The sequence below is a fragment of the Gymnogyps californianus genome, chromosome 1, assembly GCF_018139145.2.
Source record: "Gymnogyps californianus isolate 813 chromosome 1, ASM1813914v2, whole genome shotgun sequence".
NCBI classification, from domain to species: domain Eukaryota; kingdom Metazoa; phylum Chordata; class Aves; order Accipitriformes; family Cathartidae; genus Gymnogyps; species Gymnogyps californianus.
The window spans coordinates 46,800,177-46,944,191 of NC_059471.1; the positions used below are offsets into that span (position 1 = coordinate 46,800,177).

The 144,015-nt window shown below is 39.9% G+C and overlaps 1 protein-coding gene and 1 long non-coding RNA gene across 3 annotated transcripts; both read left to right on the plus strand.

Annotated features, from left to right (window-relative positions):
- The first annotated feature begins 21,176 nt into the window (after nt 1-21,176).
- On the plus strand, nt 21,177-24,275 carry LOC127029537 (uncharacterized). The gene is made up of 2 exons (XR_007768207.1): nt 21,177-21,274; nt 24,173-24,275. It is a non-coding gene; the product is annotated as an uncharacterized LOC127029537 (long non-coding RNA).
- A 13,216-nt stretch (nt 24,276-37,491) lies between these two features.
- On the plus strand, nt 37,492-94,626 carry SLAIN1 (SLAIN motif family member 1). Of its 2 annotated transcripts, XM_050907605.1 has the most exons (8): nt 37,492-37,979; nt 41,230-41,369; nt 70,571-70,720; nt 72,647-72,796; nt 75,043-75,381; nt 86,484-86,648; nt 88,577-88,871; nt 93,609-94,626. In XM_050907605.1, exons 1-8 carry the CDS (start codon nt 37,492-37,494, stop codon nt 93,682-93,684), a joined length of 1,803 nt encoding a protein of 600 aa, XP_050763562.1. In that variant the 3' UTR covers nt 93,685-94,626. The 2 variants fall into 2 exon arrangements, with proteins under 2 accessions (XP_050763562.1, XP_050763570.1); XM_050907613.1 differs by lacking the exons at nt 37,492-37,979; nt 41,230-41,369; nt 70,571-70,720; nt 75,043-75,381 and having other exon boundaries at nt 72,685-72,796.
- Nucleotides 94,627-144,015: the final 49,389 nt, after the last annotated feature.

The window sequence follows — 144,015 nt, forward strand, 5'->3', positions numbered from 1 at the left end:
CTAGGAAAAAAGCAGTGTTTCAGTGAAACATTTTCCTGTCAACAAATGGGGGAGATCTTAGAGAATTAAATGCGCCACTGTATTAACTAGGGAAGTCACAGCCATTCTTCACTCCTAAAGGCTTGTTAAGGTCTTACTTAATCCCCACCCTCAATCAGTTCACATTCATCATCCCCTGGTGGCTCTCATTACCATATCAAGCTTTGTATTCCTGTCCCTCCATTGGTGGAGAGCTGGAGGAATATTTTACTGGTCTACAAGTTTCTATGGTAACATTGTGCTGCTACAGCTATTTATGTCAGTATATAAACTATAAGTAGCTTGTAATCTTAGTGGGCAAAATTCAGCCCTCTCTACTCCTGCTATAATTCCTTTACATTTGGCTGGTGCTTCAGATGTCATCCATCTGCTGCTGATGTGTTAGCTTCACAAAACTACAGATTTTTGTTAAATTTATGCTAACCAAAAATGCATTGAGCAGCTGTCAGCAGACGTGTCTTTTTTCTATTAAAGATCTCATATAAATACTACACTTTTGGCAAAAATGATTGTGCCACACAGGGGAAGTCAACAGTTACATGAAAAGTATTTCTAGTAACACTGCCATTTATTAGAATAATATTTTATCTTACATCCTTTAATTTCCTATATTTGTACTTAGAATGGAAAGATTTTCAGGTCACACTTTTTAAAGTCATACTTAATTGATTATTTGTCTTTCACTCAGGATTCTGATAGGGATGTTAAAGGAATAATGAATTAATTTCATTAATTAAGTGGATAATTCATTATAATCCATAAATTCATTAAGTGGAAAATGGCAATTGGTTTTCTATCAAACTGGTCAGTGATACAAGGAAAATCTTTTGGAAGGGATTTACCCAAAATGGATGTCAGATACTATCTCTTTTGGCTAAAAGCGTAAGCTTCATTGTATACTGTTCCATGCAAGGCCTAACACTGTTAACATAAAAAGCAATTTTTGCATTGTTTTCAAGTACAACAGTTAGACGTGGCATCCATCTTAAAACATAGAGTGTACAATAATATATATAGCATATCTGCAGGCATGGACATATGGACCTCCACCTTTTGGATATGATTAACAGAATGGAACAGGCATCTCATGATTAGTTAAGGCATCTATAGGTACCCTAGACAACATAAGTAGGCTAGGATCCATAAAAAGTAAAGATAACCACTGTCTGATAATTGTGTATTTTTCAGAGCATAATAGGTCATCCTCAAATCAGGTCTCTTGGTATCTTACAAAGGCAGCAGCATATGAGCACTGCACTGAATACATACAGAGACATTTTTCTGATTTACTCAATGGGTCTTTTATTCATTGCTTATCAAGTTGTTTTTGTGTTTTATTTCCATTTCAGTGGAGATCCAAGTTTCTCACTCTGCATTTTTCGCTTACAGAATTGTAGCAACCATTAAATGCAGATGTTTAAAAAACTGCATTTTTTAAAGAACCATGTTCTGTGGGCAATCTTGTTAAACCACCTCCACCATCCTGAGAGTGTTTAACACAGCTTTAGTCAATCTTTCATTAATGATTATAGTTAGGATGCAAAAATGTGTATTTCTATAAAATGCTTTTATATGGTGTTCACTTGTATTCAACTACGCTGCTTCCTTGCATATGATCTATACAGAAAGTAACACTATTTGGCACAGTAGGCTACATTTACCAGTATAGTAACAAAGGTATTACCACCAAAAGATGCAGAGTAATCAAAAAGCCATATTTCCAAGAGTTCATAAATTGTAGAAGTAATGAATTTATCTTTTATTTTGCATAGATATATCAGAATTTGTGTTGGACATACTTGAGGAGAAGCTTTTGAGGTGATAGTAATAGGGGCTGTATAAGAACTTACAGAGAGATCTCACTCAGCTCTTTGAGCATCTGTAGTGAGATTGTCTGCTACCAGTGAATGCCTATTAGTCTGTAGGGGCACAGGGCATATTGTAGAAACTTTTACCTAAGCATGTCTTTTTGGTATGCCATCAACAGCACAGTTAGGTTGAAGAAAATGTTTCAGCTGTGTATTTGTATGCATGTGGGTGAGAGAGGCAATTTCTAGGGAAAAGAAACAAGGAACTAGCATGTTTTTCTGACATAATTTAAGCAGATACTATATTCTTGGCTCTTTAGCATTTTATTTTGTACAAAGTACAGTACACTGAATATTAGATCTGTACAGGGTTGTCCTATACTGTACAGGGTAATTCACTATAATTACTCCTGTCAGACAGTAGCAAATTTAGACAATGCTGTAAATATGTTTGCAGTATGCTCCTTTTTAATGATATTCCCATTTGACCCAAGACGTGTTGCCAGTTTTCATTATAAAAGATTGTGAAAGAACAACACATTAATTACCTGTACTTAAACTTTCTCTTGTAACAAGGACACATTTTTCTGTGTCTATCAACATTTAGCAACTTTGAAGAGTGGAAAAAATAAGATGATACAGATTTTTTTCAAATTAGTTGTAAAATGTGAGTAAATTGATATCGACTTGGAATTTTCCAAACCAATGGAATGAAAATCATCATGTCAGGTGTCCTAAATGAACATTTATTGATAAAACTTCTATTGTTCTAGAGCTGCAAAGAACACAAAACTGAGAGAACATGTAGGTGCATTTTGAGGCATTGGCCAATTATGTGTTCCCATTACATGAAAAAGAGAAATCTGGTCTATGGAGAGAGACCAGCAATTCCAAACAGCCACTAGAAACATCCTAGAGAATTATCTTAGGTTGGACTAAAGTTTAGATGACCAAAATTAGAAGGCATGACTCCCACACCAGGTATTCCTGTGTGACTTTTCCATAGTGATGTCTTTTTAATTTGCTTTCACTTTTTAGTAAGACCTTCAGGAGACCTCTAAAATGTTCTGGAGGACACTTGTGTTACTCGAAAAATGTTGGAAGCAAGGATACTAAAACAGAATTCATGTAGGCATACCCATGATTCAGTAGTGGTAACTGCAGCCAGATCTTGCTTTGGCTGCAATGACAATTTTTTCTTTATGGTAAAGTGAAGTGGCTTTACACTTTCTAAATTGTTTTTGATAGTACAAATTAATACAGTCCTTTTTGACGATACATTTTTGCATTTCAGCAGACAGCACTTGCTAGTGACAGGGACCTTCTGCCTCCCAATTCTGACAGATTCAGCATTCAGTGGAATGCTGGTTTACAGCTTTTCTGCATGATGATATAAATGATTTGCTGTTGCAGAGCTTATGTGAAAAGATCCACGCCCATTATTCCTAATGGAAAAGTTAATACAGTGTTTACAGGGTCATACATATCCTCCAAGCAAAACTGAATAAGTTGTTGTCCTTTTTTCAGTGATCTTTCCCAGTCCACCTCCTATAAAACATTCTGATCAACAGCTTCTTCCTCTGTATTTAACTCCCAAATCCTCTGGGCTAAGCATTACACTGGTTTTGGCACAGTATAAATTGGCTTTCACAGCTGACTGCAGACCTCTTCTGTTCCCTCATCCTCGGCTGTTACTGATGAAAGGTCTGAATGAGGGCTCCTGGCACTGATTAGTGAGCATAGCAGTGTGGAAGGAAATGCACCCTGCTTCAGAATAAATGCCACTCTTTTCTCAAAGAACTTCTTTATTCATTCTCAGTTATACATGACAAAGTCTGATATAGGGACAGTAAAGCAGCCATGGATGGCAGATCAAAATTCATCTGGGCCCATGATGTTAAGCTTTATCCAGTGAGGTGTCTGACATACTTAATATACTCTAGACCAACTCTTTCAGTTCAGATTTGGAAGGTCCAGTTGGCAATTGGTTGTTTCTGTCTTCTTCTGGGTCAGAAGATGCCCTTAAGGTTTTAGCCAGACTTGGTTAGTGTGGTCTTTGCATATTCCATCATGTCAGAAGAAGCTGTTGATCAGAATGCTTTGTAGGAGGTCAACTGGGAGAGATCACTGAAGAAAGGACAACAGATGCAACTTGTTTGGTATCACATTTAGAAATACTATATGTATCTTATAATATCATCTATTAGAAATAGGGAGTCACCTCAGTAGTTTTTATAATCCTGCTCAGGGCTTTTAATCAGAAAACAGATGGAGATCTATTAAAAATACTGTGTATGACTCCTTTAATAGATCTGCCTCTGAATTGCTGCTGCTGCTGATGATGATGACAGAGTGAGTAGATCTGAAACCTCACTGAGTATCCTGGGATTTGACATGAAGTGCCCCACTGATTAAAGACATTACAGCAAGTCTTCTGAAATTTGTGTGGTCCTTCAGTTTTCTGGTCCATAAAACAACACCTACAATATTGGCGCTTGGGTATTATGTGAACTGTTTATGTATGAGCAAAGAGGGATGATGAAATTCTAGGTAACAAGGCAAGAATGCTTTCAGGAATTAGGGAACATCTGGAACTAGAAATGGGCTCAGCAAGACTTTTACAGGTTAAGTAAGCATTCACTGAATGACTAGGGAGTTGTGGTCACATACTCTCCTGCCTGATACTTGAGGTTCAAGAGCATGGCTGGGGTCTGTTTAAAATTTCATTTCTCACTCTCTTTCCCACACATGTCCAGGATCAACTTCAATTTGACCTCAGCATAAGGACAGTCAGAAAAATGTGATCAAATTTTTTAAAATCTATTTTTGTTGATTGTTTTCTTCATTGCCTTCAGAATTTGCAAATACACACAACATTAGAAAGGTTTTCATTGCTTTCATCAAACAACTAATGACATCACTAAAGCTCTTTTGTAGGCATGGTTCACGCTTCCTGTTTCTATGCCATTTGAAACTTTATCTGAATCTTTTCAAGACAAAAAACAAAAACAAAAACTATTAGCTGTGCTCGAATGCCTGGATGGGATTCATTTGTGTTTTCCTTTTTGATGGTGATCTGACTTGTCACAAGTTAAACCAGAATTACAGAACTATTATCCACCAAAATAAGTGAGATGATTCACAAACATATTTCACAGAGCAGGACTGAAAAGTATTAGATCTTTATCTCAAGTGAACTGAGTCAGAAATCAAATGCAGACTGAAAGTCAAAGCAAAATGTAGACAACTCAATTTCTCTAAGTTTTTAATACAGAGCATAAAAGGAAAAAAATCATGCTTTGTGATTACATCATACATTCATTTTTATACCTTTAAAGATTACTTACTGAACATGTCAATAGGTCTTTTGTACATTAAATCAAAGAAGACATTAGATACCTAACATTAATAAAATGACATAACACAAAAGAGAATTGTTCTGTAAATGAAAGAACATTTGCTGATATCGATTCAGGGTCAGAGATATTAAGCTTTGAAATTTAGCAAATTTCTGGAGAGCTTGTCACACAAGCCCTAAATAATTTCCCTTTTTGTTTGTGTCTGAGAGGCATAAGGGTCCCAGGTATGGCAGGATAGGAGTATCTGGTTAAACTAAGCCGTAAATTTTGCATGCAGCCTGCCTTGACAGCTTTTTTTAAACCTACTTTACTTATCTTCTTTGCTAGCCTTTTATTCTGCTGGACTCTCTTCATTAGTTGTCAAATTTCTAATCCTATTTTACACAAGCAGCTAGAGGCAAAATAGCAGACAGCAGCAGTAAAATTCATTGTCAACAAGTTTATAGCATAAGGCCCACAGTGGCCCAGTTGCACATAGGTTTTTCTGCACTTCAGAGTGGGGCTTTCTCATAGAGTCATGGTGCTATTTTAAGCATTTTTCTGCAAGGGGATGTTAAAGGCAGAATAGACTTTTTTCTGGAGGTAGTCACTTACAAAGGGAAAAGTAAATGAATCAACAGAATTCTCTTCCATCCTTCAGTGATGATAACAAGCATATCTAGGTCTTAATCTAAGTCTTAATGTTTTTATTTTATAAAAAATTCATTAATTTTTTCAATACTTGGTCCTTTTGTATGAAATGCAATACAAAATCCTCTATACTGCTGTTCCAAGTATTTTTATACAGAATACAAAAATATGTATTTGTTATCTTGAGTTAGGTGCTCCTAAAATTTCCAGTCATGTCCTGTGGCTGTATTAAAATATTTCATCTTCTTGAATTTACGAACAAACTATATATTCTCCTCCTGGCAGGCTGTCTTACATACCTCATTCTCATTCATTTTGAAAAACACTCACCCTAGGCAGAATGTTCACAGTGATGTAATGGCTGTCTCTGAAAATACTATGCTTGGAGGTGGTATCCTTTGGAACAACCTATGAAAAATATCAGCATCTATTACAAGCCACCTACCATATTTGAAAGATATTTTCCCAAGTTTGTCTAAACTGCTTTGTGCAGAAATTTTATGCTGCTGTTTTCCATCATCATTTATATTTTAAAAAATTGTTAACAAATTTAAGAAGTATGAATTCAATTCAGCCAGCCTTGGACACTGAAATAGTTTATTTTTGCAAATGACAGTTATACCTGCAACTGGAAAGACTTCTCCACAACAGCCTTTCACTGCATCTGATATTCTGATATTCAAGGAGCTTCTTTAATGTATGAATATATAGGTCAGTCTCTTCCCCACTTTAATACTTGACATCTCTTTTAGAAGTATTAGAAAAGGTATAAACTGTATTGCTGATTTTTAGCATGCTAACAACTCTCAAATGAAACCTAAACTGAAATTCTGTTTAGGCTCTGTATTGCACATCCACCCTAATTTTTAATGTGAGACTGGGTTACATGATGATATCAACACTGGGGCCCACTGTGTGCTATTGCTAAAGTAAATGTAGCTTTGCTAACAACGAGAGATTAAAAAAATCAGCAAAAGTATGCCCTGAACCTAATCAGATAAATTCTGACTTAGCCACTATGTCCTGCAGCTTGCCCTACTTTACAATTTATCCTTTTATAAATAACAGCTCTCAAACTTTAACTTTAGTTGCTAATAACCTGAACTATGCTTGAACGAGTAGCTTGAAGTTGCATATTCTATGACCTCTCCTTTGCACTAGCCAGCCACCTCAAGGCAAAGAACTTGCAAGACGTCAGCCCTGATTACATGCTGCAGCCATGTCAAGCAGATGTTTCATGAGGGTGAAAGTTCAAGAAGTGTTACCAGTGCAATAAATTAATATCTTCTAAGGGTTATGTTTTACAGAAGTTTTGTTCCATAGGAACCATAAAGCGTAGCTGAACAGGTCAGCATGTATTTTTATGCTGTAATCTGCAGCTCCAACTGTTTCTGTTCACTTATTAGCACTCTTCGGTGTTGGCGTTCTATAAATCAGGCTGCTAGTTGACAAAGAGTGCACATGCAGCCTAGACTTTTATTACTTTTGTTACTATCCCTTTGGACAGCAAGTAAAATCTTCCTTGCAAGCCAGTCAGTGCACTGGGATGCTCAAAGCACTGAAAATATTGTACGTGGAAGTAAAAAAATGCTGTTGGCTGCAAAGCCATGATGATTTAAAGTCTACAGAAGGGAACAAACTCATCTATCCCCTGAGTTGCACCAAGCATTTATATGGGCCAGTAAACACATTTCTGAAGGAATGATTCCTAAATTATTGGAAGTTTGTAAATTTTTTTTTTCATGATTTCCAAATAAGCACTAGGTCAAGGTTGAACTATTTTAGATAACCCCTCTTTTTTTTGTTTGAAAACTCTGTGCAAAGTGAACAGAGCAATTTAAGGTAAAGCAAATCTGAAGTTACCTGGGAAGAGTGTTAAAATACATGTGAAAGCTTAAAAAGATTGTGTTTTAAAGCGCGAATCTTTCCTGCTGATCTTGAGGGAGTTTCTTCCTTCCCTGTTGACAGAAAAATGTTACCTACAACAAGAACAAGTATATAAGTGATATAACTTCCCAGTGTTCTACAATCAATTTCTATAGCATTATTAATTCAGTTATGTAGCATTTGATACAAAAACACTAAGATATTTTAGCTTTTCTTACAAAGATTAACACAAAAATTTCTAGTACTTGGGCCTTGTGGTGGGACCATATTTTATCTGCATTGTATTTGATTATTTTTATAGGAAGGTGTCTTCAATTAATTTATCTGATTCTGAAAGAAGAACCCCAGGAATTGTTAAAAAATATGAAACTGAATATTGAAAAAAAGTGAATAGAATATTTTATATCTATACTGTGAGTAAAAATTTCAAACATATCTGTTTTACTGAGCTAAGTCTCATAAAAAGCGTATTGGAATTTGGTTCTCCAAATGCTTATATTCATTTGAAAATCAGACATAGGAGTGTACTGGCCTGCAGGGCACAGCTTTGCTACTGTCACAGCCTTTCTGTTGCTCCACGCTGTGAAAGTCAGCAGAAGTAAGCAGAAAGGCTACTGATAACCCTGCTGAGTAAACTGCATATAATCCCATGATTGCAGCCAGAATGAACAGGAGTCCCAAATCTCCTGCTTTCTATGTTTTGGGTGAATATGCAACACTGAGGCTGATACATACGTGAGGGTTGCATAGCACATAAAGGTCATAATTGAGGTAGCTGCAATTGCAAAGCTTCAGTAGGCTTTATAGAAGACTTGAGATGCATATTTTAAATACCTCTAGGAACATAAAAGAATGGAGGATGCAGGAGACAAAAATAATAATATATATTTTACTCAAGCCAGACACATGCACAGCTGGAGGTTTTTTCTTAATAAAAATTGTAAAAATATAAGTTAACAAAGTAATTACCTGAGGTCTTAGACTTACCATTTTAGTGTTGCTGCCTCCAAATACTGAGGAAGCAATTTGCCATCCAGTTCATAAAGGAAAGGATATTTTTGGATAACTGCAAGACTCCAGCTTCTGAAGGAAAACTCTGAAAAGTGTGAAAACTGTGATAATATAAAAAGAATTTGCAAAAGTATATAATATGTAGATTTATTAATGACTGGTATGGAATTCTAGCTAAATGGCAGTAGACTCCCGTGCATTGAACTGGTTTTGTTTCATTCCTAAACAAATGGAGATCTTGATAATCTCATCAAAGGGAGCCCCAAAGCTGACAAATATGACCAAGAAGAAATCTGAAAAGGCTGTCTTTATCTTTCACTGAGATGTTGTTTCATGAAAGAACTGTTCAGAATGAAATGTCAGTAATGAGACATATCACTTGCCTGGCAAGATCATGGAGCAGATCCTCCTGGAAACTATGCTAAGGCACATGGAAAATAAGGAGGTGATTGCTGACAGACAACATGGCTTCACTAAGGGCAAATCATGCCTGACAAATTTGGTGGCCTTCTACGACAGGGTTACAGCACTGGTGGATAAGGGAAGAGCAACGGACTTCATCTACCTGGAGTTGTGCAAAGCATTTGACACTGTCCCGCACAACATTCTTGTCTCTAAATTGGAGAGACATGGATTTGACAGATGGACCACTCGGTCGATAAGGAATTGGCTGGTTGGAGTTGCGGTCAACGGCTCAATGTCCAAGTGGAGAGCAGTGACGAGTGGCACTCCTCAGGTGTCAGTATTGGGACCGGCGCTGTTTAACATCTTTGTTGGCGACATGGATGGTGGGATTGAGTGCACCCTCAGCAAGTTTGCCGATGACACCAAGCTGTGTGGCGCGGTCGACACACTGGAGGGAAGGGATTTCATCCAGAGAGCCCTTGACAGGCTTGAGAGGTGGGCCTGTGTGGACCTCATGAAATTCAACAAGGCCAAGTGCAAGGTCTTGCACATGGGTCGGAGCAATCCCAAGCACAAATACAGGCTCCGTGATGAGTGGATTGAGAGCAGCCCTGCAGAGAAGGACTTGGGGTATTAGTGGATGAAAACCTGAATATGAGCCAGCAATGCGCGCTTGCGGCCCAGAAAGCCAATAGCATCCTGGGCTGCATCAAAAGAAGCATGACCAGTAGGTCGAGGGAGGTGATTCTGCCCCTCTGCTCTGCTCTCGTGAGACCCCACCTGGAGTACTACATTCAGCTCTGGGGCCCTCAACATAAGAAGGACATGGACCTGCTGGAGCGAGTCCAGAGGAGGGCCACAAAGATGATCAGAGGGCTGGAGCACCTCTCCTATGAGGAAAGGCTGAGATAGTTGGGGTTATACAGCCTGGAGAAGACAAGGCTCCAGGGAGACCTTGTAGCAGCCTTCCAGTACCTACAGGGGGCCTACAGGAAAGCTGGAGAGGGACTTTTTACACGGGCATGTAGTGATAGGACAAGGGGTAATGGCTTTAAACTGAAAGAACATAGATTTAGATTAGATGTAAGGAAGAAGTTCTTTACTGTGAGGGTGGTGAGGCACTGGAACAGGTTGCCCAGAGAGGTTGTGGGTGCCCCATGCCTGGAAGTGTTCAAGGCCAGGTTGGATGGTGCTTTGAGCAATCTGATCTAGTGGAAGGTGTCCCTGCCCATGGCAGGGGGGTTGGAACTAGATGATCTTTAAGGTGCCTTCCAACCCAAACCATTCTATGAGTCTATGATTGTCGACTACCACATTATAGAACAGGTCGTACAGTGGGGGCACTGTCATGCCATCATGGGCATCACTCTTTTCCCATTGCTTTCTTTTGAGGAGTCAATTTTTCAATTTTTTGTAGTGAGTTAAGGTTACTAGATGGTAACTTTTTAGGTAAAGTTGCTGAAAGTTTTTCAGTAGAGGAGTTTGCAGCTGGAAAATGCATTTTCACAGAAATGAAGTGTTTTATAGAAACATTAACACCAGTGCAATCCTTTGAAGAGAAATAAAGGCAGTCAAAACAACACCCCATATTTTGACTTGATACTACTAAATGTTCCATTCAAAGAGTATAAAAGACATTAATTTACATTTCTATTTTTAATAGTTATGTTACATTAATATATATTGTAAGTTTAATGTTAGTGTATTGAAAAAAGAAAATTAATTAACCAACAAGATCTAATTCAAGGAAGAATTTTTTTTTCTTACATCAAATAATAATTGTAAATCACATCCTGTCTCTTTTACGGAAGTTCAAGAATCAGTGGATGTAACTAGTTCTCAGCATCCCTCAGTTTAAACATGAAATTTCTTGTGAGAAGGAAGAGTTTAATTGGGAAGGAGCTGATCTAGATAGCCTACCAAATAGACTAATGGACTTTTTGACTGATTTAGCCAGAAAGACTTAGTCCATAATTAGTTTTTAGGTAAGAAATTGTTCATGCACATATCAGGAATACTTGGCTGATTGTATTATCTGGTAAAGATTTTTGTTATATCATAGCGTGTTAGAGGTCAGGCACTCTTTGAAGTTGTCCATGATGCATGTTCAGCAGGAATTATCCTTTTTGACATAAGCATTAGGTATAACTTGTTTCCAAAACGTAATTTGGTCCTCTTATTCCAGGAAGAGTGTGTGCTTATGTGCAAATGGGGGGCATATGTCTGTGTCTATGAATATCTTTGAATTACTAAAATGATGTATGCTTTGAACTTTTAATCAGTTTAATTTTGTCTTTCATAAAGAATGTGTCAATTACAATTTCTTTTTAAGTGAGTATTTAATTTGGCTAATTGACAGCTGGCTATACTAATTGTGATTTGATCTGGTTTTTGTTCTGTCTCTAAAGGAACCAAGATCTCGATAACCTCATCAAAGTGAATACAAGTTCTTTCACAAGTGACAAGGAGTAAGTCTTCAAAGCTTCTCAGGCCCTGCTTTTCTAAGGCAGTGAGTAGTTTGTAACTATGAGAATGTCAGGAAAGGTAATGTTGCAAATCTGTAAAATGGTTATAGATTAATAAGTAGCATTCTTTATACAGAATGATGAATATAAAAATACAGATTAATTAACTGGCATGTGCACTATCAGCTGAACAAGTAATATCTATGGCAAGCTTCCATACATGCCTTATATGCTTCCTCAATAAAACTATTAAAGAAATATTTTAATATAGTTAGAGAAGGGGCATTAAACAAAATATTGTAGAACTCACGGATAATAAGTATTGCCCCAACAGGGTGTAACAAAGCATTTCAGTCAGCAAGGGCAGTGATCCATAAAGAACAGCTTGAACTTACTTTTTTGAACAGCACATCAGTTCAGTGTGTTTCAGGCCAAGTATCTTGTGGTCTGTAAGCAGCCCTTCAGGACACAGAAAGGGAGGAACTGCAAGGGTACTGTGCTAGTAAGAGCTATGTAATATTTGTGACACCTAACACCGAAATTCTACAGATGATAACTTCAAGAATGATGTTCTAAACAGTAGCAGCACATAAATGTTGCCAACATGTAATCATCTATTTTACAGTAGATGATCTCACATATATGCATACATATTAATATATTTGTACACTTAGCACTAACCTGTGAGTATGATTTTTTTGCAAATTTTAATTCACAGAGAATTTATTAGGATAGAGTCCAAGACTTTGAGACACTACTGAATTTTAGGAGACATCCAAAGTTTTAAGATTAATAAGCCTATCATGGATTAAAGTGACCAAGTTATCAGTTTCACAGAGCTAACGTAGCCTTTTGCTTTTGCTCCCTACTTCTACCTAAAGAGAATCAGAGTTTTTTACATGAGTTAGAGTGCTTTTCATAGGTTATTCCATTCTCTAATTCACTGAACCATTTTAAAATAATTTAAAAAAAAAAATCCAGAGGGAAAACTAGCCACTAGTTTAATTGTATTTATGAAATTAAAAAAATGTTTCCTTATATGTAAACTTTGTAAGTCTTTGAATGCTTATATTTTCAGTATAAATACAGACATAATCAATGCTTTATTTGTTAACTATGATGACACATGGAGGTAATTTCTTGTCATTCCAGAAGGAAAAATATGTGGACATTTGGACATATTTTTAGATGTCGTCTAAAGAAGTAGAAATTTCTTAGTTTAAATAAAAACATATTTTTTGCAAATTAATGATGCAAACAAGGATTAAACTGCTTGAAGCCTGTAATTTAATACTAAGTTCTTTGAAAGTTCATGTTTCTCCTTCACTATCTTCACTGGCAAAGAACAGTCTTAAACTACGGCATTGGTATGATTAAGCAAAGCCTTTTTATTTTCTTGGCTGTACTGGATAATATTTTTTATTTAATTGTGCAGAACTTTACCCTGCTAGTGAAAAATTGTAAACGTATTTTCTTATTATGGTCAATAACATAAGTGTTCGCAAATTTTGAACATAAAATTAACTAACAATTTACTTTTTTCCTTTTAAATGTGTGCATAAATACATTTCTTTCTTTTACTACACTTTACCTCTTCCCAGATAGGGGGAATATTTTAACAGTTGTATTTTTTTGTTGTTTCAGAGGAAAAGACCTTGAGGATTTTACTGAAATAAATACTGCTGGTCAGAAAAATAAGAGGCAAGTTCCCTTATATACTTATAAAATGTTTGTGGTTTGTTGGATATTAGTATTAATAGGTTCTGTTCTGTAAGAATCATTAGAGGAGACAAATTTAATATTTTTATTTGATTTAATCCATAGATTTTAACTTTTTAAAATTCCTCATTAAATACAGGATAGTAAATATAAATAATTCAGGGTGGAAGAAACACAGGTAGTACTTGACTTTATCTTATTGGAACTCTAAATAGTCAGTGCATGACCATCAAAGTTCTTTAAATTAATGTGAAATGCTCTGTCAAACTAAAAATTGTCCTTTAAATAGAAAAGAGGAGTATCATAAATAAATTTTAAAAATCCTCTTTTTTCGTAGTATCATTATTCATTTTCAAATGAGAACCAGTGTGGCCTTTTTTTAGTCTTAAACAATTCTTTGATGGATAACATTATTATTTTTCATTACAGACCATTTAATATAAAATATTAATGTAAAATTATATTAATATATTATATAGATGACATATGTTAATATATGAAATTGATTATATGAAATCAACTTTTTCACAGCCAGTGATTTACAAGTTACTAGGATAAATGTGGTCATATGGTCCTAGAGATTGTATGCAACCCTAGATAACAGCAGTTTTAAGAGGAATCTGGGCTGGATATAACAACAAAGCAAATAACACACTTTGGCAGCCATTTCCATAGCTCATGGTGCTGGTGCCTGTACTGAATGAAATTATGTTATATCAAGTTAAAATGATAGAGCCATACTCAGTTTAGAAGATGTAGGCAGGCCCTTCACCTGTAGCATGGCAACACAATGCGACACAGCGGTCATAAATTGAAACAAGAGAGATTCAGACTGGATATAAGGAGGACTGTCCAGCAGTGGAGCAGGTTGCCTGGAGAGGTTGCCATCTCTGTCCTTGGAGGTTTTCAAGACTCAACTAGAAAAAGACCTGAGCAACCTGGTCTGACCTCAGAGCTGCCGCTGCTTTGAGCAGGAGGTTGGACTAGAGACCTCCCGAGATCCCTGAATTCCAACCTGAATAATCCTACAATACTATAAAAAACTTAGCATTTTTGAGTAGTTTGTCGTTCTTTTGTAGTGTCACACTGGAGAGAAACTGAAAAATATTGAAGTTTGAACTGATAACTCTTACTTCATAACTAACTAAACACTTATGATATGAAACAATTGTGATGATACATACTCAGTGTAGTCAGGAATCTTCCTTGTGAAATGCATATAATTTTTTTCTTCTTCAACATAAATAATTCAACCCATTTAATATGTTTAGGTTAAATCAAAAATTTTGATTAAATCTGAAGTCTTTCTCACTTTCACAGAGATGAGAACCTTGGTGATCACACTGAAGTAAAGTCTGCTGATGACCAAAGTAAAAAGCGGTGAGACTCAATTCACAGTTCTCTAAAATTTAAAGAGCCAATATCAAGAGTTGTAGCTGTTTAGTGTGGTACCAGAAAACGTGACTTCCTAATACAAGCAAGCAGAATTTGCATAACTTGAGTAAGATATCTGTATTATTTCTAAAATGTGCCCGATTAACCAAATATAACTATATAGCTGCATGTAGTTTGATAATAAGCAATGACTCAAACCTATAATCTCTTGTAGTGAATGAAAATGCCTGGTGACAAGATCCTCATAAGTATTTTTGTGCTTATCTAGGTGTTTTGTGAACTCAGCTGTTAGCATCTCAAAGAAATATAAGTAAATGCACTCATAGTTTAAAAGTTTCACTGCTACTAGGTTTCATTATCTGCAAAAACCAAGACACATTTTGGTCAATTAAAGTGAAGTTAATATTATGTTTTTAGGTACCATTCTGATGGTATCTTTCTGAGTCTTCCATTTAGTTGTACATCTAAATGAAGAGGAAGAACTTAGCTATCTGTATACATAAGCAGTTTTGCTATTTTTTAATATAAAATATTTTTATCCTAGCAGTCCCACTTGACAGTCTGACCAGAGAAGCATATACTGAATATCTACGGTGAATGAGTTTCTCTTTTAGTTCTGAAAGGGGGCCTGCCAGATTAGGAGTCAAGCACAATAGAGGGTGCTGCTTCATGCAGCATGCTATGCATATAAAACAGTGACCAACACTCAGCAAGGTTCGTTTAGCAAAGCTTCAGACCTTGGCAAGCTCACTGAAATAAATCAAGCTGCAGCCCAAACATCCAGAGTTAAGGCTTACAATCATCAAGTTGTTTCAGAATATAACCTTTGGCAGAACCAAACAAGAACAGCCTTTGTCTGAGCTGCTTTGTAAAATCATTAAAAACATTATTAGCATTTATTTCTTAAATCCTATAATTTGTCTGACAAAGTTTATTTTTATGTTTGGTTGCATGTCATGTTTGTGGCAGGGAAAACTGCAGGAGACAAGGTTTCTTTTGCTTGAATGGTAATCCTGCTTTTTGAAATAAGAGTCTATGTATCTGTTTAGCTGGTCTTTTCTAATAAAAACATAACTGTTGTATATCCAAAGAAAGAAATTTTGGAACTAAAATATAGTAAAAACAAGAATAAAACATTATACAATACTGCCAAGAAAATGCAGAATGCTATCTCCCACTGAGACATTACTGCACAGTTGAAAACCTCAGTGGGCACTTTGAGGAAACTAGAGTTCAATTAAAGTTAGATGAAGTTTCTGACATGAATATATTTACCAGCATAAATTAGAGGACTTAACATTATAGGTCAGTGATTCTGTTATTTTTCACAAGCAACAATTTAACAACAGTAAGAAAAAGACAAATTTCTTTTACTTACTGTTTCTAGCCCAAGCTTCTATATTTATGGCTGTAACTGTAACTGAAAGCTGTGTAGCTGAAAACGATTTCTAAAAAGTGTTTGTCTTCTTGTTGTGTGGTTTCTTTTTTTTAGGATAACTGAGCAAGCATATGAAAATCCTCCAAGGGCTCCAAATAATCTCCCAGAAACAAACTACTCCAGTGACAGTGAAAGAAAGACCAGGTACTGTGGACAATGAATTGAGAACCATAATGTCTAAAGTGCCATTTCTTGAAAAAAATTAAGAGAAACCATCTTTATGCAAGAAATTTCAGGGACGTTTAGAAACCTCACACTGGTCTCTGGAATCATGCCAGCCCCCTTCCAAATTCTGCTTCCAGGATCCCACGCATAGAAGCCCACAAAGCATAGCTCTAATGCACAGAGTGGGGAGCACATGACATACATACACTGTGTAGCTCTAGAGATGTAGCTGAGGCATGAAATTTAGGAGAGCAGTTAAGCCAAAATTCTTATATAATCAATAGAGAAAAGGCATTTCCTGCATGTTAGATACACCACGCTCTCAGGGAGCTTATTTCTTTCTGAGGCTCTAAGGAAAATGTTACACTCTTCACTCAAGTGCCTTGTTAAGTTCCTAAAACTATATGGGATGAATCTGAACCCATGTATCATCTCTTATCCCAATCACTGAAACTGTAACATGGGTTTCTGACTTTTTGACCAGGTACAAACTATTTTAAAAACCATTTCTCTTGCAATACTCTTGCTCTAGCTCGATTCTGTCTCTACAAGCACACGTGTTGCAAATCTGAGTGAAAAATGCAATGTAGGGATATTTAATAGAACTAACTAAACACCAGGTCTGTTGGTAACAGGAGATCATTGAAATAAAGGAAACAATATGTTTTTCTTCACAGTCAAAATGTATTTTCAAGAAATATGACAACAAAAAATATAATTCTTGAATGAAAGACCTTTTTGGATTAGGAAAACCTCTCTTCAGTACCAACCAACCCATCTATGTGGATTAAGTATTAATGTAGACAGGATTGTTTAAAGACATAGTCCTATATGTAAGGTGTTGTATTGCTGTGTAGTGGTCATGAACTGCCTGAGTCAAGGCTGATGACTTGGAAGGGAGAGGAGAAATCTTCTATTGAGCCTTACTAATAGGAAAAATAGCAGTCATAGTCTGGTACTTTATGGGAACTATGGCCAATGTCCCAATCCTTAAGCTTATGCACATCTGAGCCTTGGTGTGACTATGACTGGGCACGGGGTCTTTCATCTCTCATTTTCTTACATTTGCTGTAGCAAGTTGGACTGCGGTTGAAATTTGTGTATTCTGAAACTTCTGCATGGCCTTGAAGGCCAAGCCCATAAATTGGCTGAGAATATAAGAAAATCCAAACAGCATAGAATCTTAAGACTCAAAATGAATATTCAACACAAAAATTAATTAGCATTTTGCAGCATTTTGCAGACATACAGCTTCTGAGGTGTAATATTCTGATTATCTTTGAAAATTAGAGGACAATAATACAAGAATGGCAGGGCAAAGAAAGCACTTCAATATGCAGTGTTACCTTACACTTGACAAAATGTATACCCCCTACCTGAAGCTCTAATCCCAATTTAATTCATGAAAGCTTACTAAATGAATGGTCTTTGCAGGTTATTCTTTCAGGGTTTATGCAATAGGTTCTACAGAGTATTTATTGTTGAGTAGTTTGCTGTATAAACAAGTCACACCATAGCAAGTAAAGGAGTGGGTAATATGAACTGAAAGAAGGGACTTTTTATCAGATATGCAGTTCTCAGGCTGCATTGTGGCTGAGTTTTAACTTAGTGTCTTGTCAGGCTGTCAGACTATGCATTTATTTGAAAAGGTTCTGAGTTTCCTCACACTTTCAGTTGGCAAGACTAGAAACTGATGCTTCAGAAATATTTTTGCTGTAGCTTCATAGGTTTTTGTTCTATACAGTACAATTTTTTTTTTTTTTAAGATGTGATTATATATATTTTTGTGTATTTCAACCATAATACTCTAGCCAGTTATTAAAATCCAAGGGACACTGTTCTCTACACTAGGACACTTGAGGAAAGTATTTTTCTCTATACAACTTTCTATAAGATAAATAGGGTTATTTTCAGGCATGCTGCATTTACATACTCGTATTAAGTTGAGTGTGCAATTCACAGTCCTCACGTTGCCCTGATCTCGACCCTGATTTAACTAGATGATTTGAAATGTCAGTCTGACTCAGCACTAGATTCTGCAGCTAAATACAATGAGTTAAATGGAAGATTTGGGAAAAATAAGCTTAACCACAAAAAGAAGCACAGACAGGCCCGTACTTCATAGGAACAGAGAGGTGATATTCCTATGCTACTTTTCACTATAGCAAGAAACTTTAGGCACTGGCACCATCAATATACTCCATCCTGTGACATGTGTCAGGGCTTGGTCAGGGCAAAAATAGCCAGAAAAACTCCTTCGAAAGGCGATCACTTAGCTTAAGTTTGCTTTCCTACTTAGTAAGCTTACTTTCATCTTGCCTGAAATGTAAATGGAGCACTGGCTGTTCATTTAAGGAGATGATACTTTCTCTGTGATGAGCAAACCCAGGTTTGCTACATTACTGTTAAATAATAAGCATATTGTTATGTTCTATGAAACATAAACAAAACATCATTTAAGCTTCTCAGTAACTGTGCAATTTTAATACATTTCTGGTGTTGCATAGAAATCAAATAAGACATATACACATTACAAAAGACAGGTATGTAGAAAAGTGTATCTATATCTAGGCTGTGTAACATCTGACACATGCATGTTATCAGTCTGTTATACTTACCCTTAAAAAAAGACATGTTCTGCAAATACACGATTATAAAAAATTGTTCCTAACATTGCTAAGCATTATTCAAGAGTGATATGAAACATGTAATAATTACCATATACGTTATGAATTTCTGGAGGAATAGGATAATTAAATCAGTTCAGAAATGTTCAAACCATGTATAGCAAAATGACTTCTTCAGCTGTCACATACAATACTCACCCCTTCCATGCAAACAAAACTGACAGTTAAGCAACTAGAACTGGGACTGTTAAAAAAGGAATATTTAACTTCCCTGATAGTTAAATTCAGTATATTCCTTCCTACTCTCATACAAGGAACAATATAGTTACTATAGTGAACACAAATCACACATTGAACAGCCTGTATTATAAAGACCCTCACTCTACTTCTAGGGACATGTTGTAATTTTGTTTGGCTGTTTGACAGCTCTTTGAGGACTCGTGAAAGAAGGGGAAAAAAGGCAAAAAATGCAATGTGTCACCATTTCCTGATACGTATCATTTAGGCTGGGATATCAGCACAGGCAAACCCAATACCATCATGTCAATTATTCTCAATGGGCTTGTTTAATTTTGAAATGTTGAAGAATCATTCAACAACAGAACACAGTCTAAGGACACTATATTTCTAATTTATGCTTTTTTATTTGATATATTTTTCTTGATGGTTGTGAAAATACAGAAAAAGAACTCATCACCAAGTATGATGATTTTTTTTTTACAAGCATGTTTCATTAGCTTAATTTGCATATTATCGTCAGTGTAGTGAAACCTTTAAAAATAAAAAGTACTGTTTAGTGATTGCTATGCATTCATTGCTTCACAGCAAATCATCATATCGTGCCTACAAAGAAAATATAACCGGAAATACTATCAAAACTGTTTACTCTACTTCTGATCGGTAAGTACACATTAATAACATTGTAGAGTATCAAAGGACACAGACATTTTGCATAAGCGTTCAAGTGTTCAGACAAAAGAGAGCAGTGGAAGTCACCATTAGGCTCATCAGACAGCTTTTCATACAGAGCTCCCTTTCAGTGGGATCTTGCCACCAAATCATTACCACAGTTCAGCAGCCTAATATTATGTTAGGCTTGTCACAGCTGACATTTTAAAATATCTATAGAAACAATAGCCAATGCCTTAAGTGATAGAGTTGGCTTTGTGATTCTGTAGGTTTCTACCTCGGGCAGCTGCTTACTCTGCAAAATTTCCTTCCTTTGTAAGAATGGTGTCTGTAATGACCAACCTCATGTACAGATGTGGAGGAATAGGTTCACATGACAATGCTGTTAAAAACTTTATGTTTTCACACCAGTTAAGATATTCCCAAATGTAAGAAGGATATTTGCTCAATCAGTAATATCTTACCTCATGGGGGAAAAAAAAATTCAAATGTGCCCACTATTTTCAGTTCAGATAATTTGGACAGTCCCATTACTTGGAAATACCGAATCAGAAAAACTTTTATCCTTTCCAATGTAAGTATAAGGAACTCTGGGAATGATTAAATATTAGTACAATGGTTTATCATTGAGTGGAAAGGAGCAAGACGAGTTGATTTTGTAGTGCAAAACCAACACCAACAGTTGTATCTAGAGAAAGTACAGATTGATGTCAAATAAGAATGCAAAAAGAGCTGAGAAAAATTTTAAAAATATTATTGTTATGAATACCAGGTAGGCTGTTCTATACATGTGTTCACTATAACTGCCATGAAGGTAGGATTTCTGTCTGCAGTGCAGAAAATTAAAAATGTTTTCAGGCACTTCTGCAACATAGAGGGGAATTCTACATAAGACTGATCAAATGATGGCAGTTTAAATTCAACTACCAATTTACTTTTGTGATTAAAACATTAAAATCATTACCCTCCACTTCATCTCCATTTAGTGTACATGCTCCCAGACATTCAGCTGCTTAATACAGTCTCATTACTGTTTGAAATCATTCAGTTCACCAAAGAAGACCATTCTTTCTATCAAGGTATTTTTGCTACTTAACAATTATGCTCAGCAATTTGCCCATCACAGGAGCATGTATATTACACCTGTCAAGTAGAATGGAGGCAATATACACATGACATTTTTCCATTTATGGCCGTTGTACAGTATACAAATGTCTTTTCCATGTAGTGCACAAAGCTTATCAATTTTCTCCTTGAGATTTCAATGGTAGCTCTTTTTCTGACAGCTATGTTATATTATATACACAGGAGTATAATTGGAAAAGATATATGTACGTACTGCAGGAAGCCCTTGGGCATAGATGCCAAAATGATCTTAGATGCCCTGCAAATTTGCTGTCATTCAACTTGCTTCAAGGTAAGAAGATTTCACCTGCTACTAAGAAATACAATTTGAATGTAATACCTGCATTATATTACACATATAATAAGAGAATATTTAGGCCTTAGGCCTTCTCCACCTGGGAGAAGAGGAAGGCTTGGACACTGGAGAAGATTAATGTAGGAAATACTAGTCTGTCTCTCTCACTCCTATACAATCCCTTCCTTTCTTTCCATCTCTCCCCCCGCCCCCTTCCTCTACTCTCCCTGCCTCTCCTTCTCTCTTGCAACCACAAGGAGGATAAAAGATGCAGTGGAATGTATCCTGAATGTCCTAGACATTTATAAGCCTTCAGTTATACATGCTTCCAGTTTGATATAGTGAATTATATTCTACTTACACTTCCTTCATATTGTAAAATTTTATTCTATTTCTTTTTTCATGAAGTTTTGTAGATGTTCTTGATTAAGTGACATCTAAAACCATGGCTTGTGCAGAAGCCACACTCAAAGGCATTAGTAAGAGGTATTTAAGCCATAGAGGTGAAATCACTTCACCCACTGGCATCAAAGATTTGGTTAAAATTTGGGTCTTATGGATAGTTTCTGCTTTAGGATAAAATAGTGTTGAAATTGGATATGTCTTTCCCTCAGTCTTATTTATTAAAAATTATGTAAAATTTTTTTTCCTATTTCCAATAAGAATGAAAGCACAGAAGAAATTTTTTTGCTTGTCATTACAAAGCCTCAGCCTCAGCCTAAAATTAGGTCTTAAAATTTTCTCAGGGTATGCCTACCAGTGCTCAGCCCTCTAGTCTGTTTTCTTTCTGCCTCATTTGTCTTAGCTCTACTTGCATCTCCACACAGAGTTTGTTGTTCTAACAAACAATACTCGGCAAAATCACCGCATTAGCATAGCTCATTTTTCTGCCCAGTCTTGCATAGCTTTTACTTCTGCTTCTGACAGCAGTTCTTTTACCTAGTTACTGCATGAAAAGTAATCCGAAGCAGAATACAGCAGTAAAGTTGTACTTAACACGTATGAAGTTATATGTTTCTTGTCTCATATGGACTTTCTGAGCTCTGTGAGCACTAGAAATGCAATTTCTTGCATGGAAATCACTATGTAACACCTCCTCAATACTATTATTGCAAGTAAATACAAGCTCTGGTTTGCTTCCATTCTTTTTAGAAAGATCAACCCACATAAAGAGGAATGGGCTTTTTATGCAGTTAGGAGTGTTAACATGTTGGTATTGGCTGAACTATCTGTTATATATTTAAGCTTATTTTAAAAATTATATTCTTTTTGCTATCTATTCCTGAGTGGGGACCTGTCTGGCCAGCAAAATTCAGCTTAAGTTTTGTGTAACTACACATTTATGAAAGCATTGGCAAAAAATTAAACAACTAATGTAGGTCCATGGTTCATGCTTTTAGTTATATATTTAGCTAAGTAGTGCAATTTTTCCTCATTAATATTCATTTATCTCCTTACAAATACCCTGTATCCATTAGAGATTTGCATGTAGCCGACAGCAGTACAAGGTCTTTTTTTCCTTGTAAAGGTATATACCAAAAATTGAGTAAATAATCCAAATTGTAGGGTTTTTTCTCTGTACAAAAATGCTAGCTAATCTTGGTGATCAAAGCTTTGGAAACATGCCCATCTTTTTGCTGATCTATACAAGGAAACATAAAACGAGTTAAGAGAGCAGACTGTTTTAATAGTACCTTAATACTAACAGCTTATGTAGAAAAGATATAGAAAAAACAGAGTTATGTAAAACTGAAAAAAGTTCTCTACTACTCTAGCATGTTATACTAATCAATACTGAGTGCTCAGTTGCAATTTCATACTAGCCCTAGTGAGCATGTGTAACATAAGGCAATTGCATATTGTCTGGATCCTGGATCTAATAATTCACAGTGCCTTTAAGTCCATGGTGTTGACATCAAACAATTTCTTTATTCATTTAGCTGCAAAGGGATGTTCTGGGTAAGACTGTTAATTTTTTATTTTAATAAAGATTTTCAGTCCAAATTTATCTGAATAGACAGCCATCGTGAAAATTATGGAAAGGCTTACAGCCTTTCTGGGATGCCTGGCAATTCGGTTACTGAATTGCACTGATTTTCACTTATCAGAGGATAAATGTAATGCTGATTTTCACTTATCAGAGGATAAAATATCCAAAGAAACCAGAATTTGCTATTCTTTTATTAGATTGCAAAAAACCCGATGATCTAAGTGTCAAGATTCTGGTTTATAGATTGACTTACTTTGCTCCTTGATCCACTGTAGGCTTTCCTTGTGATCTTGGGAAGTCAACCTCTGTGTGTATCTGTGTATTTTCATATGTTAAACATAGGCAATGTTCTCTATCTCAAAAATTAGCTTTTTTGAGACATTTGTGAAAGCAGTGTCCAGATTCTGCAATAATGGGAGACATAGTTAATGGTTAAGATAAAGTATCACAAAGTATTTTGAAATAAGCAGGGTTAGATTCTTTAAGATCTGCTCTGAGTTGGATGATTAAGTCTGATCATGCTTCCTTTACTCAATGAAGAAACAAAAGGATCTCAAAAGGGTGATTCATTTTATTTTAGAATAAATTTCTAAATTAAGACAGAGAAAGTACCCTTTGGAAATGTCTGGGGGAAGGAAGGGGTTGGTGAGTACAACAAGAACCTAGGGAACCAGTTGAGACTTAGATATCTGATTTTTAGATGTCTAAAGGTGAGATATTCAGATGCCTAATTTACTGTTCATTAAAACTACTCTTTCAGAGTTCAGATTTGATGATATTGCAGCACTCATAACCTCTATTCTGGTCTGGGGTTGCTTACTTCCTCAAAGACATCATGCTGGGAATGAATATTAGAGAAGGGTTTAATTTTAATTTTTCTTGTTACTTTTACTTGTGTGTTGAAGTGTGAAGTATGTAAAAGACCACTGGAAGATCTGAAAGCAGGAGACAGCATTTGGATTTACAGACAAACCGTGCATTGTGAGCCTTGCTATTCCAAAGTCAAAGGTAAGATGCAAAATGTATTATACTGAACATAAGAAAAACAATGTAGAAAACTTCATTCAAATAACTTCAATATATTACAACACAGCTATTGCTTTTGCTCATTTCTGTGTACTTACACCTTTTCAAAGTATTTCATTCAGTAAGACTGGGTTGCTTAGGATGATATCCAACCCCAGGTTCTAGACACAATAATTATTCTGTACCTGTGAGGAAGATCTCTTAAGGTCTCGCTGTAATCTGTAAAGTCCTACCTGTGCAGCCAACAGAGGCACCTACAGTGAGGCAATGGCATCCTACCCTGAAAGTGACAAGAATAAATTGCAAGGCCATGTGAGAATCAGGTTGTTCCATTGAAATGAATAAGCCTGGGTTCAGAGGTATTTTCACCTAATGTAGTCATTGTGACCAATAAAGAGAAGACACAAAATCTATTAAATCATGATGAAAACATTATACTGTCAGTACCATTCTTACCTCTGTGAGGAGCATAGTGAGTAAACAAATGTGCAAGGCAGTGAAGAATGATGTTTTTATTAATTTTTCTAGAAGTTGCTAGATTTTAAGTCTTCTCTGTTCATGGCAATTATTAATTCATAATACTATAAACCAGTACCAACCAATCAGTACCAATTTGGTACCTCTGTACCAAATAAAGACAAATGGAAACGTAGATTAAATGTTCTGATAAACTGGTGTTCATCTATGTACATCTGAGATAAGATCATGTTAACTAAAATTATATTAATCAATTTGTTTTGTTAAAATACTTTGTGTTATTATGCCATCACAAAATTTGATGGGAAAAGTAAATTTTACAATTAATCAGATTACAAAATTAATACGGCATTGTGACAGTTATAAAACTGTAGAAAGACATACCAAGGGTCTGTATATTAAGCATAATAAATTGGCATATCCTATTTCAGCAAATTACAAGATGGGACAGTCAGACTTCAGTAGATTTTCTAAAAAAAAATAAGTTGATATAAATTTTCCTTGTGTGGCATTTAGAGAATACTGATTTGCTTGGCATTTCTGATCAATCTTTTCTCTCTTGCAGAAAAATGGATCTACTAATTTTGACATACAGAAAGCATGATAAAGAAGTTCCACTAGTGTTTACTTAAGTGTATTGACCTGTTAATTCAAACTACTATGGAAAACGATTAATTTTTATTGCTAGGAACAAATACTCTAAATGCAGTCCTACAGCATGGTTCCCAATGGAATTAATTTCATAAGAATTTAGATGCCTTTTCATACACACATTCCAGGAAGCAAAACAAGATATTGTTCAGTATATTCATCAGATCTGTGAAACTGCTAAACTGTATGTAAAACTAATGATAATTTATTGAAATTTTATGAACAGCAGGACATACCTACACATATGTTTTGAAGGGGCTGTATTTTTACTGAAAACACATCTCCTCAGATATAAAGATCTGTTATCTTTATATAGCATGAATGGGATTAATCTCATCAAAGATTAGTCATTTAAAAGTCAGCTATTCAGTTTAAACTACTGTTTTCATACAGAGTGGGGTGGGTTCACTCTGTATCTTTGAGGAGAGACATCAATCTCCAGAGGAAGATTCTTCCCAAGTAACTTAAATGATAACTTCAAGATGGAACAAATCATCTTTGGAAAATGCATCTCTATTACTGCAGAGGGATTCTAGACAAAAATTGTTAGAGTGTTTTAATTAACACTCCATGTTTGTAATTCTGGTAACTATTGTACTACCATTTGTTTTAAGAAGTGCACACTTAATAGTTGCCATGAAATCATGAAATACATACGTTGCATGACATTATGTTGTTGTATTTATCTTTCCTACTTTATTAAGCTGACTGTCTAAACACCTTGGATGGATTCATCTTGCCTAAATTTAAACATCTATATTGTAGACATCTACTTCTAAGTTACTTGATCTATTCTGTCTTTATAGTCGTATAGAGAAGTAGACATTTTTAGGAAGGGATTCAATTGGTCAGATTGCAAACATCTATTTTACTGTGATGTTAACCATGCTCTGAATGTATGTCTTACTTTCCATGGTTTGCAAAGGAACGTGGAGTGAATAGTTCAGATTTCTAGACATCTACCTTAGGCCAGATAGATAAACTCCTTCCTTTGAGACTACAGTGAAAGCATTTTTTTTTCCTTTTGGACAGTGTATGTGTATTAAGGTATAGAAACTGAAAGAAGAGTTCATGCTTTGTTATAATACGTTTCCACAACACTGAATAGTTACCTGCCTTATTTGCCTAAAATAATAAATAGTCAGTAGTTTACTGGACAAACAAAGGTGTTGACTATTAGTCTCTGCCATGAGGTGGTTTAGATTATGGTTATTCAGAACTGATTTTTCTCCCTTCCATCTCAGCTTAAAAGGACTTCTTGGATATGACCATGACAGAGTTACAGAGTTCGGAGGCTGCTGGACCTGAGCAAGAGCTTAGAAGGGTGAAAAGTGCCAAAGCCATAGATTAATATTAGACTGTTGAATGGCTGTCCCAGCCAAACTTTCTCTCCTTGTCTGCACATTCAGTAGTGGAGACAGGAGATATGGATGTCTGTGTAATTTAAACCATTGGGCCTGCAGCTGAATAATGATATAATCTGTCTTGCCTGGCTTAAAGGATGTTCAGACTGATGTGCAAAGGAGCCATGAAACAGTAGATAGTTTGTTTTGTTAATTTTATGAAAAATTCTTATGAATTAATGCCAGTAGCTTTAATAAACCTGTTTGCTATTATAGATATTTCTTCTGGTGTGTGTCTCTTGCTTATGACATATTCTTGTTAAACTATACTTGTTATTACCCTGTGCTTCACCAGGAAATGATGAGACTTGCACAACAGGTAGAGAAAAGTAGTGGTGAAATCTTAATGTTGGGGTCACAAATTTGGTCCTGTTCAGAGGCCAACAGTTATTGCTAAGGCTCAGTTACAATGGAAGATGTTAGATGTTCATTTGAGCCAGCACATTAGAATCCAGGACTTCCTAGTGTTTGAGGGGATGAGAGATTTTAGTTCACTCTGCTAGAGACCAAGAGCAAACTCTGGATCCAAATATCTGCTACTTAAATGCTCACTGACAGAGAAGTAGCAGTAAGAAACAATAAATAATAATTCTGTGCTCATTAATTCATCCTTGCTGAACAGCCCTGGTAATTTTGCCATGTGTTTTTTTGTTATTTTTTATTATATGTTGTAAGTTTGCTGAAAAGAAACACCGGTTTTGTGATACTTGATATTTACCATATAAAAGCCAGCATGGCAGTACTCATTAAAAAAAATCATATTAACATCTCAATACTAATGTATCAAAACTTAATTGTTTTTTGTCCTTTTTGCATATCATTAGCATGTGGTGTTTTATTTGTCTTTGACTAGTGCTTCCATGAAACAATCCAAATGAACAGTTTGCTGGCAGCTGTTTTAATGAACGCGTTATCTTCAATAATGCATTAAATTAGACAGAAAAGCTGTATTGAGAGATGATGTACTAAATTATGTGAGGTTTTGTGATTCATCAGGCCCATTTTTTCAGTGTGTAATGGATACTTTATTTTACAAAGCTGGGGCATAGCTCTACAGGGGGGAGAATCAAGCAATAAGAGAAAAGGAGTGAAATAATGCATATAATACATATTGATGCATTTAAATACGTAGATGGCTTCAAAGCTACTGATATTTACAAGAACAAGGAATGTCACAAGAACAGCTTTGCTGTGTTAATATATTCTGTTGTATCCTGTGCAGGTTCTTACAGAACGCTCAGCCTGAGCGTCCTCTCCCTAGCAGTGCTTGACACAAGGTGACAAACATCTGTAACATTGTCCTCCCATCCTCTTCCTCTTGAAATGAACATCTCTGTGAGTTTGACGAGACATGCTCTCTGTTACTTCACAGAGCCTCCTTAGCTAGGCTAGTAAAGAACTGGTCAACGTCAAAGGGGCCTTGCTTTTATTCAGTAGGTCAGCTCTATTCCTTGCTCCTTGGTATGGAGATGCGTGTCGTGTTGGGATAGTTTCATGTGTTCAGTTTAGTTATTCAGAATATATATAGGTCAGAACTCTGCTACTCTGCTTGCCTTCCTTGATATTTTAACATAATCCTGTTTAGAATGAAAAGTATCCACTTTTTCCTGGGTGGTTTTGCTTTCTGATCATACTTGCATGTTGCTCACTGTAGCTACTCTGTTACACCAGGAGGTGGTTTCAGCTTCCAGTCAAGTTAGTATCAGACTGCGACAGAGAAATGTAGCCTCCTTTTCTCCCTTCTGCTGCACCAAAACACCTCGTTTTTCTTCACAGCAGCATAACAGCAGAGACATCCTTCATTCCATAAAGACAAAGGATAAAGACACTTAATACTTAGGTAGGTTTGATGTGCCGAAGTCTGAAACTGTTGACCAAAATAGCTCTGTTTAGCTGCTTAACGGATGCAGAATCACTGAGGTCTTAAACTCATGAGATATTTCCTTCTTTGACTTCAAAGGCCTACTGTCGTGTTTTGTGCTTTGCCTGGTCTGAGCAACTCAGCTCTAATCTCCTTCAGTAAAACTGGGACTTAGAAACATTCCTTGCATTTCAGGGAGAAGAATCTGCAGATATTCTCAAAACATGTTTGGCACACGCTGCTAAGATCAGACCTCCTCAAAAATCTCCTGATAACTACTGCCTTTTAAAATCATGGGGAAGGTGTTCTCTTCTTTGAACAGATCACTGGCCCAGAAAGTGGGAGGGCCAAGTTCAATTTCTCTCCCAACGTACCTATATTTTAACCAAGTCATGTAACACGGTGGAACAGGCTGGTGTGTGGAATAAACTAGATGTTCCCATTAACGTTTTTGCCATGTTCCCCGACCTGTGCAGGGTGGATCCTTATGGCCCATGGCCCACAGGATAGCTGTGTGCCTATTGACCCCTCAGGAATGACTGCTGAATAGAAAATACAGAGACAGCCCTGGGAGCAAAGACCAGACCCTGGAATTTCTCCATCTCATGCAAGTGGTCTAATTCATGATTAAAAGCAGACTGAATGATTCTCTGTTTATCTCTGTTAATGCTGTGTTCCTTTCCAGCAACATTAGAGGAGTAGTCTGCACTCAGATTTGGCTGGAGTAGGATGGTAAGGGAGTGCAAGTTTGGGGGTTTTCATCTGAGAGTACTAGAAATGTCTTCATGAGATGACTTCTTCTAAGCCTTAGTTATCTTCACCTTTCTAGTCTCTGAGCTCTTTTGGACAGGAACTAACTCCTGTTTGTGCAGCGCCCAGCACAGCAGTGGCCTCTGGGTGGTACTGCTGCGCCTGTGTAAGTGGCTCAAGAAAAATTCAGAGTTCACCTTCCTTTCCAAGCAAGCTACTTGTAAATGTACTATTTTTTGTGGAGTTTTCATAACTGTGTCAGTTACAAATTGACAGCTACAGTCTCATAGCCTGTGCCAAGACTTAAAACTGGTTGGTTTTGTCCTGTTAGAGTCAGCATCTGAGTATAATCATGCCAAAAGCACTTGTCTGAGTCTTGGCATTGCTGTGCAGTCATCAGACATCTGTTTAGGGAGCTTAGACAGCTATTGTGGTCAAAACAACGGACAGCCAAAATTTTAGAACTACCTACTCAGGAAAAAAAAAGAAACAGAATAATTTCTGGATGCGAAGTTTTTCTGGCATTCAAGCCATTTTTCCTAAGGGCGGGGGGTGGGGAATAGTGTTCACATGTCAAAATACCCAAAAGAAGCAGAAAAAGGAGAAAAGATTAAGAAAAAGATGAAAGCATTATGCAAAGAAGCCAATGAAAGGCAAGCAGAATCAGTGATTTTGAAAACTGGGGATAGGAATTTAAAAAGTAATAGTGGTGCCATAAATAATGGTGCCATTGAAATCAATAGTCAAAGTTGACTGTAAGATGAATATTCCGTAAAACATTGGTCTATCTTCATTATCTTCTGGTTCCTCTAGGGAGTTTCCACCCATGGAACTTTGAATCCTCATATGTAGTTCAAATCTTGGAATTAAGAATGAGAATCCAGCTAACTGTACTTGCAGCATTATAATCTCAGACAGCCAAATATTTAAAATACTAATATTTGGAAAATCTATAGAAGTATACGATTCATAATGGATTTGAACACTGTTTTTATCTGTTTATACAATCGATAATGCATTTGAACATTGCTTTTATCCGTTTACCAAAGTAGCAGATAAGTAAAAGTAATGGTAAAGCCTTTTGTAGCAAAACACCAGTTTTCTCATGACAAAATTCTCCATGGGAGCAAGCGTACCAGTTTTGACATGAATGACATCTGTGGAAAGCTGAAGGAGGAAAGCAGGGAAGGAGCAGTATTTTTTCTGCCTCTTCCACTCTAGTGTGAGACATCCCAGGTACTCAGTCAGAGAAGAGCACAAGCTTTGAGAACTCCAGTTTCTGGTTTTTAACTCGGAGATCACTAAGACTGCTTAAAAACTCCCCTGCCTTCTAAATCAGACACAGCATCTCCCCAGTAGGAACATAAATGAAACAGGGGAGTGGAGGTAGCAGGGACTTTGCTTCTCATAATGAAATTGGAACAAACACAAGGAAAAGATCTAGCTAAGAAGAATAAGCTCTTTTTGTAATACCACAATTCACACGCCCTACATCAAGCCAGCAAGTGTACTCAAGAAATGCCTTCGCTGTACCACATTTCTTTTATTTCCAGATTGTCCCAGAAAGGCCTGATTATAGAGCAGCAATCCTTCAGCCTTGGAGGTGTGTCTGACACTGACTGTACACCTCCAGAATGGACAAAAGGGACCCAGAGGCAGAAAGGTTGATAGATCCATCACTACCCAGACCCAGGAGACCTGGCATGGCAGGAGGAATGGCGAAGGTTTTTATGCCGGTCTAATGATCTGTTGCAGGAAAGATCTCAAGTACTCTGCAAGTTATATAGTATATGGAAGAGACGGTCTGGAAAACAAGTTTGGATTTAGGTTTTCTAACTGTACCTAAATTCCCCTCCAGGTATCTTTGCCATTTATTGGATCTTTTGTGATTGAGTGGGTTATAGATAGTGCAAGGACAGGTTTTTGCATGGTAGGCTTTTTTTTAGATCCCATCTGATGGGAAAAAAGAAATCACAAAAATAAATTACATGGGCATTTCTGGATATTCAGCAAAGATTTTTGCTTGATCAAACTGAACTTGGATGAAAGTTCAGGTACTTATTTTTTGAAACCATTCCCCATCTGAAAATTTAACACACCCACTTTGACACAAGAAAAACCTTCCAAGCAACTGCAAACTTTCCATGCTCTTTTGATGCGGTATCAGTGCCGCTCAGACGTGCCTTCTCAAAAAACATGCATTGCTGGACTGAGGGGTTTTTGTGATATTTAATTTTTCCTAGATATGTCGCATAACCAATGCTAAGCATATTGCTGTTTAGTTTTTTAACATGGTAACGTCTAAACCATTTTACAGTATCATAAAGCATTCAGTCTGTTGGCCTATACTTACCAAAATTTTGCAAACTGTAAAAATCACTTAGTTATCTGTATGATGGAGTTGCTAACATGGATAGTAAATTTTTTCCACTTTATTGCAAAGCTGCTGAATTTCTTGAATCTGCTTCTCCAACTATATGCAGATAGACAAAATTAAAGGTGACAGAAAACGAAAAAAAAAAAAAAAAAGACCAGAATTAGTTGAACCCTCCAGTATATTCATCCCATCATGAAATAAGACATTTTTCCTCTGTCAATGGCCACTGTTCCCTGAAGACAAATCAAGCTGAAATCTGAATTCTTGGCAGAACGTGTGTCATGGATTTTTAGCCTCCTGGAGAGAAGCTGTACTTCTGTCATTATGATCTTCAGCATTTTACACTCAAACAGCCTACCTGCTATTTCAAAACCTTTACTCTAACATTATCTGCTCATTTATTAACAACCTTGAACTCCACATCTCCCCCTCTACCTTCTCCTTCTCATTCATCATCGGTAAGGTTCTGGGAACTAAATTATACTCTCCAATATACTTGTATACTGGAGACAATGCAATTGTTCAAGCTTCTTTGAAAGCATAATTAGTCTTTGTTCTCGATGAAGACTCATTAGAAAGAAACAACCCATCCTGATTTGTAAGATTCAGGCTGATGCTTTCTGTCTATAAGGGAAGGGAACGGAAGGGGAGGGGAGGGGAGGGGAGGGAAGGGAAGGGAAAGGATTAATGCATTTGAAAGCCAGAGTGATTTGATACAGAATTGATGAGTCAAAATAAAATAACAATCCATTAAATTAGAGCTGTCATGGATCGTTCTGTCTAGATGGATCTACAAACTAGCAGACCCTAAGCTTAATGCACAGACAGTATCTTTGGATACCATAAACGCTGATTTTCTGGAGCAACTGTGGCTCACAGAAAATGATGCAATTTTGGATTTGATCCTATAGAAAATCCATTCTAATAGTGATTACAATGTACTTCAATTTAATATTAATTCAATAAGGAAAAAGCCAGAAGGAATCGTGGTAGTTTAAAAAAGGAAACCATGTAAAAAAGAGAAAGTCAATTAGCAGAAAATTAGCAACAGCTAGGAAGTCAAAATGTTTGCAAGAGACATTGAGAATGAAGAATCCATGCTATAACTCCAGGAAAATGTTTAATTGCTCAAATATTTTAGAGCAAATGTATAAATTTAACAATAGCAAATTGCCAGGACCAGGTAGTATCTATGCAAAAACTCCACAGCAGCTCAAGTGTGGCATTGTTGAACTTCTCACAAACACTTACCCTATCATTCAAAGCAGGCTTGGTGCCAAACAAATTGGAAGCATCAGCTGGGACATCAGTCTTGAAAAAACATGAAAGCTGCTCTGGGCAACTACAGTTCAGTTAGTCTGATTTTCTGTCAAGCCAAATTACAGTAAGTAACAGAATATAGAGGCATCTGGATATGTATGATATATTGGAGGAGAGTCCATACAGCTTCTGTAAAGCAAGGTATGCTCATGAATATATGAGTGTTTCTGAAGGAGCCAATATGCTACGGTTAAGCTGATTTCTTTAACTGAGTATATTTGGATTCACAAGAATTTTTTGTCACAGTCTTTCCCGAAGCTATCATGACGTAAGAAAACATGGAGTATTAATAGAAAGGAAACAATGGGTTAGAAAATTCAGTTTTCATTATGGATGGAGATAGGCAACAATGGGAGGTTCAGCGCGACTTCTGTGAGGGCAAGGCTATATAAATTAGGGCTTGTCAGCTTGGAAGAGAAGTAACTGAGTTTTATATAGTCATGAATGACAAAGAGAAGCTGAATAGAGAATGATTAATCATTCTGTCTTTCTCAGAAAACCAGAACTAAGGGACACCCAATTAAATTACTAGGCAGCAGATTTAAAGTAGATAATAGGAAGTAGTTTTTCTTACAATACATAATTAAATTGCAGCGCTAATTGCCACAGGGTGTTGTAGAGTCCTAATGTTTAAATGGTTTAAAAATGGGGCTCAGCAAATGTAATATTATTACACATTGGTGGCTATAAAAAAGGAACGGTCCAGATGTCCCGATGCGGCGACTTCTGAAAGCTGGAGAAAATCCCTCAATCTTTTCCTTGTTTCTGAGATATTTTCCCTATGAAGCTACTATCAGCCTTTGTTAAAGACAGAATACTGGATTAGATGGAATTCTGCTGGCATGGTAGTGGCTCTATTTTCATGACCCTACTTTCACAGTCATTTTTCAGACTGGAACTGCACTTTAAAATAATCTCACCAGACTTGGAGATTACTGTCCGTTCTCTGACCTTATTGTAACACATCTTTTGTATAGCCCAGACTGGATTACTGCAATTAATTCTTTACTGGCTTGCCTGAAAGGCAGGTCCAGCCTGCAGCTATTGCAGCATAAAGCAACAGGCTTATTATCAGAGAAGAGCAGATGGGATTTGTAGACTTCCTGCTTCTTTGTTCTCTGCATTGGGAGCCTGTTAGTAACTATACTGATTCAGAAATTTCTGCTATAGGATACCATGTAAGTAGTATCCTATAGTACATCTCTACTGATTTAGGGCATATAATTTCTCAGGTCCAGGAATAACAGGTTTCATGGGCACGTTCGGATGTTGGGGGTTGGTGTTAAACATGTTGTATCAATGCCTTAAAAAAAAGAAATGGAACCATCAAGTCTTCATTGTGCTTTGTAAAGAGCTTATGAAGTTCTGGGTTGATCAAACTCATCAGCCAGTGTTGGGATACTGAACGGAGCTCATTAACAATTTATTAGTAACGTCAATATTGGGAGGAAAATAATTTGTGTTTAAAAAACCAAACAATTAGGTCAAATATTTTAATGACTAAGATGTTCAAACCATCTTTGCAGAAGACTAGCAGAAGCCAGCATAAAGACCATGAGATAGTGTGTTCATGAACACACATGTTATCTGCCAGCACCTCTACGTGAAGCTACATTGTTAGTGAAATTACATGTTAGTGTGATTACATGTACATTTAAAACAGAGCAACAAATATAACACAGTGAAATGCATTTTTACCCTATACTAGATCCACCTGTCCAGGAAATGCCTGGAAAAAAGACAGGGTCTCTCACACCGACTGCAAGCATGGTAGTTGAAGCATGCACAAGTTTAAGCTGTTTTCTACCCATACTGCTGGATGGAAATTAGGCTCAAAGCAGACCCACTCAAGGAAGAGCCAACTTTCTGGACAATTTTCTCGGGGACGAGATGTAATGAGCCTGACCCTGCTTGTGATCAATTCAGCTGAACTGCCTGGAAAAGCTTTTGTACCCATGCTAGGGAACTATGCTCAGTCCTAAGCTTTTTTTCCTCGGGAACTCAGTTCTGAAACAAGTGTCTGCATGCAACATTTGCGTAGGTGGCACAAACAGTAGAAGGCAGTTGAAAATTTGCAACTACTTTTACTCATAACTGAGGACAAGCAGTTCCAAGGCGACTCTTAAGATCCTGTGCCATGATGCTACATGCTCTAGTGTGTCTCCAAATGCGTCTCCCGATGTATCTCCAAACTGGTGTCTGCATTGTTAGATTTTTTTAACGATGCAATATCCTGACCACACTGTCATGTTCCTGTTCTGGCAACTGAAAAAATCAGATACCCGTTTCCTGTTTTTTTGTTGGCCCACTAAATAACCTTGCTTGCCTGGTTCAAAGAGAAAAAGTAATTCCTCCATTTTGAATCTCTTTCAAGTATTTCCTCTGCCTCATTGCATCATCCAGCACTGACTATTTTCATAAACAACTTCTTGGCTTTTTTTCATTGTATATTACTGATGTCTAATAAACTCAAGATTACATACGCTGCTAATTATCTTTTTTATCACTTTACAATCTTACTGGATTAGCATACACGTTTCTAAGAATTAAGGCTAGTACCATTATTAGTGATAACAACCTGAGAGATATGCCTTTTGCCTGGGGCTAAACACGTAGAAACTCAATTCTTCTTTTACTTATGGGAATAAAGATTACAGCTATCTGTAGTAGTGAAAGCTGGATTATGTTACTCACTCTGATGATGCATGGCAGAATTGGGGCCAGACGGTTTTTACACTCTCAACATTTTTCCACTTCTTTCTTCCAAACGGACAGAGAAGACCAAACAAAAGTTTTGGATTACGCACTAGCTGGTTGCAGTGTAGTACACTGGGGGCTGTACTTATTCTCTTCAGTGATAAAAGTTACATCATCTGGAAGGCAATGCTTTGTGCCCTGCTCTATCGTCCTTTCCAGCCATCCTTGTAGTACCAATTGTCATTATTCGCACTGTAAGAATGCTTAAAAGACTGACAAACAATAGTGCCGTTGTCCTGTGCATGTGCAGAAGAAAGTTTCCAGACTACAAACAAAAGAGAGAAAACTGTGACAGGCTGGATGATTTCGAAGTTGACCTGAAGTTATGCCCCGAACAGAGAATTAGTGTCTGTTCCTCCTTATGTAAGAAACCTGAGACAGCGACGCAGCACCGTGAAGGCAGTGGTGGTTGTTATTGCTACTACTCTGCCTAAAGCTGATCCTCAAGAATTGGGTAGCGACCGACTGATAGCTATTATTAGTGGGTGGCCCAGCAACCTACACGCTTCCTGGAGATTTGTTCCCTATTTCCTATCAGAGCTTTGGGAGATTTCAAGATGGTAACCTAGGAGGTCGTCCCCTGTAGTTGTAGCTAGGGGAAATGAACCCACCGAGGTTTGCGTGATGGCTGAGCTGCCTTGGGTAATACTGCATCGCTGCTCACCTGTTAGGTGGGAGGAAGGGACACAAGCAATGGTTTCTTTCAATACTGGGCAACGAAGGGCAATGCAAAAACACTACCATGAGTGAACGTTATTCATCCCTCTCTCAAAGACGAACGTTACAAACCCATCTATGTATCTGGACTGTGTTAAAGGAAATCATTTCAATACGAGGGCATCTTTCATCTCAGGGATTCTCCTATACATAAACAATTATGTAGTTTTCTACTACGCTTGGTTCAGTCTTCTTGCTTCACCAGCAACGCATCTTCAAAAATACATCGCTTTCCTTGCTATGAATCAAAACTCCTAGAATCAGCACGTTTCAAGCCCACAAACGCCTGCTTTTGGCTGAATTCGTTCCTTTCAAGCCCAACAAAGCCTCTATTTGTGATTCCCATTCCCATCACACTTTCAATCTGCATAATTATAACCCTGACACCACCAGGCTCTAATTACACGGCTCACGAGAGGAGCGGCGTCCTGGGCCAGATCCAACCCGCGGGTGGGGTCGGGTGGGGTGGGGGGAAGGCACCTTTGTTTAAAGACCCGCGCTGAGGCGGCCCCACCGCCCCCGGGGGCTACCCGCGGAGGTCCCCGCTGAGGCGGCCCCCGCCGCCCTCCCCCTGAGCTGATGGCGAGAGAGCCGGGCGGCTCTTTGTTCCCGCCGTGTGCGTGTGCGCGGCGCTCCGGCTGCCGGAGTGGGAGGGGATCCCACCCGCGTCCTCGTCGCCGCTGACGGGAGGCGCAAGAGCGGCGGCGGAGCGGGGGCGGGCGGGCAGCGCAGGGCAGCCCAGGGCCGGGCCGGGCCGGGCCCCCAGCGCGGCGAGCGGCGCTCCCCGGCGCTCCCGCCTCCCCGCCGCCCGCGGGGGACGGGCGCTGCCCTCCGGCGGCGCGGCGGAGCAGGTGCCGGCGGCGGCGGCGGCGGCGGGCCGGCGGGATGGAGGCTGCTTTGCTGAAGCCGGCGATGATGGCGGAGGTGAAAGGGAGCGGCGCCGGCCCCGCCGTCAGCGCCGAGCTGGAGGTGAAGAAGCTGCAGGAGCTGGTGCGGAAGCTGGAAAAGCAAAACGAGCAGCTCCGGAGCCGCGCTGCCGCCGCCGCCGCGGTCGCCACCGGCCCGCCCAGCCCGCACCTGCTGCTGGCCCCGCCGCCGGCCCCCGGCGGGCTGCGCCCCGCCAGCCCCCCCTCCGTGGCGGGCGGTGGGGCCGCGCCGTGCATGCCCAGCCCGGTGCCCACCCTGCTGTGCTCCGCCGCGCTGGGCCCGCCGGAGCCCCTCGCCTATTTCAAGCCCTCGCCCGGCCTGACGGCGGCCGGCGGCGGGGGGCAGGAAGCCGGCGGCGGCGGTCCGGGGGCGGCGGCCACCGTGCTGGACGAGGTTGCGGTGCTGGAGCTGGAGGACGGCTGCTGCGGACAGGACGAGGACACATGGTACATGCGGCTCGGCCCTGCCCTGCCCTGCCCCGCCCCGGCTGTGCCCCCCCGGACCCAGGTGTCCGTCGCCCCCCGATCTCCGGCCGGGCCGGCGGCGCCCGCCGCCTTCCGCAGCGCTCACCCCGCTGGTGCTCTCCAGGCTCTGATGAGCATTAGCCCCCAAATCCACTTGATCTCGTTCTGCTTAAACTTAAATCTGCCCCTTTTTTTTTTTTTTTTTCCCCCTTCCCTAAAACGTGTCATCAGTGCGGTTAACCCTACCGACGGAAGGGGGCCGTGTCCGGGATGGGGTTCAAGAGGGGGCTTTACCCCCCGTCTCGCCCAGGGGATCGCGCCCTCGGCGAGGGATTTGTGCTTGTTTTCCCCTTTGAGGAAGATCGTCTCTCTTTAGTTTCAGGTCTCAGCCTAGTTTCAGCCCCCTGTTTACATAAGGAATTAAAAATAGCGGAATTGTTCCGGGAAAGCCTTTATCTGAGCAGCGCTGCCTCCCCATCCTAAAATCTCTGCCCAATTGTCTCCCATCTTCAGGGATTTGGGAGGGCTTTTGTCTTTTAGACATTGATCTAAATGGTTGGTTGTGTATCTTAAGCGCCCGTGTAGCTCCAAAAGGCACGGCTGGGTGCTAGTAAATTGAGTAGAAGCAGAAATGAATAGCGAATGAATATAGCAGAAAACAAAATCGACCTAGAGGAACGATAATGCTCACTTAAAAAAAAAACAGAAGGGGAAATTCTAGGCTAGAGATATAAATAAATAAGTAAGCCTGGTGCCTCAAAACTTGTCTCAGCAATGTGGACAAACATCGTAGGGACACTGCTGGAATACTATGGAAATCATTGGCTGTGTAACCGTGTTAAACGTAATTGATGCTCAGTTGTTTTAAAGTGTCAGTTATCAAATGTGTATTATCTGTGTTTAAATAACTATTTTAAGTGTCTGCCAAAGATTCGGTTTAGTTTTTTATGCGAGTAGTTTTTAAATCGAGCTGAAGTTTACGTCAGCTGAGAATAAAATACAGTATAATGCAGCTGAGATGCATGTAAACATCCTTATTTTTGGTAGCAGAGAAAGGATTTAAAAATTAATCCAAATATCGTAAATATTTCTGGAATGATGATTGTGTGTACTTTGTGGTACAAATAATACCATACTGCAGTTTCTGAAAATTGCTTTTGAGAATCATCAACAAATTCCATGGAGATTTTTGTCAGTGTCGTTTCATTGTGTGTACCATTAGTCTGCACAGAGCTGTTTTGGGGTTGTTGATCCTGACTTGAATCAGGATCAACTTGAATTAGGAACCCCTAACTTTCCTTCCCCTTAAGGAATATCGAATTTGTTTGATCTCATCCGGTTAAACAAAATGTTTTCTCTGTTTATATTTCAGGGCAGTACAAAGTCACTGTTATTTGATGTGCCTCAGTAGAGTTTCCTATTTGATTTGCCCCCTGGAAGCAATCCTAAATGCTTTTTAGGGGCCAAAACTTACCTTCATGTCACACATGTGTGCACAGGAAGAATTTGGTAACAGGGATTTGTTAACAAATTTATTCCACTGAGAGTAAGTTGTTTTAGCTGTTGAACGCTTTTAGTTCAAGGCTAAATCTCTGTCGTTGTCCATGAAAGGTCAGCTGTGTGATGCCAGCTGCTTGGGGCTTTTTTGTAATGTCAGTCTTTAAAGCAGACTGCTATCTGGAAAGCCAAAGACCAATGCATATCCTAGTTGTTGATTAGTAATTTTAGGCCTTAAATAGGTTTGCTTTTTTTTTTTTAGCTGCAGTTACAAAAACCCGTAGAATTAGCATCATTGAAGACAAGTCAAACCTTTTTTTGCTGTTCAGCTTTTTACACAAACCTCTGATCATCAGTCAGATATTTAGCTTTTGAAGCACTTCTGCAGGTTAACAGGAAAGCTGAAAGCTTTTATTTTATTTTTTTTCTTTTCATTTTATTCTGTATCATTTTTTAAATGTGTAGCCAGGCACCGCAGGAAGTCAGGGGAAATGAGTCCTCTTCTCAGAGAAATTCAATAGTTGGTCTCTGCTGGCATTGCCAAGAGAGATAGTAGTCGCAGCGAGGATATTTATTCCTTGTGAGCTGGATAGAGAGTGCTGGTTGACTTCAAAGGAGAAAAAAAACATTGAGCAGACATGGGAGAGCAGTTACTCTCAGGGGACTTGGGTAGCTGTTGAGCCAAAACCCTGAAGGTGAAAGGCTGCTACCTGTTAGTGGTCCCCTGAGGAGCTCAATCCTTTTTTTTTGATCTTGCCTTTTGCACCCCCTGTGTGCAGGCCAGATTCCTTTGCAGCCGGTGGAGTGTTTTGCTGGTGCCTGAGAATCTGCCTCTGACTGTCTGCATCGATCGGAAGTGGTCAGGCCAGGGAGCTGCGAGCCATCTCCAGCGGCTCAAGTGTCTCCAGTTCCCTTCCCGGGAGATTTGCGCTCTCCCAGGTGAACCGGCATTTGCTTGTGTCCACTAATCTGCAAGGGTAACAGCAGCAACGCAGATCCCAGCTTCAAGAATTTCCCCATGAAATCTACTTTGATACCTGGCTTCCTAATGTGCTTGACCATCTGATTAGTTGCCTACTCTTGTCTGACAATAACGCATATACACTAGGTTTTCTTGCATTTTTTTTTCCTGCTGGAATTGAATATCGAAATTGGATTTTCATTGATTCTCAGCAAATGTTTTCTAATCTTTAAAAATCTGACTTGTTCAACATTTGGTTTATCTGAGAGAAGATACTGTGTATGAAAATTAAATTATAATCAGCACTCAGACAAGTTGATTAAATTGTTATAGGTAAAAGGGTGAAATAGATAACAGTGAAATTGTGATTAAAATCAAACACTGAAATTATCTAATCTCTGGTAAAGATAAATATGAAAGGGAAAACTGACAGCACCTTTGGTGTGTGTACAGCACCTAATGCATTTGAACTTTCAGCAATGCTGAAAGTCAGACAGTGGTAATGATGAGATGGAACATTTTTATAAGAAATCTACTTGAACTTTGTTTTGACGTGCCAGACCTGTAGAGTTCATGTTTTGCCACCTACTATTCTGAGGAGGGAAGAAGAAAACTAATGTAAACTCTTCTACTTCGGAATATCTTTTGTTCTTAGATATCATATTGCAGGGCTTTACACTGTTATAAATTATTAGTGGGCAGCAAAGTGAGAATATGAAAGTAGACTTTTAAGTACTGCATATCTTGCTGATATTTGTGTGTATTTTGGTTAAGGTTGTACGTCTTGCCTACCAAGAGTCTCACTCCTCAAGAGAAATCGCTGAGTCCTCTGCAGTGGTGCAGGCGTGTTCTGGATCATCCAAGTCCTGAGATAGAGGCTGCAAAACGTTCCCTATGCTTTAGATTGGAACAAGGTAATCTTACTCTTTGAATTTCTTTACTAGTAAGTTGGCATTTTTGGTCTGGCATTTCACTCATGTTTGGTGTTTTTCACAATTTAGCAAGCTTTACAAATGGCAGACGTGCAGTTTCTTCCTATGTATGCAAGTCTTCCTCCACTGCATAAATGCTAACAATTGTTTGAATTTTTTTTTCCTGATCGTGCATTTTTTAAAGTGTTCTCCTTTTCTTCCCCTGCATAACTCATGTCTTTTAGACTTGGCAGTTTTCCTCCATTGCTTAAAATAGAGGACCTCTTGGCAAGAAAACTTTGATGCTAACTTTACTATTGGTATCTCTATTGAGATTTGAAAAACGGTGCTTTTGGTTTTTTGTAAAGTCAAAATTGTCACGGTGCTGTAAATTTTTAAAGGCATATTTGTCCACATCTAATGTAGTATCAGGGCTTTGCTAAGTATAGGACAGACCAAGAAGAGCTATAACTCGACTGCTAGCACTGCTCTGTTGGTCTCGCGGTAGTCTCAAGTACTGAGATCAATCTGATGGCTGTTCGGTGCCAGTGCATTTGTAGAGTTATAGCTGGGTGTGCTGAATTTTGTTTTAAATAAATATCAGCCAGCATTATTTTTACTTTTTTTACCATCTAGGGTCCCGTTAAGATTGTAATAAGTGTTGTTGAAGAAAGTGATTAGGTAGGATATTATCTTAAGGTTTATAACTCACTAGGAAAGAAGCAGCAAATGAACAATATAGGAAGACGACAGGAGAAGGAAATAAAGCTAATGACAATATGAGCATATGGTTGTGTAAGCTAGCTACAGCTGTCATTAAGAGAGATTGAGCATGTTCCTGTATGCTTTGGAGGATATGGGTAGCTGTGGATTAGTCTTATCCAAAATCAGGCATTTAACTGAATCAGTCTCTGAAGGCATCTGTCTCTTTGCATTGACTATAACAGATCCTACAATGATTATTGTCCTAGCAATATGTAGTTGAGCTCATTTACCTAAAGTTAGGTGGGCCAAACTGTGGTTCCTATGTTGATAATCATCCCATCTAGCTTTAGGGTGGAATTTGACTCGTGATTTGGACACCTGAGTTCAGGCATCTGTAGTGTGAGCTGGGTGTCCGTGCTTGGTAGTCAATGGGAGTTTTGTCCATAGAGTCAGAGGAATCTGGGGAGCTGCTCAGATGATGAGGTGTAGGTGTTGGCCTTTAGGATGAAGTCAATAGCTCTCTTGAGTCCACTGACAGTAATGGGTGCTTGGCACTCAACTCCCATCTGGTCACCTGAAGGTATGTCTGAGTGGTGTAGGGCATCCCAGTCTGGAGCTGAATCCCAGTGTAGAAGCTCCATTTAAATGGTCCCACACAAGCATCTAGTGCCATTTGAGATGGCCTCGGTTACCCTGGCTGACCTCCAGCTTCCACTCAGGATGCGCACAGACCTTCCGTAGGTCCTGTGCCTTACCTGCCATTCCTTTGATGGTATCTTGGCTTCCCCAGGGCCTCTCAGATGGCCCAACGCATCTAGGTACGGGCAACTGAATCAAGTCCATAATGTGCATGTGGAAACAAGCCAGAGGAGTGTGTGACCTATTTTTCCCTTACAAGGTATTATTTAAATTTAATAGGCATAAAGACACTAGAAAGGCATATTTATTGTTTCAAATTTAAATCACTCCATGGTTATCAGTTCAATCTCTCTGTGTGCAGAAGTCACAGCGAGTGATACATGTCACGTAAGGTTATGTTGACAATGAGTTGCTTTGATCCATATGTTCTGCTCATGGTGATGGGTTCACAAATTTCCTGGGCTCTGCAAAAACTTTCTGAGAAGTTGTATGCCATGTATAAAACTCATTATGGGAGCAGTATGTTCAAAGAGGGAGTGGACTTATGTTTCTACTGCAGCAATTCTATGCTAAAATTGTTTAATTAATAATTCAGTTAGACTTGATTAACGCTTGTATTTCTGAAGATTTTCTTTTTATCACCTATATCTTTACAAATAATACGTAATAAGCAAGTGTCATATTTCTTACCCTAACTTTGTAGAAGTTGGTTTCACAATATTTATTTCTTCTTCAGTTTTGAAACCAGATGTGAGATTGTTGTAAGTATCTAATAAGTCTGTTTTTAAAGAACAACAAATTGCTGTAATCTGACTTTCCTGGGTTTTGTTTTGCAGTGCACTCTGTCAATAGGTATATGTGTATAAATACGTACACATAATTTTATCCTAATTTTAAAAGTGACTCAGTAAGAATGGCATTATTCTTTTCTGGTACTGAAGTTTCAAACTTTGTACTTGGAAGTTGAACAGTGTTTTCCTCTTTTAGCCATATGCCTTGAAAGGGCATTTTAGAGGGGTTTTTGAAATCTTGTTGTGCCTCTTCTTTTTGGCACTGAGTCAATGGTAACGCTGATGTACTTGAGAATTATTAAATGTGCAGTCAAAAAACATTTATAATGTACCAATCTGTGATTTCTGAAATGGCTTATAGGTAGAATTCACTTAGTAATTTTGTCCATGGTGCATTAGCCAAAAATTAATCCAGTTTAGATTGTCATAGCTCTTTAGGCACTATAGTGCGCACAGAAATAAAAAGCAGTAAAGATTGATTTTTGTCTGCAAAGTCAGCATATCTGAATAAGTGCACACAGAGAGAAGAGCTGTCAGCCAAAAGAAGTAAAATTTCGCCAGGCTGTTTTTCTGAGTTTTAACTAATTCCTCTTCTCTTCTTATGATTTTTAAATCTGTGCTCATTTATTCCTGCTCATGCAATTTGTCCTTATTACATTATATCCTGATTTTCCTAAATGTATTAATTTGTTGTCTGAAATATCCCAGCGTTAGGATAGCTCATAACAAGGCTAAAGGTCTTGTGAGAGAGTTCTGCCAAAACAATCCTAGGCGATGAAATAATACAGTGACTACTTGGTCTTTCAGGCTGGAGAGTCACTTGGGTGATGCTGGTTAACTTTTCACCTTGTTGTGCTCACCAGCCTGTTTTCTGGTGAAAATGTCTGTTTTAAGTATTTCATGGTGGAAGTAAGATTTCATCTTGGCATAAATCTTTAAGGGTATAAGCACGGTGGTGGTTTCTAGCAGGTGGTTCTGCTGTGAAGCATTTTGAGAAGTTGGACAAGCTTCTCAGTGTTCCTCTGGTCTACCACTAAGTAGGTAAGGCTTATATCTAGTTTATAATGAACTAGGCTTATTACAAGCCCTGTTTCTGTGGATTAAGTATGCTAGCTTTAAGAAGGATGAAAGTTAAATGTAACCTCCTGTGATAAGATCTCTGCTTAGCTTTTTCCTGTCTTCCATGAGCAATTCTAGTGTTGAGGTAGTATTTGTTTGTGGTTGTTTTTTTTTTTCCTCTGTGGCCTGACCTGGATCACTTCTTTCTTTTTGCTCTTCTTCAATCATCTTTTGTTTGAAACCTTTCTGGTTTGTTTTGTTTACAGAAGTTCTCTATCTCCTGTAGGGTCAGTTCCTTCTCCCTTCAGTTTTTAATATTGCTGTCTATTTTATTTCTTTAGATTCATTCAAATTAACAGGGCCACATCACAGTCTTAACGGTGTGGTGGAGCTGCTTCTGTATTTTCTTGGTAATACTTGAAGATGTTGGGACATGTCAGTATTAAGCCCAGGGAGCAGAGAGATGCGACGTGTAAACTTCCTAGCTGGTGCAGATGGGTATAACTCCTCTGAAATCGATGAGATGGTGTTGATTGACACCCTGGCTGAAGATACCTTATATAGCTTCACTTCTGTAAAATGCGGCGGAGTGGGCGGGTGGATAAACTGAGGAGTTAAGAGGCTTAGCAAGGAGTCAGTCTGTGGGAGCTCAGCTTTTATGCAGGGCTTCAAAGCATATCTCATCCAATTCAGCCTTCCAGACAGAAAGCTCCTCTTTCTTGGAGAAAATGAAGTATTGGCTAGATTCAGAGTTTGGCTTAGATGAGTTCTTATTCAGAAATGCTGCTTCAGATGTTTAAAAAGAGTAGGCAACAGAAGTCTGTAGGTTTTGCAATTGGCTGCAGTAATTTATAGTCTTAAGATTAAACTCTGCTTCATTTCTTAAAATGAGTAATGTGCTTCAGGATGAATGCTGTTATGTCATCTGTGGATGATAAGGTATGTTGTGAAACAGATCCATTGTAGTTTCTCTCCAGTTGCTTATGATTTCACAAAACCCGAGAATCTCATCAGTGAAATTTTTGCTTTTATTGTGCTGGATCCCAGTGTCATATGTCAGTTAAGTTTGATGTCCAAACATGAAACATATCCAGAAGAAAAACTAGGGGGGGGAAGATTTAATTTGACAGTACTATATTCTTTTTACATGTTAAAAAAAAAAAAAAAAGTCTTACAGCTGGTAGAGCCCCAGACAGTTTTACGTGGATGTGAAACTTGGTGCTTATACAGAAAGAGGCAAAGTTCTGTCCCATTCTCCTAATTCTCTTCAACTTCCCAAGGGTTCATAGTGAAGTCATTTAGTTTGGAGTCTTTAAGATATAAAATACATCAACTGTTAAGAATTGCTGTCATGGAGAACTTTTAGGCTGTAGTCCGTTAACAGCAGAAGCAAACAGAACATACTGTAAATGGATGAAAGGTTTTATTTTGTATGCTTGAGCTGGATCCAGTGCTGCACCCAGTGCAGGGTGGGATTTTTTTTATTATTCTAAAATAGGTTTAAGTTTATTTGCTGTCCACTGATGCATCAGAGATGTATGTTCTAGCACTTAGGACTGGATTAATAAGATTTAATACAGCTTTCTCATCCTTATTTTTCATATGTAATGGAGATTAAAGTTTTATGTAAAATGCTTTTGGGGTAGCAAATGATAACGTGCTGAAGCTTGCAGATGATTGAATTGTTGTTTCCATCATAAATAATAAAATTTCTAAAGCTCTAGAAGGAATGAAAGAAGTGGCACGACTGATTTGGTTCCTTTTCGTGTATGTTTCTGATAATAAAAGGTGATGAGCAACTGTAACTCCTATCAGCATCTGAGTACCTTTTGGGGAATGTGACATCTCGGAGGTCGGGATGCATAGCAGTCTTCTGCTGCAGTACAAGCTTAGTGCTCGGAGCACACATACACATGCAGAGGAGTTATTTCCTATTAGATCTCATTTATTTGAAGTAACCTGTTGTAACAGCTGCATAATTCCAAGCAGTTCTTAGACGTTTCGCAAATGCTGATATCACTGGATTTTCTAACACAGCTGCTGAGGATGATTTGTGTATTTCAATTGGGAAAAACTTGGTTTTGATATTCTACTTAGAAGCATGTGCTTGCATTTCAAACAGAATATTTCTCTCTAGTACTGGAACATTTCTACTCTGCAAGTACACTTCAAGGTAGAAGTGTTTGGTTGAAAACCTTTATGGCAACAAATGCATAGAAGATCAGACACTTTTTATTCATTTCATAGATATCTCTTGCCTTTTTAATGTGGCTCTTAAATATGACTTCTGATTTTTATTAAATTATAATATGCATACTATTTAAGAATTTAATTTCATATTTGAGGATTGATTGTTGTGCAGCTCATAATGAAATATTTTCTTAGAATTGATTTCTGGTTGTCATTATACTTACAAGAAGATGCTAAATTCTGAAGTCTATGTAAAGGGTGGTAGAGAGGTAGTATTGGATCTTATCTCAGTTGAGAAGATACCAATTCCGGTTTAGAATATAAGTGTTCTATTAATCCACGCAAGCTACTGAACTGTGATTATCAACTCATCATGAGTGGTTAAACAGCTAGAAACACTATCAAATTTTATGTGAGGGTTTCAGTAGGCTTATTTAAAATAAGAATAATTTGTGCTTGCAATATAGGCTCTAATGCAGCATGAATCTAAAAGCAATAGTAGTAGCATCAACACTGACAGTTACACTGAAAATACAGGCACAATTAGTGTTATCCAGCAGAGTACTAATCACTGGTTTTGTTTCCAAAGTACAGAACTACTTTCCTGTATAGAAATTAAAAGGAAACCTAGGTTTTATTAATGGACCTGGAGGCACTTGAAAGCTTATCCTCTGAAGATATTTTTTTCTATGGGCTGTTCTGGAAGCTCTCATTTCATTTTGCTCCTGATAGTCTGTGTGTGTTGCTCATTGTTTGCTAGTCCCCAAATTATTGTTATAGTTTTTGTCTTTATATTCTGACTTTCTTTCACTACCTGTTTTTGATGTCTGCAGAAGAGAGCTGGGAATAAGACAAGCATCCCTCATGTGGTATATAGAAGTAGCACTGCTTCTTTACTAAAATGTTGTTTATTTCTGTATTTTCACCTTCAGTGAGCACTTTGGTTCTTGTCTTCATAGCACTGCATCTTTTGGGAAGCTTTTGTGCAGATTGTTTTATTCCATGACCCCTAAGTATCTTTTGAGAGTTATTTACTTCTGGGATATAGTCCACAGTCCTGTAAATATGCCGTACAGTCTTTGTCCTTGGCAGCTGACCTCGCATTTTAATATATTAGAAAGAAGTCAATTATCTGCACTTGCTTTACCAAGTGTTCCACATCCAGCATACCTCTGTATTTCGTGGAAATACAACATTTACACCGGTAATTTGCCTTTACCTAGGGATCATGCAAAAGTTCTTGTAATATAATAAAACTTCTTTGACTCCACCTGGTAATGAAATGTAATCAGTAAGCTCTAATCTGAATACTTGTGAGGCCTGGGCATTCAGAGATTTGCTTGATCTCTTTTATGTTGCAAGACAGAGGAGAAGTTGGTATGAATGATAGAGACGTAGGAGTCTATAAAAATCAAATTCCCAAGTCTTTTATGTAATTTTCTCTCCTGAACCTCCCCTAAAATGTGATTTTCTTAACTTTACTTCTAGATGGGATATATTTGTAAAATTTATAATTACAGAAAATGTTTTATTGCCGAATATTCACTTTTGGGGGGGTTACTAAGCCATTCTTAGTCTTTGAATGTGGCTTGATCAAACACTGTAATCGAATACTTAATTAAAAGCTGCACACTTCTGAGAAGACTGAGGGAGAAAAGTAGTGTAAGTCTGCCTGCAAGACTAAAAATCGCTTTTCTCAGCAAAAAAAAAAAAGCTGAAACCTACGTAACTCTTGTTTCGAAAAGCATTTGCAGCAGTTAAAAGATTACATTTTTACTAATTTTAAAGAATCATAAGAAAATAAGTCACAAAATAGACTTCAACATGTTCTTGAATATTTTATTTTATGATTGAAGTATTTGGCTATGAGATGTTACGGGAAACTGATATGGGGTAACGATTTTAAAGTGACATTGAGCTGATAGCTTAGGCATTATTTATTTATTTAGTTGTTTTATTTATTTGATTTATTGTTTTATTTATTTTGTTGTTTTACCACAATTAAAAAGTCACGTCAACCAAGACGCAAGAGGTGAATTTGGACCACCATTACCACTTCTACAATGTAAAGTGCCTGAAAACTGATTCTACCCATCTAGCTGAGCTGAGATTGTACCCACCTTGTAACACCAGAGAAATCTGTATGGTAACACCATTTTGGGATAGCTTTTTCTTGAAAGCAGAAGCGTGGACGTACAGCTGGTGGCTGAACGTACTCAACCCTGTGTGCCCCCCAGGCTGCAGAGGGGCATTGCAAATGCGTTCTGACTTGGAACAAATAAGTTTTCCCACCTTCGGAAAGAAAGCCAGCTTCTTTTGGATTCATTTGTCTTCATTATGTAGTACCAATATTGATCTTTCTACCTGTGCTATATTAATTCAGGGTGAGATGACTTGTACCTGGAAGTGTGCATTTCTAAAATGGTTACACATAGAGGTGGAGGTGGCTAACTTTGATGAAGATGTCCTCCTGTAGTCAGATAAATTCCACTGTAAGAGTTGATGAGTTGTATCCTCTGCTGCATAGGAGAGAAGATCAGTTGATTTCTCTTCTCGCTTGGTTTTGTCTGCAGCTGCTGGAGGACAGATTGTTTCTGACTAAGTAGGGTAAGCATTAGTAACTAGAGAGCTCTTACAATTGTTGGTACTACAAGTTATGATTAATTTAATCTAACTTTAATTACTAAAGTTAGATACCTAGAAAAAACGAGTTTTCTGTTGAATCTGAAGAAGCCAAAGGGTAATTCATCCAACCTGTCTCACTCCATTCTTAAGCAATTGTGTGAACTGAGTCTGGAGATACAAATTTCTCTCCACTAATTAGAAAAAAACTTGGGCAGTACTTGTACTTAACATTGGAAGGAATTAGATGACAGTATTTCTTTATACCTTTAACAAGTCTTGAAGACCCTCTGCATTTTGCAAGAATAGCCCCAATGCCTTTCATTCAGAGATGGGTTCTCATTGTCTCCTATTTCTTCAGTCATGGCACTTCAGACCTTGCTCGTAATCATTTGTTTAGATGCCTAAGTTCATTCTCCAAAATGGAGACAGACAGGACACTTGGGGGTTTTTGTGTGCGTTTTCACATACTAGTAGCTGAAATGAATCTTTTTGTGATAGTTAGGCACAACAACTTAGTGCCAGAGTCCATACGCTGGTGAAGTAGTTGGTGTAAATTCTATTGTATGTGTCTGCTGGTCTTAACTGAGATACATGGGGTATTGCTTTGTGTTGCATCTGAATCACAGAGGAAAATCTGGGTGATTGAATCTCCCCTGGAAAGATTTTTTATGTCTCAGTTATCAGAGCCAGATACGGAGCTGTTTCTGTTGTATCTGACTGTAAGTACCTTGTCCTTGGGTCTCAGGCATTATTTTTGTGAATTCATAGAACATGATATGGCCCAGATTTATCCCACCTAATTTTAGGCATGTGTCTGGTATACCTAATTTAATAGCACAGTCGCTTTGGCCGTGATTCATTTATCTTAACACAGGTGCTAAGTGTAATTTGACATGCTCTTGGGTCCTTGAGATACCCAGATGGGACAGATGGGTATGATACAGGAGCTGCACAACAACCTCACTCATCTGGACCAGCTGGGGCACCTCAGATGTCATTAAGTTCTGGTTTTAGACAACTGCATCATGCCACTGCTGTTTTTTGCTGAGGAGTGGGCTCTGCTTCAGACTCTAGGTATTTAAATGAAGCTGCCTCAATATATGAGGTATATGTTTAGAGTGGCCAAATCTGGTGGACTTCAAGACGCAAGGGAGTGCACCGATCCATTTCTCCAGAGCTGAAGTTGTTGGAGCCTCAGACCCAAAAGATGACTCCTCTCCGGTCCACTAGGTGTAAGGCTGCTGCACTTCCCTATTCCCAGGCCCAGCCAGCTGTAAGGCTGAGCCTTGCTGGCAGATCTCACCCCCACACTTGTATATGCACACCCCATGTACCTGCCCAGACCTATGGTCCCTCAAGTGTCAGACCCCAGACCCCCACTCTCTGGTAGCTGACCCGTGGACCTGTTGGCCCTGCAGTATCCAGCCCCCAAACCTCCAGTCCTATGCACTGGCTAGTCTGACTTGATGTGTGCTGGCATCTCACCCGCATACTCATATGGACCTCTCTGTTAGCTGTCCTAGACCGAAAGTCCCTCCAGTGTCAAGCCTGTAGAGGTGTAGTTGCTTGATAACGGGTTCCCAGACCTTGTGTCCTGCTCACTAGCTAGGGTGGTTTGAAGTTCGCTGGAATCTCTCTCCTACACATGGCACAGAGGACACCCTTTGCACAGAAAAATAGTAAGGAGAAGAGCTCAATAAGAAGTAGAAAGAGACTGATCAAGTGCAGGGCTGGCTCAGACCAGTGGGCTGACCAGCAGCTTGTTTCCTCATGGCCAGCCCCTCTCATCCCCCTTCTCTTTATTTCCCGTGCATATTCCTTACCCATTCATTGTGATTCCCCCCTTTCTTTGTCCCTGTCTCCTCCTGAATAAGCAACTTGTCTCGAATTCCTTTTGCCCATTGTTCCTGGTTTTGCTACATCTGTACCAAGATTTGGTATTTCTGGTGCCGTTACCTAAGTCATGTCAGCTTTACATGGTGTTACGGATGGGGTTACCAAGGCACTGGTGACCTGGCAGGACTCTGCCCCCAAAGGTCTCTGATGCTCCCCTTCAGCTGCCTGTGATGTTCAGCTGTTTCTCACCTGTAACCCCCCTCAACCCCCTGTGAGACCCAGCCATCCCTTCTGGTGCTGTCGGTCACTTTCGGCAGCTTCACAGCCTGTTCCTTGCTATATTGCACAACGTTTCATGTCCAGTCCTGTGGTTCCTCATGTTGCGTCCGGTTACCTTTACCTCCGGCCAAGGAGGACAAGCAATCTTCTGGTATACCTTCCCACAAGTGGTATTTAAATTCCCATTATAGCCAATAGAAAGACAGGGCTATTGTCCATTGTTTGGTTGTCCATATACACGGCACTGATGCCTTTGAAATGCCCTGACCCATTGTCTAAATGACATGAGATGCTTAAATGTAGGCAGCTGAATTGAGCTGTAGATCTCCACTGATTGAGCTTAGGTGCGAAACTTACTTGTGGACATTGTAGACACTCAGAGGAAAGGTCTGTGATATAGAGATGAATGCCTGAAACAATCCTATGAGAGAAGATCGATTTCTTTTTCTTCTTAGGGATATATGTGTTAGTATGTTAATTTTTTTAATAAACATTTTTTTTATCGGTAATGAAATTAATCTCTTCAATACATGTATTAACATCACAGGTGACTAATATGTAACCTGTTAATTTGATGGAAGTACTTCAAGAGTTTTGGAAGGAAAATTTGTAATTCTTTTCTAATTAATTCTGGATGTAGCTTCAGGCTATAGCTTTTAAATTATTAGCGTGTTGTCATATGGCTCCCAAGGTTTTTCATGCGTCATACAGCAGTATGTATTCATTATTTTGTCTTTTCCATTTAGAATTGCTTTTTACATATGAAGAAATTCAGTATGCGCTTTATATTGATGCTATCATGTCATTGAAAAGTTATCAGCACACAAGAAAATAAGTCGTGCAAGATCACTTGCACTTGCATATTTTTAGCACGTGAACAGACTTTAAGTAGCATTAACTGCTTGCCACTTCTTTTAAAGTCACTTGAAAGCCATGTAAAGATTTGTGTCAGAAATGAAAGTAAGCTGTTAGGGCTAGGGGCTGTCATTTATCCTTCAGGAGTGGCTCATATAATGTAATTCCAATTTCATTGGGCTCAAGGTACTACCACAGTATAGCCTTAGTAAAAGAGTAGGATTGAGTATTAAGTCTTAAGAATTTGCATCTGACTGGTAGCGTATCTTTTTTTAATTTTAGAGTTATTTGGCACTTGATGTATTTGTGATTTTTGGCTTCAGGCAATTTTTTCTTCGTAACAAGTCTTAAGTTTTTATGGGTGCAGGGAAGGATTTTGCAGCCTGTAGTGTGTGAGTGAGAGCAACTTAGTCACATGTTGTGTTGTTGCCTGCAAATACAGAGGACTGGGCTCAGCATCCTAACACCTTAAGGTCCTTTCTTCCTAGAAGTCCACCATGTCCCTCAAGTAGCTCTGTGAAACACTAGCAAACCTCCTCAATGTTCTTTGTTCCTCCCTCCCAACCCATAGGAAAGGCAGGGAAGAGCGTGATTTGTAGGCCAGCACGAAATAGGGCAGGACAGAGTGATGGAGGGAATCATTACTTCAGCCTGTTCCTCCATGGTGTCACCAGTTTTCTTTTTTGTCATTTCTGCTTCATGTGTTGCAGTTATATAGCCAACGTTAAGAGCGCCTCATGGTTGTTTCTCAACGTCTTTTGCAGCACTGGGTGTGAAATACTTTACTGTAATCACAAATGGATCTTTATTTATAAATTAAAAAAAATAAGTTTCAGTTTGTAAGTAGGCACATGTGTTCTTGTTGTGTTGGGCTTAGTCCAAAAAAGATTTTGTTATTTTTGGCCTATGTGGGTGCTGATAAATCTGAGATAATTAGTTGGAAGAAACAAAATGGTTTTTATGGAGAAGCTTGGAAAAGCATCTCAGACTTCGTTGTCCAAGCCCATTTGTGCTTGCTGTGGACATGACAGGTTCTGGTGGTGGAAACGCTTAAAAGATACTGTAGAGTGCCTTTTATCCTGCGAAGTAAGACGTGGGCAGGAGGACGTTGCAGCAGTGTAATAATTGTGTTGATGGTACTTCTGCAACTTGTGTGCTTTGACTCTTGTCTCTTGTGCCACTCTTATGCTTTCCCTGTTGTACTGTACTCTTGGCTGATAATGTTATACTCGTCTCTCCGTCTCTGTCAGCTTATACCTACGTTACCTGTTCGCGAGGAGCAAGGATTGCCTTTTTGTTAAATGCTTGTACAGTTCTTGCTGCAGTGTAGGTACCTCTGGAAGGTAGTCGCAAGGCGAAGTTTACTTAGGGAGTATCTCTCGAGATGTCTGAAATCACCCCAGGGGAGCTTAAATTTAGGAATGTGCTCTGAGTTAGTGCCAGGAGAAATCAGTGTTTCTCTAGGGAGTCAGAAGAGACTACTCTGCTTAGGCTAAAAATTGTCGGTACAGAAGCCCTGACGCCCATGACAGTAATGATAATGGTAATGGTATCTATAGCAAACATCTGTATGTCATTTTACCTGTTTGCCTAGAGGTAACTATTTGGTTAGTACTTCTTAATTTGGCTCTAGGTTGGTGTTGAACCTTAATTCTACATGAGGATATGTATCCTGAATACTTTATTATATTTGGCAGTCACTTAAACCTCTATCAGAATGTATCTTAATCCTAAACTTTCATTATTTTTTCCGTTTGGTGTTTTAGAAGTATGAAAAACCTATTTTACGATATCTTGTATTTTTGAAAGGTTTTGTATCTTTTCTCTGCTTTGGGTAATAGTGTTAACACTTTCTCATAATAAGCGCATAACTGTGACACCTGCTGTATTTATCCAAAAGCCACAGGGGTCCTGGAGGGCAGGTGCTGCTTTTGACCTCTATTTGAGCCTAACTTTTAGCTTTTCCAGTCTGATTCAATATAGGCAGCAGGTATACTTGTGCAAAGAAGAAGGAGTGTGGCATCTTGGAACAGGGTGTCAGAGTCAGAAACTGTAGACAGAGAAGCTCTCTTGCAAAACCCTTCTGCCAGAGGTTTAACCTCTGAATAAAGATGGCAAGTAGATACAGTCATAGCGGGAACTGTAATGTGTTTATGGGTGTTTCTTGGATGCAGGGGAAATCCAGGTTTAACCACTAAGGTTAGAAAAAATGCAGTTTATGGTTAATGTTTGAATTATTTTATCTTTTTTGTGTTATGATAAATGATCAAGAGAGTTATATCCCAACAGACGCATATATTTGAATTCCACCTGGTATGTAATTATTATCCTATACTGTTAGAAGGATGGGAAATTGTCCTTCTATGACTCTGTTATTTACAGAATAGATCCCTTACCCTTTATGCTTACCTCCCTTGCAGATGGTAATGTACAAAAGAAAAAAGAATTATGTATGCTACCAGAAATTTTAAATTTAGGAAATGTAATTAGCTATATTTTTCCTCCAGCCACCTGTTCTCCTGAGCAAAAATTTACATCTTTGGTTCAAATTGTTGCTAGCATATCTGGTTAGCAGTACAGTACGCATTCACTTAGGAGAACTGTCGTACATCCTGTGTGGCATGTGAAAATGGAGTTCTCTTTTATTAACTGGAGCAAAACCACTAGATAATAGTCTTCTTTTGTTTTACCTCTAGTCCAATGAATAGACTAAAGGAATAGGACGTCTTCAGCAGAAGAGCATGAGAGCACCTTGTGTAGTAGCTGAGCTCTGGTCTGCAAGGGGAGTTGAACTAATACCTGTTCTTTAAATCAAGCAGAGAAGGGATAAGTAGCCTTGCTTCTCATCCTAGAGGAAGCCCCTAAGCATGGACTTACAGAGTGAAAGGGCGAAGGCACTCTTCATCTTCCTCTGTTTTGTGAATGACAGCTGAGCCCTTCTTGAAATCTATATTAAAAAATCTGTTTTATTCTCTAAAATAATCCTTTCAACATGTGGTGTTTGGGGTTTTTTTAATAAATTTGTTTACACTGTGGTTGAATGTTTGCCCTAATTATTACATATTTGTGAAGAGTTTTAGTTGATGTGATTTTATTTTAATTTTTTTCTGGAATGGCACTTTTACTACTGTCTCCTCCCGTCTTTTATTCAACTCCTGAGACCAAAGCTGCAGAAAGGGAGCCTGTCCAGCAGAGTTCTGTGGGACTGCTGTGATTGCAATGACTCAGCTCCTGTAATGAATGCACAGGAAGATAAATACGATGGCACTGACGATCTTAGACCTACCAGTACAAAGACACAAAGACTCAAAAGATCACAAAGCAGCTGTTGTTCTCTAAAGGATGAAAACAGCATTTCCAAAAGAGTGAATGCACTGCTATCACTGGGATTTTAAAACTGCTTTTGGCGGATTGTACTGGAAATGTCTAATGTACAGTTGCAAGAGATTAGGGAGATTTATTTCTGCACAAAAAAGCCCTATTAGGTTAACTGGTTTTGAAAACAGGCCTCCTTCTCAGACTGAAGTTAAGAAAATACATGAGACCTGTACTTCTTAGCTATGTAGAAAGCAGCTTGCTGACAAGATAAAGGCTTCTCGTGTTCTTTAGTAGCCTTGAAGGGTATGCTGGTATACAGAGCATATACAGGCACACAGAAGACCTCACCCTTCCTTGTTGTGTTATCAAAACATAAGTAAACCTAAGAGTTGATCCTGTCAGTGCATACAACCTGTCTATAACGTGCATAGGCATGCCAAACAGCCTAGCTCCAATACATCCACGCGCTGCAGTGCAGTGCCACATGGATAATATACATCGGTATAGCTGTCACTTGGGTTCAATTTGAATGAATGCCATGATACTCCTCATATTTCAACTTGCAGGTCACATCTTCTCTAGCTACCATATATGTCTCTCTGTGTGTTAAACAATGCTGTAAGTGCCTTCCAGATAAGGTTCATACTACTTTATTTAAGCCATCTTAAACTTCAGGCTTGAAATCAGGGACTAGTTGAAAAACAGAGACATCTCCAGAGCATGAGATCTGTCTTCCTCCAGTGACAGGGAGGGACAGAGAGGAGCATAGTTGGTTAGGTAGGACTGGAGGTCAAATTTGAACATCGCAAACTAGTGGAGGTGAATACAGACCACAGAGTTTATTAAAGACGGAGGACATACTGCATTTTGCAAAACGTTCTTCCTCCACTTCTTCTCTCCTGTGCAGCTAAAATTCGGATTGGCTTCCATACCATAGCTTTTGTAAGAATTTTTAGTCATCAAACAGAATTAATTTCCAGCCTTTACTTATGCTGCGGTAAACTGGAATGAGTTCTGTTGAAAGCAGGCCTTCCACCACTGTGAAATTAACCTGAGACAAGAATCAAGTGAAGTGTCTCCAGTCTTATGGTAGGAGGGGAGGTGACTAAATAAATAGTATTTAAAAAAATGATCTTTTGTAATTACATCTCATGTACTAGATAGCAGTAGTAGAAAACTTATAGTAGTAGAAATGTAGTAGGAAAAAGACCATGTTGATCCAAAACCTATTGAAATCACTGGAATTCTTTAACTGACTTTCTCATGGTTTGTGGATTGTCCTTATGTTAGTTCCTTAAAGTATTTCGCCTACTAATTGTATGCTTTTTGGGATGAATGTCGAATAACTTTGAGAGGAGTCTTCTGCTTTATATTTGAGGTTAAAAATACGACAAGCTGAGATTCAGTATTTATTGGCTCCTACATGACTGCAAATACAGTCAGTTCATGATCTTGATTTGGCTGGCAGTGATCGGTACAAACTGTTTGAAACTCTGGAGCTTGATTCCCCATAGTCAGAGATTTTGCTTGAGGAGGACTGTGCAAAGCTTGCCTAGATGCCACGGGGTTCTTCTGACGCACATTACAGAGGTACATGTGGTGTTCTTGCCATTGTACGAGTGTCTGGAAGGTCAGGTCTGTGCTGGAGACCTGAATGCAGCATAGTTTTGTTAATCAAGAATGTGAAAAGATGTGAATCCATGACGTGCTTTGGCAGAAGTCCCTGGTATATACATATGTTTGGTCTGGAAAGTTTTCCTTGTATTGATATAACTTCTTTAGTTCATGGCAATGCTTGTAGAGTGTTGACATAAAGAACAACTTTCCTCAGTGGTATAAGAGTCATTTACAGGTCCTACTATACTGTATTGGCAAAATACCCCCGCACCAACAGGCTTACTTGGTCTTTATTAAGTAATTCAAAGAATTGAGTGGATGTGTGGAGTTGACTGGTTTGGGGAAACAAGTATCTTTGAGCTGCAAGAGCCCAAGAAAATCATGATCATCCTAACTACTAGTTCAAGGAGTAATCTGACAGCGAACTGTCCAAAAATGAATTTACCTTTACTAGCTTTTACTGCAACTGAAAAAGGTTGTCACTGCTCCTACGTGACTTGTAGAAGGGTGGATGAAGCCCCTCTGGGAACAGGGGACATGAAACTGCTTCTCCTTCCCCTTGGATGCTGAGGCAAACTCCACACATAAGGGTAGCCCCAAGGGACAGAGCTGTGTGGCTGGGGAAGAGGAGGACCTGTAACAAGAGTCATATACCCAGTATGTGTACCAGATGGATTAGTAGCTTGAAAGCCTGCTCCTGAATAATAGATAACCACGTCCAAAGAAGTGGCAGGCCAGATTTCTGTAAGTCAACTTTACTACCAGCTACTTTTTAGGATGATGAAGTGCTTACTTAAGTGCACAGATTTATGATCACCGGGCCATATCACAAGCAAACCCTCTACCCTAACATGCATTAAGCTTATATATGATACTAAGTTTCTCTCTTCATTGATCCAGAATCTTGGCTAGCAAGAACGGTGAGTTAGAGGGCTCAGCACGCCCCAGGGGACATACCCGGGAATGGTTGTAGAGCTACAGCTCCCCAGATCCTTTCTGTAAAGTGGTTTGCAGAGTCTCTCAAAGTAGCAGCACTGGTAAACTACTCTCCATCGCAAAGTGGAATGACCCATCGTTGTGATTTGGTACTGGGACAGCAAGTGCTGCTTCAGGGGCACAAAGAATTTCTGCCTCCTCTCCTGGTTTAAGGCAGTTTAATTAGCATTTTTGTTGAATATCTTATTATTAGATTATGGGTCTGGCTTTAGACTTTAAATTTTCTTTGTTTCTTTACAGCAGACCTGAAAATTAGTGACATGACACATTTTATACAGAAATAGGAAATATTAACTGTGTTTATTCTGGTCAGTACTCTATAGCTGTATATAACCTTGGCACAGGGACAACTGTAAAATACAAACCCTACAAACAGCCTGATTTCAAGTGGGGTTGCCAAGACTGCACCTCCTTCCGCCTCCTGAGCATATGTCGTTGGTCCCATTACAGTTAAAGGCACCTCTCTGAGAGATGATGACAGTGTGACAGTTTTGAGTCAGAGAAAACAGATTTAGGTCCTCCTATTTTTGATAATGCCATGCTCCACAGAACTGTGGTGTTTATAGCTAGCACAGTAGCTATGAAACTGCTGGTCACCAATGCTTTACTGTGCGAGAGCTGCATCCTGGGCAAGCATCTCTGATGAGGATGCTGCAAGTGTTGAATTATGGAGGCTGTGGAGGTGACTCCTGCAGCTGCATACTCCTCACTGCTGCTTATCTGCAGACATTCCCTTGACTGCTTCAGACCTGGAGAAAATATGCCATACTGGTCTGCGGAGCAAATGTCCACTGGATTGAAAAGATATGAGTTATATGGCAGACAAAGGTTGCCAGGGCTCTGCAAGCAGTAGGGAGTGAAGAGATGTCCTGAGATGCAGGCACACTATTTCTCAGACCTGGGAGACACTTCAGACCCAAGAGCCAGCATTTAAAGAAAAGGACAAAAAGACGTTTTTCCATTCAAAATCTGGTTGGTTTTACTATTTGTGGAGTATTGTGGCAAATGGAGCATTTAAACCAGTGCTGAGTGATTTATGCTTCCCACAGTACTCTGTGTGATTTTGCTGTATCACACTGTCACTGAAATACAGACAAAGCAGTTACCGAAGGTAAAGAATTCAAGAAGGAAAATAAGGTTGGGATGAGTTTCACAATGCTTATGCAATGAGCATGAGAGTTCAGATTTTGCTTATGATGACGTTAGAGAATATGAATGTCTCTTTCACAACGGTAACGTTAGAGTGTGTGTAATCAATGCTAGACCTGCGTTTTATAAAGGAAAATGTAAACTATTTCACAAATTGTGCCAACCAAAATGTTTTCCCTTTGGGTTAACAGGCAGTGAGTAAAATGTGATTCACGCTGATCACGATGCTCAAACAACATTAAAGTGGTATATGTGTCATGTCTTCTGACACAGCTCTGCTTAAATCTAATGCTTTGCCATGCCGTAGATTGCAATAGCTATGTCTATGTGAAGACACCTGTTTCGCATTAGAGGAGCGAAGCCAGCACTCATAATTAGTATGGTGTGGAGCTTTCTGCAAGGTTACTGGAACTATTTGAGACCAGATTAGTTATACCCACCGGGCTGGGTGCAGCCAGCTGCTAGTGAAGGTATGCTGATTGTGGAAGAGACGTTAGTTTCTTGCCACAGTCCTACCTTTCTCTAGGTAGATGCACCAGCCTCCTCAGAGCTTCTTCAGGGTTCTTGGGCACTCTGCTCTGCTGTATGGTATAAACAAACCTAAAAGTCCCGTGTGGATCCACTACATTTGGAATAAGATGATCTTAGATTGCTGTGGTTGAGCCTTCCTCTCATCCCTTTACATGGGAATGTAATTTGCTTTCTCTTTGGCAGGGATGTACGTCCTGTTCTAACTTCATTTATGCCTACAGGAATTGCTGCCCCTTCAGATCTACTAGCTGAGATGATAAGACGATGGCTTCCTTGCCCATTTCAGCCAGTAAGTGCTGGGTGAGCCTAACCAGAGACCTGATAATTTACAGCCAGAACTGGCGAAGGCAGGAGGTCTATCCAGCTGGCACAGCAAGAGTTGGAGGAAGGTGTTTCTGTGGCCTTATGTGCATTGTCTGCACATCATAGTGGTAGATCTTTACCCTTTGAGTGACATTGTAAGGTGGTTACCATTTTGTTCCCTTTTTTGTTGCTAATTGTTAAAATACGATGGAAGTGCTGTTGTTTTGCTCTGCACTGTATGAGTAAGCAAACAGTCAGTGCCAGACATGGAGTTCATCTCACCTGCCTTTACACACATCGTGGAGGCTGTTTGTAGGCAACGTTGGCTTCAGCAGCCCCACCTTCCTGCTGCTGTTTTCTGCTTTTCCATCTCTCCCTTAAATGCCCTGGTACAACTGGGCTCCATCTTCCTGGTAAAGGGGATTGAGGAACTTTTCCTTGTTTAAACAAATAAATTAACAAAAAGGTCTTTTTAATACAGATTGGATAATTGATCTGATTTAGCATGAAGTCTTGCAAGGACCATTGTACTTGCTGGTACAGTGTACCAGTACAGCCGAGAGGACGGCATGGGGATGATTGGGGTAAAGCATTAGCCTATAGGAAGGTAGCAGGGGTTCCCCTTTCAACTGGAACTGCTGCCGAGAAAGATGTTCAACAACTTTAATTGGATATCTACAGCTGTTTCAGTAGGGTGGATGCAAGCATTGCAATGCTCAAGCGCTGCAAGAGAGTTGTCTATTTCAATTGCTTAGAAAAAGGGAAAACTGAATTCAGTCTCTGAAATCTGTTTTTAAGCTCTGTTCATTGTTCTCTGTAATGAATGCTGTCAGAGTGAGTTTCGTTTGAATATATGCAGAGATCTGTATCGGAGCCAGTCACACCGGGCTGCCTTTGTAGGCAGTGCAGACAAACAGGCACAGCTCATGTCCTTTTAAAGTAGAGGTGAGGTGAATCGCGCCTCGTCCTGTCTCTTGGAGTACGTTGTGTCCTGTGGTGACTAGGTCAGCCATCAATGTCTATACATAAGAGCATCTTCATTGTGTCTGTGACACAGGATCCAGCATCCAAAAGCACCATAAATAGATACTGGAAGAGAGTGAGAGTACAGGGAAATAGCATACATGCCTGCCCCGACACCCTCCCAGCTGTATTTCCAGTTCAGAGACTGACTGAACCAGATGTGAACTCTGATTTAGATGTGATTTATTAACCTGAGGTGGATTCCTCTCCTGTGAATTTGTGTAGTCTTCCCATGTAAATTTTTGCATTCACAGTGCCCTTTGGTAAGAATTCCTTGTTTTGGAAGGCTCCTAATTCCTTATTTGAAGGCTCCTAAAATTAAGTGGGGTAAACACTCTCCTTAATGAATGACATGCTAATAGTTTGGCAGAAGAATCTGGGGCTGTATATTTTGTTCCAGATTACCTTATGTAGTAATACACGAGAATGAGTCTTCTGCTCAGAAAGGTATATCTTCTTTCTAACTAGCTGAAATATGAGAGCTTGTATGCTCGTGGATTCTGGTTAAGAATCCACCAAACAGAATGAAAATGCATCAGACTGGCAGTTTATATAAAATAGCACTTGCTGAGTATGGGAGCTGGGAAGGGAACAGACGTTTGGGCCCTAGGTCATGCCTAGGGCTTAATACTTCAACATAGTATTTGGCCAATTTCTCGAAAAAGGGAAGCTGGGAAGTCAAGTTTGGCTATTACCTCTGCTCAGAAAATTTGCTTTTGGACCTATGCGTGCGGGGAGAGTTGTGCACACAGAAGGAAAATGAATGCTGAGACAATTACGTTTTTCACAAAGCCTCTGTGCTTGTCTGTTTATATAGCTTGTTCAGTAAAAAGTTTGCCTTAAAAAAAAAGAGGCAAGTTAAGAAAAAACAACAAAACCCTTAACCCTCCAAAGCATATAGGTAAGGCGCAGTACCCTTTTTTGTAGGAGTTTTGTAGGAGGTACCTCTCAATTCCATTTCCTTTCTAGTCTTTTGAATACTTTGATGTCATAAAATCATTTTTATGACAAAGTTGGGTCAGAGAATGGCGGTTAGAGTCTCTCCGCCCTTCGGCACACTGCAGCTGGAAGGCAGTGTGGTCGTTTTTCCAGTATGTAATGTGTCCGAAGACAATTTTCAGGTCAGCCTTTCACTGAATTACATTGAAATACAGTAGTTGTGCATCTGTCTTGAAAAATCTAGAAATCTTCTCTGTTCACACCGATAAGTAATCATTGGCACAACTGGAATATGCCAGACAAAGTGTGTCATTCCTGAGTCTTACGTAGATTTACATTTTTGTCGCCAATTGCAGTATGCCAAACACCACTGCTGATTGCATTGCTTTGCTGTGCTAGCTGAAAGTCCTAGAAACTACAGCAATTTAGACAGGCATTCTGATTGTACCTTTAAAAGAGGTCTGTGCTATTTTTGCTCGGGCAGCTCCTGAGGTATATGAATTGTTGCAGCTCTATATACCAAACAGTTGTATACCAATACATACCAACTGAACTGCTTTCTCATTCTACACTAATATTAGATCCTTTTATATCGTTTTTCAAAAAGGACTTGCTTTATGTGAATGAATTGGGAAACAAACTTTTTCAGGTACTCCCAGTTCTCACATACTCTTAAAACTAACATTATTTTTCGGTTTTCCTAGGCTTAGAGGAAAGTGGGCAAACTTTATTAGTTTTCTTAGGTCCTCCTAATCTATCACTGTGTGTCCATGTGGTGGGTTGACCCTTGCTGGATGCCAGGTGCCCACCAAAGCCGCTCTATCACTCTCCTCCTGAACTGGACAGGGGAGAGAAAATATAATGAAAGGCTCGTGGGTCGAGATAAAGACAGGGAGAGATCACTCACCAATTACTGTCACAGGCAAAACAGACTCGACTTGGGGGAAATTAATTTAATTTATTACCAATCAAATTAGAGTAGGGTAATAAGAAATAAACCCAAATCTTAAAAACACCTTCCCCCCACCCCTCCCTTCTTCCTGGGCTTAACTTTACTCTTGAATTTTCTCTACCTCCTCCCCTCCAGCGGCACAGGGGGACAGGGAATGGGGGTTCCGGTCAGTTCATCACACATTGTCTCTGCCGCTCCTTCCTCCTCAGGGGCAGGACTCCTCACACTCTTCCCCTGCTCTACTGTGGGGTCCCTCCCACGGGAGACAGTCCTCCAAGAACTTCTCCAATGTGAGTCCTTCCCATGGGCTACAGTTCTTCATGAACTGCTCCAGCACGGGTCCCATCCACAGGGTGCAGTCCTTCAGGAACAGGCTGCTCCAGCGTGGGTCCCCCACGGGGTCACAAGTCCTGCCAGCAAACCTGCTCCAGCGTGGGCTCCTCTCTCTCCACGGGTCCACAGGTCCTGCCAGGAGCCTGGTCCAGCGTGGGCTTCCCAGGGGGTCACAGTCTCCTTCGGGCATCCACCTGCTCCGGAGTGGGGTCCTCCACGGGCTGCAGGTGGATATCTGCTCCACCGTGGACCTCCATGGGCCGCAGGGGGACAGCCTGCTGTCTCACCATGGTCTTCACCACGGGCTACAGGGGAATCTCTGCTCCGGCACCTGGAGCACCTCCTCCCCCTCCTTCTTCACTGACCTTGGTGTCTGCGGAGTTGGTTCTCTCACATATTCTCACTCCTCTCTTCCAGTTGCTGTTGCACAGCAGTTTTTTCCCTCCTTCTTAAATATGTTATCCCAGAGGCGCTACCACCGTGGCTGGTGGGCTCAGCCTTGGCCAGCGGCGGGTCTGTCTTGGAACCCGCTGGCATTAACCTTATCGGACATGGGGGAAGCTTCTAGCAGCTTCTCACAGAAGCCACCCCTGTAGCCCCCCCGCTACCAAAACCTTGCCACGCAAACCCAATACAGTCCAAACTATAGCGGCACTTGTTTTCATTAGACATTTGAAGCTGAGCTTGATTGGGGTTTTTTTATTATTTTAAAGTTGCACGAGACGAGTGTTTAATCTCTTCTTTACTTTACATGGCAATCCTGTATATTGACTGTTAAAACCACTGTGAAAATGTAGAATTTTGTAGAGAAATTCCATTCGTGCAGAAGATGATCAAATGAAGCCATTTCATTGCTGTGTAGTTTCTCACTAGCTGACCTATGTTAAGAGCTTGAGAAGCCATAGGATTTAGTGTAGGAAACCAAAACCAAAGAAAAATGTTGGCATATGTTTGTTCAGTTGTTATAGTCTAATTATGGAGGTTCAAGGGTAAGGATGTACACTAAATTGTATTATGGAGACCCCTATTTACTGACTCTTGAAAGGAGTCCCCTTGTGCAGTCTACACTCAGGGAGTTTCTCTCTGTTATCATTGCAGCTGGGGAAGAGGGGGTGCTTTGCCTCTCTTGACCAAGAAATCAAGGGGCAGAAACAGCAAACAAGCCCTAAGAGCATTTTCTGAGCTGTGTGTGGCAGTGCAAGGAAATAGTTTTGAGCAATGACAGATTCAGTGTGACTGAAAATGTGCATTAAGCGTATGAAGTGTGGCTCTGTGCTGAAGGCAAAGTTTCTACCACTAGTGGGATGGCTGAGGGAGCTACAGCTGTGGTTGGGAAACCATACGTGCTGGAACAAGCTGTTGAGATGACCACGGCTGATGGCTGTGGGAGACTGGAACTAGGAGTGTGCTGCATGAAAAGTCAAGAAGTTCACTGTACAATAACATTCAACAAGATGGGAATATGTACATGCCCCAGATTAACTTCCAGTTTTACAGGTACAACTCAATACTCTTACTCGCAGTTACGAGAGCTGAAAACATTGCTGTCTTGGGCCTGGAACTTGTAATCTTGTAACTAATAAAACCACAATTTTTTCAAAAAAGTAAGTTTTTAGGACTTGTAATTGCAAAGGAAAGCTTTGAAGCACTGGGTTCAGATAAACCCTGGAAGGTGTTACAGTCCTTCTCTTTTGAGCACAGAAGCCCAACGCCTCACCCCGTGAAGTAGACCTAAGGATTGTACGTTGTTCTAAGGTCCATGTGTTTGGGAGCTACTGAGATACTTGAAAGACAGTTTCTACTTAGGCTTTGCTTTGAAAACTTAGCTATTTGAAAATCTGTTCCTGGGCGGGGGCACCACAATGTTGGTTGCAGTTGAGTGTCTAGCACCTCTCTTCTACCTCAGACTGCTTCAGGTTCTTACAGGAGCTCTGGGTTTTCCAGGGACCCAAGTGGATTTCTTCAGGCTGGTGAGTAGTAGGAGCCCACATTTCCCACTTCTTGAGCAAGTGTCCCGACAATGGCACTATTCAGGGAGTAGTGGGAGCTACCTTCATCTCCTCTTCCTCTGGCTGTCTTTTCATGCATGTTAGACACTTACCTGTTCCCAGATGCACATCTGACTGCGGGAGTAGTTTTCAGATTCTGAATCACTGTTTTACAGGGACCAAAAGTGCAGGTTAAATACCTGTCTTTGGGAGGAAGAGGTTAGGTATGCCTCACTGAGGTGATACTTCTTAGCTGGTTTAGACATTCTTATCTACGGTGAGGAGAGGGTTTTGAATTCCCTTCTAGCACTCTTGAATTTCTCCAGCGATTAACGAAATACTTCTGTTTCCCATGCAGGACTGTGCATTTTACTCCTGAGAGAGATATTTTGCTTTTAAGCGTGGCTGCTGTGCAACCACGCATATGCAGATTGCACCAGGGAAGTGGTTTGGGTTTCCTGCTCTAAAGAAAGTATATCGGCAGGAAAGTGCTGTGTGTTCAAAACTTGCAGTTTTGAACTTGCTGGACTGACAGTATTGTAAATATTCCTCCAATGTTGGCTCAAAAGAGGGTTTTTGTTCAGGCTGTGTAATTACTACCCATATTCAAATGTCTGCATATATGCAATTCAATTTATTTTTAGCTTGAGCTTAAAAAGTATTTTTGACTCTGGCCTGAAGGCCTATATAAAACTTAAGCTAATTGAGTGGATAAACAAGATAGATAATGCCTCATAAAATTTAGTGTGTTTAGTCAGTAGTACAACACAATTATTTATGACTTTATTTGTTTTAAAGACAGAAAACAATAAATATTTTTTGTGTTGCTTAGAGTGAAAGTAAGTTCCTGTTCTGGCCAACTGAGTTCACTGAGTTTCATAATGGAGTTATGAGAATGGAAGGTGTTTAAAATGTGCATGTACTTCTTTTTGTTTCTTGGAAACCCTGATATCCTTAGCGATATAATGTCCTAGGTGTATCTGACTCATCAAGTAGAGGACCTGTACTTGATCTATCCCTGTTTACATTGGTGTAACTCCACAAAATTAAAACAACATAATGAGAATCTATGCCGATTTTTACCTCGTGTCCCAGCTTATGAACCTTCCCATTAATTTGAATAGCAAATTTCATCTTCACTTTCAAAAACATGCTTGTATATATGTTTGGAAATTGGGTACCTTATGTAGCTTAAATGAGAAATTGCTTTTAGTAAAGGAATTGCTTTCAATACGGTACAGCATGCTGTGGTTTTGCAGGGTACTCCATTCCTTTTGAGCCATGCAATTCTGTAGATGTTTACTTGTTCAGGTTTTCATGTGAAATTTTCCATCAGTTCTTATCAAATGCTGATTATTCACAGGAGTCAGTATGGTGAATATTTGTGTTTATGTAGTTGCTCATATTTTTCTATGTGAGTTACTGTTCTCATCTATTTTAGCATTTTGATATCTCCAATCAAAGTTATAAAAATAAGGTCTTAATTTTTAAACCTTCAGTTGTGTTAGTAAATATTTTAAAATTATGAACAGGCTCACTTATTGCTGATTTTATTTTTTAAAGGAAAGGTTTTGTTTGATTGCTTATGTAGTCATTTTGACAAGTCCTTTTTTAAAATATTAGAGTAGACATTGTGTAACGCAGTACGTTATCAGCAGTCTAGTTACTAAGAATTGATCAAAACCAAGGAAATCACATCCAAAAAGTTGGGCACTTCCAATCTAACTGCAGACTTTGATGACTGGGACAATTTGTGCTTATTGTATTACTGAATATTAGTTCCAACAGTTTCATGCTTCAAGAAGTCAAATTGTTAATGTGTTTAACTCTTTGCCGTCAGTAAGTCAAATGGATTTTTTGGCTTCTTTTCTCTTGATGGTTCTTTAGATGCCCCTGCTTTCCTTTCCATGGCTGATACTTTTTCTTCCTTCAGTGCATCTTCAGTATTAGGTACTCAGAGCAGGATTATTCACATTTCTATTCAATTGCAAAGGTTAGAAATGTTCTTTGTTTTTAAAGGGTTCCTGAGTCTCTTATTTCATCTGTGGGCAACTGGAGTTGGGGCTTTAAGAAGAAGCTACAAATATTGTAAAATTCAGAGCTTAAGAGCTGGGCTTTTAAACTTAAAATAAAGGTCTTAACAACATTGTCTCATCCATGCATACCACGGTGGTGTTTTATCGTGCTAACCAGGGCAGTCTCAGAATCAGTTTGGAGCAAAATAACTGTCCTAAAATGAATATCCATTGCACAATTTTGGGATTTTACAAATTTTACATTAATTTACGTCTTTGCCTAGATGTCTGTAGCACTTGCTTCCTACATGCCTTTTTATGTTTTTGGCATTAGCACAAGACTTCAGTAAGTCTAATTTTGCTGTCTTTGTTAATACTGTAGAAGTACTCAATATATACTTTGATATTTCCGTTTGAAACCTAATGAAAACCATTTTCTGTCTTTGATCCTAAACAATGGAGTTAATCGTATGCCCAAAAAGTGTCAATCCTTTGCTGACACTTAAACACTATGAAGTTTTACTTTAGGCACAGTGGCAAAAGTTCTTGAATTGGGGATATTTTACGTTGGTATATCTAGAGATTTAGTATATAGAGAGATTAGCGTAGATAGAGTTTCTTGGCTTCTTCGTCCATCTTTCCTTGAGAACACATACTATTTGAAAGAGGAGTTTGAAATCTGGTTTGCCATAAATACTAATTATATTCTTCGTGTGGGTTCTTGCTTTCATAGTCACAATAACTGTTGCTTTGTGCTTAGTGGGCCAGCTCACAGCGGTTATTGTAGAGGGTAATGAATGATGTTTATTTGTGCTGTATGGTTGACCACATCTGTGGGTGAGAACATGCTGGCAGCTAATTGGCCTGGCAAATGATCAGGCTGCTACAAAACAGGATCTTGTGTTAGGCAGAAAAATAAAATCGCAAGGAACTGTCGTCCCTTGCTCCTTACGGATGGTTTCTAGTGGAAATGACAAACATTAGCTGTGGATATGATATTGAGATCTACTCTATTGCATACATTTCTTTCAATGAATGCCTCAAATCAATTTGCAGTTATTAACTCCTTGTGAGTTAATCTCATCCCCAGTGATTTGTGTTAATTACTAGTTTATAGAGTTGTATCCATCTGCGTTTGCTCTCCTTTTTGTCCTGGAATGCTTGCATGCTTGACTTTTGAACTGATCACGTTAGTGAATGTTAAGGACAAATAGCTCTGCCAGGAAGTCTGTGTCATGTGGCTTGGCATCAAGCAGTTTCCTAGAAGTGGTGCTGATGCTGCTCCTAGTTAAGATCTCAGACCTTTAGGGTTCTTTAAGCTTGAAGGAACTAGAATCATCAAAAATGAGGGAATTGCAATAACTCTTGGATGAGGAGGCAGCAAAGATCACAGTTTGAATTTTTATATCTTACTAATGTGTAGTTTAGCTCCCTCCCACAGAGACTGAGCCCTTTGCCAGCAGACTGCTTTGTGCTGGTGCTGGAACCAGGCGGTTGCCTTCGCTCCAAGCTTAGCAGCACTAGTGGGAAGAGTGGAAAAGACTGCTTATTCCTTAGAAACCCAAGAGTACCTTTGAGTGGGTCAAAGCAAAAGGAATAGGGAGGAAACAGCATCTTTCGGACTGACGACGAACAGATTACTCCAAAAGGTTGCAAGGATGTGATTGACAGCCCACCAATGAGATACACCTCCCTGCTGTTCCCATGGCCACTCGGTGTTGATGTTAGCAAGAAGGAATAAAGTTCGTATGTCCCGCTAAATAATTTTGGTGACAGTGAGGTTTTAAAATAGAGAGGGCCTGAATATTATTTGAATATCTGTGAGTGTTTAAAACGACTGGGTCAACAGGTCCAAATAACACGGTAGATTTGTGGTATTAACTAGCCATTTGATGGAGAATAGCTTTTGAGGGCTTTTGGGCCCTTCTGGTTTTGAAAACTGGTTTGCGGCATCTGACACCGCAAAGTACACCTGCGAAGCATCAAGGTTATGCCATTGATTTCTAATATAGGTATAGGTATTTTCCTAGCTCCTTCCCTTGTGTTACTGTACATAACATCTGTCAGGACAAAATAGATTCTATCACAAATAAACATGGGATACTATAATTTGTTTTTCATCTGTACAAACTTTGCTTGTATCTGAATGAGTTCTCTGAAATTTACATTTTTAAATTTTTGCCTTTTCCTTCTACTTAAAACAACTTTATCTGTAATATTTATTTAGTTTCTGAACAGCATGTAGATATTGTTTATTTTACCTTTTGAATGCATGTTAAAAAATAGGCAAACCAAAGGGCAGTTGTATTCATATTTTACTGGATGAGCAAAGAGAATGTAAATTAAATAAGCCTTTAGCTTTTTTGCCTGCTCTGAGCTCTTTGTGATGTTATTGAGCAGACCAGATGCCTTGCAAGTTTGTTGTAAGCAATATGTAGAAAAAGAGGTGCCCCGTTTTATTGTTTGGTTGATCCTGCAAAAAACAGTGAAAAAAAAATTTCATGCTTATATAATCAGGAATTTGATGCTGTAAAAAGAGAAGGGAAAATATGGTAGCTTAAAAGCTTGCTGTGGGATTACAGTTGGTTTTAGCACTCAATGGTTAAGCGTCTTTTACTGCTGTGTCTCTGAACTCCCATAACTGATAATTTAACTGCTAATTCAATTGTGTGATGATTGATTGCCATGAACAATTCCTTGAAGAGCACTACAAATTTCATCTGTGTTTCTCTATTAACTGTAGTGGTTTTTACTTCCTCTGTTACTTTGTGTGTTGGCACCCAGTGATGTATGTGATGAATATATACCAAAATGGTGTATACATAGAAAATGGTAAACAAGACATATTTGCTAGAAAACTTTTTGAGGCTCACTTTTACATGTAGAAGGCTGTGCTGATCCTCTGTTTTGCTGCTGAACTTTGACCATTATTTTCCTTTTGCCATAAGTAAAAAATATATAATGAGCAGATTAAGATGAGATGATTTTTCTCTCTAACAGCATTATTCTATTTATAACTATAAATCTTTTTTTCCCCCCTCCTCCCTTGCATCTGTAACAGCTAGCCGATGGCGGAACCTCTTCTCTACACCTGTCTCCTTGGCTTTTCCCTATAGTCCTGTTGCGAGACTCACCCCATATACCAATGGCTTTAATAGTCCCAGCTTCTCTAAAACCTCCAGTAAAGCAATACTAACACCTGAACGGACAGGTAATGCTTATCTTTTTATTGATTTACAGTGCTTACAGAATTGCTCAGTTTAATCTAATCTTGCTAGCATTTAACAGCAATACATTGTTCGGATGATTGTATATAGACTCTCATTTCAGAGGGAGATTTTTTTTTTAAATGACCTAAAATTTGGCAATTAACTAGTAGTGTAGGTTATCTTCTGTGTTACACAGCATGTTATAGGAAAGTGATGCTAGTAAACAGAGCCCATTTCTCAATAATGGTTTCCCTGAGAGTATAGTTGCAACTGTGTCAGTTTAAACAGTCCCCAGCTTTGTCTGCCCTTTACTGCTCATTTCTGCCCCACTGTGCCCCTTCCTTATGTCTACAGAAACGTTTGTGCAGCTGTGTAATGAAGTTGCAGGGAGAATTTCTCTATAATAAAAATAGCCAGCAGAATCATGGCTGTTTTCAAGCTGGCATTGTTGCTACTATCCAAGATTTATTTTGGGTTTGCCACTGATTTTCAGGGGACACAGGAGTTTTAGGAAAAACACAAACTTTCTATGGACTGTAAATTGCAAAGAGTTGCATTTTTCCTTCTTCGCTACAGGTGTCAGGAGTCAATTTATATCTATGACTTCTCTTAAGCTGCAGTGGCAGTGGAGAAAACAATCTTCTGGGGAAGAGGCATTAACATTTTATTGCTGGCAGGAGCAGGTGTGGTCTAAGGAAGTTAGCATCAGTGTCCCACTGATCTGTGCGCAATTTTCTTTACAAAGTGTGAAATCAGTGCAGAAAGCCCTGATAGGGATATGGGCACTGCAGGTGAGATACAGCTCCAGACTGAACACCTGGTGTAGGTGTCTGTGTGAGTGAGATGTCTAAGCTCCCCTATTCAACGGGATGTAGTTTAGTCCCTAAATGAAGGCATCTCATGCTATTTGAGATACCCTCAGGTATCTTGTCTAGCTTACCACTGCTGCTCCAAAAGGGCACAGCTGTTACTACCTCTGCAAAACCTCAAGGACCATTCTAACTTGCAAATTTAAAAAAAGCAAACACGTTTACCCCTTACAGTCCTTCCAGAGCAAACTAAGCCCCTGTGTGTCCTTTTCTGTTGGAGGTATTATTAGAGAACAGCTGAATTTAGGATCAATTTTAGGTGGCTGCTTTGAGCAGTGCTAGAGGATGCAAACACATCTGTGGTACAAGCACAGCTGATGAGCCGTAGTCACAGCAGTTCTCGCCCTGCAGGCTGTGGGCCTCTGGTGGTCCAGAGGATATTAGAAAGTGATTTACTGTTTTATTTGAAGAATTATTCTTTAAAGTTGGGCAACAACTAGCTCACGCAACTAATTGCAATTTAGTTTATATTTTACTATCACGCAGGTAAAAAGTAGAATCCAGAGCCATCTCCAAAAGTTAGCTCTGTGAAGGAGGCAATGCTTTCTCTGTTGTTGCATAATGTTCAGTCTTAATTATTATTGTCATTGATTTATCTGATGATTCTAAACAATTTAAAAAAAAACCAAACAGTAAAATTTAGGTAAATGGCTCTGATACGGAATCTGAGTGCTGAGCAGAAGGTGGTGACACATCTACACTTGCTTTTCAGAACAGAGTAGGGAGAACCACAGTCCCATAAGAAGGATTCAAATGCAGATGTGTTCAGATTATGCTAACGAATCTGAGCTGTATCAGAACTGTAGTGGGTAAATTATTCATTGTCTGGGCTATGTGATGCTATTTTGGGAACAAGCAGAGGAATTCACGATCCGTTACTACGCTTACTACTTCTCACGAGTATCAAAGCCCTTTGTTAGTGGATTGCACTACACTTCTGAAAGTTTTTATCTGTTTTACAGAAAATATTTCGAGCTACTGTAACATAAAGGGCAGATAGTTGTGAATGAAAGATGACCAGACGTATTCACAGACTAAAGGTTATGTTTTCTTACATAGGTTACATTTCTAGGAGTTCCCCTTTGAGCCCACAGTCATCAATAGACAGTGAACTGAGCACCTCAGAGCTGGAGGATGATTCCATCTCCATGGGATACAAGCTGCAGGACCTCACCGATGTTCAGATCATGGCTCGTCTACAGGAGGAGAGTAGGTGGCTTTTTTTCATTTTTCAAAATAGTCTGAGGAAGATTTCCCCTAACAGTCAAAACTGCTCCAGTCTGGTCTCAGTCAAGTGGATCTTTCTTAAACGATGTCGCCTCTTGAGTGGCAGGTGGAAAAACTCTTCACCGGCGCAGAGAAGGTGCGCACATTGTTGGGTTCAGGTTAATGGTACTGGATCTTTCAAAACTTGATGCTTATGTTTTTCTGAATCCCAGCTGGTAGCTCCATACCTGTTGAGTACATTTAGATTTAGAAGATTTATAATGTCTCACCACATTAATTAAAATAATTTCGTTTGTGAGGAGGGAAGATGCTAAAGCATTTTTCTCATGCATACGTTTCATGAGAAAGGTGAAAATAAGCAGCTTTCGTGGATTTCTTTGCCTCTACTTTAGTTTTCTTAATTGTCAGATGAATTTTGAAATTAATTCCCCTTTAAACCCTGAATTGGGACATTTAAATTTAACATTTTGGTTTGAGACTAGTGATTATGCACAAATCTGAGTCCAAAAGTTTGTTTGACATAGATTATAGTTTGGCTTGATAGTAATTTTTGGAAAATGTCTTTATTCATAAATGAAGGGCCTTTGACTTAGAAGTCACTCAGACAGTAAGTGCAGTATCTTTCTCTTCTCACTTCCTATTAGTGCCAAGTGAGACATCAAGGAGGAAATGATGAGATGAAAAACAAGAGAAATTCAGAGATGGTGACTGAAGGAAAATGCCAAGCAATAAGTGATTAAATAAAATAAAAATAAAATGTGAAGAAAAAATTAGAGCTGCGATCTGGCTGCAGCAAACAGACTGAGCAGGCCGGAGCGATCACTTGTCAGCAGTTGAACTTGCTGAGTGTCTGGTAGCACTCGTTATGTTCAGCAGAGAAATTAGCAAGTGTGTGAGACTTTCCAAGATAGCTGAATTGTCAGCTGGCAAATGTGTGTAGTCACAGCTCGGAAATTTTCTGATATTATGTGAAAGTTATAATAATAAAAAAAAAAATTACGACTATCAAAGATACAAAGGATTGCATTACTTAAATGACAGCTGCGCTCATCTCCTTCAGAGTGAGGTTTAAAAAACGACTTCAGGTACTTAGCTCTTTAAGGAATCAGGTCATTGGTAAACTGGAAGGAAAAACACTGTTTTTCTTCTAATCTATGTCAGGTGTAGTGGTTGTATCTCATCCTTGCAGTAGCAGCTGGTACAGAATGTTTGAGCACGTGACAGTTGTTGTCCACTTAATCCTGTGGAAAGTGGTAGTATTATACGTGCACGCAGGCACGCTCTCTTCACGGCCACAAATAGAAACTCCCACTCGAGGAGGGGCAGGAAAGCATATTAAGAAGTTTCCATTATGAAGCAAAGACATCTGTCAAAGCTGAGGGCTTTTTGTAAATCTAGGAAAGTGGTTATCCGCAGCTATTGGCAGAGTTACTCGGCTCCTGGAAATGGAATGTACATCCCCTTTTTCCCTGGCTACTGTGCAGCTGGGAAAAGGGAGGATGTACAAGGGATGTGGATGTTTCCCTCTGACTTGACCCGGAGCAAACATGCTCTTCTGGGGCAGCGCTAATAGTGGGACGGTTTTCAAAACCTGGTGGTCTGAGAAGGGGGTGGTAGGATGCGTACCTGGCTAAAACACAGCTGTGTTACCACTAAGCCTTGTCCGTGAGACCGGCTGCTAGCAGGAACTAATTCTGGTTCAGGGAGGTTGGAGAGCCAGGATATTTACATGGGTTATAAGTTTAGGAAATGTCATTGTCAGCATTTTCATTGCATGAATATAAAAGTTTAATAGCAATAACTTGGAAAACTAATAGAGTGAGTGTTAATTCCTCTAATTAAGAGTGTTTAAAAGTTAAAAACTTAATACTCATGTGGTCTTTCTGTTGGCAGAGAAATAAGTGCCTCCTGAAGGCAATTCATCTTATGTTAAGAGAGGCATCTAAGACATCTCACAGGTACTGCATTTTGGAGATGCCTGTATTCTTTTTTTATTTTTTATTAAAAGAGGTCTTGAGGGAAATAATTCAGGCTTAGATGCCTGAAAGGTAGACACCGAAAGTTAGATCAGATGAATCCTACTTCAGATCTTCAGCCTGGTGACATTGTAAACCCAGTTCTTGCTGTAAAATTATGTCTACTTACCTGCTTAGTTTTGAAGATTGAAGTGCATGTTAAGAGTTAATCACTTAGCAGAAGCCGAATCATCCTCTTCTTGGAATTTACAGGCCTTAGGCAAGATTATGCTTCGACTTCAGCATCTGTGTCAAGGCACAGTTCGAGCGTCTCTCTGCATGCGGGAAAGAAAGGGACGTGTGGTGACCAGGAATACGATCGCTATAGTCTTGAGGACGAGGAAGAATTTGACCACCTCCCACCTCCGCAGCCGCGGCTGACTCGCTGCTCCCCCTTCCAGAGAGGAATTCCTCACTCACAGACTTTCTCCAGTATCCGGGACTGCAGGAGGAGCCCTACCTCCCCACACTTCCCTTCAAATACTTATCAGCAGCCCTACTACTCTCCTCAAGCCCAAACTCCAGAGCAGCAACCAAATAGGATTAACGGAGGTGGGTTGCATGCTTTTCTGAGAAGTGGTCTTTTCTCTGTGCAAAGTGCCAGTGCCATTTTAAAGATCAAGTTGTGTCAACAGAGTGAAGTGTGTTTAGCGTATGACAGCTAGATCAGTCCATGAATTGTGACAAGCAATTTAAGCCTGTGCAAATGATTGAAGTATGTTATTGTTAAGTAATTTGCTACAAAATGTAATCGGTGATCTGGTCATGAAAGTTGTTGCTTTAGTCTGTTTTAAAGTGCTGCAAGGATGACCACAACTGAAGAAAGAAGAAAAAGGAAAGAAGAGCATCTTTTAGCAGGCTAATAGTTGGTTAGAAGAACTGATCGGGCTTTCGAGCTTGGCCTATGCATATCCATCATCGATACAGTAAAATACAAAATAGGGTTTTCAGATTTTCATTCCCTTTCTTATTCCTGACTTTGCTGTTAATGCAGCTATGCGGTGAATCCGCGATGAATGCTTACAGCAGGGCTCAACACTCTCCTCCTGTTCCAGGTCTGGTAGGGCAGGCTGTTAAAGTAGTGGGAGATAGTGTCACTCCGAAACTACCCTGAGCCATTGCTGCTTCTTGCACTACATTTGAGATGTATTCCCGAGCCTCTGGAAGATTTGTCTCTTGGTGCTTACCCAAGACTTAAGTTTCCCTCCGTTGTTGCTGTTACCTTCCTTTCATTCCTTTTTATGATCACAATTTTCTTCCTCCTGCTGCATCTTACTTTCCTATTCCTTCCGTCTTTTCCTCAAGCTTATTCAAAACAGTCAGTTTTCAGTCAGGGTCTTGTTTGTAACATTACAGGTTACAGCTCACCCTTGGGCGAGAAAATAAATGTGTTGTTCAAAACAACACAAAGTTGCTATTTATAGAGTGCTACAGGTATGCATGTTGCTTTCCTGACAAATAAGACATGACAGGTTGGTGCCAAAAGCACTTGCATTCAAAGTAAGATGTGGTGTGGAAGTATCATCAACAAGTGGCAGTATATAAAGAAGGCTGACGTTAACAGAGGGTAGGGTGACGTGGGTATTTGTTAGTACAGCATATGTGCCATATTAATTTCAATGTTATTTTTCTTGCTGGTGAGGTTCAAGAATGGGACAGCACTGATGGGCTTGCAGAAATGTTGGGGAGATAGAAAGGACGATTATGGGACATTTTTGATTCAGGAGTAAGGGCAGGATGTGGTGCTGCGATCTTTTTATATGGTTCCCAAATGCTTTTTCAATGATTTTTTTGTGTTCCATGTCAGTGGAACTTAAGCATTAGATTCCCATGTGGAAACCTCAGAAAGTACTTACAGGGCACTAAAAAAGCTAGAGTCCTAGTTTATTAACTAGAAAGCATATAAATGTAAAAGGCCACCAATTTTACCACCCGGTTGCCTTTTTTCTCAAGAACTCTGAGGTGCTGGATAATCTGTTTGGTGTCGCTCAGAAGATGGACACAAGCGACTTCAGTTACCCATTTGCTGGCTTGGCAGACAGTCCTGTAGTAGCCAGTACCACTATCTTTAGAGGGGAATTATCTCTTCAGCTTCTGCACCTTCAGCCTCTGAGTCATGCAGTGCTGATCCACGTAAGTGGCAAATACTGATGGTGAGAAACCTTTTACTTTGGCTGTGTTCTGTTGGCAGACAAGGAGTCAAGTGTTTGCTGTATTGAGTATGTCTGAGTAGTATTACGACAACATCTTCTCATTGGCACTTCTCATCATCTTGGCAACAATTTCATTGTCTTTCAAGAGCTCCTACACATTGAAATGGAGGTAGGCTGCAAAATAAGAATTTGTCTGAAGCTCAATATGATGGATGGTGTGTTTCACACTGTTACAGTTTACCAAGGCAAATGAGAAAGAGAGGTGTGATAGATGGACGGGCTAAATTGTTTATTTACTGCTTTCAATATATGTGGAAAGCATCATCCATAATTAATGAAAATTGCACATACCACATGCTGTGCTCCCGCATGGACTCATCCACAGGTCACAGTCCCTTCGACTCGAGTTCACACTGGAGTTCCAGCCTGTCCCGTACAGGAGCACGGAAACAGCAGTGATGCCCTGGCCATCTGCCAGCCCAGGCGCATCACCGTTGCTGTTATCAAAATGTTCCCAGGCACAGCAGAGTAAGATGATAAGCACTACAGCAAGCAGCAAAAGCAAAAAGCAGCCACTAACGAACACTAGACTCTAATATACAGTAAGGCAAGCAAGCCCCATGGCAAGCACAGGAGCCTGCCAATTAGTAGCTAAACAGCAATAACAGCTATAAATTTGATCTAGCACATTCCAGCCAAACCTGTCATTATCTCGAACCTTGAAACCCCACGTTGGGCGCCAAAAAGGACTGTCTTGGTTTAACCCCAGCCGGCAGCTAAGCACCATGCAGCCGCTCACTCCCCCCCGATGGGATGGGGGAGAGAATCAGAAGAGTAGAAGTGAGAAACTCGTGGGTTGAGATGAAGAGAGTTTAATAGGTAAAGCAAAAGCCGCGCAGGCAAGTAAAGCAAAACAAGGAATTCATTCACTACTTCCTATTGGCAGGCAGGTGTTCAGCCATCTCCAGGAAAGCAGGGCTCCATCACGCTTAACCGTTACTTGGGAAGACAAATGCCATAATGCCAAATGTCCCCCCTTCCTTCTTCTTCCCCCAGCTTTATATGCTGAGCATGACATCACATGGTATGGAATATCCCTTTGGTCAGTTGGGGTCAGCTGTCCTGGCTGTGTCCCCTCCCAGCTTCTTGTGCACCCCCAGCCTTCTCGCTGGTGGGGTGGTGTGAGAAGCAGCAAAGGCCTTGACTTTGTGTAAACACTGCTCAGCGATAACTAAAACGTCCCTGTATCATCAACACTGTTTCCAGCACAAATCCAAAACATAGCCCCATACTAGCTACTATGATGAAAATTAACTCTACCCCAGCCAAAACCAGTGCACACTCTCTTCCCCCAAAGAGATCACTTGCGTTCTTGTATGTGCCGTCAACAGTCTGGCCCCTGGTTCATCTGATCATTTACAGAGCTCTCCATAAAAGAAGAGTAAGTGGCAAGTAACTGTTGAATTTTGGCACTCAGTCTGGGGTGAAGAAACAGTGTTTACTTTTGACATAATGTCTCCCCAAAACTAGTCTATGATATGTTTAGCTCAAGTACAATTTTTTGCTTTTAAGAACAAATGGTATGAGGGATGCTGTCCTACTTGCTTTTAGTGAAGTTTATTTGTTATGGTATGCTAGTTGAGGTACTCATTCTAACTTTAACTATCTGTACTGTAACAAATATGCTGAAGGTGTGATAAACTTGGAAAACTGTAATAATTCTTTTAAGAGTATAATATTGGTTGCCTGATGAGGAGCGCCTACTTTTAGATGCTGAGATGCGGGGGCCCACATGTGTATGAAGGGCCCAATTCAGCTGCCCACATACAAGCACTTAGGGTTGTATGAGGTACTTGGATGCACCCTGCTTGGCTTCACCATCGCCATGTGTCAGTGCTGTTTAGATGCCGTAGACAACCAAGGGTCTCTCAAATGGCATGAGGTACCTATACGGAGGCACTGACTTGTGCACTAGGTGTCTAGTCTCTCACTATAGCCAATGGTCTGCTTGTTCTCCATCCACAGGATTGCATTTTAGGTAGCAGAGAGATTGTCTGGGGTTTCTAGCACCCTTGTAATCTTCTGCCTGTGCTTGGGTTGAGAATACTCTCACAGATGTTTTCCAGCTGTGTTTGAGGCCATAATTTTGAACTTACACATTGTTCTTGCCAATGTGCTGTAGCAAAGTGCTGCCCCTGCTGTAATTTTGACACTCTGCTCTGTTTTAAATTGCTGTACATCTATTTTAAAATAAAATACCATACGTCTGTTTTAAAATACCACACCATCTAGCCCCCACTCTCAGGCCCAGGTTCTTTCTCTCGCCTTATCCCACCCGTGTCTGAGTGAATGGTACCAGTCTCATTTACTGCCAGTGCCCAACAGCTTGCTCTACTGAAAGGCTCCTGGTAAACGCTAGTGTAAAGTGGCAGATGTGTGCAAATGTAAATATGTTAAGATGTGAAATATATTAAGATGTGTTTAAGGTGTATTTGGAGCCACTTGTAGCATAGGCTGTAGGCATACCTGTTGTTACCTCTTAAACAACATTTTTGCAGCCATCAGCTGTAGTGTGCGTATGTTATCTTTGCTTTCTAATAAGTTTTATTTCCAGTTCTGGCAAGAATGCACTAGTAGAAAAGCTTTGCATGAGATCTGCCTTTTTTTCCTTATTTAATTACACCCTCTCCCTAAATCAGCTGAATTGTCTGTAACGATGAGTTACATCAGAAAAATTCCATCTGTGAACTTTTTCAGGCATTCTGGTTTTCAGGGATTTTGTAATCGATTAGTGGGTCAGAAATAGGTCATTTAAAGAAGATCTGAGAGAAACAGGAGGTGAATAGCTTTTGAGTATCTGTTGCAATTAGCTAAAGTGAGTCTGTCTAGTTAGTGTGTGTTTTATAATTTAACAAAGCTTTTAATGTGTTGGCAATGGAAAGATTTATGTTTATGCCTTTCTCCTCTTCCTCTAATTTGAAGTAGTTCATGGTTAACAACTTAAAAATGTTGCTAACTCTATTAATATCAAGAATATATTTAGTCATTTTCATATAAGAAATACCACCAAATTTCATAAAACCAAGCTGTTTTCTGCTTTATGTTGTCCATAAATGTACGCTTCTGTTTTTTTTACTGTGACACAGAAGTAATCTCTTTCATTTTAACTTTTTTAAAAATATTTTTTATTACTGTTTGGTCACTTTATTCTTTTCAAATAGATGTTAATATTTATGCCCTTTATTACTTCTGATTTTCTGAAACGAGAAGTAACAGAATTATAGTGCTGTGAAATCATCCAGAGTAGTCAAAATCCAGGACAGACAAGATACTGAAAATGGGATTGATCTTCTTGCGTTCAGGCCCGCTTTCCAGATCTTGAGATAAGGTTACTCATAAACTTTTATCCTGGCACCCCTTGTTTCATGTGCATTTTAAAGTGTCCATTTTTATAATACCTGAAAATTGGAAACTTTGTATTTTGGACAAATTATTCCAGCTGAAGAAGGAGTTCATTATAATGCAGTAAGAAGGGGCGAATTAAAAATGCATCCTTCATGGAGTAGCAGTGCGTGCAGTCTGGTTAATTTTAATGTATATTTTCCATTACCTTTTCATGTTGATTTTTAAGTTCTTACTTGGTTGATACCTTCATAAACAGTCCACAGATACCATTAATTTGAAAAATTTTGCTTTTATTTTCCAGAAATTACTAGTTATGGGTTACTTTGTCGCATATGCTTCTGGGGAATAACTTTTCTCAGGCAAAATATTATGAATATCATTGGCTGTTGCAACACCCTTGCCTCATATGGAAAGCTGCAAATGTGGGTTTTGTTTGGTTTTATTTTTTTTAAGCAAACTCCAGGCAGATATAGAAGAGCAGCATTTCAGGGGCAGTAGGTTGGTGTTTAGATATCAGTTCAGTATAGACTAACATTGACTTGTGTGTTTGGAGAGGAAGGAGAAGGTCTGTTCTTACTGATAAGCTGATTTACAGAGTATTTTTCTGCTCATAACCTCTCTTGTTCAGTAAGGAAGGGAGAATTCACTGTAGGAAATTGTTGCAGACTTTATTAAAGAAAAGGAGAAAAAAAATCTTACTTTGTCACCTTTGGAGTTATATTGAGAATAGTGATCAGTGGGGAGAAGTCATGGAAGGATAATGAAAAAATCTTTAATTTGCTGTAACTGTCTGTGGTGGGAGACATATGCCTGGGAAGCCAGGGTGAGATGAAGTAATAATTCTGAATAAAATGGAAGTGTTCAACGTTAGCAAAATGTAGGTATTGACGATCATGAAGAATGGTGTCTCTCACTTAACTGAAAGACTTGCTTTTAGTTCTTAATCTGTATTTATGTTTTTACACACTGATGTCTCTGTTGTATCAACTCATGATTCCACAGACCTTTAACTAGACCCTGGTGTATTTGGGATGTCATAAATGTTATAACCATAACAAATGTAATGCAGATACTGAACTCCAGTCTTCAAAGATGAGGAAGAGAAATTAAACCCTTAAAGTGAAGTTGTGTTTGAGTCTACAAGTTTGTTAAGGATTTCAGAACAAACTCTGAATATCTACATAATATAGAACATAATATTGAAAATAGAAAAGCACAGATTTTTTCCTTATGTTTTTTCCTCAACTTATTTGTGCATACAATACAGATAAGGCAGAGTTGAATTTGCAGGGTTTGTGTGAAGGATTTAAATATGTGTAAGGAACTGCTAACGTAGCTTAAACAGTGGTATAGATTTCTCTGAGACACTAATAATTATGATTCATTGTATCACATTCCTTAACGATAGTGCACTTCTGGCGAGGCTTGTGAGTCCTTTTGTTCAAATAAAAGACTGAAGACACTTGCAGAGAGTAACAATGAATGAATAAATGTGTTTTAAGACACTTCACTGTAGAGTTGACTTAAGCCCTCCTTGCAAGGAGAGCCTCACTGGATGAGGCGGTTTGGCAGGGAGAAGATGATACTTATCAAGAACCGCTACAGAACTCCCAGTCTGACAGCCCACCAAGAGCGCACCTCTTCTGGGGCAGCTTTGCTCCGAGAGCAAGGTCTGTTTGCGTGCTACATGGACACTAATCTTCAGCCAGTGATAGTATTAGGTCAGGCAAGGAAAAAAAAACCAGAGGCGGTGGAATGGGGGCGGCCACCAGCGGTGCTGGGACCAGAAGACAGAAGGCAGGTACTGCCTGTTCTGGTGTCCTGCCAGAAAGAAGCTGGGCCACCGATCCCAGGCTGACTTCAGAGAAGAAACAGCATCGGGGGAAAAACTTCATGGAAAAAATCAGAACTGACATGGAAAAAATCAGAACTGAAGCAGCTGGGTAAGAGGCAAACTGGTGTCTTTACTGTAATTTTGTGGAATGTTTGACAAAATAAGGGACACTTTTGCCTGCTTTTTGACCTGTTTCTCATCAGTAGTGAGTATGATCTGTGCTGTGGGGTGGTCTTTCCATGCACATTTTCAGTTGAGGGCAGAGGACCCTGTATTTCACAACTCCCAGTTTTTCCTGTGCTGTAGGCAACAGGCAATTCAGCATGGATGCCACATGGGGAAAAAGTGTAAACATGCAGTAGGCGATTTTTGGTGTATTGTTCTGCTGCAGATGTGTGAAACAAGGGCAACGTATGCCACCTAAAGAACACTCATGAAGTGACAAGCACGTGTGTATAGGCATGAACTATTCTGAAAAGGTGGTAGTAACCAGGAACTGATTATTAACTCCCTTGCATGACCTATCCTTGCATTTTCTTCATACTTTCAAATATCTCAATAATACAAAGTCTGTAGGTCACGCTATTACATCTCAAAGAAGGCTGGGAACGGCGAAGATACATCTGTGGTGCTTCATATGGCTGCATCCTACTTAAACATCATATTTGTTGTGGCCTAGATTATAGTTGAGACTCAGTAGTGGGTCACAATAACTATGGATGCTGTAGAAGGTGCAGGTCCTTTGGAGTTCCTCACTAGTGTTAACATCCACATCTTCCTAACAGAACGAACTGTAAACAACCAATGATTTTTTTAGGCTTGCCACTGAACCAGATTAGTGCAGAAGAGGTAACAGAAACTGTAGCAAATTTCAGCATTCATCATAAACAGGACTATTTGGGCAAATTACTTTTCATCTGAGAATACATCTCAACTCTACTGCTTCACTCCTCTCTGTTAATTTTCTCATCAGTCTTAGGAGAGCAAAGAGCTCTAGAAAGGGAAGGTTTGCTACTAGCGGCTTGGAAAAATATTTTTGTTTTCTTCTCATATATTTTCAGCAAGGTCATATCTAGTCATGTCTCAGCGGCCTGAAATAATATTAAAATCACATAACTCCCGCCTTCTGCTTCCATATGTCAAGCTCACAGGAGCCAGCGTTTCATTTACAGACGAAACGTCTGTAAGACTCTTTCCACTGTTCTTAGGAGGGGAACAGGTGACAGAACAAACTTCAAGAAAGAGATGAAAGAGGACGCATCATCCAAGGAGATGAAAGCTGCAAAATGCCATCAAGACAAATGTTTCTGGGTTTTCCCCAAACACAAAACTGACCTGCTATTTTCATTGCTTTTCAGGGCCATTTATCTCAGCAGACACAAGGACCTATCAAAGAAGTAACGCAGATGCTTGATGGATGAGAATTTGCAGGTGCAGCAGGAATCTGCTGCCTGAGGGCTGAATGAATCAGCAGCAGAGCAGACTGCTGGAACGAGAAGGCACTAATGAACAGGAGGCAAAAGACATGGCCACTTATGACATGGAGGAAATCCAAGCTACTTCTGTACCTATTTTTTGTGCCATTGCAGCTGCATCCACTGGACAATTCAAGGCACAGATCATGCCTGCGGTGGCTGATGCAGTCCCTGAGTGGAAGAGCATGTAGAGTCCAAGGAATTCTGCTTATACAACGTGATATGTGGATAGTATTAGAAAAGCTATTTTATGCAGTGCAATCTTCCCTACCACCATCCTGCTGCTCAAACCTTTTTTGCCAAGTGCTGTAATGTTGACCTAGGATTTCAGGACCTAGGATTTTAAAGGGTAGGCTAGGGCTCCAAAATTAACAGTAGCTACAGACATTCCATATTCATGAATTTTCTGCTGCTCTGGGCCAAGGATTGCATCATAGGAAGACGGTTCCCTTTCCAGTTTGCAAAATCATGAGTATTTCAGAAATAGGGACATATAGTAGCTGTACGGATGCCATTGTTTGCATCCCCAGGACAGTTTTGGAAGCCTGTTTTATCTTTTTTATATCAGTGATATTAATTCTTACCACCTGACTGAACCACAGTGGTAATGCCTTTGCTAATGTTCATTGCTGTACCACTGACAGTTTCAGCCTGCCAATGTCAGTGAGGAGTCACTGAAGCACAACAACTCTAACTCTTTGATGAAGGATTACCCTTAAACTGGTTCTTTATTAGGATTTGGCTGTACTCTAGTTTCCAGGAACTCAGACCTTGCGTTTCCTTTTCCTGCACTGAACTCCTGCCTATCTTACCTCCCATACCTACTGTTTGATTTCAAAAATATGAAAATGTAGTGTATTTAATTCACGGGAATATTTAAACTATTTCCTAGACAGCAGTGGTTTTCTATGTCAGACCATCTATGGTAACTGAAAGTCAAGCTTAGTTGAGATGGAAGAGAAGAAGGTCTCATTGTTACAGGATTAGCATCCATGATATAGTGTCAAGGGCAGGTAGACACTAGTAATTGGGACTTGCGACATGAGGATATTAGAAATGCTGGACCTTTGAAGTACAAGGATGTTTTTGACTATTTGCAGGATTCTGTACCAGTTCTTATCATGAGGACCAGTCATAAAAAAACAGCTGGAGTTGTAGCCTTGCTGTGACTCAGTTTGCTGGAGTTACATAGGCATCACATATATTGAAGTTACTGTTAGTGACTACTAATACCTTGTATAGATAGAACTGTACTGTCGCTTCTTATTACTCGCCAGTTGTTAGCAGCTTTAAGGATTAGAGGAGCTCATGATGGTGCTAAATAGGTTATATATTTATGTGGACTGATAAACAGAGATTCCTAAGTCAATTCGTTGTTTCTGTGGACTGAACTTGCCCTGTGTGAGCTAGGAGGTCGACCCAAAACAGCAATTCCAAGCCATGTGTGATGTGTCATTCCTGTGCATAAATCCAAAACGTCAATCTTGAAATGCCCTGCTTGCCGTTGGAGAGAGCAGTCATAGCTGCCTGTTAGAAGACAAGCATACCCCTGCTTTCTGTTGCAGTGTAAGAACTGGAGGCAGACATCTGCCAGGTGCTGGAACCTACGGAAGGGGCAGGAGCTGGTGGCCTCCACGCTGATCATGGTACCAGGAGAAACATAGCCAGCTCAGCAGGGCACAGCAGTTGGGCTCCTGAACCTGGCCAAGAAGCCAGCGTTAGTGGTGTTGTCAATGACAATTTAATGAATGACCCATTATTTCCCCACAGCGGTACTTTACTGAAGTCTGTCACGTCACAGGAGGCGATTCAGACCAGGTCATTCAGTGTGTGCCTTTCTGCCCCCGCCAGCCTCTTCTGATTATACAGAATTGAGTCACCTCCCTTTGGCCCCGCGACAGAAGAGACCAAAAGAGCTTCACCTTAGATTACCTAATGGTGTTGCAGTTGGGAAGTCTTCTTGAGATGTCAGACGTGGTTTTGCCTTCTCTCTCCAAATCAACTAGCGTGAGTGGGGTTGCAGACCTCTTCTGACCTCTTAGACACTTGCCTTAGCTGTTGAACCTTCCCCAAAAACATTTGGGGCATTTGCAGCTTTTTTTTTGTGAAAGGTTCTACAGGCCTGTTCTGAAAATGCCCACCAAATCAGGCATCACAACTGGGGTAGGAGGGAGAACCACCAGAGTTGAAAATCCTGATGTCAACCCAGGGCTCCAAGCAACTGAACAGCATGAAGACTTAGCAGGTTTTGCGCATGGCCACCTGCAGAAATTTAACATGCTAATAAGGTTAGGTACAGAATGGAATTTTTTAGCATCTCATTGGCACCTGAAAGCAAGACCTTAGTCACTTAGGATGGATTCATCTCACCTGTCTTTAGACATCCACAGTGTAGGTACCTGTGTCTGACTTTGTCACTGCAGCCTTGCTTTGTATTCACTGCAAAGAAACAGGCATATTTAGGGCATGATTCATCTGACCTACTTTACACATTTACGTGAAACTCATCCTTACTATGACACTTTAGTGTTTAAATCCTTGTGATTCCGAAAATGTACTGCCTATTGGTGTCTTTAAAATTATTTGTGAATAATCGTGCTGTTACAATAGTCAGAAGGGTTCAATTAGTAGGCTGTCAATAATGTATTCATATTCTTACTGCAGAGCAAAACCTTTCTTTGTGTTGAAGTAACTTGTTTTAATTTTGATTTTCTACAGAAATTATTCAGAGGCTGCTTGCGTTGGAAATTCTGACATGACTATGGATATTGTCTTCTTTTGCTTCAGATAAACTTCGAAGAAGCATGCCTAACCTCACTCGGATGCCAAGTACCCCCACCATTAACAGTAATGCTGGCTTTGCTAGTTCTCCAGTCACTGTGAGGAACAGTCAGAGCTTTGACTCCAATTTGCATGGAGCGAGTAATGGGATTTCAAGGATGCAGTCGTGTAGTAAGTACCTGTGTTCTTTGGCTGCACGCAAGGAATTGATAGAGTGGTAAAAGACATGTCCCAATCACTGATCCTCTGCTTTATGAAAAAAGCAGACTCTGTTCCTTTTGCACCAGATTTTAATATAGCTCAGGATTGTCAAAGTTTCTAATTTGGAAAGCAAATTCTGCCAATCTTGTTATCCAGTATTGAGAGTTTCATCACCTCTTTTTTTTTTCTTTGTCCATTCATTTTGTGCCAACTTTAAAATTATAATAATTAGTAGTAGTGTTGTAGAAGCACCAGTAATGCAGTTAATTCATATAAGCTTACATTTTTAGTTTTGATACTAGAATTGAAAACTGCTTTTCTTGGTAATTTATACAATGCTGATTTTACAGTACACTATAAATACCACTTTAAAATACATGACCTCTCTCCTACTGAAGTTGAACCACTTTCTTCCGAGCAAATGTGGTAAACAGAGGGTTATATCCGCAAGTATAATGTACTTGTTGAGTGGGGGAATTAAAATGACTCTGTAATTAGTTTAATTTAGGGGACTTCTTGATGGGGGGATGAAGGGAGTATTGATCTAGTGGATGTTGAATTATTAATGTAGAACGTGAACAAGATAGATCAAGATCCAAACCCGTCTTTTGTAGCACAGTGGTTGAGGTACTCTGAGAGGAAATGGAAAAAGTGGGTTTCATTGGACACAGGCAGAAGAAAGGATTTAACTTATGCCTGCCATGTCCTATGAGATTTTGGAGGGAGAAGTTGGCAAAACCTTTTCCTGTGGGTGTTTTCTTTCAAATTTGAGCAGAATTTACAAATGTCTTCAAAACTATTAAATTGCATCTTTTCTGGAAAATATACTTGACTGCTGGATTTATTTTGTTTTATTTTTGTCCTGTTTGAATAGGAGAATGGAAGTAGTTGTTCAGGTTCCCACTTGAATTTGCATGGTAGTGCATTGAGAGTTTAATTTTATTTACTATTTTAGAAATATATATTTCTCTGTGTGTTTATGTATGTATATATATGTGTGTGTATAAAATGTGATTTTTCTGAAATAATTTTTTGAAAAACATTTCTAATAAGTGGCTGTGCTGGGCTATTTAAGGAGCTGTGTTATGATAAGAGTTCCATAGCAATATATTGCCAGTATTGTTTAATTGAATCACACATCTGTATTTTCTCCTGTGTCTTTAAATGATTTTAAGATGTCCTTTTTCAAAGACTTGAAAAAGGATTGGCCTGTATGCGGTATGTTAGTTTATGTGCTTCAGGCTTTTGACAGTTTGCTTTTGATATGTGGACTCTGAAACAGATGCATGTGTGATGCACACCAGAGGGCAGGATTGTGTAGAAAATCTATATATAAAGCTTCTGGAACCCGTAGCATTGATTTAAAATTATAGTTTACATAACATCGGCCTTGGAATATGCTGTTATATTCAAGACCTTTTTATAGCCTTTTTATTGTTTTTATACATAAAGCTTAGACTTCTGTGATGTTTTATAATGCTTTAATGCAATGTTCCTTAAACAATATGTGGTTATTGCAAGCAACCTTACAAAAATCTAAATGATGTAACAGTTATTGATTTATACCTTCAGCAATTTCTCCTGTTTAAAGCTCCAATTGCCTAGGTGGAATTAGCGTGCTTGTAATGGCTAATGAAACCTCTTTGAGGGGAGAAAGAAGGATGAATATGGGGTGGGATTTTTGTTCAGGATAGGGACGGAACAGGGTATTTTAGTTCAGTGCCGTGTTACTGGATACGGTATTGGATCCAAGGGGGTTTTCAGCAGTTTATAATTAGAAGTAAATTTTATAATGATGTGTTTATCCCTATTCAGATCTATCTAGAAATGAGCATTACTACCTGGCCTCATCTGTTGCATACTGACCTTGTTACTTCCTTTTCTACCACTCTCTACAGTTCCATCACCAGGACAGCTTCAACACAGAGTTCACAGTGTGGGACATTTTCCAGTGTCAGTCAGACAGCCTCTCAAAGCTACTGCCTACGTAAGCCCAACCGTACAAGGTGGTAGTAGTAGTAGTAGCAGTATTCCAGTGTCCAACAACTTACAGTTATATTCTAACACTGGGATCCCAATGCCAAACAAGACTGCCAGTCAAGGGATTGTAGGACGCAGTGCTCTTCCAAGACCATCGCTGGCTATCAACGGGAGTGGCATACCCAGAAGTAAAATTGCACAGCCAGTTCGAAGGTAAGAGTTAAAGAGGCCTCCTTCCCTATGTGGATGGCTTTGGCTTAGATTGTGGGGTTTTTTTTCTTCTGAGTGTGAAGCTGGGCTACGAAAGAGAAACGTTTCTAGCTCCTAATGCAAAGTCACTGAATGGGTGAAGATTTCTTTCCAGAAATAGTGATGGGCAATGCCTGCTGATAGTTCCTAGTAAACTATAAAATTGATAGAAAGTAATCACATATAAATAAGAATGGATTGCCATCTATCACTAAGAAATCTAAACAAATGGAAATCTTATATCATTGACATATGTGAGTTGCCTTCCTCTAGATTTGTGCCAACTGCGATTTCAGTGTCACAGGATGAGCAAATCTTGGAGTACCCAAATAGAAAGAGTTGCATCTCTGTTGTTGTAAATGGCAGTAGACTGTAAAAATGCAACTTGTGACATTACAGCATTGTGAGGAAGGAAATCTTGTGGATAGTAGTGTCTTGGGTTGAACCAGCTCCTTTTCAGTTCCAGCTGGGAGACAATAGGCAAACAGGGAATCCTGGAGTATCACATACTTGCAATGAGCTATACTGTTATAGCAAATGTATTTTTGCGTTTTTCCAAGAGAATTTCGTCTCCAAATTATTTTTTTAGGGCAAGCAATAAAATAAGCTTGAGGAAAGAAACTGTGTTTTAATCACCTTATCACAGCTGGGAGTTAAACTCTTAGCTGTATATTCTGTGAGTAATAGGTGATGAAGTTTCTCAAAGAGAAACTTCTATCAACTTGTGTCAACTCTTCCAACTATTTCTTCCCATCGCAGGCATGCCTCCTCTTGTGAGGGCCCACTGCATGACCACCTGGTTTTCTGTTGGATGAACTGTCACTGTTTAACTCTCACCATTTTTATGCTTTTCACTAGATACTGGCTAGATCCAGAATAAGTTCAATTGCTCACATTCTCTCTTTCGTTGAGTTACTTGGGGATTACACCGATGTGACCAACAACGAATTTTGACCAACTGCAGTGAAACTTTGATAAAGAGCTGTCAGGTTTCTTCTTTGATGAAGACTGTACCATGAGATTTCTATTATAACCTCCTTTGCTCTCTGCTGGAACTCTCTCTGTTAGAGTTCTTTATAGTAGAAGAGTTTCTTTTTTTCTTTTTCCTTTCCTCAACTTCATGTTCTTTGCTCTTAAATCTTTCATAGTAACATGTGAGAAAGACAGAGACTTTCTGGGCTGTGAAGACCAGTCCCTTGCTATTTCGTAACTTTTCATACAACAGACAATATTAAAGAAAAACAAAAGTAAGAGGTTTCAATGGGAGGGTGAGACACTGTTCTCTCAACACTGTTTTTATTAGAAACTGATTCAAATCAGTTACAAAGCTATTTACAGTCTAGAAAGTCTGGGCTCCCGTCTTCTTACCTTCAAATGTACCTTAGCAGCATCGTATCTTGCCGCAGAGCCAGACCGATGATCCTTGAAGACAGATGGTCTTTGCACTGTGGGAATGACAAGTTTATAGGACTCTAAAAACACAGACAGATTGGAGCTCAGCCTACAATTCTTTAAGACCCTCATTTCATTTTATTTATTCATGTAGAAAATAAGGGTGGTTTCAGTTCACGTGGAATTTTCTTGGAAAGAATTCAGCCATTAGTGGCAGATTTTCTCACTGTTGATTTTTGTCACTGTGGTCATTTCTAAGGAATGGTATTTCTGATTATCAGTTTAAGAGTCTAGCTTCTGTTAGTATATTGAAAATTAAAGTGTTTTTATTCATAACTTGTATAACTAAAAGTAAAAAAGGTCTTTTTTTTTTTAATCAATCAGATGTTCACGGAGAAGTGCACATTCAGAGCAAATCTGTGTCTTCATGCCTATAGCCAGACTGTTAGGTAGTGTCCTGGTTTCGGCTGGGACAGAGTTAATTTTCTTCTTAGTAGCTGGTACAGTGCTGTGTTTTGGATTTAGTGCGAGAATGATGTTGATAACACGCTGATGTTTTAGTTGTTGCTAAGTAGCGCTTATCTTCAGCCAAGGACTTTTCAGTTTCCCATGCTCTGCCAGCAAGCAGGTGTGCAAGAAGCTGGGAGGGAGCATAGCCGGGGCAGCTGACCTGAACTAGCCAAAGGGGTATTCCATACCATGGAACGTCATGCCCAGTATATAAACAGGGGGGAGTTGGCCGGGCGGCGCGGATCGTGGCTCGGGAACTAACTGGGCATTGGTCAGCGGGTGGTGAGCAATTGCATTGTGCATCACTGGTGGGTTTTTTTGTGTTTGTTTGTTTGTTTTTTTCCCTTCCTCCCCCTCCTTTTTTGTTATATTCCTTTTCATTACTATTATTATTATTATATTTCACTATTACTATTGTTAGTATTATATTTTACTTTAGTTATTAAACTGTTCTTATCTCAACCCACGAGTTTTACTTTTTTTTTTTTCCCCTCTTTCCTCCTCCTCACCCCACTGGGAGGGGGAAGGGGGAAGCGGCTGCGTGGTGCTTAGTTGCTGGCTGGGGTTAAACCACGACAGGTAGCCAAGTTGTTGGAATTTTATATACTTAAAATAGGTTGTTAGACACTTTATATAGGGCCTGCCTTGGGGAACTTCAGTATTTACTGCATAGGATCAAGCATGTGAGGGAGTGCTTTTGATAATTTGTAAAATAAAATTATAATAGCCAAGATAGCCAACTTGGCTAAATATTAACTGCTTTTCTCCTTGCCATCAGAGATTCATACATCCAAAAGCAGTATAAAGAAATTTTAACAGTACAGTCCATCTCTACTTAGCCTTACAAATGACGCAGCACTTTTTTTTTGTTCCTGTCGAATGGATCCACACAACCCTCAGCCCTCTCCAACTCCATGCTTGGGGCTTCTTGCAGACCCCTACCTTCCAGTCCTCTGCTTTCTATCCTTACACAATGTGAGGGGCAGCACGGGCAGCTTCCTGTAGGGCAAGGTGAGCCGGGAGCTGAGTGGAACAGCCAGGCTGCCCCACAGTGCCCAACCAAGAGCAGCATTGATGGTGACCAGGGTCAGCCAACAGTCCCAGCCTCCAGACAAGTCCACAGTGATGAGGCAGCTTCCTCATCCTTCCAGCTAAAGCCAGGAAGTCAATCAGCAGCTCAGGGTCTGGATCATCCCAGGTAACCAGGCACAGGCATGGCAGCAACGTAAGCACAGCTCCGGAGCCAAGGTGGGAGGCTTGCTTGTTCCTGCTGCCTTGCGCTGGAGCCAGTCACTGCAATCCAGCTGGTGATGGAAAAGTAGAAAGGGACAACAGACCCTCCAAAACTCTGTTATTTCAAACCACGTGGCATCATACTGACAGCTTGTGCTTGTTTGAAATGGTCTTCAACGCTGGAGCATTTTCCTGTTCACTGCCCTGTAGAGACATTCAGCTCTGCATACATAGCAGTACTCTTACAGTTATTTTCACCTTAATTATTCTTTAGTTTTGCCCTCTCCATTTTTTCTTGAAGATTGTTAAACACACTTTCCTTTTTTTCTCTCTGGAAAAAAAGAAATGAAAGCAGCAGTTGCAGAAAATGGCACAGGCAGGTCTTGTTTTATGCCTCAGGTAACTGGATTTATATCAAAGATAAGTGATCCTGCAACAAAGTGGAGCTGCACAAAAGCAGCGTGGCTGAACCTACGTTTAACCGACTTTTTTTACTTAAGTGCAATGTTTTTGCCACTAAAAAAGCAGTTGTAGCAGAGAGGCAAGAAGCTGTTCTGGTGACTGCTTTTAACTTACTGACTGCCTACCTTACAACATACCTCTGCCTTTTTCCAGCCAAGGGCATTTGGAAGGGAGAGGAGGCATCAGTAACTCACAGAAAAAGCAGAGAAGTGTGAGAACAAGGCTTGAGACCTGGTTTTATAAGAAACAGTTTCACAGAATTGAGACTCTTATTTTCAGCAAATTCTGGTGTAACTAAAATATGGTTGCGGCAAATTAGAGATAGCCTGCCTCATCACCAGTGAGTTGGCAGTCAGATCAAGTCAGATGGTTGTTTTTCCTTTTTTTAATCTTACTTGAAACAGTTACCTCGGTAGTGCCTGGAGTGTTTGGAAGATGGTCAACAAGCATTTTATAATAAGTCCTCATTGATTAGTGAGAGACATGGCCCGGGTGTGAGCGTGGGGGCCCGGAGGACGGCGAGTTCCCTGCAGGAGTGGTGGTGCTGGGACTGGCAGCTCTCTGACTTCAGCTGTGGGATTGAATCACGTCGTCATGTGTCTTGGATAAGAGGGTCTGGAGCAGGCTTGGTAGAGTTCTTCAACCGATAAGATGCCAAAACTCCTTAGTGCCTGCATAGTGTTTTTATAAAGTGCTGGTTTTTCATGAGCATGCTGAGCACAACAGCTTTTTGGAGAATATTTCCCATTAGATCTCTGCTGTCCGTAGTAACAACAATAGGTTTTTATCATCTTTAGTCCTGAAAAAACAAATTTTCCCATTTAGAGGGGTCTCACGCATCATGACAATTATTCACCAAATTCGTTTTTACAAACCTTTTGCCCTGTTAAGACCAGTAACAGTAATGGGGTCTCATTGGAAGTGGCCTTAATTTCACTGTAGATCTTTACATTTGCATTAGCGTGGAGCCAGAATTATACCAGAGTGATGTCTCTAAGCAAGCCACAAAGCCAGTGTCACTGCAGAATTAAATGATGTTTGTTACTTTGATCTTTCATATGAAATATGACTTCCTTTGCCTTTTTTGTCATTCGGTTAATACAGTTTTCTTCAGCCTCCAAAGCCACTTTCGTCACTCAGCACGATGCGGGATGGGAACTGGAGAGATGGCTGCTATTGATGAAGGATGCCCATCGACAGTGGAAAATAAATAATGTGGATTTCATTACCCAGCTGGCTGGGTAACAATGATTTGGGAAAGGAGGGTCATACAGTATTATTTCCCCCGGGATTTTAATATGTAACCATCCATAATGCAATGTCATTTTTTAAAAATGAGCATCTTATCAAATACTAAATATTGCACTTAATCAGTTACCTGAACAGCTGCATTGTTATCAGACTAACAATGGCAGTGTTGGCATCTGGAACTGAAGAAAGTACTATATATGTGCAACATACCAGAATATTTCCTTGAAAGAACTAGGAGATAATGCTTTTGGGCAGCTTTGCCATACTGAAATTCTAAGATAATTTATTCAGTGTAAAGGCATCATGCATTTTATTTTGAATTTGGGGGGACTTATGTATGTGCTTGAATTTTTTTCTAGTGTTTCCAGTACATTTTATTTTGTATACTTAAGTTCACTTAAACTTGCCTGAACCTTGAACAACAGAGAGATAATTTAACTTTTCTGTGCCATAAATAATATTTTTGGGGTAATGTACTTTTTTAGCGCTAGGAACATATCTTACAAAATTGTACCATTGGCAATACAAAGCAGTATATTTATGTTGCAGAAGCACAAAAAAAGTAGCATTCACTGGAAATTGCCATCGAGCTGGGTCAGCATGGTTTTGTTGGTCTTTCACCATTTGTTCAATTGTTAATTTATTGTCATAGTGTTTTGTATTTAAAATGGCAGCATAAGTCACATTGCACTTACAAAGATACAGTGATCTCTAAAACTACAGTTGATTTTCAGTACTTTATTACAAAGAATAAAATTGTAATGTTTTATTAACAGTTGCTTATGGAAAATGAGTTTTAATGCGAATAAATCTTTTTGATAGATCTTTTACAAAATCCAGTTGCACTAATCAATGCTTTCTTATAATGGCATATGACTTAATATTTGATTACAACTGTGTATACTGCTGTTTTGGAATGTTTCAGAAATAAAGAATCTATTTCAGCAATAATGCTGTTCTTGAGTGTGCAATGTAAACATTGTCAAATATTAGCAACTGACATCTACTTAGCTCCTGAAGTTTTTATTACTTAGCGCTTATGAAGATTATGCTGGATTTTTGCAAATAGTAACTAAGTTCATCTGAAAATTTCTGAATTTTTTTAAATTGTGTTATGAAGCCATAGTATGCACAGAAGACAAATATGTATTATTTTAAAATCAATCTTATTGTGATCTTAAGAATTTTTTTCAATTTAATGTTCAGATTCTGAAAGTGCAAACGTGACTTGCAATGGGAAACATTGTGTACCGAGTGAGTCTTTCACCTTGGCTCTGAATTTGCTCTCAGTTTTGCTCTGAATTTGCTTGAGGACCTGCTTTTCTTAAAAGGGCAAGCTAAAATAAAAAACAAAGGAGAGTCATTTAGTGGTGAGTAAAACCTTCATTACACTGAGAAGTGATTGTACAGTAGTGCAGTAGTATCCCTGCACAGCATAACGTTGTTTAACAGATGAACAATTCATTTTTCACGCTTTAGTTCTTTTAATCCAGTTAAAAACAGTTTTTTCCAAAAAAGGCAGAACTGTTGAAGAGGGTATCAAGAAATATTCCAACAAGGAAATTACCTCTGCACAGGTAAGTATTTCAGCAGGAGTGTGCCAAACTCATCTTGTTCATAAGAAGCTTGAATTGGAAGAAATTACTGCTGGTTAAAGCGATCAGTCATTTGTGGACAATCTCTGTTGTCTTCAACGGTTTGTCTTGCTTACAGACCGGTTGTGGCAGGGATGCAGAGCCAGCTTAGGGGGTGCTTTGCTATTTGCCTGTGACAAGGAGGGCTGAAGAACCTCCCAAATTAATAAGCTCTCCTGGCTTCTGGTGCTAGGGAACCAGTGCGACCTTTTTCATAAAAGATGGCTGGAGACCAGTGGCAATGATTAGCTTCTGCTCATTGCTGGCCATACCAGCCCTGATCTGAGCTGTCTCTTCACTCTGTTCCCTAGTGCTAGAATTTTATCCCTGTTCCTCCATTATCTGGGACACCACAGCCCCACATAACTCTCAATTTTTTAAATAGGTTGCAACTGTTGGAGGTAATACTGAGTTGTACACTGGAGGGCAGTATATACATTGAAAATGTTTTCTTTTTAGTAGCTAAAGCTTTTCTATTTTCCAGGCTCCTGGTCTGAACCCAGTGCATTTGTTTCTTCCCAATGTTGTTTATGTATGATGACAACACGTTAAAGGAAGGTGCCCAACTGTTAGTGATTTGCATTTTTAAATTTCACACTACAAAATGTGTCGTGAACTGGAGAGCCAAGCATTTTGGATATAATGAACTCTTTGAGAAGTTGCAGTTGTTTTTCCATTTTTAATTGTCCTGTTCCCTTGCAATGCATTCTTTCATCATGTCAGGTTTGGTAACCTTATAGCTTTGCTGTTTGAAGTGTTTTTGTGAAGTATCTGTCACACTGGATGCCATCAAACTTTAGGAGGAAACCCACAGTGTGAGCAGCTTGATCTCTTTTCTACTCTCAAAGAATCAACAGAATCGCTCGTTTCAGCCATGGGCTGTGGTACTGCTGCTGTTTGCCTGTAGCTGAGGGAGCTGGCTGTCTCCGCTGAGAGTAGCATCGACGAACCAGATACTACTGCACAGTGCCCAGATTGTCATGTACTTCACCACAGTGTCACTGGGAGCAAAACGTGTGGAATATGCAACACACAACCACTTCTGTCACACTCAATTTTGTGAGAGGCAGAATCTGCTCCAGGGCAATGGGAAACAGCAAGGCCATGCAGTAAAAATAAAGACTCAAACTTACCTTTCACAACCAGAGTTTCATTTCTAAGTATAAGGGAGCATTTGAGAACTCTCTCTTTGCCCCCGCCTTTGGTTCTTCTCTCATTCTCTCATGTTCTTCCATGAATGCAAATCCCAATCCTGTCTCTTTGTTGCTGCAACCCAAAAATGGCCTACCTCCTTCTGTCCAAACTGTAGTCTTGGGCTCAGCTCTTGAGCTGATGGCTCAGTCATGACTCTCAACCTTTTTCTCTAAGGTTTTTTCCCCTCCCTTTTTTGTCACTGGGGATAAAACCTATACCTTTCCCGTCATTCAGCCCCATAACTTGGGCACTGTCTTTGACTTTTTTACAACCTAATATTCTGGTTAAGTCAAAGTCCTGCATACTTTGCATAATAAATTGAAGACACACATTTCCTTTTTCATCCCTACAGATAGTGCATTCATCCATAATCTCCTCACCTGCAGTCACCTTTGGCCTTGTAGTGTCTTCAGCATGTGTGATCTGTCCAAACTAAAATGGTAAGATCATTTTCCTGTCTTCCTGCTTTGACCATGTCACTGCTTTGACCACTTCTTGTGTATTGCTACTCGTTTCCTCCTCTCTGTGGAATACAGTTAAAAAGAGTTACAAGCTAGTTGTACTCTTTTACAAAGCCACGGACAGAATCCCATCCCACTACTCGTTTCTCAGTGAGTGTGGAAGTGGATTCCCATATCTGTCCATGATGCCAGCCTGCACTGTGCCTGTTGCAAGCAAAGCACATCCTCGCTGCCTTCCATGTTGTCCCTCACTGTGGGGGGAATCCCCCATAAACATAAGGGACTCAATTTTTATTCACCCTCAAATCCTTCCTTAAAGGCTTTTTCTTTGGTGCAGTACCACTAAAAGCAGGACTACTCTTGAGCCCATTAATGAATGCTGCCTCGTCATTTTTTCTTTCTCTGGTGTTTTTTGCTATACCTAAATCACAAGTTGGAGACGTGGACTCCTGTCTTTTGCCTTTGTGTTTGTACAGCGCGAAGCCCAGGATGTCAGGCCCAGCATTACAATGCCTGTATGCTAACACAAATAGTAAAAGTTAGCATCTTCCTATAGAAAACACTATTTAAATATCCACTATGAATGATGGATAAGCCTTCATAACTAAAAATAATTGGGGAATAACACACTCTCTCAAAAACAGATTTCTTGTGTTTAATCCTCAGGCATGATTTATCAATTCAGAAATTCTGGATAAAAAAGGAAATGACTAAGCCCAGATGACTTACCCTTTTCACCACAACAGTGACAGTGTATGTCCAGGCTGGTCGGGTTTAATTTTCTTTTTCCCAGTGGATCAGAGTCACATTTCATTCGCAATACCCCCTGCAGCCCATCTGCTCAGCCATCTTTTTCCTTTCCTCTATACTTCCAACTCTTGGTCTCAGCAGATTCCCACCTTTCTTGTGACCTCTGGCAGTGGTTACGTGTGCTCCTGTGGCTGGTGTGGTTCCTGACCATCTACCTGCAGATCCCACTGTGGTGGGTTGACCTTGGCTGGATGCCAGGTGCCTACCAAGCCACTCTCATCACTCCCCTCCTCAACTGGACAGGGGAGAGAAAATACAATGAAAGGCTTGTGGGTCGAGATAAAGACAGGGAGAGATCACTCACCAATTACTGTCACAGGCAAAACAGACTCAGCTTGGGGAAATTAGTTTAATTTATTGCCAATCAAATCAGAGTAGGATAATGAGAAATAAAACCAACTCTTAAAACACCTTCCCCCCACCCCTCCCTTCTTCCTGGGCTTAACTTTACTCCCAATTTTCTCTACCTCCTCCCCCTCAGCAGCACAGGGGAATGGGGGTTGTGGTCAGTTCATCACACATTTTCTCTGCCACTCCTTCCTCCTCAGGGGGAGGACTCCTCACACTCTTCCCCTGCTCCAGCATGGGGTCCCTCCCACGGGAGACAGTCCTCCACGAACCTCTTCTATGTGAGTCCTTCCCACGGGCTACAGTTCTTCATGAACTGCTCCAGCATGGGTCCCTTCCACGGGGTGCAGTCCTTCAGGAACAGGCTGCTCCAGCGTGGGTCCCCCATGGGGTCGCAAGTCCTGCCAGCAAACCTGCTTCAGCGTGGGCTCCTCTCTCCATGGGGCCACAGGTCCTGCCAGGAGCCTGCTCCAGCGTGGGCTTCCCACGGGGTCACAGTCTCCTTTGGGCATCCCCCTGCTCCGGCATGGGGTCCTCCACGGGCTGCAGGTGGATATCTGCTCCACCGTTAACCTCCATGGGCTGCAGGGGGACAGCCTGCTGTCTCACCATGGTCTTCACCACAGGCTGCAGGGGAATCTCTCTCTGCTCCGGTGCCTGGAGCACCTCCTCCCCCTCCTTCTTCACTGAGCTTGGTGTCTGCAGAGTTGATTCTCTCACAGATTCTCACTCCTCTTTCCGGCTATAGTTGCTGTTGCACAGGGTTTTTTTTCCCCCCTTCTTAAATATGTTATCGCAGTGGCGCTACCACTGTCTCTGATGGGCTTGGCCTTGGCCAGCAGCGGGTCCAACTTGGAGCCGGCTGGCGTTGGCTCTGTCGGACATGGGGGAAGCTTCTAGGAGCTTCTCACAGAAGCCCCCACCCTGTAGCCCCCCTGCTACCAAAACCTTGCCATGCAAACCCAATATACCCACCCAGCTATTCTGCTCACTCAACAGCCTGGGGAGCAGATCCTCAATGCATCTTCTGTCTCCATCATTGGGACTTTCAGCTGTTACCTGGCAAGGTAAGCAGTTGTACTTAATCTGAATTAATGACAATGGAAGGGAAATTTAAGGCATGAAGGATACTAATACATCTGACAGGGTGGTAATTAATGCCAGAGTTGGTGATCCCTCAGCAGGGTCACACCCTTACTCTCTGATCTGACCAGGCTACCTATTAGTTCCAAGTGCAATTCAAGGGGTTGGCTTTGACCTAAAGAGGCCTAAGAGATTATCTTTCTACATGTGCAGTTCAACAACACTTTTTGCAAAGCATCTCATGGAAGGAAGGAAGGGAGAGATTAGATAGGTTCATTCTTGAAACCTCATTCCTCTTTTATATAAGCCAAGCATTTAGGTGGTTTTGGCATTACAAAGCTCTTGCCCATAAACAAAACAAAACAAAAAATAGGTATGGGGAGTCCTTTGGTGTCTAAATGCTAATTTTGGCATAATCCTTATGGCATATTTGTGACTGCACTGCTGAAGGTTTGGCAATACCACACAGTTCATCTAGCAGTACAGCACTCATTGCGGTAGCATATTTTAAGCATCCTGAGCCCATAAGGGGAAAGGGGAGAGGTGGAAGGTCAGAAGTTTAGAAGTCTTGGTATGAAACCTGTTGTAGCTGCCATTTTCTGAACAGTAGCTCCGTACATGTTTGAAATGTCATTATGATATATTTTTGCAGATCCTGGCACTTCTTGGTCATGACTAGCTCATGTGGCTCCCCAATCTGTTTGAGAGCATGTGTAAATAAGTGCCAATTTCTTTGTATGTATTCCATGCTACATGGGAGGTTTTAATAATCTGGGCATAGTAAGAGGCAGAACAGGGTATTTTGACCATAATGTTAGCTGAAAACTACTATATAGTTTCTGTGTCAGATTTAACTCTTGTTTACGAGGGAAAATCTGTCCTCAACCATTCATGTAGAGACACATGCTTGTGGCTATCTCGTCTTGTACTATGAGCATTATAGGGCTCATACTGAGTGAGTGTAAGTATATTTTTGAGTGTGACCCTGACTTTAGCAGCTTTTATTCCTCAATAAAAGAAGCTGGGCTAGTGCAGTGATGTTTATGACTACAAATAGATGAGATAATTGAGAAGATAATTTAATATCATGTAAGAAGTTTGGACAATGAACGGTGGTCGAACTTCAAACTTTCTGTAGAGAGATACTTAAAAAGTTAATCTCTTCTATTGACAATCCATCTTGACTTTTTAGAGGTGGAGAGAAGCTTGGTATCTAACACACTCAAAAGAGATGTGCACAGTTCCCAGATGCAGCTATAAAAATTGTATGAAACTACAGGTAGATAGACAGTAAATAACATTCACAGACCATAAAGTGACTCTTACTTGAAGAAAAATGTGACAAAGACACAAAATGAAGGCAACTCTGTCACTGCCATCACTCTCTCATTAGCTATTTGGTGATGCACTATTGAATTCAGCCCTCAGCGTAGAGGGGTTGGACATAAACCGATTGAGCCACGTAAGTTGTTCTTGTGGCTGGGCAGAAAAAAAGCCTCATGACTCCTACACATAGAGCAGATTTGGCCACGTGCTGTGGAACTGCATTGCAGTTCCGCCACTGTGCAGCAGCCCCGTTGCTTGCCAGGAGCTCAGCACCAGCCTCACATGTGGTACCCAGATGCACAGCCATCACTGTCCACTACCCTCTGTGGAGCTACCAGAGAGCAGACGTTCCTTTGTTTGCTAAGGTGGAGTGCTTAAAAGAGGCTAATTACTGGGGCAGAGTCCAACCAGACGATGATACTCAAACATGTTGGTTTTGTTTTGTGAGCATAGCCAAAAGATGTTTTGCCTTTTCAGACACTGTCTTTATGTTCTGTAGAGCCCTTTCCCTATGCTCATGCATTTAGTATTATATTTTTTCATTGTGACTATTTTTTGAGTTAAAAGAATGAAAATAATATTTCTTCTTTGTTAAAATATGAAAATAATATTTCTTCTTTGTTTCTGTTCACTTCACTTACTTCTTGCCCCTGAAATTTCTGTTGTTCCCCTAGAAAAATAAAATATTATTCCTTGTCCTTGTGGCCAGACCTATAGAAAGAATGAGCCTGCAGCAAAATTCCCAAACTGAGCTCTAGCAATCCAGCCAACCTTCATACTTTGTAGCCTGCACACAGATGTTACTAAACAAGAAAAATCAATTTAGAAAAAGTGATTTTTTTTTTAAGCCAAAGAATATCGTAAAAATGTGTTTTGATTTAATCCATGTTTTTCTAGGCAGTTACTGACTGCACTGAATTATGCCACTCTGATTATGTAAATGTATACCATAAGAAGGATTTTTCTGTGTATGAGAAAAGGAAAAAAGCATCAGACAAAATGGTGTTGCTGTATCAATGGCTTGCTATTCACTGGATAAGAATTCATCTTAAATAACCTAGTTCTGCCTCCAAAAAAGGAACACTTTTAGCACCTGATCTTTTCAATCGAAGTGAAATAGCATTGATGTTGCAAAATGGGCCCTATCCCCCTTAATTTACAGATGCAGCTACTGGGGTGGGTGCAGATGGGCTCAACTCCTTTTAGGTATGTTCTCATCTGGTTGATGTAAGTGAAGTCTGATCCAGAAGCTATGCTGAGTGTTAGCGGAGCTTATCTTGCTTCTCAAGATATCTTATTACTTTGGATACAGTCTCATGCAGATGGAGATCTGCAGTTGGGTAGAAGATCATGCATCCGCCTTACCTAGTTCAGTACTATCAGCCTGATAGCTGATAACAAATCCGTGGCTGTGTTATCCGGCCCTACAGTTTGTAAGCGAACTACTGAGTGATGCTCTTTGATGAAGAGCCAAATGTAATTATGCACAGTCTTACAATATGGGCATGTTTTTCTGAAGCACTGAGTACTTGCAGCTCCCATTGCATCGGGCTCAAATGGTAAGACCTTTAGCACCTCTGAAATTAGACACTGGGCAAATTTGACACTCTGAAATTAGACACTTCCTCATATTCTCTTACCCCATTTAAAATGAGGTTTCATTATTTTATTTTCACAGGGCAATATCTTAAATTCTATTTCAGAAAGCAGTTTATACAAGGGCATTGAGTGAAAATGGCTTGGAATAAAATTCACTGTCTGGACAGTGAATTCTGGATATTCTGTATTTTTGTGAAATTCCAAACTCAGTGCACAGAACATTCTGTTAAAAATAATGTTTTAGATTGTTTTGCATTGTCGATGATACGTTTTCCAAGGGAAACAGGAAGAAAAGTGCTATTTATTTGACAAGCTATTCCAGACAACTGGAGTGATAGTTTTCCCTGGCAGCCAATTGCTTTATACAGAATTGAGTGTAAATGCCAATATTCATTAAAAAGTCTCAGGTATTCATAAAAGTCCCAGTTAACTATATAATGCAGCCCAGCAAAAACTACACCCAAGGGGCATTTACGTAATGCAGGACTCCATCGTGGTAAGTCTTAGCAGTATTCCCAAGAGTAGGCTTACTGCTTCCATATAGACTAAACCAAGAGCTTGCTCGAGAAATTCATGTCTTGCTTCAAAATATAAATCACAGGTGCTTGTCTGGTTTACATAAGCACAAGTATACTTCCAAGAAAGAAATGGAGATGTGGAAATCTTGGAGCGTTTCAGCAGTGTTTCGGAACATAAACTGCTGAAAAGGGCTTTGTTTCCTTCTGCATCGTTTTGTAGCCTCACTCGATATCCTGTCTACTTTATATCCTCACTGTGAACAATATATGATAAGATGAAAGGCAGTTTACATAAAAGCAGGCCATCTCCTTGAAGAGAACTTATACAGTACATCTCCTGTATATTCCTTTAATCCTTTGTGAAGCAGTAAACTGCAGTTTTGCCCTCTGTTTTGAAACTTTTCCATAGTTCCACAGAGCAGATAAGTTTGTTGTGAAATACCTTTTTTTTTTTTCCCCCCTTTCCTCTCGGAGAAAAAAGATACAGGAAAAACTGTCTCACGGCATGTGTTAACCTGCTGACAAAAGTCACAAAGCAGTGAAAATGAATGCATTTTCTAAAAACCTCAGTCAGTGCTACCAGAAAACCCACCTGACATGCCTGCTCTTGTGTAACAGGATTAAATGTTTGTGCTGTGGTAGTGTCTGTGGGCTGGAAGCAAGTTGGATTTTATGCAATAAAACCAGAAAGCCTTGTCCGAAGCAGCTGGCAGTCGAGGTGAGGGCATTGCCTGAGCTCTGTTTGTGCACCTTGTCATATGAATAAAGCTCTTCCAGCTGCAAGACAATTGCTGAACTGATTCTGAGACAGGAGCAAATAGTCAGGACAGTAAACTGGAAATCAGAAAACCTGGGTTGCCTTTCCCAAACATTTTCTGTAGGGTTGATTATTTTTACATTCTTTCCTAATTGAGTCTCTGCTTAAACAGTCCTTGCTTTAATGAACTTACCATGTACTCATAGAGCCTAACATAACGTAGTTGTTGTTTTGGTTTTATGGGAACTACAGTGAAGCAAATAATAATTTCTGATGCTATTGAACACAGGTAACTATTTAGCAATGAAGAAAAGTAGTGGAATAATAGAACTTTCTAATTGAAATTTGAAAACAAATTCCTGTATGGATGTATACTGTGGAGATGGGATTATTTTGTGTTATCGGTGCATTTAGTTAATGAGCAAAGGCTCTGTAGCAAGTTCAGGTATCCATAAGGAAATAACTATGTACAGCTTGCTAAGTTTTGTTCTTTATTCTGTAGGCTCATGAAGGTTTTGTATCTTCATGTCATGGAACAAAATAGGACAAACACAAGTGGAAGGAAAGGGGAGAAAGAGAATCAGAAATAAAGCTAATTGATGGGAATAGTACTCGTTAGAAGACAAGGAGGCTTCCATAGCAGGTACTGATCTGTCATGTGCACCAACAGCCTGCATTTTCCTCACTAGCTTCAAATCCCAGCACAAGAAAGGGTGTTTAAAGCAACCCCTCTGTTTGTTCTCTCCCCTTTCCAGGCCCTTTATATTTTTATGTTGTTGGATTAAGTGCATGTTTCTGAGAAGAAACGGCTTTTCAATGTTCTGTAGCAACTTCATAGCTGCCAACGTAATTTTGTACAGGGAGAAAAGTCACAATTTTCCCTATCACTATTCCCTGAACAGTGACAACCAGTATGGTTGGGGCAGGAACTTGATATTTTTTTACCTCACAAGCCATATTTTGGGCTGGCTTAGCTTTTTCATTTTGTTATTTTAAAATCTAATAGAAAAGTGACAACTGTGAGCTAGTTTATTGGCCTTATGCTGTTTCCTTTGAGCTGTAAACAGAGAGTTATCTTAAAAGATCTCCAGAGACCATAAAAGCACTATAAATGGTACTATAATCTCATCCTTATCTCACACATACTGATTCTTATCCCAAAGGACAGTGGACTGTCCTGGGGTGTGCCAGAGACAAGATGATACAGGTATAACCAGAATTCAGGCAGCAGAAATTTTTTTTGTCTAAAATGAGGAAAAATGTGTCACTCTTATATGTGCCAGCTGCTAATGCAGCTGTCAAGATTGAGGGAAGGAGAGAGGATGGTAGAAAACTGAAAGAATTGTGGTTCATCTGTATTTATTATTATATTACATCATACTCAGGTGGTTCACAAGTGTAATAGTGAGCCAGAGCATCTGGGCTAGGACACTTAATGCTCTGATAGTATATATTGGTTATGCACGCGCTTTCCATCACAAACCAAACACTTTAGTATTTTTGTGTGTGGTCTTCCAATGACAGTAAACAAAATTATGGTTCTGTTTTCTGATGTTCAGTGCAGTGTTGCTACAGAATCAGGCCTGTTGTTCAGCTGCTGTGCACATGGCATTGGTAAAGAGGTAAAACTGGATCAAATCAAGATCAAGTCCCTGCCTTGAAGAGCTTAAGAGTCTGAAAAGCAAGGAAAAAACCAACATAATACCAAACAAAACAGTGTGTACTTTTATAGAGCAGTTCAGATATGCTTCAGATTGTACATACTTGAAAGGGAAATGTCTCTGGCAACTTTCTTTGGCATACTCTTTTTTGGGGTTTGCCACAGAAGTTGGTCTTGAAGTATTAGTTCCAAGAACAAGGACTGTGAGAGTCAGCAACCACAAGACTGTGGTCGTCCCTGAGCTGGTGTTGACCCCTTAAAAGGGAAAGAAAAAGCAAGAGTGATAGCATCTATGATGACTTGAAAAACAGCAAAGGAAAAGGAATACGATGCTGTTATTTGGTGTTTTAAAATCTTGTGACATGCTTTTTTTCCTAGTGTGTGAGCTTCTGTCCTGGCTGGGCTCTTAGCCACTTCTAAGCAGTTCCAACGAGGAAGGTTCTGTTCTTTGTCTACATTTGCATCAGCAGAGACTGCATGAGTAGAGATTAATTCTAAGTCTGGTAAAAACCCATAAAAGAAAAACTCTCCATGAAGGAGTGTAGAGGTGGATCTGATAGTGGAGGTGGGTGCCTACACAGTACAAAATGCGATGCCTACCTTTGATGTTCCTGTCCCCCTGGGAAGTAGTCCAAACTCCTGAGTAGAATAAGGAAGCATCCTAATTGCTGAAGGAGAAACACCTCAGAGGAGTGCTCCCATTAGGGCTAGCTAATAAAAAATGCTAATTAAATCCTTCCCTTTTCTAGATTGCAGGTGATTGAATTAAGGCTGCAACAGGGATGACTCTGCTCGCTTGGGTTTCACGACCACAAATCCTCTAACGAGGTTTGACACCCACATATGTTCTTTGAAACTATGTTTGTGCTGCTAATTAAAAAGGGGCCATGAGCCAATCCCTGACCTCAAAGCCAAATGGCACAAACTCGGTCATGGTTATGCAGCTGAGGGGTAGCTCCCTCTGGAACAAAACTTATCTTGGAGAGAGTTACCTGAAGCAGTGCAAAAGGGAGCCTGGGTGTGAACTAACATTTAAATACTGTGGGTGACTTGTGGGCTTGCCGCTTAACCTAAATTCCTGGCTCTCTTATTTAGCAGTCAAGATGTGCCTCATAAGAACTGGGCAGGACTATCAGCCTTAAAAGGTAGCCTCCAAGATGGCAACTCTCTATGTAGCTATCGATGGTTGTAATGCTTCCTCAAGAAGTGGTAGACCTGGTTTCTAGGATGTCACAGCTTGTGTCCCAAAGGAGTGCCACTGCCATGAGGTTCCCTCAACCTCTCCTATTAAACTGACAGAAGAGACCTACCAGGAACTTCAGGCCAGAGAGGGAACACAGGTTGCTGCATAACTTTGAATACTAGTGGTTAAGGGAAAGGAAACACTGTGTTGGTTTGGTTTTGTTTGTTTGTTTGTTTTTCTCCTGGGACTATTTCCGTGCTTTAGATTAAATGGTTCTTAAATACAGGAACTGCCATGTAGTTTAAATGCCTACAGTTCCTTTTATGGGCTCTAGTTCTAAAAAAAAAAGCTTGGAAAAATCACCTAATATGCTACTGTAAAGCAGTCATGACAAATAGGTACAAGATGTAGATGCAGGCTGTGTATATTATCACAGAAAGGATCATTTTCTGCAGGAGGACCTGAAAAGCATCTGTTGTAATAGTCTTTTTGACTGCTACTTATCTGGAAGCGGCTGCAGCTGTTAGATGTACTCAGCATAGTAAACCTTCATGCAGATGTTAGTAACTAACATCAGCAGATGGAACCTGTGGTTTCTGTCTGGAGTGTTTTTTCTGGACATATAGTTTACAAGAGTTGTAATTATTCTTTCAAAATGTGTCCAGAAGAGAGAAGATCACGGAAGGGAAAATTAGCAGTCTTAAACCCTAGTATTAATTGCTTCAGTGTTTTGTTGCTATACTTAAAGCCATATGCCAAATGAACATGTTCCTTTCTATTGCTCTGCAGATGAATACCGGAATGTAATAGCCAAGGGCAAATACATTCATTCATCCACAAATATTTTGCAAATACTTTTATGGAGTACTTCTTTAAAAAGGTTGTGCTCAGTTTTCAGACGCTTTCATGCATCGGTTTTGAAGAGTTTCCAGGAAAAAAGAGTCTGCAGTTTCTGTGTCCTGGAAGAAATCAGGGAGCATTTTACTACCTGAAATGATGCAGTCACCTCTGGATCCAAATCAGGCCTAACGTAATCGAGCTGTTGCTGGTGACCGGTTTGTCATCTAGCATGATCCCAGTTCTCTCTTTTGAACAGAGTGGTGTGTCAGCCAAAATACCAGTTAAATGTTTCAACAGCCGAAAGAATAAGGGAACTGAGAAGGTTTTCTTTTTGTTCTCCATGGTTCTGACACCACCAGCAGTAGGCACTGTTAGGACATCAGGAAACTTTCCGTTTCTGAAAAGCAGATGTTTCACAAGTAGAAGAACATGGAATAAATGTTGCAACTTAAAATGGTATGCTGTGCAATATCATTCCTCAGTTTCTAGGGAATTCCTATTAGAATTAAATAAATAGAAACTGTATCTACATTGCCCACCGTCCTAGAGCCTCCAGTGTCTGGGGTATCTTTCATAACTGGCTCAGTCTCTTCCCTCCTGGGCAGGACTTTACATACCGCACAACATCACTGGAGCGACAATTACAGAGATGGTTGTGGAAGGGTATCTCTGCCCAGTAGAGTCCTCCAATTCAACTGATAGCATTCAATATGGGTTTAAGCTTATTTAATGCAGGAATACTACTCTAGTTTTGTTCATTTGGCTTGGCTTGGTTTGCTTTGCTTTGCTTTTATGACTCCATGCTGATTAAAATCTTTCCTGTTTTCTACAAGTTTACCCACTTACCTCACCATTGACCTCTGTGTTTAGCTGAATCTCTGGGAAGTCATCTAGTCATGATTTGAAGTGCTCAGGACAGACAAGGATATAAAAATTCTTCCCTGATAAAGTTTTCTTTTGCTAATAGCCCTCCTCACCGGTAAAAATATATGTGTTGCTTCTCATTTCAGTAATATAAAAATCATTGACCATCATCTTGATCATTTGGGAAAAATAGTTCAAGGAGTTTTATACCCCACGTTAGTAATAAAGACAAGTTAATAAAAATCCTCAGGCTTACCAAGAAAGGTAGGAGGCAAAAGTTTGGAAATTGACTGTAAATGCCAGTCACTAGAAAGATGAAGAAAATGGGTGTCCAGCTTGATACATTTGACTGGATTTTCTCAGTGGCAAGAACTGGTAAACTAGGAGCATCGTGAGTTGCTCCGAGTTTGTCATATGGCATGTCCTAGTATCATCAAACATTCTTTGCAGTATTAAACTTCTGTACTTCAAACCATTTTATCAGATGCACACAAACTAGATTTGCCAGTAACACAGGAAACTATCCTAAGGATATGTTTTTGGACATTTATTCAAGATGTATTTTGAATGCTGTTTCAGCTTTCATTCTTAGATATTGGCAGAAACATTATTGCTTTTGCTGCAGATGAGCAAGGCTCTTTAATCGCTCCAGATGCCAGGGAAATGAACACTGTAAAAATACAGTTGCAAAAATAGTTTAGAGAACTTGTACTCTGTGAAATGAACATTGACTAGATATTGCTTCACTACACACAGGGGACATGAAGTTCTGTTTTGAAGCCTCAGAAACGGCCCTACCTATCTGATTCTTTTAATAATACCTGCAGTTGGAACCTGACTGAGAAAGCTCTTAAACAACACTGGTATCGCTCCTATTCAGGAAAGCATGAAAATATGTGCCTGACATTAATTACAATGTATATTCAATTAAGAAGCACTTAACTGCCATCTCTGGATGGTCTGTTCTGAATCTGAAGAGCCAAAGAGCTCATGTGTTAATTGCCAGTTATCAAATATTTAAAAAATGCTACTTCTTAGAAACCGAGGACCATATCTTTTACTGAGATACATCCAGTTAGTTCAGCAAACTTCAGTGAAGCTGCTGTTTTGAGGATCTTGTTCTGAGTGTCTTAGTAGTCCTAAAATAAAATTTCATTTTCTAAGATGGAATTGGGACTCTGCATTAAAATACCTCTTTTTCTATGTTTTTCTGTCCCAGAGAACCAAATACTTATGCTGTGAGAGAGCCTCCGTGTACTTTATTAACAGTGATTAGTTAAGCTTTCTAGCAGCCATTCAAGGGAGAACAGTGGTGATTCTTGCCATTTTACAAAAGAGGTCAGAGGTACAGATGGTAATGTTCAAGTCTCATGCACGTCTCATGCTTTCGGGCTTGTGCCAAGTGCTCTGCGTTCTGGAAAAGCTGCATTCACATCAGAGGTCACCATCAAACAATCACACGGTGTCTACCTGTGAGCCTCTACGTAAATCAAAAACCAATGCTCAAGAAATGTTCAGTCATCTCTGGCATGTATCCTATACTAGCATATGGCTTTTTCAGCACTAAAAATAATTGTAGAGCATTTTTCTAGCAGCCTCAAACTTTCTTTTGCAAATATCAGTTTGCTTAATCACATGCTGGCTTCATTGTGAGCTCTGAAAATGAATTTTGGAGCAGAAGTGCTACAACAGTGTGTAACTTCATTACTGTAATGGAAAAAAGGATGCCACGGGCAGCTCCTGTAGCTTCTGTGTATGTGAACGCACATGGCTCTAAATCTTCGTTCCACTTGGTGGCAAGATTGCAGATTTATACAAGCTAGGTCCTCATAATCATGCAGAGATACAGAAGGGCTGTAGAACCTCCGTATTTTTTTTCTCACACTAGCTCTACTTTGTACAGCATATGTTGCTAGTTACATGATGGGGAGAAAATGCTGTGCATGTACTCACAGCCAGGTCTGTTTTGCTCCTCGTTACTCTTACTGAACACAAAAAAAACCTAAATGGAGACATTTGCACAGCTACCTATACTGGAATATGTTCCCCCTTCCCTGAAGGAAATGTAAATATATAAAAGGGTAAGTTCTAAAAATCATTTTAAAACCCAGAACTGGAAACAAAACTCTTTTTTTACTTGAATGCCAAGAACTTGTTTGAACTTATCTTTTTTTGCTATTGTGAGCTATAGAAACTAGCTTTCAAAATCATTGTAGAAAATATACCACAAAATAAGATTTATATACTCTGAATGCATGCACAGGTCACCTACAATCTTCTTGTTCATTTTACGGAACCTGTTTCTAAGAAAAATCTTTTGGACCAAAAGCGGATTATTGTTTTTTGAAAGAAAAAAATACATTTTGTTGGCATAAATTATTTCTTTTAAGTACCAGAACCTGGGTATTCAGTAAATCACCATCCCCGATTTTAAGTGCATTTTGAGAGAAAGAGCGAGACTTTGCAAGTTATCTTTTCACAGCTCAAGGGGAAAGCTCCCTCCCTTCCTTTCACACCAGCTATTCTTGACCGCTAAATTGTCTTCCTGCTTCCTCCCTCTTAGATTTCGTGTTTATAGCTGCAGAAAGTTAAGATAAACAGGAGTTGTTACAGTAACATATGACTCAGTAATATTACAAAGCTTTGTTGGTTTTGGGGGTTTTTTACTAGGACTACTCATACTGCACAGGATAATGCAGCTGTCTGTGGATGCTTTAATTAGAACTGATTTGCTCATAAGAGATCTTTACAGTATTACTCTTTAAGTAGATGGCTGTCATCATTTACAGTCAGACAAGCTATACGTGACTCTCAAATTTCATTACCTTCCTTGTAACTTACATTTATGTGGTCTTTCAAATGTTCCAAAAGCTGAGATAGATATATAGATATATATATATATGTAAGTATGCTATCACAGAAGAGTGAGCAATCTGTTGTTGGCAAAGTATAAAAGAAAAAAGGCCTAGTTTTATGATCCGTGTCCCAGGATCTCAAATGCCCACTCAGAATAAACAGGAACTTTTAAAGCTTTGTGCATGACACACACTCCCCAGGGCACTGGTAAACTGCACTGCATTTTCTTTTCCCAGAGGATGGGAGGGAGAGTAAACACTCACAAGTTCGAAAGTTTTGATTCTGAGATAATAGGATACTTTACCACCTAATGCTTAAAATACGTATCTCCTTCCTCTTTGGATGAGTAAACACCTAGTGTGGGGAAAATAAAAGCTGTAGGGTTTGTAGGGTTGTGGTATTCCCCCAACCTCGATGGTACTGCAAATGGTGAAATTTGCCTCAATGTATGTCTGCAGATCTTTCATACTCGGTGAAATAAATCACATTTCCTTTAGGACAGGGAGTAGCTTGTCAAATATCTGAGCAGAATGAACTATATTGTTCCCAAATTAATATATACTCGAATGGTACCCAATTGGCTATAATGAAGCACATTTAGTCCTGAGCAGTAACAGCTGAAGTATACACATATTTTAAGCACCTAACAAATACATCTCAATACTGAATGCCACCAAGTGACACCCAAAAGCAGAAACACTGTGGTGTGTGGTTCCTTATTTCCAGTTTAGGGAGTACTCCTATCAAAACTACAGGAAAAGTGACTTGCTTTGTTTTATTATTTTTTAAATCTTTAATAAAGCCTGTCTGCCCTCCTGTTAACTCATTGTTTTGGAGGGTGTTTTCTTTACTATGTTAAAGGGAACTCATTTTTTAATTCTAACTGTATCTTTCTCGTTTACTGGCTATCACAAATGATTTTTCAGTGAATTTACTGGCTATCACACATGATTTTTCAGTGACTCCAGGATTGTTTGGGTACAAGATCTCTTGCATCCTTACATTTTTGCTTTACTGCAAAACACTCCGCTGGTGCATTCAGTGCACTTTCTTCCCTTTGTTTGAGAAAGAGATTTACTTAGAAAACGCATTCCTCTTTTCTTCTTAATTCCACTTTTCTTTCCTCTTGTCTTGTGCAGGTGACTTAGATTTGGAGCGCCTGAGCACCACCACAGCTCTCTAGCTCTTCCAAAGCTAGAGAGAAGTTGTAGCACAGTGCAGCAAGGAGGAGTGCAGGTGCCTGTGTCAGGTCTGTACTTCTCTTTCCCGAACTCTGGCTCCATTGCTACCCCAAGCAGTGGGGCTGCTTCCACTGTCTCCCTTTCCGCAGCCTCCCTCCTGAACATTAAATAATTTAATGCAAAACCTTTTGCAAACTATTCTAAAACTCATATAACATTTCGCGTCCCTGTGTTCAAGCTGCTGCTTGTTACATCCCTTCCCGACAAGCATTTCTCTGTACTGACTACTGAATTGCAAGTTGAGGAAATCTATATTCAGGTGCAATCCTTAATTCAGGTATGGATGCATGTGTTGCTTGTTGGTTGAGGAAGACAACCCAGTCAGTGGAAAAGGTTCTTTAAATTAAATGGTCATTTACATTGGCTTACTAAGGGTTTTATTTGGTCTCATTTGCCCTTGAAAGACTGTAAAACAATGGTAAATTGTTGTGGAAATGTTTTTGACTTTTGTGCCTCAGGTCTAATCTGACGCCCACAAAATCAAAGGAGATACTCTGTTTTTGAGGGGATTGCCAGTTTGTTTAATTTTGGAGCAATGATCTAGCCACAGCAATGCCCTTTTTTGTTCTGTTGGGCTGTGGCACTGGAAAGCTCTCTCAATGGGGATGCACTGAAAAGACCATCTGGGAAATTCAGCTAGAGCAAAACACAGCCACTTGGTTTGCTGAATAGGGATCCTGTACGGGAGGACCTAACGCTTGGCCAAAGCACAGCGCTCACAGCTCTGCTTAGCTCAGTTCTTTCAAGTTTGGTCACAGGTGAAGAAGAAAGTGGTTTACAAGAGTGCCCTTGGGAATCTGGGGTGTCTTTTGCATGGCCTGCTGCCTGCTCTCCGTGGGCACTGTTCAAAATGCTTGAACTGCTGTACCTGTTCTGGGCACAGGATTTGGTCTAGGGGAACCCACTGATGGATCTGGGTCCTGTGCTTGTAATAGAAACATGAAGGAATCAGAGAACTTACAGGTCTGCAGTACCATAATGGACTATTTTTGATTTAACACAAGTGATGTGTTCTGCATTTGCAATGTCTTCTATATACATTGCAAAGCGCTATTGGATGTGAGTAGCCTACAGTTTACGAGACAGACACAGGAAGATAGGAAATTCATTGGTGGAGATAACTTAGTGCTTATTGTCATTGCTTCCATGTCTTCTAAGGTTTCTTGAGTAATATTTGTTTTAATTAGTTTAAGTATTTTATATGAAACAGTGGCTAAATTATACAAAGCAAACTCAAAAGCCAACAAAGGCAGTTGGCCAAATCTAGATTTAAAACATAAAGGGTAGAAAGGAAAACCCTTCCAGCTTGGAGAAGGTAGCTTTTTTGTGCACGACTGCTAATACAGTGAGCAAACTGCAACAACACTGAAAAAACTAAACCCTTAGTTTAAATACAGTGCATGTTTTCATCTGTATTGCTTAGCCTGTTCAGTTCTCCAGACCAGGTGTGAATCACTGCGTCAATGGTTTGACCTAAAACTGTTAAGATAATCAGCTTGCTGGTGGAAATGCAAACTAGTTTTAGCAGTTGCCAGCAGTAATATCTGAACTGCCCTAGGGCACAAACTGTCTACTCAATATGAGAAGGTGTTTCCAGCAGCATATCTTGCTGTATTAAAATGAAATTTGTTTGTGGGATACAGTTCAAATACAAAAGGAGCCTTTCTCTTTTGTTTCATTTGTAATGTTCGCCTACTGTATATGTCTGCTCTTCATTGCTTTCATGTATTCACAGTTCAGCACCAGTAAAAGCCTAAAACATTGCAAACAAGTAATAAAACAAGAAAGGCAGTTTGGGTATTTGATTTATTAATCTAAGTGGAGAGAAAAACTGGCAAGTGGAGCAACTGATACACACTGCTTGCTCCTGCTGGGCCCACTGCCTTCCCCACTCCTTCAGTGTCATTACAGGTGCGTTGATGTTTCTCTGTCATCTGTTCTTCACTGTTTCTGAAATATAAAAAATATTTCTTCCCAAAATATATCTTCTAAAGATATGATTTATTTAAGTTAACTTTAGCCATCCAAAAGTTACGTATCTCCTCCAAGCTAGTCATACAGGATTTCCCTATATTCAATGAAGAAAGGTAAGTTTCTCTTTGGAGCAATTTTTCTCTTTTACTACGCCCTTTATTCAGATCACCTTCCCTGTGGAGGTGTCAGTGTCTCTCTCTCCATTAAAGCAGAGAAGACCTAGGCAACTAGATCAGACTTTGCAGAGAGAGGAATCCTGCCCCCAATCTAACAACATATACCTGTAATTTCCTAGGGCCTGTGGGACGGTTGCAAAGTCTGTTATCCATGCTTTCAAGATTCCTGCCAGTGGAACATCTGCTTTTATATTAAGTGAATTAAAAGACTCTTTTGTTGTCAAAATTAAGGTACATTTGATCCAAATGCTGCTTGTGCTCCCGGTGACAACTATGGAAGGTGATTTTATACATTTAAAATAAGTGATTTGATGTCATTTGATATGTGCCCATGGGCAACTTTGGAAAGAGTTAAATGGCACTGGAAGATAAACTTTCTCTGTCTTCTTTGTACACGTACTCACATACAGTATTTATACTGTTTGTATAGTAAACATTTTATGTCTGAAGTACCACAATTGCTAAGTTACTCTAGACAGATTAAAGTAAATATGATGGACTGGAGCTAATCAAGTAACCACTGGAATTTGTGCAGAAATAAGATGCTGATAGGCAACAGGGGAGGCACCCATCATACTAATTAAGTAGCATTAAGACATTTGTCTTCAGTTTTTTAATTTCATCATGTTCTTGGTTTCAATGCTCTGCCAAATTATGATTCTTATCCTTAAATGTCAATTTGTCATCACTTACTGCTGTTCCTCTCCACTACACAAGTATGCTCCTCCATGCTTTCTGCTCACAAATTGTTTAATTCTGACTCCTGGAGTTATAAGAACCACTTGTTTCCGAGTAGTTAAAGTCACTCACACTTCATGCATTCCTACACAGATATAAACGGGACACATCTTATCTTGATGTGTAGTGGCTTTACAAAGTAACAGCTATGTACAAGAAGCAGTACTCTCTTAACAGACAACAGAGAAGAAAATCAGGTTGTCTGTCTTTTGTCCTTATTACAAAAAAAAGTTTTCTGGGAATTGAGTTTTCATTTTACCAGAATTCAGTACACAAAAAATATAAATTACCAATTTCAGAATTTCATAAGAGGGAGAGCCAGACAATAAAGAGGTCTAAATTTTGTATTGGAGTTAGTAATACTCCTAGGAAATTATGCAAGATTTAATTTTCTGGTTTTTATATAGAGAGTTTTTAAAAAGATTTTAAGATCTTACCTTGAAATTCGAAGCTTAACATTAATCACACTAGCTACCTCAGCCTGACAGCAGTACAATTGCTTTGTTTTTACTATAATATATGCAAAATAAATAGAGATACATCCACAAGGTGTTCCTGGCTTTAACTTGACCATTTTACTTTATGTTAAAAGTATAGTTCTTTTTTTTCTTAGATGTATTCCCATGAAAGTCAGGCATCTAACTACAGTATCTAAAATATTAATGTCATCTCCTTATGTAGTCAATAGAGGGAAGTACATATCAGGAAGGTAATTCAGTCTGTCTGAAATGCTTACTTCTCTCCATTGACTACAGATAAGCATCAGATATTTACATTTCTGCCTCAGTTTCCTCACCTAGGTATTAATAACTACAGGTGATGAATCTTGGTTCTATTATTGTACATTCAGTTTTTATGTTAAGTGACACATTCTGACAAAGTGCTGGATCTAATGCAGACAAAGCATGTCCAGATGAGAAAATGGAAAGTGTAGTGGCTATCGTATGCTTTGAAAACTTGGAGAATTCAAAGCAACCAACAGCAGATAGGACTAGGGAAAGAGAGAGCTTGCAGAAATACTTTACATTATCCATAATGTTGCTACAGATGAAAGAGCCATTGATTAAAAGACTCTGAGAAAACAGAATCATTTTTAGGAAGCAGAGAAGCAAAATCAAGACAAATTCTCCATCACAAAATAGCTCCACGGTGGGAGGATGGCCTTTGAGATTTGACTTGGAGTAATGAAAAACAATAGATTTTCCAGCATGGTAGGAGAGAATGAGGGCTGAGTGATTTTTAGAGAAGAGACGGTGCTGGAATTTTAACCCTTCTCGAGAAGACTGACTATAGAAAATGGAAATTCTTGGCACTTAGGTTAAAGGAAATTCAAAAAACCTAATCTGAAAAAAGTGTCAAGAAATAAAAGGAAAGTCCAACACCAACTTTCCTGGGGATTAACACAAGATGTTAATTACCAGATGAAAGAGTGATTTTTGCTATGATTTGTTTAACTATGATTTTTTCTGTGAAAACCACATTTTTCCAGTCCCCTTACCTTGGTTTTCATGGTGCTTTTCCATGAAGGTGAGGAAGCTTTTAGCTACTTTCAGTGTATACAAACATATATGATTTCCCCATCCTTGTTAACCTCTCCTTTCCAATATAGCACACCACAAAACCCATCTTATTGAGAATGAGTTCCTTACATGGCTGTATGAGTTCCTTGCTACATTTCTATTTTGAAATTCCCTATGGCTGATGTCATTTCTTGCTGTTTGGTGGTTTTCGAGTTTTTATTTTGAGGATGTTTTAACATTCATTCCGCAGAGCTCTTCTGAAATACATGCTCTTCATTGTTAGACATGAGGTTTGGAAACTGCAGTCTGCCCTAGCCCAAGACCAAGTTCCTTGGGGTGAGGTTATACCTGGAGAGTACCTACACCAGTCATCCTGTAAGGCCAAGGAAAACATGAAGGGGAAACAGCAGCACGGGAGCTTTTGTATGAGTAGGTAATCCATGGCTACTGACACATGGAAGCACTGAAATGTAGCTGGAAACTGTAAGCTTGGTATTAAGAACAGTTCTCTCTCTCCAGGACAAGAGCCACAGACAGGAAATGACATTGGTGCTGTCCTTGTTTTCCTTTCAAGGAGATATACTCAATGCACCTTCAAGACAAGGTATCTGTCTCTGGATCCGCACAAAAACTGGGGTGAACTTTACTTACCTAGTTCCCCTTTAGGATTTTTCAAATGGGAAAAGTTCATCTGCCAGCTGCTGTTGAGTCACGACCACCCTTACACAAATCATCTGCAGCGGGATCCTTCTGCTCAGTTTCGATACCTGAGCTACCAGTTCTTCTTTCTCTATACTCAGTAGAGAGAAGCAGGCACTTCCGTGATATTGTTCATCTCATCTAAAGGTTGACATGTAGGAACCAATTCAGTTGTCTAAACATAGTTTCCTGTTGCCATAGGGTGTCTTGAGCCATCCACACGAGACTGATAGATAAAGTACAGGACTTGTGGGAGGCCTGTGCTCTTCCCTAATGGAAGGCAGGAGGCCCAGTATGACGCCCTGTTGTATTTAAGCTATTGAATGGAGTCCTAAATTCTCAAGTTTTCACCACTTAAGCTGTTTAGGAGTGGGATTTAGTGCCAGACTGTAGATGCCTGAATGTAATGCTTGCAAATGATCTGCATGTCTAAGCTCCTATTATAATCAAAGCACATTTAATTACTGCTGTCAGTGGTGTCTGGAGAGCTAGGATGTAATTTAACAGAACTTTTTCAGAAAACAAGATTGATGATTATAATAGTTTTTGACCTGACTTGTGGAAGCCAAATTCTTCTATTAGCAGGCATATGGAGGAGTGTTTTAGTGGTTAGTCTCATTTGAAAGCAGTGGAATTATTTATTAAGAAAACTTTTCCATCCTGTGTACAGATGCCAGACCTGGGCTTTGCATTAAAGTAATTGATCTAGCACCAGTTAGATGAACTTGAATATGTTAATTCTAAACAACAGTGACTTTGGGTTCATTTAGCTCATAAAACCTTTTTTTCATGCTCACTTTATTCTCATTTGTTTGAATTTTAAGTGGTAGGTTTTAATCAGTACATGTTTATATATTTTAGGATGTTTATATTAAGCCATGCAGTGCCTCAAGCAGCTCTGCTGGAAGGAGGTACTCCATACATCGCTTTATTTTTACTGCTAGTCAGACGGTATTCTGTGACATGACAGTACACCTTGTACTTGCCAAAATGTTGTAGAAATGTAATGCCTGAAGGCGTGATAAAAATATTATTTTAAAAAATCTCTAGATCATGTTTGTAGGAGACTTGCATGAGGAAAAATATTTTGCTGTCACAGAGGGCAATGAATAACATCTGTAAGAGGTATGACCAATACAGTAGAGGGTTTTGGGCTTTTTTTTTCTTAAATGGCTATGTTCCCATGTCCAAAAGAAAATACCACAGGATACAAACTTACAGCTGACTGTTCATGTAACATAATACCTCTAGCAGCATTTGGTCCAGAAATGTGCTCTGTCACAGGCTAGAAGTCCTTTGGATGCTCTATAGTGCCTGGAGCATTTTTTAAATCTGCATTAAACCAAAAGAGCGCAAGTATAGCACAGGCTTTGAGGTGACAACTCAGTCACTTCCTTGCTTTGGCAGAAGAGTTACTCTCAAAGAGAGATTATCTGGATAAACAAACCATCCATCAAAAGGTGACCTGGAAAGACAAATGCAATGGGTTCGTTCCAAGACAGGCTGGGCAGGGTCTTGAGATCCCTAATCATAAGACCCTTCCAAAGAGCTGTCAGCACCATCCCTGCTAACAGCTAGACTCAGGAACTTTTGTGTCGGTGTCAGCTTCCACAGAACTATTTGCAGGAGACTCCCTGGGACTTTGCTGTATGTCCTGTGAATGGTGCAGCACACTGCACACAGAGAAGTAAACTATGGTGCAAGGCTGTGATCTGACAGCCTTAGTTAAAAGCCATGTACTAGGATCTCTGTACAGATAATAGCTTGGAATAACCAAAGCTTTCTCAGGAGCAATCCAAAACAGCTAGCAGAGCTACCTCCTCTATTCTGTCCTAGTTTGAGTGACTTCATCTGCTTTCTTGAGCTGCATTACTGCAGCTCTTAGCAATTGTCATTGGTGCCTGAAAATGGTATGAGCTCAGAATCAACTTTTCCATATTGCTTGGACAGACTCTGGTCTCTCTTGCATCTGATACTCTTCAGATTTTGTTGCTGCATTTGCTCTGGTTTCTGGTTGACACCTCAGGTGCAGCACTTAGCTGTGCTCCCTCTGCTGTCTTTGCTTTTCTGGTCAAAATGAAACCACATGACTCAAACCCTGTCCAATCCCCCGGCAGGTGGTGAGATCTACTACCAAGCTGTTCCTGAGCCTCCTCTAAAAGGGTGCAGGCACTCATTAGTTGTATGTTGCTGCCATCTCACTTTCACAGTAGATGTTGAAAGGTGAGGGTAAGGCTCAGTCATTACTGCTGAATGGAAGAAGGCTAGGGAAGGAGCTCAGGCACTATGCCCAAGATGATCTACATCATTTAATTCCTAGCTCATTGCCTAGCTTTGTTTTGGACTGCTTCAACTAGCCATCTCCCAGACAAATATCTAGGAGATTAGTCCTAAGCCAGTTTGAGGTAAGCAACCTGGTGCCACCTGGCATTCAGGCCAGCCAAAGTGGCACATTTTGTTGAGCAGTTTAGACGTAACCTCAGGGTCTGTCGTTATGGAGTGAGATCCTTTTGATCACTTCCCAAGATGAACCCCCTAAATATAAGATTTCATACACCACAGCTTATTTTCCCAGATAAAACTTAATAACAGTAATCATTTTGTCAGACCTTATTGGCAGCGACAGAAGGCTTCTAGAAGTTTCTTTATAGTTTTTCAAAGTATAAAGAAGTTTCAAATACATCTGCATACATACATCTGCAGATGTAGGTGATAAACCAAAGAAATGAATAGATTAATTAAACTGCTTTGCAGAAAGGAGGGAAGGAGGAAGGGAGGGATGGGAAGCAAAGAAGCAGAAACAGTGTACAGCTCCTTCCCTGAAATACACAGCTACTAGTTTGAGTCCTTCTCTTTCTAGCAAAAGATTTAGAGCTCTGGTTACTTGCTTCTTATTTTTGGTTATATCTCACTCACTGTTGGACCATCCAGGTGTCAAGTCCGGGGCTCTATTATATCTCCCAGTTTAGGATGAAGGATTAGGAGGCCTTTTACTAGAGTTGCAGTTACATAATATTTTTGTTTGTATGAATTTTTAGATAAATATACAACATGAAATGAACATAAAACATATTCAAGCATGTTCATTGGTTCATTCCTCCAGCTTCCCCTCTTTCCCCTCTACGCCAGCAAGGGGGCATAATCTGAGAGCTTCCATGCACGCAGAGCTCTCTTAGAAAGGCTGATCTTCTTTGCTCAGCCTCCTGACCAAAACACTTAAAATATCAATCCTTAAGCAACATGTACGGGGCTTACTTCCAAATATTTGTAATCAACCTACTACATAAACTGGTTATCATGTGCTGAGGTTAATAACTGTTTTCAACTAGTCTCTGAGGTGCCTTTCACTGGCAGGTCTCTCTTGAAATATCAAAACTGCTGTTAATAGGAAATTGTAAGAAGTGGCTGGTTTTTATAGTATTAAGGACCTGGGATTTAGCTGTCTTATCTGTTGTAACAACTGCCTAATCATGACTATCTCAAAGAAAAAAAATGTCAAGCTGAATGACTCTTACCTCCTCTCCTGAAACTGGAGATATCGAGATTTGTCTATTGATGCCAATCTCATCAGCATGTGGGACAACCGTATCGGAGTCCATCTGAGGTTTACAGGGCTAGGTCTAGCCACAGTATAAATCGGAAAAGGTGGGAAGTTGGGGGAATTTGGTCAATTGCTGTATGATTAGAGTGCATGACATGAGGCACTTTTACTTGGACTTTGTGCTTCCTCCATCTCCTTTGTTTTCTCATAATTGATTTCCATCATGTGCATATATGGTGCTTCAAGTCAAGGGATTGTTGAGAACTCCATGACCATCAGATCATATTGCATATAGCTGTATTTATACTTCCACAAAACTCTGACATCAACTTCTATCATCAGTAAAAGCATTATAATTCTCTCTGTCTACAAAAAAAAAAATCTACAGGTTGTAACCTGTATTTAGTTGTTATATCCTGTAATTTAATTGTAGTAAACCTTTTCAAAGTCACTGTTGCATTATGACTAAGGGTGCACTAGCAGTAACTTGTCTATACCCAAACTTCACAAAATACTTCTTCTTAGTAAACTTAGTCCAGAAAAAAGTACATTTATTTTCGTGGCCAATCTAAACAAATCTAAACCTGTGTTGCTCCAGGAGAACAATTTTTCCTCTGCCACCAACAGGAGCTCTTTTGCTTGACTTGGCTTGTTCTTCTGGCATATACAACACATCTCGAAAGTTTCCTCAATATCTCTGTTCAGCTGAGCCAATATAAAGCATTTCTGGTTCTCATCTTAGGTTTTTCAATCCTTAGATGACCTGTATGGTCTTTTTTATAAAAGCAAGAGTGCGAGAAAGACCTTTTTTCTGTCCTTAAACTAAAATTCCATGTGGGTCTGAAAGTTCCTCTTGAACTGGCTGGTGGGGCCACCCTCTGCTAATTGCTTTTGTTATTTTTTTAAAAGTCTTATCCTTAGCTAGTACTCATCCTTTTTGTTCATACTCTGCATAGGCAATTGATGCTTAAAGATCCTTGCAATGCTGTATAACTTTCCAAACCGAAAAGTATGGACTAGGAATCACTAGGGCTATGTCTAGATGACTAGGGCTAGAAGTGCATCTAGGACTGAGGTGATGAAGATAGATACACAGCTTTCCCAGTTTACATTGAAATGAAAGCTAGGAATGAGGGCTGAGCAGAAGTTACTGTGCTTAAACACATTGTGATGTGGACATCTGGGAGTACATCACTGCCCATCCAGATGGTAAATTGGACAGAGCTTAGATGTCTTCCTTCCTTTGCTGTACAGGTTTTAAAACTTACAAAAGAAGCAGCAGACCTGATCTAGCCAAAGAGTAAAGCTGACAGAGCCACTGCAGAAACTGTGGAAGCTGAAAGCATTAAAACAGTGATGACTTTAAAAGCTTTCTTCTGCTGTCTTAACTCTGTATATCCTGTTGTCCATACAGATTTGCCATTTGCTCTCACAGATTTACTCCTATCCTTTTGTTTTTCCACCTACCTAATTCCTCTCAGAACTCCATTGAAAAGATTTAAGCAACAAATAAAGCCAATAATAACAAAGCTAACAGAGTTAATATTTGCTAGTACCACATTGTTTGCTGTGCTCGTATGTTCTTCTTTTCCTCTACCCCTTGTGTGTCTTGTGTATGTATTTTCTGAGTTCTGTGGTCCTGAGACTTTCTCTGATTGTACATTTATACAATGAGATAAATTCCATGTTTCTTAATGGTTCTTATGGCACAGTGTGAGCTTCTATTAGGTCTGCATAGTATATGCATACCAAATATATGCATATCAACATCAAACTTTGAGGGAGAAAGAACAGAGTCAGAGGTTGTGATGACAAGGGCGAAGCAGCACTTTGCTATGTGTTGGACACCAGAAAATTGTTTCTTTGGTACGGGCTCTTGTGTGTGAATACACACGGTCACACTTAAGACTATCACTAGCACATCTCCCATTTGAATACAGCTGCAAATATACTTTGGCCTTGAAAGACAGGCTACAGAACAGGATTTCATGTTTATGTCTACAGATATCTGCATCCTCCTTTGAAAATTAGTCCAAGATGTAGGCTGTCATTAAAATATTGTAGTCTCATGCTACATAGATTATTTGTCACAATGTGTCTTGTATAGTGAATGATTTACCACAAGGAAGAGTACTGTACATAAAAAGTAATTTGAAAGTTAGTCCATGCTGTCTGTTATATATACTCTATTTACCACATACGTAATGAAGATGGAAAGAGACAACGTAGGTTCAGCCTTTGAAGAACTTTCAAGCTTTACATTGTACCATCACAGTCGCTAGCAATGATTTCATTTGGACTCCACATTGGTCTTTTAAGTTAGGTAATTCTTCTTCTCCTACAGTTGAATGTGATGATATTCTAGCATAGATATGTGTTAGAATCACTGAATCGAAGAGTAGTTTAAGTTGGGAGAGACCTCTTGGTGTCCTTTGATACAACTCTCTGCTTGAAGCAGGGTCAGCTTAGATCAGGTTGCTCAGGATCTTGTCCAGTTGAGCTTTAAATATCTCCAGTTCTCTATATGACAGAGACAGGCACTTAACCTCTTATTTGGACTTGCTACATAATTTGTCCATTGCTGTGGCTACTGATGTTGTTATTGGCAGTGTTATACCTTTGACTGGGAAGAATATTTCAGGTTTGTTCATGCCCCATGTGTTGGAGCAAGGATGTCTAGCACAGGATAAGTAGACCCTGGCAAGATGGACCTCTCATCACAGATGCTCTCAGACAAAGCTGTTTTGACTGGGACATTACCCTTTATCTCACTTTGTCCGGGAGGCAGCCACAGTCTTTGTTGCTGAGCGGCAGTTTTTGATGAGGGGGACACTTTCTGATGACAGCATTATATTTTAGACTTGGGATGCTCAAAGTACCTTCAAAACTTTAAGGTAGGTATGGGAACACATGAAGTTCTTTGTGGGGAGCTCATTCCTGCCCTGCAGCAGCAACATGCTGTCATCAGTGCCTTTCTGCCATGGACAAGAAGTGGCCCTGGGGGACTGTCCACCCCAAGCCAGTCTGGAGAGAGAAAGTTCCCTGCCAGGTAACTCAGAGGAAAGGTAAGCAAGACCCTTCTGCCAACCGTCCATGTCCATGCATTGCTGTGCTCTTTGGCCTCTCTGAAGCAGTAAGTGCATCTTCCCACTGTGCATGTAAGACACTAAAGGGACACTTTCTCCCAGATTTCCCAGTGCTAGGATCTACAACTGTGTGAATCAGTAGACACATCACTCCCTGATCCTGCAGAGCACTGTTGATCAGTGAGATTCATGAATGCTGTGACCATGTGTGCCTGTCCACTTCTTTCTGGGGCCCTCACCACCATGGTTACCACCACCTGGAGGCTACTCCTGTGGGGTGTTGCACAGCTGGGCCCTGGGGTGTGTGGAGATGCTGAGACACAGACCTATCTCTTGGACTCCGGCACCTCTGTATAGGGCTTGGCCTGAGCACATGGGATCATGGGCATATTGGATAGTTACTTCTCCATCCAAGTTGTTGTGCGTATTTTGGAAATACTGAAACTTCCCTCAAATTCCAGCTTCTTTCTTTGGCCTCAGATGATGTTTTCTGAATTTGAACTGGTGAAACCATGAGTGTTGATCTCCTCTTGACTGCAGTTGGCACTTCTTTAAATGCTGTTTAGTAACACTCTATTCAGCAATGGACACAGAGATGGCTGCCTCACAATCTAACACAGGAATGTTTTGTAGCATGTTGCCAAGGCTAAGGCATGTTGTTTTGGTCTATAGCATGAGAATCAGGAAGGGCACACAAGGCCATGAAGCCTGCAGGCTGAAGAAGCCACATCTGCCAGGATTTATTTTTGTATTTTATATAGGAACAAAACCCTGGCATGCACTGTTTTCCAGTTCATGCTTGCAATTTTTTTTCACAAGGGAGCTGTTTAGGCTCCTGCCCTTCCAACACCACCCCACAATGGGATCTTGGGTGATAAATAACATGTAGGTAGCCAGGAAGATCAAAGGACTAAGACCTGAGTGTGAAACGTGGGACATATAGCAATGTGACAGTATAGGTATGACACTATTTGGAATTCTGCAGTGGCCAGGACTCCTCTATATTCAGTGCTCTTCTAAGAAGCACAGAAAACATAGACCCTGTCCCAAAATTATCTGAGACAAGAGCTGAGAGACGTATGAAAAGATGTGGAAATAGAACAGAGCTATGACACAGTATTATCCAGCATACCAAACATGCAAGCTATCATCTCCCTCATCATGTAAGAGACTGAGGAATATTTCCTAGTATTGGATTCACAGAGCAGTACACAGAGAGCATCCTGTGTGAGACAGTCATGCAGAGACATTTTGGAAGAGGACAAGTGAGCATTTCAAGCTACTATCAGTGCAGAAGCACTGGCCAATAAATTAAAAATTTTGAGAACTTGTCTGCAGGGGGATGATCTGTCCTGGCAGAAAAAGAGCACTTCAGATGAAAAAGTAATATTAACAACACATGTCAGTGATAAATCCAAGAGCGAGAGAATAGAGAAGGACCGAGCTGTGAAGGTCCAGGAAAATAAATGTTTGTGTTTATGCCATGGAAAAGGAACATAAAAAATTATTTAAAGGGGCTTCAAGAAGACAGAAAAACACTTTCCTGATTTCAAGTGGTTAACTTCAACATTTAGTGAATGTTAGTCCAGGATACCCCAGCTCCCTTTATAAGAGCCATTAGTACAGTGAATTACTGTCAAAATCCATCATCTAATACCAAAAGGGTTAACCTATCTGCTTAAACCAACAAATAAATCATCCTACAAGAAGCTCTTTCAACTACTGTTTTTTTCGGAACGACTCCCAGTAATATTAATGGCATGAGTTCTTTCAACTTGAGTCTTTTGGAAGGGCTCCCAATAAAGTTAATGACACAAAGCTCTTTCAACTAGTGTCTTTTGGAATGTGTCCCTGTAATATTAATGTCATTCCCTCAACTCATTTGTCATTGTAACATCTTAGTAATTAAACATTAATTTTCCTATATATTGAACTACCTTTCTTTGTAATAAAGTAACATTTTAGGTAATTAAACAGCATTTTGATCTAAACTATATTCAATATAATATATGCAGTGTTTACAGCCAAACACAGAGAACTGAATTAGTAAAACAAAAATTTCACTAAACTGGAAATATTGAAATTTTCAGATGCAGTATATGCTTTAATGAGTGACTCTATTATAGGATGAATTCAGGCATGCATAAAGTAATGCAAAGAAGACTTGTTTCATAATTTACCCAGTAGAGTTGTCAAGCTAATTGACGTAACAAAATGGTCTGACTTCTTTGTGTGGCTACATGGAAAAGAGTCGTAAAAAGACAATTTATCTTTTAAGCTTTTTAAAGTGCCTGTCTCTGAAATGCCTACATTGTTATGAGGTGTAGTTGTTCTTTGATGTATTTTCTCATGCTACAATGAAGTTGAGTCTTTTGGACTCATCCAAACTGAGTTAGATCTGTGGGTTACTGTGGACAATAGTAACTTGCCTCTTTACACTCTCTGTCTAAATTACAGCTACTGAGAACAGACTGTTTGTCTATCTATCTGGATCACACTTAGGACTTTCAAGAAATACCACCAACTGACCCAGCTGGTCTCCTAACAGTCATGTGTTGTGTCCCCCCCCCCCCCTTTTTTTTTTGAGGCTACAAATACCGGATGCTCAGAAATTTGAAACAGATGCAAAGGAAGACACGTGGATAGAAATATACATCCAGGCTGTATGCCGTATGTTTTTTGTTGTCTCATCTCCTTCTCACACAATTGCTGACCTCTAGGAAAAAGAAAAGGGAAAAAAAGAAATACTTGTTGTGTATCCTGCTCAGAAATAAAATAACAGCCTCAGGTGGCTCCTAAGTGGAGATAAAGAGAGAAACATCCTTTCTGTCAAACTTCTGAACTATCAGAGAGTTGTCATATTGCAGAGACAGGAATGCCAGCTTTGTGACAAGAAGTCATCTGAATATAATCCTTTCTAGAAACAAGTGTTGTTGCTAGCACTTGGTTTCCTTGTCATGCCACAATACCAGTTCTCTCTGTACGGCCTTTCCACCATCTTCTTTCCTTCTTCCTTCCAGAAAGAGTGAAACTGAGTATGTTTCCTATGTAAGTGGAGAGTTGAAGGAAGAAGGCACCACGACATTATCCAAGTAAGATTAGTTCTTACACCACTGCTAGCCTACAGAAAGGCCCACATGGATATCATGGATGGGATCAGAAACAGAGGCTTCTCCTTCCTAGTGCTAAGGGCATAAAGGACTTGTGGAGGTGCTGTTACCTCCTCTGTTCCCTTCCAGAACCTCAACTGAAGACAGCTTCTCCTGTCCTGTTGCGGGCAAAACAGTCTTGCCTCTGCGAATTTAACTTCATTGAATTTAGAGCCCATCAACATAAACTTTTAATTACAGATTTGGGTATTGAGAAACAAAGAAAACAAACAAACAAACACAGGGAAAACAGCTTCCCACCCCTTTCCCCAGGCTCAAAGTCAGTTAAGACAGCTCTCAATCCCTTCAGTGAGGCAATGGGTGGCACAGGAGGTTGGGATCAGTGCATAGTGGTTTCTTTCTGTTGCTCTGGGTTCTTCCTCTTAGTCCTCTGCTTTCGTGTGGGTTCCTCCACAGGCCACAGTCCCTTCAGGGGTGTACCTGCTCCAGCATAGGCTTATCCATGGGCTGCAGCCCTCTGGCAAGTAGTGCCTCCTTCAAGAGCGCATCGCCATCCATGTCCCCCTCCAATGTCACCTTCTGTACGCCTCCTCCTGTATCTTCACATGTTCCCTCGTATGTCTCCTTTTGTGTCTCCTCATATGCCTCCCTTTGGGCCCCCAGCAGCTACTGCCCTGTCTTACATATGTCTGAGCAGAGGCACCATGTGCTCCTCTGACCAGCTGAGGTTTTGGCACAGGTTGGGTTGGTTGTTGAGCTGACTGGAACTGGCTGTGATTGTACAGGATTGCCATGGCCTCCTCCCATACAAGTCAATCCTGTAGCCCCCTGCTACCCAAACCTTGCCAGTTATGCCCACTATACCTTCCCAGAATGGATTTTGGCCTAGCTCTGCTCTTGCACACACACACACACACGCACACACACACACACACACACACACACACACATACACACACACACTTTTTCTTGGCAAAGCAATTCCCTGCTCACACAGACCTCAGACATACCGGTAGGCACTGGGGTCACCCAAAGTGGAATGAACAAACATCCAGAGATGGGACTCACTTGTGAATGGAGCTCTTACGCTGTACTCATGTACATTTTATAACCGCCTTCTTTTGTCTTCTTCCTCAGTACTCTGGGATCCTGTGGTTGCAAGGAAAGGGGGGAGCAGAAAATGCCCACCTCTCTATACTATCTGCATGGGACACAAGAGAAGATGCACACACAGTGCTGGGACTGCTGGAGAGAAAAATTTTTTGAGCTCAAGCATTTGATGGGTTTGTGTACCCAGAGGGAAGAGGCTTTCAACAAACACGTCTTGGTGAACCCTACTTACAGGTAAGTAACTTATCCAGCTCAGAATTTAATGTTTCATATATCAGACAAACATCAGTGGTAAATATAGGAAGAAAAAAGTATACACAAACAATACGAGTATTATTCATCAAAAATGGAATAGCACTGTAGGAAACACACCTACAAAATAGTCTCTGTTTGGTACTGATGAAACTTTCAACATTTCTATGGTGAAGATGAGTTTAATTTCCATCTCTGAGGGTAAAAACTGAAATACTAAAAAGTTAAAAGACATCGTAATTTAAGATGTTCATAGCTCATTCAAGAATAGATACTCTGGAATATCTCCCATGTATATACCTAATAAATGATCTGTCCTTAAAACATGCTAAGTATTTAGCACCAAATACCAGACCCTTATCTGCTCTTGACAGGTATCACTTCACTACCTCAGACCTTAGAGCAGCTGAGCATCAGACTCCTTTTCTTTGTGTCCTCTGTTTGAGGGGATACAGACTTTATGGTCTGATTGTCAGTTGGTTTTCTAGACTTAGTTGTTTTTACAAGCTATATGTAATTCAGTGGTGTGGACTTCCGAATAAGATATTTTATTAGTAGGAAGGGTTGGATTGTTTAGGAACATGGAAAAGACATGTACGGCTTTTAACCTTGAGGTCATTGGTTTGAGCTTGGTCCAGCCTGATAAGAAACCAAAAACATTAAGTCTGTATGTTCTCATGCAACTTCCAAACAAGCATTTCCTAAAGTATACGAGGGAGGTAATTTCTGTTGTTTTTCCTTCTTTTTCCCGCTTTCCCTTCTGAGTTCAGACTCGAATACTCTGCCTGGTATGATGATCTGCTTCTGCTTTTAGAAGAAATGCAGCAGGGTTTTTAATGAGATTTTTCTTCTGTAGAAAGAATGTTTCTGCTTCCCACATACATATTGTATATGAATAGTACTTTATGATTACCCGGTTGACTGCACTAAGGTATTTAAATGGAGTCTCAGCTAGATATTGTTCACTGTGAACAGCCTTTTGTCCAGGCCATATGTTCTGGATTTATTTCACATAGATTCAGGCACCTAGCCAAATCACATAATTTAAGGGAGGGTTTCTCTAAACTCTATCATCCTGGAAGACAGAAAAGCATCAGCAGAACATGCCTGAGGTTCTTACATCTACCACCTTCTCTGCAATAATAATGCATTTGTGCAATTTTGCTTAATGCATTTTGAGAACGGGTATAATTTAGGATTATGCTCTCAGAAAGGCACTCTCAGTGTCAAATTAGAATGTTCACACTAGGATTTGAGATGTACTCAGCTGGATTTAGGTTTGATGCCAAGATTCAAAAGAGAAATTAAGGATGTCTACAATACATAGCTGATAGCCCTTGAAAACATCTAATTCTATTAGACTTGCAGCGCAGAGTTCCCTGAGCACCGAAAATGCAGGATACCACATATCCTCAGAAGTTTCCCACTCTAGACCCATAGGAACCTGAATTCCAGAAATTTCCTCTGATCAGGGCTTATTTACAGTGATCAGACTGGTTAACACACATGGAGAGCACTAATTTCACTTGAAAACACACAAAGAAGAAGGTGGTGGCACTGCCTGAAGACTCTTTGAGGCTGAAGAGGTCCCGGGGTTTGGGTGCTCTGTTGCTGGCACTACTGTCAGCTTCTTGTGCTTCAGGAAGCTTCCTCTCCCTTCACTGTGCAATCCTGGGTTAGACACCAGTACAGGGATGAACCAATGCTGCAGCTTTCTTAGTAGCTACACACTCATTGCTCTAGGTCTCAGATTGTCTAAGATCCCTGTACAGTCAATGATGCAACAGAGGTAACTGTCCTTATCTCTTCTACTGTTATTCTGGATAAGGTGTTTTATTTTTGACATCTATTGCACTACGAATGTTGCTTTTTGTTAACAGTAGGCCTTTTTTTTAATGTATACCTAAGGGTATTTCATGGTTACTGCCACAGTGACTGTATTGTGTACACTCCTTGTTTCTGAAATAAATACTTTACACAGGTCCCATTTTAGAAAAACTGTTCTCCCTGCTGCTAAACATCAGTTAGACCTTCTTCCACCAGAACTCACCACTGCTTTGATCAGGGTCCTGCTTAACTTTGAACAACGTATTTTTTGCCAGCTGACACCCAAACTATCAGTACTTGGGGTGACCAGCTACTCAAACTGCTTGTGAGCCCTAATCCAAGTAAGGTATTTGAGGAAGAGCTTGTCAGCAGCATCTATGTGTTCAGTTCCATTTGTTTTCATGGTCAGGAAGCAGCGTAGACACAGTGCTGATGTGAGCTGATGCTGATCTCAGTCCAACGTGTATCTCCATATTGCTCAGTTGCTCTGAAGCAGCTGAGTGTGTCTGCACGACTGTTTTCCTAAGACCATGTGAAGGCATTAGCTTTATACTCCATAAAAATGCCCATAGCGTTCAGCTGGCCTCCTTTTGTCATTTTAGCAGCTGAGTGGAGGGGAAGCAGAATGAGGAAGAGAATACGTTCCTTAGTGTTCGAGCAGTCAAGTGAATGGGATGTGTCACTTGCAACTGTTACCAACAATAGGGTACTGTTGATGTTACCGGAGTCTGTGATATTTTCAGAGAGCTGAAAATGACATTTTATTTTCAGCAGCAGAAATATATCATTTGAATTGCTTGTACTTTCCCACGTAGTAAATATTGCTGATACAAAGAGGAAATAATCAGCTTCTCATGGGATTTGCAACCGTTAATAGTTAGGCATTCAAATAAATTTGCTTGTGAGCTTTCCAGCATTGGTGGTGCACTGCTGGCATTGTGTGCAGCTGTGGGAAAGCTGGGGTGGGCTTGAACTGGGCATGGGAGAATGGCATCAAAAGCCCTGTCTGTGCAGCAGCCTTAAGCTAATTCATAACCCAGTTAGAGCACTGCTTTAGACAATTGTAATCTGTGTCTGTACCTGTCACGGCTTGGTCACAGACACTGAAGCTATATTTGAGCCATATGTTAACCCTGATCACAGTACTGAGCAGTTATTGCATTCTATAGCATTACTTCCATGTGCATAAGCATTCAACTTTATATCTGTATAGGTGGGATACCAAGTTGTTAAGACTGATTGCTGTTTATACTTGAGGTGATCTCATATGTATAGTGTTTCAAATGCTCTTTTGTAATCAAGTCTTCATACCCTCTATCCTCACATGGAAGTACAGTGTTAAGTATACAACAGGTAAACCATTGCCAAATTACATTTTTCAGTTGGAGCTGGCTGCCAACACTCACTTCTCAGAACTGTTAGCAGTAGCTCTCAATCATAAAATAATCTCTGCATACATGTAAGGGCATAGGAAGCACAAATACAGGCTGGGCGGAGGGTGGATTGAGAGCAGCCCTGAGGAGAAGGACTTGGGGGTGTCAGTTGACGAGAAGCTTAACATGACCCGGCAATGTGCGCTTGCGGCCTGGAAAGCCAACCGTATCCTGGGCTGCATCAAAAGAAGCGTGACCAGCAGGTCGAGGGAGGTCATTCTGCCCCTCTACTCTGCTCTCAGGAGACCCCACCTGGAGTGCTGCATTCAGCTCTGGGACCCTCAACATAAGAAGGACGTGGACCAGTTGGAGTGAGTCCAGAGGAGGGCCACGAAGATGATCAGAGGGCTGGAGCACCTCTCCTATGAGGAAAGGCTGAGAGTTGGGGTTGTTCAGCCTGGAGAAGAGAAGGCTCTGTGGAGACCTTATAGCAGCCTTCCAGTACCTGAAGGGGGCCTACAGGAAAGCCGGAGAGGGACTTTTTACAAGGGCGTGTAGTGATAGGGCAAGGGGTAATGGCTTTAAACAGAAAGAGGGTAGATTTAGATTAGATGTAAGGAAGAAATTCTTCACTGTGAGGATGGTGAGGCACTGGAACAGGTTGCCCAGAGAGGTTGTGGATGTCCCGTGCCTGGAAGTGTTCAAGGCCAGGTTGGATGGGGCTTTGAGCTACCTGATCTAGTGGAAGGTGTCCCTGCCCATGGCAGGGGGGTTGGAACGAGATGATCTTTAAGGTCCCTTGTCCTGGTTTCGGCTGGGATAGAGTTAATTTTCTTCTTAGTAGCTGGTACAGTGCTGTGTTTTGGATTTAGTGTGAGAATGATGTTGATAACACTCTGATGTTTTAGTTGTTGCTAAGTAGCGCTTATCCTAAGGACTTTTCAGTTTCCCATGCTCTGCCAGCAAGCAGGTTGAGTAGCCACAGTGCCTGTCTTGTACACCTGGTACAAGAAGCTGGGAGGGAGCATGGCCAGGACAGCCGACCCGAACTAGCCAAAGGGATATTCCATACCATAGAAAGTCATGCTCAGTATATAAACAGGGGAGAGTTGGCTGGGAGGGGTGGATCGCTGCTCGGGCATTGGTCAGCAGGTGGTGAGCGATTGCATTGTGCATCACTTGTATTTTCTTGGGGGGTTTTTTGTTTGTTTGGGGTTTTTTTGTTATATTCCTTTTCATTACAATTATTATTATAATAATAATTTTATTATTATTAGTTAATAGTATATTTTATTTTACTTTAGTTATTAAACTGCTCTTATCTCAACCCAAGAGTTTTACTTTTTTTCCCCTTATTCTTATCCCCATCCCACTGGGAGGGGGGAGCAGCTGTGTGGTACTTAGTTGCTGGCTGGGGTTAAACCACAGCACCCCTTCCAAACCAAACCTTTCTATGATTCTATGATTCTATGAATGGTTCAGACAAAGAGTCTCTCTAGCACAGTACCCTGTCCTAGCAGTGTCTGTATGTGGATGTGGAGGGAAGGGAAAAAACAGGGCGAGTCATTGCCAGTTCCTAATATCCTTTCTATGATGAAGGCATCAAAGGTGTACACAGTATTTATTCAAGTCGTGGGTGACCAATGGATTTAAACAATGACCTAAAGATGTTTTCTGTTCTGTTTGGTATTTCTTTCCTAACGTTTCCTAATATTCTACCTGGTTTATAAGCACTGAGTTGGTGCTTTCACAGCGCTATCTAGCCTAACCCCAAGATCTTTCCTGAGAATATATCAGCTCATTTTATATGTAATCACCTTTTTACATGTGATACTAGGTCTGTTTTTCCAAATGGTTTCCCCTGTGACTTCACATTTATCTGCGTTGTATTCCATGTGCTGTTTTACTGCTCAGTCGCTTAAGGTGCTTCTATGGTTCTTCACATTTTGCCTTTGCTTACGCTACCTTGAATGACTTTGTATCATCCACAGGCTTCACCACCACACTGTTGGCTCTCTTTGCCAGGCTGTTTATGAATGTCTTGAACTGCACATGCATAACCCAACTTGTGCCGTCTCTAAGACTTTTACACTCCTTGAACTGAGGACGTCGCTCAAACCGATCAGGTATCTGGAAGAACTTTACCTTGTAGGGAGAGCGCGTCCCCTAACTACTTGTTCCCTGTGAACTAGATCAGTAGACCTGCACTGCACTGTTCTTGATAAAGAAGATTTAAATGCTTCCCATATAACCATATGCTTTTTTTTTTTTTTTTTAACTAGATCATTGTAGAGACCTGGTACATCCCTGTGATGTTTCCTGAGCACAGCGTAGGGTGGAGAACTACAGCGGGGAGTGGGAACAGGTGATAGAATGGGATGGGACTTTTTAGGAATTAATTTTATTACCAAATAAAATGGAACATGTAACCAGCACTCTAAGAAAGAGATAGGTTAGATACCATTTCCTGGATAAGCTGTGCTTAAGCAATGTTAACTTTAAGCTTCAGCATTCAGACGATCTCAAAATTTCTTAGGCTGAGAGCTCTTGACTTTCAAGAAGTCACAGAGGTTTTTAGTACATCAGCATGATGTGTGGCACTGGCTGCCCTGTTGCAAACTCCCTTTTTTATGTACGTGTCTCTTTGGTTTTCATCATCCCTTTATGAAACTCTGAACCAACAGAAATTTTAACAGAAAGCTAAGTGACTCATTGGGCCATAATGGAAAGATCTACAACTTCCTGCCCTGAGCAGCAGCGCTGGATAGTTGCCTATGATTCATACTGGGCATGGTCCCAAATTCATCAAAAGTATTGCTAGAATTGTAAAAAGTGTCACGTCATTGTGGGTGCGTGGACCCGGCCAAAGGCAGAACTGAGGAAGCCGAGGCTCAGCTGAGGTTCAGCTAGTGACTTTGCTGTCATCAGTAGAGCAATCCTATTTTACACCAGCTAACAGCCTCATCACAGATATCAGATTGCAGACCCAAACGCAATAGGATTCGAAGCAATCACTGTAAATTACTGCTTTGTGCAGGACAATTGGGGGCTCAGCAACGGATGTGCATAGGTAACATGGAAAGAATTAGGCAGCAGAGACAAAAAGTAAAAACATAAACTAGGCAAAACGATGATCATAGCAAATTATCAAGATAATATATCTGCATATTACTGAGGTTTACTTTCATTTGTTGAACAGCAGTTTGCTTTATGAAAATGTTGTTTGGCATGCAGGAATATTCACTGTCTCGTTAGCTGATTTGGTTCTTTGCAGGGAGAGATTATTCTGTCTGCCTTTTTCAAATTCATTTTCTATTTAATATGGAAACAGTCACCCTGGATCTGGGTTAATCCATCTTCTGGTTGGACATGATGAAGATCTGAATGAACTGAAAAAAAGACAAATTGCAGCGGGCATGTAACAAGCCGCTCTTCTTTCTGTTAAACCTCTGTTAATAACGTGTGAAGGAGTGACAACAAAGAGCTTCTGTCCTCTTTATAAAAGACCCTTAAGGGCAGAGGCAGGCTGTAAGAAACTATTCTTTTGCTAATGATAGCTGAATTACTGAGAAAGCTCAGTGTTAAAAATCCACGACAAGGATCTTGTACATGGAAAGGAAGTATTTCCTTGGATGACTTTCTAATGACTATCAAACATTTGCAGCCATCAGACAAAAGGAAGCATTGTAATGACAAGGCACAAGCAACCTAGTGCTAGTGCTGTGGTTACATCTGCCAGTTGGGTAGCTGTGGGCTGTAAACACTCGAGTGGTCCCACAAACAAACTAAAAATTGACTCTTGATTCCGAATTTTCTTTACTTCACTCTTCCTACTTCTTTTCTTTTTTTTCAAGGGTAGCTTGATTGATCATGATTTTATTAGAAAGATCTTAGAGCCTTTCAACCGCATACAACTCTTTTTTTTTCTGAGTTATATAAAAGTCTTTTTCATACCAGTAAAGTTGTTCACTTTTTCAAGATCATTAGGTTTCTATGTCACCATAACTCTTTCCTTAGCTCAAACCATATCCATTAATATATGTGCTATATGTAAAACTTAGTGGCTTGAAGAATACTCTTGCTCAAACACAGCTATACATTTTCTATGTATGTCACTCAAAGGTTTATGTCATTTCCGGTGCTTTGACATGTATTCAAGTGTATAGTTTACAAGTGGGAATTTAGTCCTAGGCACATATTTTTTATACTTTCAGAAAAATCCACAAAAAACCTGACCTCCTTCTATGCAATTGTAACTTTAATATTTTTTCTTAAATGCAAGGCAGAAAAAGAACAAAAGAGTTCATGGTTCAATAATTACATCATATGTAACAAAGCAACGTCATTGCATAGTCCACAACTGAACTCTCATAATAGTAATTTTTTATAGTAGTCATATTTTGGCAATAACATGGAGAATTAACAGCTAAATAGTGAGGACGAAAGATCATTCATGCAGCTCATATTGCAAGCTAGACTCAAAGCAGTGTTACACACTTTTTTCCAGCACTGTGATAGCAACAAGGGACAGATTTTTGGGAGTGGCACTTCTATAATGACAAGACTTAGAAATGAGGCAGTATAGAATTGTGTAAACATGTAACAGGGGAATAAGAGCGTGTTTGCTAGTGGAGCTTGCCAAGTTGTATCCCCAAAAATACTTCTTGCTCAAAGCTATGTGTATATTAAGATTTCTTTTTGTTTGGTTGTTTTTTTGCCCTAGCATAACTCTCTTAGTAAGGGTCTGTGGACAAAATTTTAAGTATGGATTTGGTCTATGACAGAAAGTTTTTCTGTCAGTATGATGTCTCAGCTGAACTGGGGAAAAAATCACACACCCTAAACTCATATATCTGTCCACACAAAATGCAGCTCTAATTTTGGCTTAGCTAGAGTCATTAAAGCAGGCTTGGTAGATACACTGGTGGAAAATATCCTTTAGTATCTTGTTTTGCTAAAATAGCTCTGCCAGCAGAGCAAATTCACAGAATCTCTTCAGTGGAGAGAAACAAGTTTATAATACAACTAATTATGAAGTATTCACTGTAGGAAAAGTGAATATAGACGATATTACTATTCAAGGATATGTGCCTTGAAAAGCAACGTGTCTAAAAGCACTAAGGAGTTTCAGTGAACACCAAATTATCTATGAGCTCCTCACATACTGCTGTGATTAAAAGGGCTAATGCAAGCCTTTGAACGTATGGACTGTGAACTACAAAATTAGAGAGGATTTGCATCAGACACTAAAGAAATGATGAAGTTCTACCAGAGCTGGGATAATATGTTTAATAGTAAGGATGATTAATCATAGCAATAACCTAATAAGGGATGTGATGGTATCTCCGTAATTCAAAATATGTATATAAGAACAGTTGGTTTTACCTAAAATATGTATTCTAGTTAAAAAAAAAAAAAAAAAAATTACCTTCTTATGCAAGTCAAACCAGCATGTTATGCTCCTTGCATCTAGCTTTAGAAATGGAACGGAACACCAGCACAGTAGAGGTGAACTACCTACTTTCCAGGCTTAAAGGGTACCTCTTACAGTTTTCAAAAAATCCGGTAAGGGGTGAGACATATCTGCCTTAATTATAGATGGCTAAAAATTAGATATCTAAGTCTGAGTTATCCATTCAAGCTTCCCAGTATGACCAATGGCAAGAAATAAGCATCAGAAGAAGGCTGTTTATCTCAGGTGAAAATATACATCTAATACAGACCAGATGAATTGCCCTCTGGAGGTGACTCTTCCTTTTGCTGTGAAGAGAACCTGAAGGATTAGCTTCCAATTTTTAGGCAAGTTCATTAAGGCAGATGAATCCCTTCAGAGGTGTAGATTCGGCAGAGTGAAGGGCTTCAAGATTTTACATCTTAAATATTTACTTTGCTTTAGCTTTTCTTAAAGGATACAAGATCTTATGCTCTCATCAATAAGGAAGATACACAAGGATATATTTTTTCATAGTAACTTGTGGTGATTGCTACCATTCACCTCCCATTGCAGTAGTATCTACATCACAAACCCACATTCATAATTTTCTCTCTCAGTGACACAGACACTGAGGATTAAAGGCTTGATGTAAATCCCATTAAAATGGGAGAGACTTGCATTGACTTTAATGGGATTTAGATTGAGTGCAGAGGAGGCTGAATGCTGAACTGCTGTCAGGTTTGAAGTACAGGGGGTATTAAAGGGCAAACTAATAATGCTTCTGTTAAATGTTAAGTACCCATTCTTCAGAGAGACTTGCCAAACTGGTCATTCCGTCTCATTCAGGATGACTAAAGTTACTCAGTAAAGAATAAACAAAATTATTATTATAATTGCTAGTTGTCATGTCTTCTAATCTTTGCTACATTCCAATAAAGTAAGATGTTTAAGATGTGATATGTTTACTAGATACTATTAACAGTTTATTTTATAAGGTACTTCTTGCCATCTGCTACTGTCAAGGAATGTCTGTCTTCTATTGATGCATTCTTTGATCAATTTACAGGCCAATGAAAGCATGTAGGGCTATATTAAGCCTACCAGTTGTGGTACCTAAGTGACTCCTGGTGGACTGTAAGCACCTATATATCTGCAGAGTCCTTAGATACCTGCACGAAATGAAGAGAAACGCAGTTGGAGTTGATAGGTGGCTATGCTCCACTGAGCATATGGACAACATAGGGTTCAGTTCATTTTGTGGCTGGAGGCAGGACATGGCTCTCATGAAATAGTTAAGAAGTGGGAGCTTTGGTTTTCAAGTCCTTCTTTTTATAAAGAGCTTTGAATCCATAGTTGCCATTTGATATAATCACTGCCGAAGTAAAGATGCAGGGACAGTCTTCATTTGCTGTTAAAGCTGAATCACTGTGCAGGGATGAAGGTAAGAGGCAATGGCACAAATTGAAACATCAGGAAACATTTTTTTACTGTGAGGGTGACTGAACACTGGAACAGGTTGCCCACAGTGGTTGTGGAGTCTCCCCCACTGGAAATATTTAAAAGCCATCTGGACATGGTCCTGGGCAACTGGCTGTAGGTGGCCTTGCTTGAGCAGGGGCGGTGGACCAGATGACCTCCTGAGTCCCTTCCAACCTCAACCATTCTGTGATTCTGTGATTCTGTGATGAAAGACAAAGTCTGTGAGGTAATGGGGTGTCAACTAGGTTGCTGATTCTGAATCCTTGTGAGAAGAGAAATTTGTGGAAGGAGGGCATCCTGGCTTCAGCTCTGTTCTGCTGGGACTGCTCAACTGCTTTTTATTAATAAGCTATGGGATTACACCAGTGCTTGATGCATGGACCACAACACAAACTCCCCTGGGGAGCCCTTGTGTCCCCGATCTACTGAACAAGGTGGTTTTTTCCTGTACTGTCTCTGGCTGCATGAATCTTGTGGTCTTTTCTGCACAGGGGTCCAGATTCAACATGGAGAACAGAAGGCACAATCTTCTCTGGCTATGTTATGGTCTGTTGGGAAGTGGCAGATTGCTCGTTTTGTCTCCGTTCTCTCACACTAAGATACTTCATATTATCTTCCTGTGTTATGCTGCATGTGAAGAGTACCTCACTGACTTTTCCAGGATTGATTTGTAGTGTGCTATCAAGTATTATCAGTACCTCCATCATACCTGTAGGATGCTGATGTCCCTGATAATTAAGGTTATATCTTAGTTAGTTAAATTGGACCATGGGGTATTTCCTAGTTCTCTAGTGGCAGAGATGGTCCAGCATCCCAACTGTTTAGGGTTAGCCTATCTCTAGAGATTTGTCTTGAAGAGAGCTGGTATGAGCAACCCAAAACATGTCCAGGAAAGCTAATGAATAGGCAGTAATAAAAGGCTATCATGAAGGGGTCTAGTGTTTGACCCCACTCTCTGTTTCTCTCTACTTAGTAGTATAGATGCACCCATGTGCTACATTTAGGCACATAAACTAAATGAGCCTGTAAGCATTTGCTAGCATGGAGTGGCCTACATCCATAGAGCTGAATTCCCTTAGCCCTCAACTAGTGTGGCTGCACTACGTCTACATGGAGTGGTCCCTGGCCCATGCTAACATCTAGTAAGTGTTTGGAAGAATCCTGATTTGCATGGGCCAAAACTGTAATGGGGACCTACTAATAATTTACAAATTAACACCTACTAAGTATTGTATGGGTTTTAGTCCTATGCTTGGAGGAGACAATGAACACCACCTATTCTTTTTGTGCCATTCCATTAATGTGAAAGTAAACATGAAACGTGCTGCATATGGGACATATTCTCAGTGAACCTCCTGTGCAGTTGGTCTCTGGTCATGCTGCAATCAAATCCAGGTTATGTAGACAGGAGATCAGGATATCATTCAAGATTTCCACACTGAATCTTGGATGAACATTCAAAATTCTCTTAAATCTCCCATAATTAAGTTTCCAGGCAGAAAATGAAGCCATGTGGAAGCAACACGGCCAGTGACAACTATGTGTATTTTCAGGAATTCTGAGGAACAGTAAAAACCCAGTATACTTTTCTGTTGGCTGCCTGGACCAGGCGAAAGCTGTGTGTAATGTATAGCCTGGGAAATAATGGTCCTCTGCCTTGGAGTAGGAATGCTGGCTGCTTGCCTGTAGACTGCTCTGTGACCTTATTGAAAGACCAGATGCCAGTATAGATAGGGCATTGCTGTCTTTACCAACACGGTGATAAGAGTGTAGTTTCCCTTGGTTGCAGGGGCTAGGTTTTCCCAGAGGTTTCACATGGTGTTCTGGAGAGATGTGCACATGATATATGTATTGACTACATTCGGGATTTGGGACTGAAAATACCCATTATATCATACTGTCAAATTAAGTTAATTATTCTATTTAAAAGAGCCCAAAGAACCTGTATACCAAGAAGGCATAATGCTCTCCACAGTTCTTGTTAAAATTTAAAACGTTAAATAAGTTTACTTAAAGAAAAAGAACCCGCATGTGCAATTCTAGGTTTGAAATTTAAGACATGCTTTATTGTTTATTTTGGTTTAGAGTTGGAAAAAGAGAATATATGGTACTGGAAATTAAACTGAATTTAAATATTTTTGTAGAGGCCCAAGATATTTAAAACCCCAGACAAATTTTAGAAAATCTTCTAAGTGCAGAAGAACAAATAGATTTAAGTACAATGACAGAAATCGCAGAGTTGCAAGGCAATCTTTCACATGACATTCAGGTAGACTCAGTCTTATTTACAGTTTGTTTGAAGAAAAGTAAAAGACTTTGTCCATCAGCAATCTTGGATTTGTGAGTATCTGTGCCAATGTTAACACTGAAGTGTCTTTGCTATCTATGCCACACTAAAAATCTGAATTTAGAACTAATTCCTAGCCTGCGTCACAAGTTGCAGCTTAGTGGATTTCTGCTTTTTTTTCATATATAACAAGAAGTACAAATAGCAATCCAAAATAATTTGATTTCTGACTTAAATACTTCTGACAACTGACTTGCAGTGACCTTACCCTCCTTGTTCTAAATAAAGACTTGAATAGATACTATTTAGTCACAGAAAACAAATCCAGCTTTTCCGTGATGACTTTTGTAATGTGTTGATGAGGCATTCTTTCTGGTGAAGAAAGATAGATTTCATTGGGGTTTTTTCTTTACATTCAGGGCTTTGCATAATCTAGCAAGAAAAGGAAATCATGAATGCACTCAGTGCTCATGCTGGCTGGTGACTGCTTCATGTCAAATGCAGACTTTGGAGTAGGAATGAGAATCCCACATTTGTAAGTGAGTGTCCTAATTGCTGGAGAAGAGTAATCAGTTTTCTGCTTGTTCTCCAGACTAATCAATCTTGGCTGCATTTTTAATTTTTGTATAGTGGCACAGATGAACAGCAGAGATGCATAATCTTTGCTTCTTGACACCAGCAGCCTGCAGCCTGATGTCTGGTACACTTTTTAGAGGTGAGAAAAGGCAAACTGACATTTGAAAACAGTCGTTCCCTCCCCACTTTTTAGAAGGTACTATATCTGTCAAGTTACTCCATAAAGGGCTGGAAGGGAATAAGACAGTGAATAACCTTTTTTGAATAGTAAATACCCTTTTTTGCATAGCAAATACCCTGGTTTGGAATTTTAGAAGGAAGATGGTCAAGACTGCTGTATTCTTCATGGAGTTTATGCCTTAGAAGTGTGTTATGTGTGCACAGAGTCTACCTGCCAGACTGGGCTTCTTGGAAAACAGGCATAATTTAAAATCCAGCTTATGTATAAACATGAGATATATGCTGAGCTGCTCAGCTGTGCCAAAATGGTAGCAATCTTGTGTGTGCTTAGAAGCAGACTGTCACAGGAGATTCACTGGCACAGAGGTGGGACTGTATCCAAAATATCACTATGAATGTAGACTTGTTAGGTTGGTCAAAAACTGGTGGTGGGGAGATCTGTGGGAGATGACCCAGAGCCCTCAGGGAGGTTTCTCACCACGCATCACGCTGCACATCAACTACAGCACACAAGAAGAGACACTGCAGAGAGCAGGCAGAGTGCAGGACATCTCAAATTATTCTAGTCATCTGTGTTTAGGCAACTGAAAACCACCACTTGGGCTTTAGCATGGCTGATACCTGACTAGAGTACCCATTAATGTATCTATTTTGTTCCTGATTTGTAGCATAGCTCAAAGTACCAAGTTATGCTATACATACAAAACCACGGATCTAGACTTGGCTCTTAGTCCTTGGTCTTGTAAGGTATTTTCACAGCTTCTTAAGACAAATGGTTTAAAACCCCCTGATTTTAATCCATTTATTCCCATGTCTAAAATTATGCATGTTCTCAAGGCTTCCTCCAACAAAACATAGGCCTAGTCAGACTTGTTCTTCCTCTTTCAATTTTTCTTTTAAGTATCCTAGATGATGGTTGACACTAGAACCAGGAATCCAGACACATTGACATCAAAAGCAATTGAAATATGTATGTGGCAACAAGGGTGGGGGGCAGAGTGGAAGGAAGAGGAGCACTTTGAAGATGTCATGATAACTCGGGTATGTTTAGATTCAGTAAGTAGGTGTGCCTTTTTCTGTATCCTGCTCATCTGCAGACTAGGATGTTTGAAGAGAGGGAAAAATGAAATGTTATTTCCAGTAAAGGGGAGGAGACTTCACAATGGCAAAATCATTATGAAAAAACAAACAGTGGAGAGAACATTAGAATTTTTAGCCAGGGAATAACTGAAAAAAAGTGGACTTATTTGAAATAAAGAGGAAAATTGATACATTTAACTGTTTTCCAAAGCACTGATTTTTATAGTTTATTTGTGGCTGAATTTTATAAAAGCTGTTACAATAAATATAAGGCTGGAACTGAATATTTTCCCCTATCAGTTTGGTTATTTGCCAGAAATGTGATTGAAATTAACTGGAAATTTAACTTATATTTGCAAATACAAAATTTGGTTGGTTGTTGTTTGGTTGGTAACAGATAGATCAGGACTCTGGCTGTCTCATGAGATTTTGGCAGGGGTATCTCACAGGGCCCATGTGCTGAGGTGGCCTCTGGTGTATCACAGTACCAAACCCAGGGGGACCAGTGAATAAGTCTCCCCCAACCTTTGCCTACCATGACGGCCCTCATATAGTTCTAATAAATTGAGACCCAGACCACTCATGGAGAAGGTGCACCAACAAGGGTTTGATAAAGACTCTACGCCATGTCTGGTAAGGGTGTGGGAGAAGCTGTTTCCCAAGTGGATCTCAACCACAAAATTGGCAGTGATGGTCAATAGGACACACCACTTAGTGACACATTTTTAGCGATAGGGCAATGGCATGTTAAAGGCCAAGAACTGCGATTTGGCATGATGACAAGGCCCACCTGTAACTGCAGAGAGTTTCTTCCAGCTCTACTATTCTTCAAATCTTCCAAGCCTGCTGGTAGGGTGAGGACAACCAGAAGTCACCACAGTTGCTGCTGGAGTGGTTGTGCACTTAGCTCCAGTAGTATGGATATCCAGTGGGACCACGAGGAGGGGACACAACTAACTTAAGACCAGTTAGTAACTGTAAGAGTCATTTTTAGTTTGCAGACATTTTCAGGGCTTTATCCACACAAAAAGAAAGGAAAAAGTGATTCTGCTCTTCTTCTGCAACTTGAGGGCTTATCCCATAATCCAAATCATGAAGCTGTAACTCCAATATATTATCCTTGTCTGAGATGATCTCAACTCCTGCCACTCACCTGGCCTAAAATCTATGTTTGGAATTATTCTTATAACTTTTCGTTCTCCCTGGTGAATTAATATTGAAGTATTTAATAGAAAATGAAACAGTGTCAAGAAGAGACATTGCGAGAAATTATCAGAATACCCCAGGTATCTAGAGGTACATAAGGTATTTAAAATATCAAAATGGATTTAAAATTATTTGTTCAACTATTGTACATACATATATGTATATAAATTTGTGTGTTGGGGGTGATGGTTCTGGGATGTAACTTGAAAAATGTTCACTTTGGTTGGTGCCAGATCAA

Coding starts and splice junctions, on each gene's coding strand:
- SLAIN1 (XM_050907605.1), top strand. CDS start 37,492: ATGGAGGCTGCTTTGCTGAAGCCGGCGATGATGGCGGAGGTGAAAGGG. Junction 72,797..75,042: donor GGCTCGTCTACAGGAGGAGA/GTAGGTGGCTTT, acceptor TGGAATTTACAG/GCCTTAGGCAAGATTATGCT. Junction 88,872..93,608: donor ATTGCACAGCCAGTTCGAAG/GTAAGAGTTAAA, acceptor CGGTTAATACAG/TTTTCTTCAGCCTCCAAAGC.